Source organism: Benincasa hispida, chromosome 9 (genome assembly GCF_009727055.1).
Source record: "Benincasa hispida cultivar B227 chromosome 9, ASM972705v1, whole genome shotgun sequence".
NCBI lineage: Eukaryota > Viridiplantae > Streptophyta > Magnoliopsida > Cucurbitales > Cucurbitaceae > Benincasa > Benincasa hispida.
In genome coordinates this window covers 35,169,838-35,293,029 of record NC_052357.1, presented here as the reverse complement: position 1 = coordinate 35,293,029, position 123,192 = coordinate 35,169,838, and the positions used below count along the sequence as shown (strand labels likewise).

The 123,192-nt window shown below is 34.4% G+C and overlaps 1 protein-coding gene and 2 pseudogenes across 1 annotated transcript; all 3 read right to left on the bottom strand.

The window, feature by feature from the left end:
* Positions 1-1,731: 1,731 nt before the first annotated feature.
* LOC120084685 lies at positions 1,732-9,229 on the bottom strand (annotated as a pseudogene).
* On the bottom strand, positions 9,167-11,689 carry LOC120084684 (annotated as a pseudogene).
* Positions 11,690-11,726: 37 nt separating this feature from the next.
* On the bottom strand, positions 11,727-96,821 carry LOC120084683 (ATP synthase subunit b, chloroplastic-like). Its single transcript, XM_039040491.1, has 2 exons — positions 96,646-96,821; positions 11,727-11,877 (listed from the first exon to the last, which is right to left on the bottom strand). The coding sequence occupies exons 1-2, from the start codon at positions 96,819-96,821 to the stop codon at positions 11,727-11,729; spliced, it is 327 nt and encodes a 108-aa protein (XP_038896419.1).
* Positions 96,822-123,192: the final 26,371 nt, after the last annotated feature.

Genomic DNA, 123,192 nt, shown 5'->3' with positions numbered 1-123,192 from the left:
CTCACAGCCCAGGCACAACAACGCAATTATCAGGGGCGCGCTCTACCACTGAGCTAATAGCCCATCGTGTTGGCCTCCCGCTAGGGGCCCGCTATGCCAAAAGCCAGAGAAACCCCATCCCTCTCTTTCCTTTTTTCGCCCCCATGTCGCCACATCGGAGGGACACGGGGACGTAAAAAAAGGAATCCTATCAACTTGTTCCAACCTAGGATAATAAGCTCATGAGCTTAGTCTTACTTCACCATCGAGAAACGAAAAAAGACATCCATCTCCAAGTTTAACTCAGACGTAACTCGCTTCTTTTTGGGTGTGAAGCAGTGTCAAACCAAAATACCCAACAAGCATTAGCTCTCCTCTATGCCACTATTTGCTATAGTTGAATTAAATATACACATGTAATGTTAAGAATGGAGCATGAAATTCATTTTATTCCCCTTGCCAAATTTTGCGGAAGAAATAATTTGCTCTTTTATTTTGTTAATAGGGGTTTCCTAATTATTAATCAGGAATATCGGTAAAAAAAATTCTCCGCATGATTCTTTCTACAATTTAATCTTATGTTACCAAAGAAAATCCATTCTTCGAATTTGCACTTTGATTCCTATAAACTAAATAATTACTTTTTCGTCACAAATCAAAGAATTAATTTTTGAAGTTTTGAGTTAAGNCTATGAATCTCATGGAGAGTTCAATCCTGGCTTAGGATGAACGCTGGCGGCATGCTTAACACATACAAGTCAGACGGGAAGTGGTGTTTCCAGTGGCGGACAGGTGAGTAACGCGTAAGAACCTGCCCTTGGGAGGGGAACAACAGCTGGAAACGGCTGCTAATACCATGGAAATACATCCCACTCAACCAATGAAAGATGATGGAGAGTTAGCCGAAATGGGCACTAAATACTTTTCGAGAGATCTCCTCCAAATCACTAGTATGGCTATCGAAATCGTAAGCATCAACATGAAGGTTCCAGATCCAAGTGGTAGTATCAGGACCCTTAGCTATTGTTCTCGAGAAATGACCCGGTCTAGCCCATTCCTCGAAAGAAGTTTTTATGGGATCTCTATCTACCAAAATTTTGACTTCTAGTTCCGGCGAACGAATAATCATTTAGTTCTCCTCTTTCCGGACAACACATACAAAGAGACTCGCAAACAGTTAAGTAATTAGTGAACCTATGAGAGATTTTTATACTTAGTTTCTTTCTCTGCTATCTCCCATCTATTTATTTATTTTTATTTAGTTATTCACTAGAGCAATTATGATCTGGGGCAAGTGTTCGGATCTATTATGACATAGCCATGAGGCGCTCAACGGACATTTTGAATCTTGTAAAACCTTTTTCCGGGTTTTGAATTGACACAAAAACAAAACAATTTTTTTGTAGAACCTAATGTATTCACATATCTCCATTAGAAGTTCCTAAATGGAACTACTTTATACCTTACATAGAACATATTTTTTTATTTTTAAATAAAATACATTCTCTAATGTATCTCTGTATCGTTTACCCCTACAAAATACCAAAAAAAATTGAACGATCTTAGATTATAAAGGATATAATGAAATTCCTTGATTAGTTCTTCACTGAGAAATTAGCCCTTTTATTTGATTTGACTGATGCAGACAACAAAGAATTATAACAAATATCAAAATATCAAAATTTCTAACTAATACTAGCTAAATATAATAGCTATATATTTATACAAAACATTCATATTTGAAAATATTTATCAAAAGAAAAGTTTCATAATAGCATAGCAGTTAATAATTAAAATAAAAAATAAGAATATTTGTCCATCGGTAATGGAAATTACATTAGTACGAATATAAGCTGAAACATCTCCTGATTGGGTCTCAACTATTGTTAAAGCTGTAACGACCCAGATTTGTACGTATACATAAATTAAATGTCAAATATTAAGCAGGACGAAATTTTATTTAAAGGGGTGAAAATTTAGAAGGAAAAAAAATGAAAAATTGGAAATTGGAAATTTATTGGATTAATTGGAAATTTATTTATTATCCAAAAATAATGAATGAGGGAGCAAAATCATGGAGGATTAATTAGAAGTTGGACGCTAGCTAATTCAGGAGACAACGGGCAGTAGATAACTTTTTGTTTGGGCACTACTCATTGGAAAATGAAGGTAATTAATTGCCCATATACTAAATTTAAATTTGAAGAAGTTTTAAAAAGAGAAGGAAAGTGGAATCCCTTAGGCAGTGAAGGCAACCAGCGTGAAAAACTAGCCGAGATTGGAGAGAACAATTGAGAAGAGACGCGAGCCAGTAAAAGAGAGCGAGGGATTCTTAGCGAGACAGTAGGAAAAGCGGGAGCAGGAGCGGGAGCGATAAGCCGAAAGCGAGAGCAACGAGCGGAAGCAAAAGCAGGGGAGCAGGAGCGAAAGTAAACGGGAGTCGAGAGCAGGAGCGGGGAGCCACAAGTGAAAGTGAGAGCCTTGACCAGTAGCAGGAGGAGCAGAGAGCGGAAGTCAATGAGAGAGCCAAACAGCGATGAAAGTTTAGAGAGAGCGAGTTCTGAAGAACAAGAGAGCGAGATTGGACAGAAGCGTGGATTATGCCGTTGAATTGCCAACGATCTTAGATATACCATAAGAAAAACCCTAAAATTTTAAATTATAAACAAATGAGTGATGACGTAAAGGCAAACAGTTTTACGCAAGAGAATTAGGTGTCTTATTGAGAGGAACCCTTAAAGACGGCGTAAGTAATTTTAAAGAACCGACTTGTACGATGATTTTTCACAACTGAGAAAAGGTGAAAACTACTATAAATAGATGGACCTTTGCCGAAGATTTGAAACCCATTCTCAAGAAAATTCGTAAAAAGGGAATCGTGTGAAAGAGTATAGTGTGAGTGAGGGAAGTTTGTGAGGCTGAAAACAGAGAAAAGTTCGTGCTACACGATTGCTGCACACTAATATTTCTTATCTAGTCTTAAAAACAGGGAAAGCTTCCTACGATTCAAATCATAAAGAATACTAAGTGAATAATTAGATCACAGTCAAGGTAAGTAGATTTTTATCTCAGCCCTCTCTTTTAAGACTGTTTCTATGGTATTGTACCTTTCATTACTGTTGCGATGAGTATTTAATTGTTATATCGTTGCAGTTACATGTTTGAACACGTTTCTCTACAAGGGAGCCCCATGGCATTAGTTGTTTCCACGATTACATTAAATCAAAGTTTTAATTAGGTTGTAAGCTATGCTCTCACTCTAATCTTATCTTACTATGTTTTATGGTTGATGTCTGATGCCGACTCTGCTCTACTGGATTCGCATGGACGCTAAATCAGATGGGTTAGTTTCCGCTTAGTCCCGCTCAATCTTCCTATCAGGGCGGAGAAATTTTATGCTTCCAGGGCTCGGCAGGGCATGTTTGGTTGCACCCTCAGGCCTAATCTTACGTACTGTTTAGCTAGGGACTACAAGGTATTATGGTTTGCACCCCTCTTGTCCAATATTACGTTTCAATCGCTATATGGTTTGATGTCTGATGCGTATTCTGGCTCAAGCTGACTGCTAGCGACTCCACTAATCATCATGATTGTGTTAAGTTTTCGTTTATGTCCTCATCTTCTTATTAGGGCGAAGAGAATTTATGTTGAAGCATAGACCTGACCGCCACATTCATAATTATACGTTTCGGTCCCGATCATATGTTTCATGACATGTTGCTTGTGATTGTGCATTTGGTCACGTACCTACTGAGAGAACTACTTACTGGGTATATAGTTATATTACTCATCCTATATTTTTACAGACTTTGTAGTAAGGACACAACGTAGATTGCCAGAATTAGACGGTCGCTCAAATGGCAAACCATCAATAGCTCACAAGTTATAGGCATATGCCATTTTGTAACCACCACACTCGATTGTTTCTTTGAAAATTTTCACCAGAACTCATCTCATGATTAGAAAAGTCTAATGATGTCCTAGCGGCGTTGGAATCATATGTTGTAAGGATTCCGTCATTACAAAAAGCAGTCATACTCCCTTACCTAAAGCAGAAACAATGTATTTTAGTGCTCTTTTCCAAAGATTGTGACGCAAAATAAAAAAACATGCTTCCGGATAAACTTCAGGCCAACACGCCGTCTTTGTAAAAGAAGATGACAATATGTTGCCGATTAAGCTTGTCGCTTGTTGGAGGGTCATTCATAAATATTGAAAGTGTGTTGTTGTTCTCGTGCATAAAATATATCAGGCCAAAGGCTTCTCCTGTTAAGGGGCAAGGTATTGTGAATTGTAGCGAAGAAATCCCGCACCCCCGTTTCGGCTACGTATAGATAGGTATAATTCCATTGCACCCCCTTTCCTGTAAAGTAGTCACTACTTGAGCCACAGAAGATGCTTTTTGACCAATAGTTACATAAACACATATTACATTTTTGCCCTTGTTGATGAGAATCGTATCCGTGGCTACTGTAGTTATTACCAGTCTGCCTCCCCAATAATTAATTCTCGCTGACCACGTCCGATAGGAATCATCGAATCAATAGCAATAAGTCTGTTTGAAGAGGCTCGTATACGGAACGCTTCGAAATAATACCAGGAGCGGGGATTCAATTAACCGAGAGTCAGAAGATGAAATTTCACCCGGCCATCAATGGTTTAGCTAAGGCATTTATAACACGACCTAAATATAAGCCGTCGCTTACTGGTATCTGAGCAATTCTTGCTCGTTTCTTTTACAGAACTTACCCTCTCGTATCAACAAACCGTCACCCATTAATACAACACCAACATTATTTGATTTTAAAATTTAGAGCTATGCCATAGTACCCTCTTCAAATTCTACTAATTCACTCTGCATTACTTTCATCAAGACCTAAAATACGAGCAATGATGTCGCCTACTTGAAGTACAGTACCGATATTTACAATTTTGACTTCTCTTATTATATTGCTCAATACGTTCGACGGATATATTACTAATTCATCTGCTTAAATGTACATGAGTATTTGTAATTCTTTTTTTTGTTCTTCAAAAAAAAATAATAAATAATAAGCCTTACAGTAGAAGGACTAATCTATATAGTCTATCTATAATGCCAAACTATCAATTAGCACTGGATGGTACGTAAATGTAACTCGTTGTCCAAACAACTATTAAGAGTTCTGAGAGCTTCCTCGTAAGGCTTGTTGGAAAACCTGGTGTCAATTAATTGCTTTTTGTTGTTCAAATATCTAGTATCATTTTTATAATTATCTCTAATGTAATTTGAATTAATCAAATTCAAGTGTTCTATCTCAGAGTTCCATTAACATAAAACTGATCCGCTTCCATTTTCGAATTTTCGTAAACGGGACCCAACCTTTTTCCAGCTGTTTCAATGCCCCCCCCCCCCCCCCACGGAGTTCTTCTGAATTTTGAATTGTTTTCAAGATCTCTGTTTTCAGTATCTAATAAATCACTTAATGAAGATAGATTGTCTTTCCATTCATTTCAAAACTTCGACGATCCCTTCCCGAACCAAACATGAATCTTTCGATTCTATTTGGCTCTCACGCTCAATTATTGCAATTATTTCTGGGAAATTCCATATATCTTTTGAATTGTAATGAGCCTATCTCTTTTCTTCTTATTCATATTCCCAAAGAAAAATAAAAAAATTTGATTATTAATCCAAGACCCGAATAGTCGGAGGACTCTTCTGGTCGTAGCTATTTTATCTAATTATTTTGCTAGATGTTTTCATAAAAAAAAATGAAACAAAATTAATTATGATAATGATTGTTTATTTTTAAAATCGTTCGTTGCACAATAAAAAAAAAAGAATTCTATTTTTCTTAAAAAAAAATAAAAAATGAATTGGACTTCCTCATAACATTTGGCTTTTGTGAGAACCATTTGAATCAGGTAATGTAGTGATTCAAAGGTCTCGATATCTTACACACAGTTTTCTTATCTATACTCTCCCATGTTTGTGTTTGTCAGGCCCTTCATCAATTCATTCAATTAGATGTTAATGTAAATGAACCATAACTATGTAGCCCTGTCCCTAATAGATTGACCCCAGAATAGCATATCCAAATTATAAGAAAACCCATAGAGGCCACAATTGCAGAATTTACACCTTCAAAATTTTAGTTGTTCGCGTATGTAAATAAATTGCGAATATGGTCCAAGTAATAAATGCCCAAGTTTCCTTTGGGTCCAATTCCAATACGATCCCATGTCTCATTAGCCCATACTTCCCCTGAAAGAATACCTATGCTTAAAAAGATAAACCCTAGACTAATAATACGATAACTCCAATGATCTAACTGTTGAATCAGTTGAGACTTATAATAATTCTTCGAATAAAAAAAAAGGAAGTGTTCTTTACTAAATTGTTCCCTTCATTCATGTATTGGATCACATCAAAGAAAATAAAGCATTTAAGAAAATTGAAATTATTTTTTTTTTTACCAAAAATTCTTATAGCTTTTTGAAATGTAATCAAAGAGCTAATGAAAATAATGATCCACATAAAAGAGCTGCATAACCCAATACTATCATACTTACGTGCATCATAACAATGAGATTGGAGAGCGGGAACTAATAGTGGGGATTGATGCATTTCAGTTAAAAAACCTGAAGTAGCAAAACCTGGGTAAAAATATACTTGGCGCGGTTATTGCGTTTACATTAAATGGTTTTTATATTTTTTAAAATACGTAAATAGAATGAATAGTGGAGAAACCCCATGAAAGAAATAGTAATGATTCATATAAATCACTTAAGAGTAACTAATAATACGGTTATATAGAAAAAGTAGCTATCATGCCCTTTTCTGACGAAACATAGAGTCCTACGGTTTCATCGATTAATAAGGTTATTAACTGAATTGTATCACAATTGAATGACCGAAAAAGATATATGAGTTAATATATGCTCTAAAGTTGAAAAATATCATAAAAAAAAAAAATTAAAGGTCCCTCAATTCAATTATTTTGAATTAATATCTGGGACTTGAATTAATTATATTATAGAACTTTCTTATAATAAAAAAATGGCATGCCGCCACTCGAACTCGAACCGAGATGCTCTACCACTGCTTTCTAAGAGAAGCGTGTCTACCGATTTCACCATAGCGGCTTTCTCAAAATCATAATAATCTATTATTATTCAATTGTCGAGATTGAAAAAATAGAATCAATTTCAATTCTTCAATTCAATGTAATTTTTTTACAAAATATTTATCGTGGATAAAAAACTCTTTATTTTTCATTTTTGAAAATTTAATTAAAGGGGAAAAAAATAGGGGATTTGAGCGTTTCCAATAAAATCTTATTTGATTTCATTTATTTCAATAAGAATTGAAGGTGTAAATTTTCTTCATTTAACTTTTATTTTATAAGATTTTGCAAACCAATTTAATTATGTATTCGGCGGATATATTCTATAATAGTAATAATGATTTCGAGAAAAGAAAATTAAGTAAGGGTTCATAGAATTCAAAAAGAAGGTTTTAACTTAATCAACTAATGTCATCGTTTCGATGTCTCATTAAATTTTTAATAAACAATTTCAGTTTACTATTTGATCTTCTATATTTATTATATATATAATATATAAAATATATAAAAAATCAAAAATAAACAAAAACTTTTTGTTTTATTGAGGCGTGGGGATTCGTAATTTTCCCCATCCGAAAATCATAAAACAAAGATATGAAAAAGAAAGGTCAACCCGTGTATTTATTTTTATTCTTTGAACAAAAAAGGTACCATTTTCTATTTTTTAATTGAGTAAACAAAAGATTTTTTTTTTTTTTTTACATACCTAAAAAATGAAAAAGCAATTTCATATTCATTCGCTCAAAACATTAGGAATATCCACTAATTGCTTTGATAAAAAAAATTAGTATTTAAATTATATTCTAAAAATTATAAATGAAACTTCTACTAGGCTGTTTTTTAAGTCAAACCGATTCAAATTATTCCAATCTTTAATTATTTATTTTAATTTGATTTGTCCCCAAAAATATTTGTGAATTCCCCGTTGAAAGAGATTTTGCTAGCGAAAAAGCTTTCAACACTGCCGACGCCCTTTGCTTTTCCAAATAATTTTTCCGAATCCCTTTTTTTGATAGAGAAGTGCGCTTTTTTGGAACTGCCATTCAAAAATTTTAATTGATTATTCATTGCTATAGTTGGATGTGAAAGGCATCTATTGTTCAAAACAAATTGTTCTTTACTATTTATTATCCATTTATTCTTGAAATTATAGTATACTCCTAATATAGCTATCGAAAAATGAAAATTATTATTTGATCATAAGATAGACGAAAGATAATTTTTGAGGTCCTGATACTCATTATGCCTAGCATTGAATAGACTGGTATTCACCTTATCAAAATCTCAATCAATGATGGATTTTTTTTAGTGCCTAAATGGGGCACTCGATTCGGACCGAACTTTTTGTCAGGCTACTGTTCTCTTGTTTTGTTCCCTAAAAGTAATAGAGTAAGACATCGATTTCTCAATAAGATCAACTTTTTTTGATTACATGATGTACTTCTCTGAAAAACATTGGGCGCGTGTAAACGAGGTGCTCTACCAACTGAGCTATAGCCCTTTGTCTTGTGATACATATCTTATCATGTAGATAATTTCTTGTCAAGATGAATATTCTATGATCTATTTTGTTGATTGTTTTCATTGGTATGCTTATCAATAATATTCGATTTATAATCTATCGATGTGATGTGATAGGGCCCATTTGTTTTTCTTTGTGATTATAAATGACCTACTTAACTCAGTGGTTAGAGTATCGCTTTCATACGCGGGATCATTGGTTCAAATTCAATAGTAGGTAGAACTTATTAGATACACAGAAGCAATGGTATCTAATAAGTTTTTCTACTCAACTTTTTTCTAGTGATTTTCTATCTTTCCATCCCACTCTATATTTATCTATATTTATTTCATTTTTTAATTGTAATTCTTTTTTCCATGAAAATTTCATTTCACTTGATTATTTAGACGCATTAACTAGGTACGCCATTGATAGCCTCTACTCGTGTCCTAGCTCGTCTGAGAGCTAAATTTGCCTCGATTGTTTGTCTCTTGCCTTGAGCTTCCCTCAAGTTAGCTTCCACTATTTCAAGAGTTTGCTAAGCTTCTTGTGGATCAATGTCACTAGCCTTCTCCACATCATTTACTAAAATAGTGACCTCATTATTGCCTATTCTAGCAAAATCACCCATCAGAGCCATTGTTAACCATCCGTCATTAGGAGTAAGGCGTATTTTCAAAATACCTATATCTACAGCTGTGGCAATAGGTTCGTGATCTGGTAATACACCAATTTGGCCACTATTCGTAACTAAAATGATTTCTTTCACTTCTGAATCCCGAATAATTTGATTCGGAGTCAGGACACTAAGATTTAAGGTCATTTCTTCAATTTTCTCTCCATTTCTAAGTTCGTAGCCTTCGCAGTAGCTTCATCGATGTTACCTACCAAATAAAAGGCTTGTTCGGGAAGACCATCTAATTCTCCGGAAAAGATTAATTTAAACCCTCTAATTTTTTCTGCTAGGCCAACATATTTGCCAGGGGAACCAGTAAATACTTCTGCTACGAAAAAAGGTTGTGATAAGAAACACTCAATTTTGCGTGCTCGTGCTATGGTTAAGCGATCCTCTTCGGATAATTCGTCCAACCCAAGGATAGCTATAATGTTCTGCAGTTCTTTGTAACGTTGTAAGGTTTGTTAACTCTTTGCGTAGTTTTATAATGTTCTTTACCAATGATTCGAGGTTGTAGCATAATTGAGGTTGAATCTAAAGGATCTACTGCTGGATACCTTTGGCAACTAATCCTCTTGATAGTACAGTAGTAGCATCCAAATGTGCAAATGTGGTGGCAGGAGCAGGATCGGTTAAATCGTCCACAGGTACATAAACAGCTTGAATAGAAGTTATGGACCCTTCCTTGGTAGAAGTATCTTTCTTGTAAGGAACCCATTTCGGTACTAAGAGTCGGTTGATAACCCACAGCCGAAGGCATTCTACCCAGTAACGCGGATACTTCGGATCCCGCTTGAACGAAACGGAAGATATTGTCAATAAATAGAAGCACGTCTTGTTCATTAACATCTCGAAAATATTCTGCCATAGTTAGGGCAGTTAAACCAACTCTCATACGAGCTCCCGGCGGTTCATTCATTTGACCGTAGACTAGAGCCACTTTTGATTCTGTAATATTTTCTTCATTAATTACTCTGGATTCTTTCATTTCCATGTAAAGATCATTTCCTTCACGAGTACGTTCACCTACTCCTCCAAATACGGATACACCTCCATGAGCTTTGGCAATGTTGTTGATCAATTCCATAATGAGTACTGTTTTACCCACTCCAGCCCCTCCGAATAGNATATGTTTTCATGACATGTTGCTTGTGATTGTGCATTTGGTCACTACCTACGTGAGAACTACATACTGGGTATATTATATACTCATCCTATATTTTTACAGACTTTGTAGGTAAGGACACAACGTAGATTGCAGAATTAGACGTCGCTCAAATGGCCAACCATCAAACTCACAATTATAGGCATATGCATTTTGTACCACCACACTATTGTTCTTTGAAATTTTCACCAGAACTCATCTCATGATAGAAAAGTCTAAGTATGCATGTCCTAGCGGTTGAATCATAATGTGTAAGGATCCGGTCATTACAAAAGCAGTCATACTCCCTTCACCTAAAGCAGAACTTGATTTAGCGGCTCTTTCCAAAAGGCGTGAATGCAAATAAAAAACATCTCCCGGATAAGCTTCACGGCCCAGCGGTCTTTGTAAAAGAAGAGACATTTGTCGATAAGCTTGTGCTTGTTTGGAGGGATCATCATAAATGATTGAAGTGTGTTGTTTTCTGTTCATAAAATATTCAGCCAAAGCTACTCCTGTATAAGGGGCAAGGTATTGTAATGTAGCCGAAGAATCCGCCGTTTCGGCTACTATAATAGTATATTCCATTGCCCCCCTTTCCTGTAAAGTAGTCACTACTTGAGCCACAGAAGATGCTTTTTGACCAATAGTTACATAAACACATATTACATTTTTGCCCTTGTTGATTGAGAATCGTATCCGTGGCTACTGCAGTTTTACCGGTCTGCCTGTCCCCAATAATTAATTCTCGCTGACCACGTCCGATAGGAATCATCGAATCAATAGCAATAAGTCCTGTTTGAAGAGGCTCGTATACGGAACGTCTCGAAATAATACCAGGAGCGGGGGATTCAATTAACCGAGAGTCAGAAGATGAAATTTCACCTCGGCCATCAATAGGTTTAGCCAGGGCATTTATAACACGACCTAAATAAGCCTCGCTTACTGGTATCTGAGCAATTCTTCCCGTTGCTTTTACAGAACTTCCCTCCCGTATCAACAAACCGTCACCCATTAATACAACACCAACATTATTTGATTTTAAATTTAGAGCTATGCCTATAGTACCCTCTTCAAATTCTACTAATTCGCCTGCCATTACTTCATCAAGACCATAAATACGAGCAATGATGTCGCCTACTTGAAGTACAGTACCGATATTTACAATTTTGACTTCTCTATTATATTGCTCAATACGTTCACGGATAATATTACTAATTTCATCTGCTCGAATGGTTACCATGAGTATTTTGTAATTCTTTTTTTTGTTCTTCAAAAAAAAATAAAAATAAATAATGCCTACAGTAGAAGGACTAATCAGTTAGTTATTTCTTTCATCGTCCCAAACATGCCAATATTAGCACTGATGGTACGTAAATGTAACTCGTTGTCCAAACAACTATTAAGAGTTCTGAGAGCTCCTCGTAAGGCTTGTTGGAAAACCTGTTGTCGTACTTGATTNATATCTCTGCAAAACGTAAAGGTATTCATATTATAAATCTTACTAGAACTGCTCATTTTTTATCAGAAGCTTGTAATTTAGTTTTTGATGGAGCAAGTAGGGGCAAACAATTCTTAATTGTTGGTACCAAAAATAAAGCAGGGGATTCAGTAACCCGGACTGCAACAAGGGCTCGGTGTCATTATGTTAATAAAAAATGGCTCGGGGGGATGTTAACAAATTGGTCTACTACAGAAACGAGACTTCATAAGTTCAGGGACTTGAGAACAAAACAAAAGACGGGGTGATTCGACCGTCTTCTGAAAAGGGATGCCGCTATGTTGAAGAGACAATTATCTCACTTGCAAACATATCTGGGCCGGATTAAATATATGACGGGGTTACCTGGTATTGTAATAATCGTTGATCAGCAAGAAGAATATCGGGCTCTTCAAGAATGTATCACGTTGGGAATTCCAACTATTTGTTTAATTGATACAAATTGTGACCCCGATCTCGCAGATATTTCGATTCCAGCGAATGATGATGCTATAGCTTCAATCCGATTAATTCTTAACAAATTAGTATTTGCAATTTCTCCAATTGACTATTTGAAATTCAATGGATCCTCCATTTTCTTTTTTTTCTTCTTGCGACATAACTGAGTTGAATGAATTTTTTACCATAAAATGAAATCTCCTTAGTCTCTTTTTTTTTATTTTTTTTATAAATTATTATTGATCAGTATAATAATGTTACTCATTTTAATTTGATATACACAATAATCTTACTTTGATTAAGAATTTTGATTCATTTTTTTTAAATAAAATTTAGCAATCCAATTTTTGAAAATTGTATTCAGATAGGTATGCAAAAGGCTGATATATTTCTGCATGCACAAAAAATATTTAGACTTCAAACTGAAATTGAAATTCAAAATGAAATAACAATAGTTTATTGATTCATTTCTAAATCTAATAGATACGTCATTGAATTAAATTAATATCATCTATTAGAATCTAAGACAGTGCCATATGTGTATTTCTTTGTCTTCATATACCATATAAGGTACGTGCAATATAGGAAAAATGTAGCATTAACGAATTTTCAATTGTGAGATACATATGATCCTTAGAATACTAAAAACGACCTTGCTATTTATTTGGGTATCAAAACCAATTAACGGATTTCATATAAAGCTAAATCTTCTATCCGTAGTAATTGGCCCCAAGAATAATCCATAGCTAACAATGCTCTAGAAGTATTTATCTCACTATATGTGTGAATATTATCATTAGTGCCAATAGAAGGGTGGTGATTTTTCTCCAAACTTTGGGATAATCTAATTCCATTATTATCGTCCTTAGCTATATCCCAAAATCGCTATGACAATCCGGGCCACAGGTATTTTTCCACTAGATATTTCATCGATGTGCCTAGAATTTGTAGAAGAATAATAGATTCCCATTTACTGTTGTTACGTAAACCCTCTCATAGGTAATTAAGCTATAATTATTTCGTGACAACACAATAATGACACCTAATTAGAATGCTTGTTATTGACTTATATCTGGATGTAATCGGTAATGTAGCACAATGAAAATGTACCCGAAGCTGCCTACCTCTTCTACTATAATCATAGGAAGTGAGATCCTTTGTCACCCTGGGAAATTATAAGATCTTAAACCCTGGCTCTCCATGATATACAGAGTAGAGCGAGCTAGATGTTGCTTTATAGGAAGGACTTTAAAATAATAATGGTTCTTTACGTTTAGGGTTTTATTTATTTTATTGAGCTACTAATGAAATACGATTAAATTGTGTGTTATGCGATCATATATACAATCTCGTGGTCAATTATCTTTTTTTTTACTAAACATTGACTGTAACACCAACGCGGTCTCACTGTTATCAATATTACCCGTTAACATGTAAATATTTTCCTTTCATTATTTCATAAAAGCATTTGTTGTGAGTAGTTTACATTTGTGTTCTGAGTAAAACTGAATACAGGCATGTTAAATCTGGACTCTTCTAAATTTCCTCCAGTAGTGTCACTCACTGAGCATGTTTAAGCTCCATTACCTTTCAAATGTTATACTTCTCACGGGTATTTTGGGTCGAACGGATTAAGCACGGGTGAAAGCCTAAGCGGATCTGCCAGCAATCACTGACTATAGGATCTTTCCAGGACGAAGTTTTTCTAGGTTGATATTTGTACACAGCGTAAGCATATAGAGGTGGAGCAATTCATCTATTTGAGTTCTTAAGATTGTTAGATGTAATTTCTTTTATGAGACTCTCACTAGAGAATTCCTTATTTCTTTTTTTATTGGTATTTAATATTCTGTAACAATGTCATAGAATATCTTTTTAGGACGAAATCAAAGCTCCGCTTGAGTTGGTGTTTTTGTAGATGATATCTCCCTTTTTTTTAATTGTTTACGCTCTATTTCTTCACAAATTGGCTCTCCGGTCCCGTGAATCGTCTTGAGATAAATTATTTTGTTAAGACTTTTGAGATTGAGAAGTTTGTCGAAAGATCCTCAAATCATGTCGGTGCAAACTAATGATTCCTTTATGTCTCCTGTGTATTTCCTATTTATTACGCGAACTTAGATTAGGGTGTTTTGTTTTTTTACTACATGCACGCTGCGGATTGATGTTGAGTTTCCTTATTGTGTGCTCTTAAGATGTAATCGGAAAGGATATCTTATTTTAACTTACTAATTCAGGTTGTGGTACTAAAACGATGTGTTCATTGCATTTCAAAAAGATAAGATCAGAAGCTGGAAAGTTGATTTTAGCAAATTCGGAAATTTTGATTTGATCCCAAGCTAAATTGTAATCGTTTTCAATTTTATTGAGAAGAGTTAGCTCATAAATAACAGAAAACCCCAATCTCCGCAATGGTATCCCTCCTGATAATTGACGAAATCTACGATTTCTATTGAATTTGAGAGGTAATATCTTCGTGACATCATATCTTGCGCGAAGTCATAAAAAGAATGTTTATTGATTATCTAGTTGTTGATAGGAGGGGTTGCCTTTCTTTAGATTCTTAGTCTTTATATTGTGAGAAGATATAGTGTGTGTGTGTACGATTTTTTCAATTGCAAGTGTTTGAAAATTTATAAACCCGAAGAGGTTTAGTATTATTAATGCTAATGTCTCTTGTGTTGTCGCTCTTTACTTCCATAATTATTGTATCCCGGGATCTCCGGGAAATTATGCGGAGCTGTATAATTAATAAGGAACGAAATGCCGGCAGCAATTTTCTCCGCCAATCTCATAGATTTTCTATCCCGAATTTTTCGCATCATAAATTCTAATTTGTCCTAAAGATTAATGTATTGGGATAGGGTAGAGGTGGCAGTAATCCAGTGACTCTGGAAATAATATGTGATCAACAATTAGTTCCTATCTATAGTTCTTGTGTGTAGAGAAACAGTTGAGAGACTTATTGACGCTCTCGTTTTTCATTAGAAATATCTAAATCCATTTCTTGATATTTTTTACTAGGTGATCTATTTAGATAATTCATAAATGTCGATAGAATGGTGTTGTGTGTGTGTGGGTGGGTGTGTGAGTAAGTGTTACATATGCTCAATACATTTTTTTATATTTTCTTATTTATTTGTGTACTTCACCCCTAAAATATGTAATGTGAACATTATTCGAATATGATAGAATTGTGTGTGTATCAAATGATGGTTTTGTTGGTTTTCTGTCCATGTCCTGAATCGCGCCTTTGATGTCATTCGGGTCGAATGGAACTAACATTTGTGTCTATATTATATGATGTCTATAATTTTTATCTTTACCAGATCTTGCCCACGGGTTGACTCATTATTATCGCCACATTCCTTTTGGAGGGTAAGTTTTATTGCCCATCCAATCGGATCTAAATCGGAAGTGAATAATGACCTTAACCAGTTTTTCCATTGATTTATCATCCAGAATTTTGAAGATTCTTTTGTTTTTTTTCGAAATGTAATATTTCGTGTGCTCCAACAAACTTCAACAAATAATCCTGTATTTCATTCTTAAGAAAACGAGATGTTCCGTGATATTGAAAGACAGGTCTTAACTTTAGATAAGTTAATAATTTGTGTTTTGTGATAAGTTGTAAAAATAAATATGCTTGCGACAAGTATGATAAGTCCCAAAAGATCTTTCCATTTTTATTATTAATATTGGAAGTGACTTTTTGATAGTTGAAATAAAGTGAATTAGACTTTGATTTGTTTTATCAATTCTTTCTTGTTTGCTTCATTATGGAAATGGATTTAGTCAATTTTTTTTATTGAATCAATAAAAGTTGCCATTAACCCTCGACATATTATCATACAGTTGAAAGATATCTATGTATATGTTTTCAACGAAAAATTTTAGAAAATGATGCGATTTACGAATTAATCGTACATTTCTTTTTTAATATCTTGAAAATATTTTTTTGAGATTCAAATATTTTATCATCATAACTTATTTTGTAGGACTAATATTGATTTCTGTATTTAGAAACTCTTTTTTTCGTGTCTTTTCAATTTTTCAATTTTTTAGTATGGTTGTTGTGTCTATTCAGTTCTAGTCTCTTCATCTTTTTTTCGCTTCATTCACTCGTATCTTTCTTCCAATTCAAATAATCGAATTGGGTTTCTTTGTGAAAGTTCTGTTATTATTTGTTTTATAAGAAAATGTTTTTGATGACCCATTTTTTTGTTTCTTTTGAGAATATTTTAAACAAGTTTGTTCTTTCTTTTACTTTAAAAGTCCTATTAATTTGAAAACGCTTTTCTTTTTTCCAGTTTTTCATTTTTTTTTCATTGTTTTTTTTTGAGTTCTTTTATGAAAATGGGTTCAAAAAAATGTTGTCTTGGGAGAACAAAAGGCAGTTCAGCTTCCATTCCCCAAACTGTAAAAACAAAAATCATTTTCATTTTTTTGTCTTTCGTTCTCTGAATCTTTATTAGGGGATTGTAACCTAGATGTGTGCCACGGTTTCAGAGAGAAAAGGAAATAAGATTCTTTTTGAATACTGTCCGTTAACCAATTTTTTGGAAATTCTTTTTCTGATAATTGAACACCATTATAGGTGCACTTATATGCATTTCTTTATTCCAATTTTGAAAATCCTCGGACCATTCAGGAAATTGAAATAATAGCATACGGATAAGATTTTTAGCTATTATCAATGAGGGTAAGACAATATATTTTTAAGAATTGATTGAGTTACTAAAAAAAAACCTCTTATTGATTGAGCAAATAGAATGTTATCCTAGGCTTCTCATATTTCTATACTTCGTTTCCTCTCTTTGTTCCTCTTTTTCTGGTTTTCTCTTATGTACGCCCTCTTTGCTGCTTTTCGCTTTCTTTTCTTCTCTATTATCCGAAATAGTCAATTTGTGTTTGTCCATATCCAAGGTCTAAAAAGTTTTCGTTAGGCCAGGAATAGGAATATCAAAAGAAAAAAAAAGATTTGTCTAGTCTTCAACAAAAGATAAGAATGTACATTTCTTGAACAGTTTCAAAGTAACTGTTTTACGTCGTTGAGCACGCATAGAGCCTTTGATTATGTCTCGACGAGAATCCGATTGTTGGAAAACCTATCAAAGCAACTTCTTCTGTTTGATAGATTATTGTTATCTTTGGTATTAGTTAAGTATCGCTAGATTAGTTATGTAGTATAGTATAGTATCTTTGGTATTAGTATAAGTATCGCTAGTTTCTATATCATCAGAAAAAATTAAGACACGTTTGGTTTTCTTAACGATTTCATGATCTTCCGCCAGACTTTCCTGTTCTCTCCTCTTGTTCTAACTCGTCGATTAATGTGTATGACCATCGAGGAACTTTTTTACTGATTTCTCTTCCAATCGAGTTTTGACGACTTGCTTTAGCGTTGTAAGGAGTTATAACTACATAGAATAAAAAGTTTAAAGATTTTATTCGATCTTCTGACTCAATTTTATCTTCAATTTGTGGGTAATTAGTATTAAGAAAGGTAGCATGAATCTTATTTGTCCAAACGTTCTCACTATAATTTTTTCTAGAAGTTTCATTTATAATTGAGAATGAAAAAATAAAATGGATTCATTTGCGGTAAGGTCTGCTCAACAACGGATCATATGTTTTTGGTAAATAGTATTTTTTAGTTTTCTCATTACATAATTGAGTCCTTTTTTCCAGTACATCCCGAGCTAGAGTAAGGGATCCCTTATCTAGAACTTGAATTCTATTTATCAATTTAATACCAACAAAAATGAAATTTATAGTAAGAGGAAAATTCATCGACTTTAAAAATCGTGAGGGTTCAAGTCCCTCTATCCCCATAGTCTTACTCAACCAAAACTCCAAATCACTCTCTTTAGATGGGAGTCAAGAAAGATAGAGTACTTTATTATTTTGGTATATTAGGTGCCATCGCTCTAAGGTCTCTTTATATACTAGTTCAATTAGGGTTCCCATTAAACCCTAGTTAACTATGAATGAGCTTGTACTCATTAAGTTCATACTCAATTATGAATCTAGGGTTTTAATTAATTAGATCACATAATAGGGTCAAATGTAATAAAATAACCCCAATATGATAAAATATTAATTCACATACATAGCCAATACATTAATTATACATATTATTATTTAAATGTGTTTAACAAGACTTGGGCTATGTCTGTGTATCTAATGTAATTAAATTACATAAACCTTAAGTGCGCATAAATAGGTTATTTCAATAATAGAATTTCCCTTTAGTTCAATCTACTCAATCTCCTGTATTAGCATGCTATCAAGGCTGCTTTCGTCACTACTCTTATAACTAAACCTTCCTCAATCACTAATTCTATTACATTCAATGACATAGATCAAGTATGGATAGATAACATGGAAACTACATGCAAAGTGATCTATGTCATGCCTGTTTCCAACTAGTCCAAATTCCTTAGTGAGATCATTCCTAAAAACTTTATGTTAAACCGCATTTGTTAAATTCCATGCATGATAAACAAGTTTAAATAATCAAACATAAACCATCAAATTTATTCTATATATAAAATAAAAAAATAATGTAAAAAAAAAACATCCTTAACAACAAACTCCCACTAAACCATGGAATAAAAAAAGTGACTAACACCAATGTGAGTAACATACTCATGAAAAACTTTAGGTGGTAAACCTGTAGTCAATGGATCTACCACCATAGAGTTTATGCTAATGTGTTTAATCAAAATTTGACCATTTTGAACTCTTTCTTTAACAACTAGACACTTCACGTCTACATACTTTGACCTTATATTATTGTTGAGCCCTTTTCAGTGTCGTTTAAGTCCAAAAAAAGAGCCACGAATTAAAAGAAAGTTTAAACTCCCGAACTACTCCTACTACTACGATAATGTAGCAATAGTGGTGAGTCCGGGGTCGAACCATAGGGAGGCATAGAATTGATTCCCTCTTAAGTTAAATTTGACTGTGGAAAAACAATAAAAACTGGGTTTTAGGTTTTGATTAGTTTGAAAACATGCAGGAAAATAAATTGCAAGGGATAAATGTAAACAGTAATTGGTTCATCTAGTTCTCAGATCAAGTTAGGCATTCAATGTAATTTCAATCATCGTTTTCTGCCAATTGACTATGCGCTCGAATTATGCCTGCATAACTACCAAATTGTTGCGATTTAACCAGTTTCTACAAAGACCGAAAACTAATTAAATCAAAATCAATCAAACGCCCTAATTATTAAGGTTGGGAAGGTCAAACCCTAACTAATCTACATGTTTCTAAATTTAATTGGGTTCAATAGTGACCATGTAGAAATAAAAACACATGCATTATGATTCAGGATTCAATTACGTCGCTTGATTGATAGGAAATCCATATTCAATTACCAATTTTATCTTTGAACCTAGCAATTAGACATTTTAGGAATAGCCATCAAATGCCTAATTTACTATTGCTACTTAGGACCTTAACAACACTAAGAATCATTAGCATGCACGATAAAGTGTAAAAGTCAACATCAATAATCATGCTTCGGAATTTAAATCGATTCAAAGAAAACACAATTCTGAATTGCAAGAATCAATAAAAACAGATGACTCACGAAATTGACGTTGAATCCTTGATCTAAGAAACTAGATGAAGATTAACTCATAAATTCATAGACAAATTTAAGAGTTCAAGCCAATACATGTTTACAATCCAAAATAAAACTAAAATCTAACCTAATGATACTTAAGAGATTAAAGGAAAAAAAGATAGTAAAGCCACTCCTCGGCCTCCACAACCTCCAAGTTCATATCCCTTTAGCCTCCAAGAATTTTGTGCATCTTTTGACCTAAAACCGAAGAAAAGAATTTAAAGTATTGATCGCAGCGTCAACGCTGCCCTACAATTGGGCTGAAGATGGAACGCATGCATGCGACTGACTATGTCAAGATCGGATCCTTACACATTATGATCCGACCGCTACGACATGCATACTTAGACTTTTCTATCATGAGATGAGTTTTGGTGAAAATTTCAAAGAACATATCTAAATTTTATTAAATAGATAGAAAAACTATATAAAAAATTTATTTGTCAAAACACCAGGATCCATAAAACATTAGTATGGTGGTACAAAATGCATATGCCTATAATAGTGAGTTTGATGGTTGGCCATTTGAGCGACATCCAATTCTGCCATCTACGCTGTGTCCTTACCTACAAAGTCTGTAAAAATATAGGATGAGTATATAATATACCCAGTAAGTAGTTCTCACGTAGGGTAGTGACCAAGCACAATCACAAGCAACATGTCATGAAAACAAATGGTTGGACCGAAAACGTATAATAAACATGTGGCGGTCAGTTATGCTTCCAACATAAATCTCTCCGCCCTAATAGGAAGATGAGGACCTAAGCAAAACTAACCCATCTGATGATTAGCGGGTCATACAGTTAGTAGGGTCGAAGTCGCATCTAACATCAACCATTAGCATAAACGTAATATTGGACTTGGTGCAACCATACATACCCTACTAGTCCCTAGTGTAAACATAACGTAAGATTAGGCCTGGAGGGGTGCAACCATACATGCCCTACCAGCCCTGAAAGCATAAATTTCTCCGCCCTGATAAGAAGATGAGGACTTAAGCGGAAACTAACCCATCTGATGATTAGCGGGTCATGCAGTCAGTAGGGCCAGATGTCCGCCATCAAACATCAACCATTAACATAAACGTAAGATTAGACTGGAAGCATAACTTACACCTAATTAAAACTAGATTTTAACGTAATCGTGAACAAACATAATGCATGGGGACTCTTGTAGAGAAACGTGTTCTAAGCATGTAATGCAATATAACAATTAACATAACCATGCAACACAATAAAGGTATACTACCATAGAACATTTAAAGAGAGGGTGAGATGAACTACTTACCTTGACTGTGATCTAATTATTCCTTATTATTCTTTATGATTTGATCAGTAGAGCTTTCCCTTTTTAAACTATAAGGAAATTTGGGCAGCACCTTGCCCGAGCTTTTCTCTTTTAGCCTCAAAGAACTTCCTTACTCACACTTACTCTTTCACACGATTCTTTGTTACTGAGATTTGTTTGAGAATGGGTTAAATCTTCAGCAAAGGGTCCTATTTATAGTAGTTTTCAGCTCTTTTCAGTGTGACAAATCATCCTACAGGTGACTTTTTTAAAATTACTTAGGGTTTAAGGATTCCTCTCAATAAGACATCTAATCTTGGCTAACATTTGCCCTTACGTCATCATTCTTTGTTTGTATTCAATTTTAGGGTTTTTCTATGTATAATCTATAAGATCGTGGTCAAATTCAACGCATAATCCATGCTTCTGTCCAAATCTCGCTCTCTTTGTTCTAAGAATCTCGCTCTCTCCAGCTTTCTCGCTGGTTTGGCTATCGCGACTCTCATTGTCGCTGTCGCTGGTCTCGCTCTCGCTAGTCTTGCTCTCGCTCCCGCTCTCTCCCACTGTCTCGCTAAGAATCTCCCTCTCTTTACTCTCGCTCTCTTCAATGTTCTCTCTAATCTTGCTATTTTTCATGCGTGGTTGCCTTCACAGCTTGTGGACTTCACTTCCTCTTTTTAACTCTTTCAAATTTTAAGAGTATATGGGTAATTAATTCACTCCAATTCTTCCAATGAGTAGTGTCCAAACAAAAGTTATCTACTGCTCGTTGTCTTCTGAATTAGCTAGCATCCAACTTCCAATTAATCCTCCCTGATTCTGCTCCCTTATTCATTATTTTTGGATAATGAATAAATTTCCAATTTCCAATTATTCATTTTTTTTCCTTCTAAATTTCCACCCATTTAAATAAAATTTCGTCCTGCTTAATATTTGACATTTAATTTCTTGTATGCGTACAAATCTGGGTTGTTACAGATTAGCATCAAAGTATTTGGAGCATTGCAACACTGTTGACAACATCGCAACATTGCACTGCACACTACATTTTGTCTTATGACGTCAGACAGATTTAGGTAAATGTCGATCGTTGCGATGCTGTCCAGGGGCTTTTTAGTCATTTCTGCCACTTTGAAGCTTGGTTGCTCAAATCAATTCGAATTTGCTTAAATTAACCCCATTTAGCTCCAAATGCTTGGTTTTACCTTTTGATTGCTCGGAACCTGCAAAATAGAGCAATAAACACATAAAATCTAGCAACGAGCTCAAATTAAGCTAGGAATAATAGCTCTTTTTGAGAGCTATCAAACGCCCTCCAACTTAATTCATGATCATCACGAGGATGGTAGAAGCACACAGTCAAACTAACTAAGACATATTAGCTCTAGTTGCAAAGTTGTTACTCTAGTCTCAACAGTTAGTAAAAATAGAGTTTGTAATCAAGAACGAAATTCAATTAGAATCAATCAATGAAGCACAATTTTAAGAATGATTCTTAATCTATTCATGCATAAGTGAACCTAAAGTCTTGCTAGTTAAGCTTCACGGCCTGGAAAAGTTTTATAAGGCTTTCATCCCATTTCTCCTCTACTCCGGCTCGGTTATCAACCATGGACCTACCAAACTTGCAGACAAGAAGGAACTACGAAATGTGCTTTCATACCCCAGTACCAGGAACCTATCCACTATTTTCCCACAGGGCCCTAACTAGACACAACAGAGGTAGTTCTGTTCACCTCTATCCATGCACAAACACACACACACTATTTTATGCATATTTTTAAACAATTAATTTGCTTCTCTTTATTTTTCTTTTTTTTATACACAGTAGGCCTTATTTTATCCACCTTGTCTAGTTTTTCTCTACAACAAGTGTGATTACTCCTAAGTCAAATGTGGACCTTTCAGGGTGACAACAGAAATACAAACCAAATACCAATTCTAAGCATGCAAGATTTTAATTTTGCAAAACAATGACTTAAAGATGTATGGGAGACAAAAAAAATAAATAAATAAAAATGGGCTAAAAATCATGATCATGCTTTCCTAATGTTCTTTCATGAAAATTCTATCAAAGAAAGAGTGCGTTATAAACTATCATCATAACAATAGAGCAACAGAGAAAACAAGACAACCAAAGCACACAAAGCATAGTCCAAACACAGAGCTCAAGGACCCCAAGCTAAAATAAAAGCCACCCAACAGGTACCCCACCCCCAATATTAAAATGATACATTGTCCCTAATGTATCTCAAGTATAGCTCAAAAATGAAAAGAGCAAGGGAACAAAAAATCTCCTCTAAAAACATGTCGCACACGGGATGGTGGTGGTTGGGCTTATTCTCTTTGCATTGGCTTTTCTGTTAAAGCTTCAGAGAGACCTACCAAAGAATGAAAAATAAAAGAAAAACAAAAGCAAAAGAAACCTACAAAACAAAAAGGAAGTTAGAAAAAATCAAAAGAAAAGAAACAACAAACTACAAAAATAACAAAAATGAAAATAAAGGAAGGAAAAGAAAAATACTACCAAAGACATAAAAAAGAGGGAAGACTAGCCTCAATCAGAGTTTGGTGAGTCTGGCATTTGAGATTAGGCCACATAAATCTTGATAGAATCCGGAGATTGGTAAAGAATGGACTTCTAAGTAAGTTAGAAGATGATTCATTACCTCCATGTGAATCTTGTCTCGATGGAAAAATGACTAAAATGCCTTTTAGGGGAAAAAGTTGTAGAGCCAAAGAACCTTTAAAACTTATACATTTGGATCTTTAAGGTCTAATGAATGTAAAGGCTAAAGGAGGGTATGAATACTTCATCTCTTTCATAGATGATTATTCAACGTATGGTTACTTATTATGGAACATAAGTCTGAAGCCTTTGAAAAGTTCAAAGAGTATAAAGCTGAAGTTGAAAACCTATTAGGTAAAACAATTAGAACACTTCAATCTGATCGAGGTGAAGAGTACAAAGATTTAGAATTCTAGGACTACATGATAGAACATGGAATTCAATCCAATTCTCAGCATCTGGTACATCTCAGTAGAATGGTGTATCAGAAAGAAAAAATAGAACCTCATTAGATATGGTTCGTTATATGATGAGTTATGCTCGATTGCCCAACTCATTTTGGGGATATGCAGGAGAGACTATAGTTCACATCTTGAACAATGTGTTTGATTTTATGTCCTAAAATTTGTGGTTTGTAAACAATAAACTTATTATATTATTAGTAAAGGTGTTATTGAGATTTTATTCAATAAAGTTGTTATTAAATGTATGAATTGCTCATTTCATTCTAGAAATAACCTAAATCAAACAAACTAAGATCTGTGACTATTACATGAATACTTGGACTTTATGTAATGACATAAAAGTGGATCAAGTTCGAGTAAATAGTCTAAACGGTTTATAGTATATTGATAAGGCTGGGTAACTTATCTTGGGGACACTATAGGATGTGACCCACTTTATATTTAGTACAAATGATGTGATCCTAAATCGTTCATGTAATGACATGCAATCGGGGGCGTCCAGTACAAAGAGTTTGTAAAAGATCGGACCAAGAAATAAGTCACTCTTACTGTATAACGTTGTTTACTATTTAAGACTTAATATTTCAAAGTTATGACCTATGTAACTTGACCTTAGTCCTGAGCAACTATGAACTTCTGTTTACTCAGAATTATCCTTAGATTTGCATGGGTGAGGGTTAGCTCAACAGCGTCGACTCAATAAGCCTCCCATTTCAGGGGTATAATCGGGTAGATATCTAGTGACATAGGGTGTAATACGGACTTCACTTATTCTCGCTTTTAGGGTTAGTAAAGAGGTTATTCCCTTAAGTGCCAACTTCAGAACATGAACAAGGGGCTCCATGTTCTTCTTGGCTCGAGAGGGATTCGGTTTAGTGATTGGATCACAAATTAAGTGTTAATTAGAGGATCAGGAGGATCAGTAGAACTTAAAAAGCAAGATGTAATCTCGAGGGTAAAATAACTTTTGATCTAGCCGTTATTACAAACAAACTATGAAGGGTTGACTTATTAATTCTGGTTATATCGAGTGGATAGAAGTATATTTATAGTGAGGGAAATGCAACTATTAGGCTTTAGTAGAATGACCCGGTGGTTAGCAAATGTTAGTTAATTGGGTTAAAGAATTTAGCCGGTGAATCTCGAATTGTTGGAGCCCATGATCTGTAGGTCCATGAGGTCCCCCTACTAGGTCATATCAGACTAAACCTTAGAACAGTGTGACGAACGAATTGGAAGTGTTTGAATTTGGTTTTTGGAGCAAAGTGTTAAATATGTACGATATATTTAACCTAATATTTAACTGTAAATTAAACATAAAGAGAGAGAAAATAGAAAATATTTAAATAAGATTTAAATATCAAGATTATGAATAGAGATTCATATTGATTGTTATTAGTATTGGATTTAATATTAAATTAAATTAATTAAATTGTTTAATTAATTATTTAATATAATGTAATTTTAAAATTAATTTTGAGATTAAATGCAATTGGTCACAATTGCATTCAAAGTCAAAATAGTTGACTAGGTCAAAATTACATCAAAAGTTTAAATTATTGACTAGGTAAAAATGCAATAAAAGTCAAAATGTTGACTTTCAACTTCCAAAGTCAAAAAGTCAAAATTGTTGACTTTGTACTTTAAGAGTCAAATTTTGACCTTTGACCTAGTTAATGAAAAGATCCAACAATTTTCAGTGGGAAATTCAAATATTTGCATTGCTAAGTATTGTTTTCAATTGAAGACATTTACTCCACTAATCCCACTTTGAATTAGTGGATTTTTTTAGTGTAAAATTCTCATCAAACTCAAAGTTGCATGTTTTGCATGATATGGCCTTTAAAAAAAAAGTGTTTTATGAATATTAGCTCTCTTAGCCAAGTGAACTTTTATTAGATTATTTAATAATCTTAACCTATTTTCTCTCAAATCTTTAACATTTTTCTCTCGAAATTAGTCACTCACTGATCACCATCCTGTTCTAACGCCGGAGAATAGTCAGAAAGACTCTCGTGACGATCTACGGACCATTCGTGATGAGATTGGAGGTGATTTGTGGAAGATTTGATACTACAAAAGTTGTATATCTTCTTTCCCTTTGTTTTTAATTTAATTGCATGCTTATTTTTTGAAATTAACCTAATTAGAGTACTTTAGATCCGTTATTTCTTCCGCTACGTATGTGTTCGTTCCATCACAATGTTCCCTCAAAGTGTGTTTTTGAAACACCTTTTGAGTTGTGGAGGGGGCGTAAACCGAGTTTACGTTAATTCAAAATCTGGGGTTGTCCTGTACATGTGTTAGTGAAAAATCCTAAAAAGTTGGAACCTCGTTCAAAATTATACCAATTTGTTGTCTATCGTAAGGAAATGAAATGTGGTCTGTTTTATGACTCAAGAAGATAAAGTGTTTGTATCGAAAAACGCTACTTTTTTCTAGGAATACCATATGATAGATCATAAACCATGAAGCAAAATAGTATTAAGTGAAGCTACTGATGAATCAACAAGGGTTGTTATTGCAGCTGGTCCTTCATCAAGAGTTAATAAAGAAGCTAACACTTTAGGTCAGTCTCGTCCTTCTCAATCATTGAGAGTGCTTCGACGCAGTGGGAAGGTTCTGATACAACCTGACTGGTATTTGGGTTTAATTGAAACTCAGTTTGTCATGCCAGATGATGGTGTTGAAGATTTGTTGTCCTATAAATAGGCAATGAATGATGTAGAAAAGGACCAATGGGTTAAAGCCATAGACCTTGAAATGAAGTTTATATACTCTAATTCAGTATGGGATCTTGTAGATCCACCTAAAGGGGTAAAATCTATAAGGTGCAAATGGATCTATAAAAGAAAGAGAGATGTATCCGGAAAGGTACAAACCTTTCAAGCTAGACTTATAGCAAAGGGTTATACCCAGAGGGACTATGAGGAAACTTTTTCCTCTGTTGCTATGCTTATGTCTATCAGAATTCTCTTGTCAATGCATATTATGACTATGAAATATGGCAAACGTATGTCAAGACTGCTTTTCTGAATTGGAATTTTAAAGAAAACATCTTTATGTCTCAGGTCGAGGGGTTCATAACCTGAGGTTAGGAGCAAAAAGTATGCAAGTTGAATCGATCCATTTATGGGTTGAAACTTGCAACAAGATCTTGGAACATTAGATTTGATACAGTGATAAAATATTCTTGTTTTGATCAAAATGTTGATGAACCTTGTATCTACAAGAAAATTATTAACGATAAAGCAGCTTTTCTAGTACTTTATATGGACAATATCCTAATCATTGTGAATGATGTAAGGTACCTCACTGACATTAGATTTGCAGCCCAATTCTAAATGAAAGATTTAGGTGAGGCGCAGTATTTACTTGGGATCCAAATCATTAGAGATCGCAAGAACAACACGTTGGCTCTGTCTCAAGCAACTTATATCGACAAAATGTTGACTCGATATTCAATACAGAACTCTATGAAAGGTTTATTACCATTCAGGCACTTGGTTCAGTTGTCTAAGTAACAATATCGTAAAATACCTTAAGAAGTTGAGGATATGAGATGTACCATATGCCTTAGTTGTGGACAGATTAATGTATGTTATGCTCTGCACTAGGTTAGATATTTGTTATGCAATGAGAATAGTTAGTAGGTACCAGTTCAATCCATGGTTAGACCACTAGACTGCGATTAAGAACATCCTCAAGTATCTTAAGAGAACGAAGGACTATAAGCTGGTATATGGAGAAAAGGATTTGATCCTTACAAGATACACCGACTTTGATTTCTAAACTAACAAGGATTCTAGGAAATCAATGTTAGAATCAGTGTTTACAGTGAACGGGGGAACTATAGTGTGGCATAGTATGAAGCAAGGATGTATTGCATATTCCACTATGGAAACTGAGTATGTAGCTGCTTGTGAAGCAACAAAGGAAGCAAGTTGACTCAGAAAGTTCCTAAGCAATTTGGAAGCAGTTCCAAATATGGTCTTGCCCGTCACCTTATAGTATGACAATAGTAGGAAAGTAGTCATTGCTGATCTTTTTACGAAGGCTCTCTCTCGGCTAAAGTGTTTGAGGGCCAACTAGAGAGTCTTGGTCTACGAGACATGTACATTGTATAATTTAGGACAAATGGGAGATGTGTAATGAGAATATGGATGCTATAGTTTATTGTATTTATTTACAGTAATCCCATCTTTTGGATTCTAATATCATGTACAACCCATTGACTATAGTTTTAGTTCAAGTTGGAGTTTGTTAGGTGGTATGCCCTAAAACTTGTAGATAGTAAATGTTATTAATTAACCGTCATCCATAAAGAGTTATAAACGTTAATTCAACAAATGTTATTGGTTTTGTTGTTTGTCTATTTTGTCTTAATAACCCTAAATCTACTATACTGTGGGTTATGAAACCTCGTGAAGAACTAACTTATTTTTGTTAGTCTATATTTTTGGACACAGAAATATATCTGTAGTGAGAAGAGTAAAGTTATGGATCTGTAGTGGAGTGTCATATTTAATGATTATTGATTAACTTGGTTAATGAGTTTAGCCAATCAATCTCATATCGCTGGAGCTTATAATCTACAGGTCCACCAGGTTCCTTTGTCAGCTCACTATAAGATATTTAAGAGAGGTAATTTGAATTCTTCAAATTACTTTGAAGAAACTATATATTAATGTGATTGATATATAATTGATTATGGATATAATCTATAAATCATATTGATTGAAAATTAACTCAAGTGAATTAGATTCACAAATAATTAATTAACAAAGAGGTACTTCACATATACATAGCAAGTTTATGATAATTAGATGTATATATATTAAATTAGATTAAATGTATAAATAGTTATTTAATTCATGTGCAAATTAAATTAAATATTTTTTATTTAATTGTGCTAATTAACTAAATAAGAGTTATTTAATTGATTAATTGTGGAAAATGAAATAGGAAAAGGATTAGGAAAAAGGCTTGACCCTTTGGGAGACATTGAGACAGACACTGACAATACACAACACAGAAGTGTTAGTGTGAAAAATTTCCCTAAGCCACAAATAGAATCCTCTCTACTCTCCAAAACCCTTTTCTTCTCTCCCTCTCCCAATAGCTGGATACCACCTAGAGAATAATGAGGTTACTCTCGTGGTAGTGTTCGAGATTGTTGAAGAAATCGTTCATGAACAAGATCGTTGAAGGAACTATTCGTTGAAACATAAAGAAGATTCTAATCTTTTTCCCAAAGGCATATTATATTATATGTTTATATTCTATTTTAGTATATTGAATTTGTTTATGTAAAAATCCAATTGTGGGATGCAAGTTCTCACACAAATGCTTCTGTTGCGAAATCTGATCCCTTTAATTTCATCATTTTGCTAAATTTGATGCATACGACATATTCTGATTTTGAAATTTTTTAAACTTTTTGTAAACTTTTTGTAGGATTTTTATATTTTAACTTGAAGTATTTGGTTATATTTGGTTGTTTACGAAATTTGCATTAGAATTAGACATACGGGGAAAAAAAGAATAGAAGTATCGATCGGAAAACAATAAGGGTACCTATATATGAGTTATTTTCAAATTAGTGTTTTATCAACTCAGAGTAAATTCAAAGAAATTGATTGTTTGGTAGTTGAGATTTTTTATTGAAGGAATTGATACTCCCCGCAGCGGAAACAATTGAATGTATTGGCCTCTAAACTTTGTTTTATAGAATAGAAAAATATAGAGAGACGGAAACAATAAACAATATTAACTTAAAGATGCTATCTACTATGTTAATCAAATAGAGAAGAAAGATATAATGGGAATCACATACCCTTGAAGACCAATTCGTCTCGTTCCTCTCCAATTCGCATTGTCTTGTCCCGATCTCACGAACACCGCAACCGGACACCACTATAGGGTCTTCCCCATTATTCTCAGGGACAAAAATCATGCAAAGGTATGGGCTTGTACTTTAATTTGGCGGGAAGAAGAAGAGAATTGAGAGAAATTTTCTTCTCTATAAAAACTCATCTGCATAACATAGAGAACCAGAGAAACCAGAAAGAGAACAAGAGAGAACAATTCTCTCCATTGTTTGTTTTTATGTGAGAGTGAGATTGAGAAAATGGGTGAGAGAGTTATAACTTTTTCCCCTTTAATTTTATTAAATTCAAATTCAAAATTTTGGATTTAATATATGCTAACCATTTAATATATATACAAACTATATGATATATCACATATAAATATAAAACCTGTAGTTAATATTATATCACATATAATAAAAACTATAGTTTACTATTCTCTCAAATAACGCAAGATATTAATATGAATCAAATTCATATAAATAATAATTCAATCATATTCAAATTATAATACCTCTCAATAAAATATATAAATTTAATATGAATCATATTCATATTAATTTTTATGTATAGTTCCTATATGAATCATATTCATATAATTAATATTTGAATCATATTCAAACATTTATTTCTCTCATAAAACTATCTAAATTTAATATGAATCATATTTACATTAAATTTTAACATATAGTTTTTATATGAATCATATTCAAATATTTATTTCTCTTATAAAAATGTATCAACATATAATTTATCAATATATATTACTTAACTATATCTTATACAATTAATTCACTTGAATTAATTTAAACAATTCAAATTAAACCAGAATTAATTTAATTCTCATCAGTCCTCATTGAGCTAACGACGGGACCTTATGGGCCTATAGATTGAAGCTCCAATGATATGAAATTAATTGATAAAATTATTTTAATATAATTAATCAACGTTCATTAACTGTCGATCACTACATAAAGACTGATAGCTGAACTCTTCGCACTATAGATATATTTATGTATCCATTGGATATAAGCAATCAACAATGGATTGACTCTTCAGAATTACTCGTCATTAATGTTGGGTCAAATTAACGTTTTAACCCTGTAGTTACATCTAACTCCTTAACAACCATTGATCTCTCTAATGAACAACTAGTCATAGTTCAATTATGACCGAACCCCTCTCGGGCCAGGAGAGGGTGAGGTGCCTCATTGTTTGAGCCCTGGAATTTGCCCTTTGGGAAGCAATCTCGTGGCATAGTGTTCATACTATCAATCTCGTAGTTTAAGGTTCGATTCCTCCACCCCATACTTTAATCACAATACCTATAAAAAAAAAAAATCGTCGAGGTACGTTGTAGATCATTAATTATTTAATTTGCTTCAAATGTTGGTGGTTATATATTATTTATTATTTTCTCTTTCTTTTCCATTATTTTAATCAAAAGACAAATAAAGCCCATCAATTCAACAATGTATATAAATAGAAACTATTTGAGTGCTTGTAATTCAAACAAAGCCACCCAAAAAAATAATAATAATTTAAAACAGAACTCTAAAAATGTATGAAAAAAAGAAGCATTTTGAATTGGTTCTATTATCACTCCCAACGTGGCACATTCATGTGGTAAATGGCTTAAACAATGCAACTCTATTGATTCATTGTAAGTTCAAAGATGATGATTTGGGAAGCCATAATTTGGTTGCCAAAGTCCACGAATTCCAATGGACTTAAATTTTAACATATCGTTTGAATCTTTTTGAGTTGAAGAAACACTCTTAACTCACTTCTAGGTGCTTTGACAAAAAATTTTTTTAGATTGTCAAAGATGATGGAATTTACTTGAGAAACAATCCTACTAATGTTAATGAACTTATGCATCAATGGAACAAAGTTACGTGAATTCTTGGTAACTTTTCAGCTATTAAAAGAAACTAATCTAAGAAATAATATTACACATTAAGATACAATACAAGTGATTTCTATTCTTGTAAGACTATCATTTATGCTTCGAATTTAAATCTATCTGATGACTTTACCTATACTTTTGGTTAAAAAAATATATGTCACCATATATTTGAACAATGTTTACTGATGGTTTCAGTCTGATCAATTTCGTTAAATAAATAAAAAAATGAGAACGAGCAAACTAAGTCTCTGTTTGATAATTATTTTATTTTTTGTTTTTTGCTTTTGAAAATGAAGCCTATGGACATTACTTTCACCTCTAAATTTATTTCTTTTTTTATCTACTTTTCACGAATGATATAAAAAATGATGCCAAATTTTGAGAACTAAAAAGTAGCTTTAAAAAAGTTGTTTGTTTTTTAAATTTTGTTAAAAATTCAACCATTATACTGAGTGTTGGGTTATTCAAACTTCTCTAGGCCCAATTACTCAAGATGAACACTGAGAAGATGAAGAAATGGTCAAGAAAGACTCTGCCAAATCCTCGATGCTCGCTATGTTTCTACTCAATGCTCGATGCATATTTCCTTTTATCCTCGACGAGTTTATGTTCAATCCTTGATAGAATTCAATTAAAGTTGAACGATACTTGATATTACTTGATGAGTATTGATCTCTACTCGGTGCGACTCGGAGGCGAAAATGACTAACTCGAAGCAACTTGATAGACGAAATTGTTGCACGATTCAACTCGATGTTCTGGAATTCGATACAATTTGAAAGCAACATTGTTTTACGCGCGAGTTTCAGAAAGATTACAGTCAATTGAAAGAAGAAGATAAAGACAAGAAGAAGATAAAAACAAGAAGAAGAAACACACAAGTTTACGTGGTTTGGCCAAGATGCCTATGTCCATGGGAAGATTCAGGTACTTTTTCACTTAGAAGATTGCATATAACTTTTGTTTATTTACAGAAAAATAGGAAAATGATGAACTTAACACGTTTTTTTTTTTATCAGTGGTATTTATAACATATACCAACAGACAGTTTACAAGATAAAGAGTTATAAACAAAAAATAGCTGAAGTATTTGAATCATGATTTCTTCACTTAGAAAAGATGCAAATCATTATAAGAAATGGTTACGAAAGGGAGTCTAAATAAATTATTTTGTATATAGTTTTGAGAACTTTTCTTAAATTTGATGAATGAGAAGTTAAGTTATTGATCAAATAATTAGAATGAACTATCCTTGCTTCTCGTATTGCTATGAATTGGCTATTTTTTTTTTTTCATGTAATATCTATTTGAATATTTTGTACATATTGTGAATAAAAGTACTATTCTCACTTTAAAAAAATTAATTGAACAAAAAAGAACCTAACTCAACTTGCATAGATCATGGTCTCTCAAACATATAAGAAATATGAAATAAGAATGGAGACTTGTTTAATTTAGTAATATATCTCGTTGTGCTTTTTTTCTGTTAATGTTTTAAAAGGACAACATACCAGACAACCATTGAGAGTATGAGTATAAAGAAAATAAGAAATCCACTTTTGCAAAACCTTCCTTGCAAGAGAATATGCTATGAAGTTAAACATTGAAAGGTGTGTACAAAATCAACGTCACAACTCCTTTGCTTCACTTCCTCTATAATAAATGACACCTTTGACAGGTAAATAGCCACATCATTGAACATATGCAAGCCCCTCAGCAATGACCATGACTTCAAGAAACTTAATCTTAGAGCATCAGGGAGTGAACTTCAACGTAGCCAAACAAGCACGACCAAAATGGTCTCGAAGCACCCATCCAAACCCACCCATCTGCCTATCAGCATTCCAAGCGACATTAATATTCATATTCCAAGCATCGTGACAAAGGAGATTCAGCGGATTGGGACTAGATAGCACCTATGGCTTTCAACTTCGGAGGAGGGATGTTTTGACTTGACTTTCTATGATTCTATTTGAGGTCACTACTATTATGAATGCAATTTCAAGCTTACCATTTTGATATAAAATAAGAATTTTCTAAATAACAAAACGAAATTTTATTTGGCATCCAATAAAAAAATTTAATTAAAATGGAAAATTTAAAATTTATAGCTAAAAACTCAAAGGTTCTCATAAAAAAAAAAATCCAAACAATCTTAAAAACATGATACTAAGATGAAGCATTTTTGTTAGTCCTATGACACTATCAATAGATCCCTTGACGAGCACCTTTACATCCTTTCTCTTACCTGGAAAACATTTTAGAAAATAATGAATATTTAAAATACTAGTAAGTAACTCCACTACCGAGGTCTGGCTATGCAAACAAATGCAACATGCTCTAAATATTATGAACTAGGATGTAATCTGAAGTACTAAATCTGAATTTAGGCTATTAGAATGAACAGTTTAACATATTCCTACTGTATGTGCGATGTATTCACATAATATCTGGTGAACTTGAAGGTGCATATTATAAACTAAATATGAGGTATACATAGCAACTTATAGGAGGGCAATTGTGACCAAACTGATCTAACCTGCAACATACAATAAATGGTCCCACAAAATGAAATCATAACATATCATCTCATGAAATTCATAGTATGCTTGACTAAAATGTATTAAATCATGAAACCATATCATGCAAACTTTTCTAAAACCGTATAACAAAAATTGAAATATTTATTCAGAGGCATTTCAGTCGTAAGGCTACTAATTACCTTAATCTAGCAAATTGATCCCCTTTTGGCTTAAGAAAAATCTTAAATATATATCAATATCCTAAGTTTAGCTTTCTTATTTTTTTCCTTTTTACATTTCAAAACTAATAAATAATTCAAATCTTTAATTGAAATAAATTAATTATTGTAATGATCTGACTCTCTAAAACTATTAATAAGGTCATTACATTATGCATACATAAATTTCAAAATTTCTTTTCAACTCAAGCAAAAGAATCAGACCGTTTTATAAAATTTATAACTTTAATAAAATAAAAGTTCAAATAACATAAAACCTTCGTTCAGGGTACACCTAAAATTGTAAAACAAAGCTAGACACTTGCATAAAGTGTTAAATAGTGCAAATACTACCTCTCAAGGTTCATACACCAAAACAAACATTTACAACATGAAAACATGAGCAGAAACATCTATTTGGTCTCAATGGTACAGTTACAGACTCTTCTTGTCATTCCTCAATCTTCCCTTGCCCTTACAAAAAAACACATCATAAGAAAGGGTGAGTACAAAAATACTCAAAAAATAACTCCATGCCGAGGTCATACTATGCATTTATGTCCAATAAATGCAAAGATGATAATTGTTTGGTTTGATGCCCTAAATCTCATAGGGTCCGGTAGTTTGTAATTGTATTGTACAAACTTTTATTTATTTAATAAAATATGAGATGTTTTATTTGACATTTAGTACCATTAAACCCACAAACCAATAAACTAACATCCAAGGTTGTTAACTTAAACATGTATGTAAAGACCATGTTTAAGTGATAACCTAAATGGTCTGTAGTGGATGGATAAGGCTGGATACTTTATCCTAGTAACACTACGAATACAACCCGCTTTGTAGGTATTACAATGATTATAAAGTGCTACAAATGATATGATCCTGATCATTCACGTGGAGACATGTGAGTGGGTGTATTCTATACAAAGGAGTTTGTATAAGACTGGACCACGACATGACTAGTCTCATTATATAACATCGTTCATAATAGAGTCTTACATTTCCCCAGGATGATCATAGGTGATATGACTTGAATTCTGAGTGAATTGTGAATTCCTACCTATGAAGATGGTCCTTTGATTTGTATAGGTGAGCGTGGCTAGATTGATGATTCAATAAACTTACCATTTTGGGGATTTGTCTGATTGAGAAGCTGGGAACACAGCTACGCAAGACGGAATTCACTCCTTCCCTAACGTCGGGGTAAGTAGATAAATTGTTCCTTTAAGTTTTAAATTTGGGGCTTGAACAATATGGTGCCACACCCTCTCCTGGTTCGAGAGGAGTTGGTCATAGTTGGACTATGACTTATTATTCATTAGAGGGATCAGTGGTACTTAAAGAGTTAGATCTAGGGGGAAAATGGTAGTTTTGGCATAGTTGTACTTCGAGCAATTTGTGAAGATTCATCACATTGTTGACTGGTTATATCGAGTGAACATAGAAATATATCTATAGTGCAAAGAGTGCAGCTGTCAGTATTTAGTGAAGTGTTCTGACAGTTAATGGATGTTGAATAGTTTAATTAAAGAAGTTTAATGAATGATTCAAGTACTATTGGAGCTTCAAGCTACAGGTCTATGAGGTTCCCTCTGTAGCTCAACAGGGTTTTAATGAGAATCAATTTTTGATTAATTTGATTATTCAAATTAAATGAGGGAATTAATTATATGTGATATGATTAATTTAAATTAATTATATATGATATAGTTATTATAATGTATTTGATATATTATAATATAAAGTTTAATTGAGAGGAAATAAATATTTGAATGTGATTCAAATATTAATTTTGTGAATTGGATTCATATAATTGAATTTAATATAAATGAGATTTATATTAAATACCATTGATGAGAGAATTAAAACTATAGCTTATATTGTATATGATATAATATTAAACCATAGATTCTATGTTATATATGATATAACATATAGTTATTTATATACTGTCTCTTATACACATCTAGATGTGTATAAGAGACAGATATATATGTATGTATGTATATATGTATGTTGTATGTATGTATGTATATAAAGGTTTAAATTTTAAATTAAAATTAATTTTAATTTTGAATTTTAGGCAGGGAAATAACGTCCTTCTCCTGATCTTTCTCAACTCACATAACTAGTGGGAGGTTACGTGAGATTTGGTGTGGAAATTTTCTTTTACAAGAAAATATACAAAGATTGGAAGCAATAGGTTTCTCTAAGAAAAAAACCCCAAAAACTCTCCCTCTCCTCTCAATTTTCTTTCCTTCTCTCCCAAAATTCGTAGAGCCCACACAACTCCTATGATTGTCATCTCAAAAGAATACAGAGGAAGATTTTGTGGGGGTGGCCATTTTGGATCGTGCTTGTTCGTGACCTATTTTGGAGAAGTGAAAATTTGTGAAGAAGGGTTCTTCAAGGGTAAGGTTTCTTGAACCCTATTTTTCCTTTTCTCAATTTTTTTGGGCACGCTTTAAATTTTAATTTGAATGCATATTTTTATTCTGTAATTTTGTGTTCTATAAAAAATAAAAAATTTGGACGATCCATGTTTCCGATTAGGGCCTTCACAGGTTCGTTTTGGAGCGTTTCGGGTCCAGTTTGGGTGTTTGGTGGTTCGGTTCAAGCGGTTCGAGGCCAGGTTCACTTGTTTCGAACCGATTGATTATTTTCTATAATATTTATTTATTAATTAAATTAATATAAGTGTTATATTAATTTAATTAATTGTTTAGGTGTCCAATTCCCGTCCAATAATTGTTGTTCAAAATTATACATTTGATGTATGATTTATTTTATTATTATATGTCATAATGTATGTCATATAGTAAAAATCCCACCATAGGTTATGCAATATTTATATTATAAATGTTATAATATATATAGTGGCATGACTTAATTTTATAGCATGCTCATGCATCATATAATATAAGTGTTATAGGATATGGTTGCATGCATTAATAACATAGTCATACACCATTTATATTATATAGATCTACGTTATTAATTATTTCATTACTTTAATATATAAGTGTTATGTATGTTTATTAATGAAATGGAATTGCATGATGCATAGCACTACTTTAGGTAATTTTATAATCGTTATAATTTTTCTTAGTACGTCATAACATGCAATGAATGATTTTAATTTGCATAATTTATTTTATAAAAGTTATAATTAAATGAAATTAGAAATTAAAATCAATAATTCAGAATTTCATGCAAACCTTAGGTTAAAATCATTTTTTAAAATAGTTTTAAAATATGATTTACATAGACCTACGATAACATTTGTAATGAGATTATAAATTAAGTTTAATCTTTTAATCAGTTTAATAGGATTAAATTGTTCTTAATTAAAAGATTAAATCTGTAGCAAATATATCTATAACTGACCTTTTGTCTAAAACTAGTTCTGCTGAGGGTGGGGTATTTAAGTTAATGGAAATGTAACACCCCTGAAATTTACGTGGAAAGGTAAATTAGATTGATTTGTTATAAGTATGCAATTGTTGATTAAAATTAAGTGTTTAATAAACATTAACCAAAGTTGTTTAACTATCCAAAGTAAAAGTTACTTTTGGGCAAATTTAAACAAACATTTAGTTATAATTAGTAGATGAATTCTCCTAAGTTAAATAACCCTAGGTAAAACGCTCAGTGGGAGGAAAATGGTGTTAGGGTTGATGCCCTAAATCTCGCAGGGTTCTATTGTTTGTAAATCTTGTATGAACAAACACATTGTAATTTATAATATATGATATTTTATACACTTCAGTCTAAGAAATATTTGATAGTTTAGTACCACAAACCAATAAACTAAGATCTATGATTATCGTTGTAACTTAAATATGTACGTGGAGACATACAAGTGGATCGTACTTTAAGTGATAACCTAAATGGTTTGTAGTATATGGATAAGGAGGGATACCTTATCTAGATGACACTACTTGTATATCCAGTTTATACTCGTTCCTGTTTAAGGGAGTTCAACTTGCTCGTTGCGTTCGTGACTGATCGAGGGATATTTTAAGAAGTGTTCTTCGAAGGTATTGTCTCTCTATCTTTTTTATTTGTTTCAAGAAGCATGTCGTAATTTATGATTTATTGTATAATCTGTTTAGAATGACAATGAATATATGAGTTCTTTCACAATGGAGTTTGGACGATCCACTTCGCTCATGGGTTCTCTGGATTTAGAGTTCCTTTAATTGGTATGAGAGCCAGGTTCTCCTCATTTCCAAATTCCATTGATGTATTGAATTTCATTTACAGTCTTGGTGGGTTTTAAGATTTATGCAATGCGTTGAAGTGTTAAGTGTGATTGTGGATGTTGTTGATGGATGTTTTGGGGTAATTGTCTCTATTTAAAGCTTTCTTTACTTTTCAAAAGTTAATTTTTAAGGGCCCATGCATTTTTAGACATATTAACTTGCAATCGAGTCTATATTTGTTTTTGTTTTTTGAGTCATTCGTGAATAAGCTTTAAACGCAAGGAGGAGTTGTTCGCTTCGAGGGAGAAAACAAATCGGTGGTCGCATCGTGTAGCTCAAGTTAAACGATCATTTAGATTTGACTATGCGATTGTGTATAAATGTTCTACTTGATCGTGTAGTATTTGCTAAATGATCGCATAGCTAATGCTACACGATCGAGTTAAGAGTTTACACGATTGTGTTACAGCTACTCGATTGCATAGATACTGGGGATAAACGAACGCAGAGTATTTGATACTCGACGCATGGCATGCGCGCTAAACGATCATGTAGGTTATCATGCTCATCGCATTGTCAGTAGCTACACAATCACTTGGTATACGATACACGACGCTTGCTATTCGATCGTGTAGACTATCATGCTCATCACATTGTTGTTATCTACAAGATCACATGACATGCGTTACTCAATGTGCACTGCACGATCGCATGGAATTTCATGCTCATCACATAGTCCTTAGCCACGTGACCATCACTACATGATCATTTATACTCGATTTGCGTTACTCGATGAACAGAAGTATTTACTGTGCGATCAAGTGACGAGGCTTCGTGTATGCAGTTCAAGACCCAATTCGCCTGTTTGAACTGGTTCAGTCGTTTCATTTGTAATAGTTAGCTTTTATTTCCGATTTTGAGGTATATTATCCCGGTCCATCAAATTTTATTTAATGTACATGTGTTGTATGTTTATATTGTATGTCCTAAGTTTAATATTTTAATTCAGTTTATTAGGATTAAATTGACTAACAAAAGATTAAATGTGTACCAAATCTATCTATAAGCGACATTTATGCTAAAGTTGGTTCTACCTAGGCTGGGGTACTTAAGTCAATGGAAACACTGCACCCCTACCTGGGAACCTACTTGAAAATGTGAATTAGATAGATTTGTTGCATGCATGCAAATTTGATGATAGTCTGTTAAAGTGTTTAATAAGACTTGAATCAAACTTGTTTAATCATAAAAAGTAAGTGTTTTTTTAACAAATTAAACAACCACTTAGTAAAAATCAGTAGCCGGATTTTCTAAGTTAATGAATCTCTAGGTAGAACATTCAAGGGAGGTAATTGGGTATGTGATACTTCACTTTACCTCTACACGTTTCTCCCTAAAAAGTTCACACCATGAGATCTATCCTCGGCCTCGAGGCACCCTGGGACTGTCCCCCTAAAGAATGGCATTTGAGTAGGTCAATACCAAGGTGAATGGAGAGAAAGTTCAAAGTAAGTGGGAGCGGGACGTGTGACAACATATCCCTCTGTCTCTCTCATGGATAAAGTTTTCATGCATCGCCTCGAGACACCCCGGGAGTGTCCCCCTAAAAGATGGTTGTATCTGCATAACTCTTTATTTGATCTCCAGAAATGGACAGGGTTGTTTTAGTCTCTTATCCTGATCTACTTTTTCCCTATGGTTGGTGCATTAGGGCAGGACTCTAGGGCCTAAAATGAGGGGTTACACTTACACGGAATTGTTAAGGATGTTAACAAATTCTGGACCAAACAATGATGACTGTTAGATTCAATTAGAAGAAGTTTTTTCTGTCTAATGGTTGAGATTGTCTTTCCAGTGGAGGGACCCTTGATCACCCTATGGTGACTTTTGTCCTGTCTCACTGGAGCATTATTGCATAATAGATGTCATTTAGGGTACAATAGAACTATTTTTCTAAAACTTAATTGGTGTTAAATGTGGTAATATAAGTAGACTCGTTAAGTTTGTTCAATTTTTTTAGCAATACAATGGCTACCGCTACTCTTTCACTTTTAGCCGTCGATAAACTGACTAGCGAGAATTATGCTAGTTGGAACAATACAATTAAACGATACTTATCATCGATGGCTTATTGTTCATCCTTATAGAGGAGTGTCCTCCTATTCCACCTCCCTATGCTGCTCGAAATGTTTGAGAGGCATATGAGCATTGGCCACTGGCGAACAAAAAAGCCCGAGCATATATCTTGGCCATCTTTAACGACGTTTTGGCCAAGAAGCATGAGCCCATGATCACTATGAGATGACAATGCGAGTTGGAACCGGGCACATCGTCTCAGTTGTGGCAGTGAGAGGTCTCCAGGTGACTTTACAGAATAGGTTTATCATTTTGAATGATGTTTATGTTGTTCCCGAGTTAAAGAGGAACTTAATTTCTATAAAGTCTTTTCTCGAATGTAATTATACACTTTTTTTTTTTTTTTCAATAGAGTGTTTATTATGAAAAATGGTGTTGATATATGTTCAACTCAACTAGAAAATAATTTGTATATGCTAAGGTTGTTAGTAACAAATTCCCTCTATAACATAGAGATAATTAAAACCGTCGTAACTCAAGATAAACGACTTAAAGTTTCTCCTAATGAAAATTCCCAACATTGGAACCTACATTTAGGACACATTATTCTAAATAGGATTGAGAGGATGGTGAAGAATGGACTTCTAAGCGAGTTAGAAGAAAATCTATTACCTATGTGTGAGTCATGCCTTAAAGGCAAAATGACAAAAAGACCTTTTTCTGGTAAAGGTGATAGGGTCAAAGAGCCTCTAGAGTTAGTGCATTAAGACCTTTGTGGTCTGATGAATGTGCAAGCTAGGGGAGGCTAAGAATACTTCATCATTTTTACTAATGATTATTCGAGGTATGGGTATGTTTATTTAATGCAACATAAGTCTGAGTCCTTTAAAAAGTTCAAAGAGTTCAAGGTTGAAGTTGAAAATGCATTAAGTAAAACAAATAAAACACTTCAATCTGATCGAGATGGAAAGTTATTAGATTGTGAGTTCCAAAACTATTTAAAAGAACATGGAATTGTTTCCCAACTCTGAGCACCTGGTATACCTCAGCAGAATGGTGTATCAGAGAGGAGAAATCAAACCCTATTAGACATAGTTCGATCGATGATAAGTTACGCTTCCTTACTTGAATTGTTTTAGGGTTTTGCAATAGAGACTGCAGCTTATATTCTGAACTGTGTTTCCTTCGAGAGTGTTGCTAGAACTTCATTGGAGTTGTGGAATGGTCGTAAAACTAGTTTACATTACTTCCACATATGAGGTTGCCCAACACATGTGCTTGAGGCTAATCCTAAGAAATTGGAACTATGTTCGAGTTTATGCCTATTTGTAGGCTACCCCAATGAGACACGAGGGGGTTACTTTCATGATCCTAAAGAGAACAAAGTGTTTGTATCGACAAACACTACTTTTCTTGAGAAGGATCATATAAAGGAGCACAGTCCTACATATAAAATCGTGTTGAATGAGCTTTCCAAAGAAACTACTGAAACTTCAACAAGAGTTGTTGAAGAGCCTATTACCTCAACGTGAGTTTTTTATGTAGGTTCATCTAGTAGGTCAAATCGACCTCAAGTGTTAAGAAAACCTCGACGGGGATTGGGAACCCACCTATTCGCTATATGGGTTTAACTAAAACCCTAGCTATGGTAACTGATTGCGAAGTTGATGATCTGTTGTCCTACAAGAAGGCAATAAAGGATGTTGATAGAGATGAATGGGTTAAAGCCATGGATCTCGAGATGGATTCTATGTACTTCAACTTAATTTGGGATCTTATACATCAACCTGATGTGGTAAAACCTATATGTTGTAAATGGATCTACAAGAGGAAACGAGGTGCTGATGGGAAGATGCAAACTGATAACGGGTAGAAATCACATTATTATAACGCAAATAAGTAAAACAATGAGGGAATACGATGATAAAAATAAACAAAATCATGTCCAAAATTGTTAAACTGAGAAAATTGCGATCGCATGCGCCTAACGCATAAAAGCAATTAATTTACTTTTTTTGTGCAGGAAAAATGCATTGGCGCAAGTAAAATTGCAATCCAAGGAATTAGGAGCCCGTGGGCTTGAAGGATTGCGATCGTGAGAAGTTGCTCAAGAAGGTGGCCGCATAAAGATTGCGCATCAAGGTGACAGCAAAATAAATCATGATCTGACGGAAAGCTGATGATGGTTGAAATCGAATTTAGTTGAAATGTTGTGTAGCAAGTACACTCAACTTTCGGTGAGCATTAATCAGTGCATTAGAGTAGGAGATTTAATGACCGCCCATCATTACAATCATTAGAGCGAAAAGCTTCATTAACCTTGAGCTCCATAAATATCGAAGGCCACCATTGTGCCAGGAGATCGACAGATAACATATAGAGAATAAGTTAGAGAGCCGTTAGTCTATTCATATTCATACTTATACTTAGAAGACGGAGACGAGGTAAGACACGAAGAAGTTGAGAGATCATTCCCGGAAAGATCGAGAGACTGCCGGGAAGCGCTACAAAGGGAGAGAGGGCTAACACTTACGAAAGCAAGGATATTCATCTGGACAAAGTTAGATTGAAAAAGATAGTATAAAAGGCCACGGGAAGCAAGACATTACTACCGGGCTTCTTATCTCTACATTCCATTGCTATTCTATATTCTGCATTTAATTTATAGAAAATTGAAATCTCATTTCAACTTATATTCAATCTCTCCATACGCATGAGTAGCTAAATGTAACGATTGGACTCTTACATACTATGGTCTGACCGCTACGACATGCATGCTTAGACTTTTCTTTTATGAGATGAGTTTTGGACAAAAATCTCAAAAGAACATATCTAAAATTTTATTAATTACGTAGAAAACTATATAAAGAGTTTACTTTACAAAACACCAGGATCCTAAAACACTAGCGTGATACAAAAATGCATATGCCTATAATAGTGAGTTTGATGGTTGGCTATTTGAGCGACGTCCAGTTCTGCAACCTATGCTATGTTCTTATCTACAAAGTCTGTAAAAATAGGATGAGTATATAATATACCCAGTAAGTAGTTCTCACATAAGGTAGTGACCAAATGCACAATCACATGCAACTTGTCCTGAAAACATATGATTGGGACCGAAAACATATAATAACATGTGGTGGACGATTATGCTTCTAACGTAAATTTCTCCGCCCTGATAGAAAGATGAGAACTTAGGCGGAAACTAGCCCATCTGATGATTAGCGGGTTATGCAGTCAGTAGGGCTAGAGTCGCATCCAACATCAATCATTAACATAAACGTAAGATTGGACTAGAGGGGTGCAACCATACATACCCTGTTAGTCTCTAACATAATCTTTACATAGAATTGGGTCTAGAGGGATGCAACCATACATGCCCTGCTAGCCCTAGAAGCATTACCTTTATCTAATTAAAATTTAATCTTATGAACAAACATAATGCATGAGGTCCCTTGTCGATAAACATATTTTAAACATGTAATGCAACATAACAATAACATAATTATGCAACAGATTAAAGGTACACTACCATGAAACACTGGTGAGATAACTACTTACCTTGACTGCGATCCTAGTTATTCCTCATTATTCCTTATGGTTTGATCAGTATAGCTTTCCCTCTTAAACTCGAAGGAAATTTGGGCAGCACCTCACCCGAGCTTTATCTCTTCTAACCTCACAGAACTTCCTCACTCACACTTACTCTTTCATACGATTCTTTTTATTGAGATTTGTTTGAGAATGGGTTAAATCTTCAGGCAAAGGGTCCTATTTATAGTGGTTTTCGGTTCTTCTCAGTGTCACAACTCATCCTACAAATGGCTTCTTTAAAATTACTTAGGTTTAAGAATTTCTCTTAATAAGACACCTAATTTTGGCTAACGTTTGCCCTTACATCTTCAACCTTTGTTTGTATTCAATTTTAGGGTTCTCCATGTACAATCTATAAGATCGTGACCAAATTCAACGCATAATCCACGCTTCTATCCAAATCTCGCTCTATTTGTTCTTAGAATCTCGCTCTCTCCAGCTTTCTCACTGGTTTGGATCTTATGACTCTCGCTCCCGCTCTCGCTCCCGCTCTCTCCTACTGTCTCACTTAGAATCTCGCTCTCTCCACTCTCGCTCTCTTCAATTTTCTCTCCAATCTCGCTAGTGTTCACGTGTGGGTTGCCTTCACTGCTTGTGGATTCCACTTCCCCTTTCTAACTCTTTCAAATTTTAAGAGTATATGGGTAATTAATTCACCTCCAGTTCTTCCAATGAGCAGTGTCCAAACAAAAAGTTATCTACTGCCCTTTGTCTTCTGAATTAGCTAGCGTCCAACTTCTAATTAATCCTCCTTGATTCTGCCCTCTTATTCATTATTTTTTGGATAATTAATAAATTTCCTATTTTTTTCCAATTCTAAATTTCCACCTGATTTTCCTATTAAATTTATATTTTTTCATTCTTAATTATATATTTTATTTGTTTTCCTGCTTTCTAAATTAGGGTATAAAATTTCGTCCTGCTTAACATTTAACATTTAATTTCTTGTACTGTATGCGTACAAATTTGTGTTGTTACACTAAATTTCCGAATGGGTTGAGAAGTACTTTGCTAGCATGACCTAAGATTTACATTTTATTTGATCATCTTGTCTTATATATGCATCAATCACCCTTTAAAGATACTTGAGAGAGTAGTCTGAAGAAAGAATCTAGACTTGAGAGAGTCAGATTAGAATCTAGGCTTGAAAGAGTCAGATTAGAACCGCATAAGCAAGAGATAGAAACGTAGACATAATTTTTATTGCTATTAACACATCGCATGCACCCTAGAAATAGGATATGGTAGTATGCTGTCACCTTTGTTGTGTGTGTATCACTCATCATTGCATAGACAAGAATAAAAGCTTATACATAAGTCTTATCGACATTTTCGTATACATCGCACGCGTCCTAGAAATAGGAATTATGGCATTTGCATTGAGAGATGACATGCTGTTGTTTTTGTGTAGCATGATCGCATAATTTGCATCGAACTTCCTCTTGTCAATTTGAACATTTCAAATTAACCTAAACACTGGTTTTCAAATTTATCCAAGCTACCCAATGGACCTAATGAACCTGTGGCTCGAAGCTCCAACGGTCCATGAATAGTTGACTAAACTTTTTAGCCAGGAGATCCACTATCCGTTAACTGTCAGGCATTCCACTAGAGACCAACAGTTGAACTCTTCTTATCACAGATATATTTTTGTGTCCATCGGATATAACCAATCATGAGTAGGATGATCCTTCACAGATGCTCATAGGTATAGTTGGACCAAATTACCGTTTTGCCCCTGTAGTTACATCTCACTCCTTAAGTACCATTGATTCATCTAATGAACAATACAATATAGTCCAACTATGTGTGATCACCTCTCGGGCCAAGAGAAGGTGTGTGGCGCCACATCGTTCAAGCCCCGGAATCAGCCCTTAAGGGAGCTATCTATCTACTTACCCCTGCCTCGGGGAAGAAGTGAGTTCCATCTTGTGTAGCTGAGTTCCCAGGTCCCAAATTAGACGAATCCCCCAAATGGTAGGTATGAATCGGCGACCTGGCCACTCGCACCCATACAAATCAAAGGACCGTCCTCAATGGGAGGAGTTCCCAAGTCACTCAGGATTGAGGTCATGTTACCTATGGTCATCCTTTTGAAATGAAGTCTCTGTCATGAACGGTGTTATATAACGAGACGTTAACACTTTGTATTCAGGTTTTATACAAACTCTTTGTATAGAATGCCCCCGCTCGCATGTCCCCAACACAAATGATCAGGATCAGACCATTTGTCACAAGTCACAACACTTGTGACCATTCCACAAAGCGGGCCGCATACGTAGCGTTACCAGGATAAGGTTTCCCTTTTATATCAATATAATACAGACCATTTTGGTTATCACTCAAGACATGATCCATTTGTATGTCACCACATACATGCTTGAGTCACATACAGATAACCAGGGATTTTATGTTTATTGGTTTATGCTAAAGCAAATAAACAAGAAACTAAGCAAAAATACAAGATATCATATATTATACAACACAAGGTTTCATACAAACGTTGTGTTGTAGGTGTTACAAATGTTGTAAAGTGCTACAAATGACCTGATCCTAATCATTCGTGTATTAGACATGCAATCGGAGATATTTTATACAAAGGAGTTTGTATAATACCGGACCACGAAATGTTTAATCTCATTATATAACGACATTCATAATTGAGACTTTCATTTAACTAGGATGACCATAGGTAACATGACCTTAATCCTGAGTGAATTGTGAACTCCCGCCTATGAGGGCAGTCTTTTGATTTGCATGCATGAGAATGGCCAGATCGCCGACTCAACAACCCTATCATTTTGGGGATTCATCTGATTCGGGAGCTAGGAACTCAGCTACACAAGATGAATTCACTCCTTCACCAAAGTAGGGGTAAGTAGATAAATTGCTCTCTTAAGGGCTAATTCTGGGGCTTGAACAATGTGGCGCCACACCCTCTATAATCCCGAAAGGGGTTTAGACATAGTGGGACTATGATCTATTATTCATTAGAGGAATCAGTGATATTTAAGGAATTAGATGTAACTACAAGGGCAAAACGGTAATATTGCCTAGATGTACTTACGAGCGATTTGTGAGGGTCATCGTACAAGTGATTGGTTATATCCAATAGACACAAAAATATATTTGTAGTGCGAAGAGTACAACTGTCGAACTTTAGTGGAGTGCCCGATAGTTAACGGATGGTGGATAATGTGATTAAAGAGTCTAGTCAGTTGAGAATCAGTTTCTGGGTTAGTTTGGAATGTTCCAATTAACAAGAGGGGATTTAATTATATATGATATAATTAATTGAGTTCAATTATATATGACATAATTGATATAATGTATGTGATACATTATCGTATGATCGGAAGAACTAATATTTGAATATGGTTCAAATATAATTTTTATGAATTAGATTCATAGTTATTAAATTTAATATAAATATGATTTATTTTAAATGCCATAAAAGAGACAAAGTATTATGGTTTATATATTGTATATGATACAATCTTAAAACTATAGGTTATAAGTATAATATGATAAGTTAGTTATTGTATTTATTTACAATTTATTAATTATATGATAATTAAAATTTTTTTTTCTCAATAACCGACCATAATGGGTGGTTACACAATTTTATGGAAATTGTAGGATAAAAGGAAATTGGATTTCAAAATCTCAAAAGAAAAGACATATCAGATTAACTATTGAGTGACTACACGATAGTATTGAGTTTATTATACGATAGTGCTCTTAACTAAACAATCGAACATCGAGTCTATGCGATAGACTTCCATCTTCTACACGATTATGCTACCCTTTACTCGATCGTATTCCTCCTTCCCTCTAACAAAAATAAACCAGAGGCCACCACTCTTGGATTCTCACACCGAGGATACCAAGGTAATCTAGTGGTTGTGTCCGGATTTGTTCGAGGATCGAGTTTATACTCGTTGCTGTTTGAGGGAGTTCGACTTGCTCGTTGCATTCGTTACTGATCGTGGGATATTCTTGAAGAAGTGTTCTTCAAAGGTATTACCTCTCTATCCTTTGTATTTGTTTCAAGAAGCATGTTGTAATTTATGATTTAATGCATAATCTGTTGAATATGATTGTGAAAGTGTGAGTTCTTTCCTAATGGAGTTTGGACGATCTGCTACTACTCATAGGTTCTCTGGATTTAGAGTTCCTTCAAATGGGATATATGACACTTCATTTTTCCCTTTCACGTTTCTCCCTAAAAGTTCACACTGTGAGACCTATAATCGACCTCGAGGCACCTTTGCTTGTGTCCCCATACATATGGTGTTTATGTAGGTCAATATCAAGTTGAATGGAGAGAGTGTTTATAGTAAGTGAGAGCAAGACATGTGTCAACATATTCCACGATCTCCCTCATTAGCTTGTAGTAAATTTCCATGCTCGACCTCGAGGCACCTTTTCTTATGTCCCCCTACGGATGATATTTGCATGACCATTTACACAAACTCCAGAAGTTGATAGGATTGCTTTAGTTTCTTTCTCAATCGATTTTTCCCTATAGTTGGCACATTAGGATAGAACTCTAAAATCTAAAATGAGAGGATACATTTACAAGAAAATGTTAAGCGAGTTTAACAATTTCTGGACAGAACAATGGTGACTAACAGTTACAGTAACAAGGAGTTATTTTGTATATTGGTTGTGAATGTCTTATTTCATTGAAGGGGCACCTGATCATTCTATTGCCCTGCCTCACCAAAACATTATTGCAAAATAAATGTCACTTAGGGTGCATTGGATTATTTTGATAATTTTGGTTGGTTTTTTCCAAATAGGTTAATACATATAGTACTAATATAAATAAATTTTATGAATTCATGGTACATCATTAATTATTTACTTCCGTTTTATTATCCTGAAAAAAAATTGAATGTGTGTGGTTACGTAGTATTTATTACTACTTTTTCTCCATTCAAAGAAAGTTATTACAAACACAAATGTGACCATTCATGCATCAGTTCAAAAACTAACACATATAAATAGAAACCATAGGAGTGCATTGTATATAAAACAAAAATACTCTTAATTATAAAAAGTTCAATCCGAAGCAAAATGGGAACAATGTATGAAGAAAAGAAGCATTTGGCATTGGTTTTTTTAGTTGTGTTGGTGGCTGCAGCATCGATCCAGCTGTGCACGGCAGTTCCACTACCACTCCCAACGTGGCACATTCATGTGGTAAATGGCTTAAACAATGAAACCCTATTGGTTCATTGTAAGTCCAAAGATGATGATTTGGGAAGCCATAATTTGGTTGCCAAAGGAGAAGAATTTCACTGGACTTTTAAGGTCAACTTTCTTGGAACAACGTTGTTTTGGTGCTATCTGGCAAAGCCAAATTTTAACGTATCGTTTGAATCTTTTTGGGTAGAAAAAACTCAGCCTTGGCTCGCTTCTAGGTGCTTTGACAAAAATTGCTTTTGGATTGCTAAAGATGATGGGATTTACTTGAGAAACAATCCTACTAATGTTGATGAACTTGTACACCAATGGAACAAAGTTGCTTGAGTGCTACATATGTACTCTCTTATACACATCTAGATGTGTATAAGAGACAGTGTCAATTTTGACCATAAATTATATTCTTGTATGTAATTTTGGAAACATTTCTTAAATTTTGATGAACGGGAAGTTAACTTGTTAATCAAATAATTAGAACCAACAAGAATATACTTAACTATCCCGCTTCTCATATTGCTATAAATTGGCTCACTTTCATGTAACCTCTATTTGAATATTTCTCACATTCCATATGAATAAAAATATTCACTTTTAAAATAAAAAAATAAAATGAATATAGCTCAATAAGCATAGAGCCTATTTGCTCCACCAAGTTCGTCAGATAACTTGTTCATTAACTTAGAATTAAGAAATAAGAAATTATAAAGGAATAACATGATCAATAATATTTCTCTGTCTCTATCTCTCTCTTTTTTTTTGCTAACTATTTCTTAAATAAGAAAAAAAAATTATTAACATTGTTTCTCATAATTTATTTATCCTTTATTTATTATTATATTTATTTGAAAAAAAATAAAAGAAAAGAGAGAAGTAAAAATAATTAAAAATTATTATGGTTATAAAGAAAAGATAACTAAAGTAAATTTGGTTGCAGACGGACGCAAGCACATTGTGTTTCAAATTTGTTTGTATTTTTAACAAACATGTTAAATAATATTCAAAGAAATAAAAACTTTCAGCAAATCTAGAATGTTTTTCTAGGAAAAAAACTGAAATGTAATTATTATGAAATGAAACTATTTACCGAGTAACACTAATAAAAATAGTAATCAATATTTTAGCTTCGAATATGCAATCATGTTTGAAACTAAAACTATATTTTAGCATTTAGATCATAATCAAATTTAAGTAACATATTTTATACACATATATATGTTATACTTTCAACCTTAAAGTAAGAGGTGTGATTTCCTATCCCTCATATTTAAAAAAATAATAATAAATGTATATTATACTATCATCTTCAGAGTCAGAGGTTTGATACTCCTACATCTTATATTGTAAAAAAAGGAAAAAAAGTTAAGAATGTTAGCATAATTATTTTAAATGTTTTTTGAATAGATTAACCTTATGATCATTCATGCCAAATTGCCAAGAAGAAATAACATAACGAATTCCATTGAGATTGATGATAGCTTCAAGTTGAAGATGGCTTTAAGATGACTATAGTCTTCCTCGACCAAAACTCCAAATCACTCTCTTTAGATGGGAGTCAAGAAAGATAGAGTGCTTTATTATTTTGGTATATTGGAGACCATCGCTCTAAGGTATACTATAGTTCCTATAGTTCACTCTCTTTAAGATGACTATAGTTCAATTAGGGTTCTCATTAAACCCTAGTTAACTAAGAATGAGCTTCTACTCATTAAGTTCAAACTCAATTAGGAATCTAGGGTCTTAATTATTTAGATCACATAATAGGGTCAAATCTAATAAAATAACCCAATATGATAAAATATTAAACCACATACATAGCCCATACTTTAATTATACGTATTATTATTTAAATGTGTTTAACAAGACTTGGGCTATGTTTGTGTACCAAATGTAATTAAATCACATAAACCTTAAGCACGCATAAATATGTTATTTCAATAATAGAATTTCCCTTTAGTTCAATCTACTCAATCTCCTGTATTAGCATGGTATCAAGGCTGCTTTCGTCACTACCCTTGTAACTAAACCTTCCTCGATCACCAATTCTATTACATTCAATGACATAGATCAAGTATGGATAGATAGCTTGGAAACTACAGACAAAGTGATCTATGTCATGCCTGTTTCCAACTGGTCCAAATTCCTTAGTGAGATCATTCCTAAAATCTTTATGTTAAACCGTATTTGCTAAATTGCATGCATGATAAATAAGTTTAGATAATCAAACATAAACCATAAACTTTATTCTATATAGAAAATAAACAAAATAATGTAAAAAAAAAAACATCATTATTAACAAACTCCCACTAAACCATGGAATAAAAAAAGTGACTAACACCAATGTAAGTACCATACTCATGAAAAACTTTAGGTGGTAAACCCGTAGTCAATGGATTTACCACCATAGAGTTTTTTCCAATATGTTCTATCGAAATTTGACCATTTTAAAATCTTTCTTTAACAACTAGAAACTTCACATCTACATACTTTTACCTTATATTGTTGTCGAGCCCTTTTCAGTTTCGTTTAAGTCCCGAAAAGAGCCACGAATTAAAAAAAAAGTTTAAACTCCCGAACTACTCCTATTACTACAAGAATGTAGCAATAGTGGTGAGTCCGGGGTCGAACCACAGGAAGGCATAGAATTGATTCCCTCTTAAGTTAAATTTGACTGTGGATAAACAGTAAAAACAGGGTTTTGGGTTTTGATTAATTTGAAAACATGCAGGAAAATAAATTACAAGGGATAAATGTAAACTATAATTGGTTCATCTAGTTCTTAGATCAAGTTAGGCATTCAATATAATTTCAATCATCGTTTTTTGCCAATTGACTATGTGTTTGAATTATGCATGCATAACTACCAAATTGTTGAGATTTAACCAACTTCTACAAAGACCTAAAACTAATTAAATCAAAATCAACCAAACGCCCTAATTATTAAGTTGGAAAGGTCAAACCCTAACTAATCTACATGTTTCTAAATTCAACTGGGTTCAATAGTGGCCATGTAGAAATAAAAACACATGCATTATGATTTAGGATTCAATTACGTCGCTTAATTGTCAAGAAATCCATATTCAATTAATCAATTTTATCTTTGAACCTAGCAATTAGACATTTTAGGTATAGTCATCAAATGCCTAATTTACTATTGCTACTTAGGACCTTAACAACACTAAGAATCATTAGCATGCACGATAATGTGTGAAAGTCAACATCAATAATCATGCTTCAAAATTTAAACCGATTCAAAGAAAATATAATTCTGAAGAATCAAAAAATTTATAGACAAATTTAAGAGTTGAAGCCAATGCATGTTTACAATACAAAATAAAACTAAATTCTAACCTAATGATACTTAAGAGATTACAGGAAAAGAAAAAAGTAAAGCCACTCCTCGGCCTCTATAACCTCCAAGTTCATATCCCTTTAGCCTCCAAGAATTTTATGCACCTTTTGACCTAAAACCAATGAAAATAATTTAAAGTATTAATCGCAGCGTCAACACTGCCCTGCGTCTAGGCTGAAGATGGAATGCATGCATGCAGCTGATTAGCATCAAAGTATTTGGAGCATTGTAACGCTGTTGACAACATTGCAATGCTACCCTGCACACTAGAATTTTGTCTTATGATGTCAGACGAATTTAGGCAAATGTTGATCGTTGCGATGCTGTCCAGGGGCTTTTTAGTCATTTCTGCCTCTTTGAAGCTCGGTTGCTCAAATCAATTCGAATTTGCTTAAATTAACCCCATTTAGCTCCAAATGCTTGGTTCTACCTTTTGATTGCTTGGAACTTGCAAAATAGAGCAATAAACACATAAAATCTAGCAACGAGCTCAAATTAAGCTAGGAATAATAGCTCTTTTTGAGAGCTATCAAACACCTCCAACTTAATTCATGATCATCACGAGGATGGTAGAAGCACACAGTCAAACAAACTAAGACATATTAGCTCTAGTTGCAAAGTTGTTACTCTAGTCTCAACAGTCAGTAAGAATAGAGTTTGCAATCAAGAACGAAATTCAATTAGAATCAATCAATGAAGCACAATTTTAAGAATGATTCTTAATCTATTCATGCAGTGTACCTAAAGTCTTGCTAGTTAAGCTTCATGGCCTGGAAAAGTTTTATAAGGTTTTCATCCCATTTTTCCACGACTCTGGCTTGGTTATCAACCTTAGACATACCAAACTTGCAAACAAGAGGGAATTACAAAACGTGCTTTCATACCCTACTGCCAGAAACCTATCCACTCTTTTCCCGTACGGCCCTAACTAGACAAAATAGATGTAGTTCTGTTCACCTCTATCCATGCACACTCACACACTATTTTATGCATATTTTTTAAACAACTAATTTGCTTCTCTTTATTTTTCTTTTTTTATACACAGTAGGCCTTATTTTATCAACCTTGTCTAGTTTTGCTCTACAACAAGTGTGATTACTCCTAAGTCAAAGGTGGACCTTTCGGGGTGACAACAGAAATACAAACCAAATAACCCAATTCTAAGCATGCAAGACTTTAATTTTGCAAAACAATGACTTAAAGATGTATGGGAGACAAAAAAGACAAATTAAAAATGGGCTAAAAATCATGATTATGCTTTCCTAACGTTCTTTCATGCAAATTCTACTACAGAAAGAGTGTGTTATAAACTACTCATTATAACAACAGAGCAACAGAGCAAACAAGATAACCAAAGCACACAAAGCATAGTCCAAGAATAGAGCTCAAGGACCCCAAGCTAAAATAAAAGCTATCCAACAGGTACCCCACCCCCAATATTAAAATGATACATTGTCCCTAATGTATCTCAAGTATAGCTCAAAAATGAAAAGAGCAAGGGAACAGAAAACCTCCTCTAAAAACACGTCGCACACGAGATGATGGTGTTTGGGCTTCTTCTCTTCGCATTGGCTTTTCTGTTGAAGCTTCAGAGAGACCTACCAAAGAATGAAAAATAAAAGAAACCTACAAAATAAAAAAGCAGTTAGAAAAAACCAAAAGAAAAGAATACAAAAATAACAAAAATCAAAATAAAGGAAGGAAAAGAAAAATAATACCAAGGGCATAAAAAAGAGGGAAGGCTAGCCTTACTCAGAGTCTGGTGAGTCTGCCATTTGAGATTAGGTCACATAAATCTTGATAGAATCTATAGATTGGTAAAGAATGGGTTTCTAAGCAAGTTAGAAGATGATTCATTACCTCCATGTGAATCTTGTATCGATGGAAAAATAACTAAAATACCTTTTAAGGGAAAAAGTTGTAGAGCCAAACAACCTTTAAAATTCATACATTCGAATCTTTAAAATCTAATGAATGTAAAGGCTAAAGGAAGGTACGAATACTTCATCCCTTTCATAGATGATTATTCAATGTATGGTTACTTATTATGGAACATAAGTCCGAAGCCTTTGAAAAGTATAAATAGTATAAGATTGAAGTTGAAAACCTATTAGGTAAAAGAATTAAAACACTTCAATCTGATCGAAGTGAAGAGTACATAGATTTAGAATTCCAGGACTACATGATAAAACATGGAATTCAATCCAACTCTCAGCACCTGGTACATCTCAATAGAATGGTGTATCAGAAAGAAGAAATAGAACCTCATTAGATATGGTTGGTTATATGATGAGTTATGCTCGATTGCCCAACTCATTTCGGGGGTATGCAGTAGAGACTATAGTTCAATCTTTAACAATGTGTTCGGTTTTATGTCCTAAAATCTATGGTTTGTAAACAATAAACTTATTATGTTATTAATAAAGATGTTATTGAGGTTTTATTCAATAAAGTTGTTATTGAATGTATGAATTGCTCATTTCATTCTAGAAAGAACATAAATCAAATAAACTAAGATCTTTGGCTTTTACATGAATATTTGGACTTTATGTAATGACATAAAAATGGATCAAGTTCGAGTAAATAGTCTTCACTGTCTGTAGTATATGGATAATGGTGGGTACCTTATTTTGGGGACACCATTGGATGCAACCCACTTTATATTTAGTACAAACGATGTGATCTTGAATTGTTCATGTAATGACATGTGAGCGGGGGTGTCCAGTGCAAAGATTTTGTAAAAGATCGAACCAAGAAATAAGTCACTCTTATTGTATAACATTGTTTACTATTTAAGACTGAATATTTCAAACTGATGACCTAGGTAACTTGACCTTAGTCCTGAGCTAACTATGAACTCCTATTTACTTGGGATTATCCTTGGATTTGCATAGGTAAGGGTTGGCTCAATAGCGCCGACCCAATAAGCCTCCTATTTCAGGGGTATAATCGGGTAGATATCTGGACATAGGGTGCAATACGGACTTCACTCCTTCCCACTTTTAGGGACAGTAAAGAGGTTGTTCCCTTAAGTGCCAACTCCAGGACTTGAACAAGGGGCTCCATGTTCTCCCTGGCTCAAGAGGGATTCGGTTTAGTGATTGGATCACAAATCAAGTGTTAATAAGAGGATCAGTAGGACTGAAGAAGCAATATGTAATCTCGAGGGTAAAACAACTTTTCACCCAGCCGTTATTACAAATAACCTATGAATGGTTGACTTACTGATTCTGGTTATATTGAGTGGACAAAAGTATATCTATAGTGAGGAAAGTGCAACTACTAAGCTTTAGTAGAATGACCTGGTAGTTAGCAAATGTTAGTTAATTGGGTTAAAGAATTTAGCTGGTGAATCTCGAATTGTTGGAGCCCATGATCTGTAGGTCCATGAGGTCCCCCTACTAGGTCATATTGGACTACACCTTAGAACAGTGTGACGAACGAATTGGAAGTGTTTGAATTCGGTTTTTGGAGCAAAGTGTTAAATATGTATGATATATTTAACCTAATGTTTAGTTGTAAATTAAACATAAAGAGAAAGAAAATAGGAAATATTTAAATAAGATTTAAATATCCAGATTATGAATAGAGATTCATATTGATTGTTATTAGTTTTGGATATAATATTAAATTAAATTGATTAAATTGTTTAATTAATTATTTAATATTAATATAATTTTAAAATTAATTTTGAAATTAAATACAATTGGTCACAATTACATTCAAAGTCAAAATAATTGACTAGGTCAAAATTGCATCAAAAGTTAAAATTATTGACTAGGTAAAAATGCAATAAAAGTCAAAATATTGACTTTTGACTTCGAAAGTCAAAAAGCAAAATTTTGACTTTGGACATTAAGAGTCAAATTTTGACCTTGGACCTAGTTAGTGAATAGATCCAACAATTTTGAGTGTGAAATTCAAACATTTGCATTGTTAAGGTTGTTTTCAATTGAAGACATTTGCCCCACTAATCCCACTTTGAATTTGTGGAAATTTTTAGTGTCAAATTCTCATCAAACTTAAAGTTGCATGTTTTGCATGATATGATCTATAAAAAAAAAAAGTGTTTTATGAATATTAGCTCTCTTGGCCAAATGGACTTTTATGAGATTATTTGATAATCTTAACTTATTTTCTCTTAAATCTTTAACAATTTTCTCTAGAAATTAGTCACTCACCCGATCACCATCCTGTTCTAAAGCCGAAGAATAGTTAGGAAGACTCTCGTGGTGATCTACGGACCATTCATGAGGAGATTGGAGGTGATTTGGAGAAGATTTGATACTACAAAGGTTGTATATCTTATTTCCCTTTGTTCTCAATTTAATTGCATACTTATTTTTTGAAATTAACCTAATTATAGTACTTTAGATCTATTACTTCTTCTGCTACGCATTTGTTCGTTCCATCACAATGTTCCCTCAAAGAGTATTTCTGAAAAACCTTTCGAGTTATGGAGGGGGTGTAAACCGAGTTTACGTTACTTCAAAATATGAGGTTGTCATGCACATGTGTTAGTGACAAATCCTAAAAAGTTGGAATCTCGTTCAAGATTATACCAATTTGTTGTCTATCCTAACGAAATGAAATGTGGTCTGTTCTATTATACTCAAGAAGATAAATTGTTTGTATCGAAAAACACTACATTTTTTTAGGAAGACCACATGATAGATTATAAACCATGAAGTAAAATAGTATTAAGTGAAGCTACTAATAAATCAACAAGGGTTGTTGTTGCAGCTGGTCCTTCATCAATAGCTAATGAAGAAGCCAACACTTTAGGTCAGTCTCGTCCTTCTCAATCATTGAGCGTGCCTCGACGCAGTTGGAAGGTTGTGATACAACCTGACTGGTACTTGGGTTTAATTGAAACTCAGTTTGTCATGCCAGATGATGGTGTTAAAGATTTGTTATCCTATAAATAGGCAATGAATGATGTAGACAAGGACTAATGGGTCAAAGCCATAGACCTTAAAATGAAGTTTATGTACTCCAATTCAGTATGAGATCTTGTAGATCCACCTAAAGAGGTCAAATCCATAGGGTACAAATGGATCTATAAAAAAAAGAGAGATGTAGCCGGAAAGGTACAAACCTTTCAAGCAAGACTTGTAGCAAAGGGTTATACCCAGAGGGAAAGGTTTGACTATGAGGAAACATTTTCCTCTGTTGCTATGCTTAAGTCTATGAGAATTCTCTTGTCAATGCATATTATGACTATGAAATATGGCAAATGTATGTCAAGCCTGTTTTTTGAATTGCAATTTTAATGAAAACATCTTTATGTCTCAAGCCGAGGGGTTCATAACCTGAGGTTAGGAGCAAAAAGTTTGCAAGCTGAATCGATCCATTTATGGGTTGAAACATGCATCCAGATCTTAGATCATTAGATTTGATACAGTGATAAAATCTTTTTGTTTTGATCAAAATGTTGATGAACCTTGTATCTACAAGAAAATTATCAATGATAAAGTAGCTTTTCTAGTACTTTATGTGGACGATATCCTAATCATTGTGAATGATGTAAGGTACCTCACTGACATTAGATTTGTAGCCTAATTCTAAATGAAAGATTTAGGTGAGGCACAGTATTTACTTGGGATCCAAATCATTAGAGATCGCAAGAACAACACGTTGGCTCTGTCTCAAGTAACTTATATCGACAAAATGTTGACTCGATATTCAATAAAGAACTCTACGAAAGATTTATTACCATTCAGGCACTTTGTTTAGTTGTCTAAGGAATAATATCCTAAGATACCTTAGGAAGTTAAGGATATAACTTGTACCATATGCCTTAGCTATGGGCAGCTTAATGTATGTTATGCTCTGCACTAGGCTAGATATTTGTCATGCAATCGGAATAGTCAGTAGGTACCAGTCCAATCTATGGTTAGACCAGCGGTTAAGAACATCCTCAAGTATCTTAGAAGAATGAGGGACTATAAGTTGGTATATGGAGCAAAGGATTTGATCCTTACAAGATACACCGACCTTGATTTCTAAACTAACAAGGATTTTAGGAAATCAACGTCAGGACCAGTGTTTACATTGAACGGGGGAGCTATAGTGTAGCATAGTATGAAGCAAGGATGTATTGCATATTCCACTATGGAAACTGAGTATGTAGTTGCTTGTGAAGCAATAAAGGAAGCAATTTGATTTAGGAAGTTCCTAAGCGATTTGGAAGCGGTTCCAAATATGGTCTTACCCATCACCTTATAGTGTGACAATAGTAGGAAAGTAGTCATTGCTGATTTTTTTACGAACTCTCGACTAAAGTGTTTGAGGGTCAACTAGAGAGTCTTGGTCTACGAGACACATTGTATAATCTAGGACAAATGGGAGATGTGTAATGGGTATATGGATGCCCTAATTTATTGTATTTATTTATAGTAATCCCGTCTTTGGGATTCTGATATCATGTACAACCCATTGACTATAGTTTTAGTTCAAGTAAGAGTTTGTTAGGTGTTATGCCCTAAAACTTGTAGATAGTAAATGTTATTAATTGACTGTCATCCATAAAGAGTTATAAGTGTTAATTCAACAAATGTTAGTTTTTGTTGTTTGTCTATTTTGTCTCAAAAACCCTAAATGTAATAAACTTTGGGTTATGAACACTCGTGAAGGACTAACTTGTTGTTATTAGTCTATATTTTTTGACGTAGAAATATATCTGTAATGAGAAGAGTAAAGTTGTGGATCTGTAGTGGAGTGTCACATTTAACGATTATTGATTAACTTGGTTAATGAGTTTAGCCAATCAATCTCATATTGTTGGAACTTCTAATTTATAGGTCCACCATGTCCCCTTGTTAGCTCACCATAAGATATTTAAGAGAGGTAATTTGAATTCTTCAAATTACTTTGAAGAAATTATATATTAATGTGATTGATATATAATTGATTATGGATATGATCTATAATCCACATTGATTGGAAATTAACTCAAGTGAATTAGATACACAAAGAATTAATTAACAAAGAGGTACTACATATATACATAGGATGTTTATGATAATTAGATAAATATACATTAAATTAGATTAAATGTATAAATTGTTATTTAATTCATGTGCAAATTAAATTAAATAATTGTTATTTAATTGTACTAATTAGTTGAATAAGTGTTATTTAATTGATTAATTGTGAAAAAATGAAATAGGAAAAGGATTAGGAAAAAGGCTTGACCCTTTGGGAGACACTGAGACAGACACTGACAATACACAACACAAAAGTGTTATTGTGAAAATTTTTCCCTAAGCCACAAATAGAATCCTCTCTACTCTCCAAAACCCTTTTCTTCTCTCCCTCTCCCAATAATTGGATAACACCTAGAGAATAATGAGGTTACTCTCATGGTAGTGTTCGAGATCGTTGAAGAAATTGTTCATGATCAAGATCGTTAGAGGAGCCATTCGTTGAAACTGTTTGTGAAGCTTGGGAATCTACAAAGGTAGGAATGACTCTAATCTTTTTCCCAAAGGCATGTTATGTTATATGTTTATATTCTATTCTAGTATATTGAATTTGTTTATGTAAAAATCCAATTGTGGGATGCAAGTTCTCACACAAATGCTTCCGTTGCATAATCCAATCCCTTTAATTTCATCATTTTGCTAAATTTGATGCATGCGACATATTCTGATTTTTTAAACTTTTTGTAAACTTTTTGTAGGATTTTTATATTTTAACTTGAAGTATTTGGTTATATTTGGTTGTTTACGAAATTTGCATAAGAATTAGACATACGAGGAAAAAAAGAATAGAAGTATTGATCGGCAAACAATGAGGGTACCTATATATGAGTTATTTTCATATTGGTTTTTTATCAACTCAGAGTAAATTAAAAGAAATTGATTGTTTGGTAGTTGAGATTTTTTTTTAAAGGAATTGATATTCCCCGCAGCAGAAACAATTGAATGTATTGACCTCTAAACTTTGTTTTACAGAATAGAAAAATATAGAGAGACGAAAACAATAAACAATATTAACTTAAAGATGCTATCTACTGTGTTAATCAAATAGAGAAGAAATATATAAAGGGAATCACATATCCTTGAAGACCAATTCTTCTCGTTCCTCTTCAATTCCCATCGCCTTCTCCTAATCTCACGAACACCGCAACCGAACACCACTATAGTGTCTTCCCCGTTATTCTCAGGGACGAAAATCATGTTGAGGTGTGGGCTTGCACTTAAATTTGGCGGGAAGAAGAAGGGAATTGAGACGAATTTTCTTCCCTGTAAAAACTCATCTGCATAACATAGAGAACTAGAGAAACCAGAGAGAGAACAAGAGAGAACAGTTCTCTCCATTTTTTGTTTTTATGTGAGAGTGAGATTGAGAAAATTGGTGAGAGAGTTTTATACTTTCTCCCCTTTAATTTTATTAAATTCAAATTCAAAATTTGGAATTTAATTATATATATATATATATATATATGCTAACTATTTAATATAGATAGCACCCTATGGCTTTCAACTTCAGAGGAGGGATGTTTTGACTTGCCTTTCTATGATTCTATTTGATGTCACTATTATTATGAATGCAATTTCAAGTTGACAATTTTGATATTAAATAAGAATTTTCTAAATAACAAAACGGAATTTTATTCAGCATCCAATAAAAAAATTTAATTAAAATGGAAAATTTAAAATTTATAGCTCAAAACTCAAAGGTTCTCATAAAAAAAAAATCCAAACAATTTAAAAAACATGATACTAAGATGAAGAATTTTTGTTAGTCCTATGGCACTGTCAATAGATCCCTTGACAAGCACTTTTACATCCTTTCTCTTATCTGGAAAACATTTTAGAAAATAATGAATATTTAAAACACTAGTAAGTAACTCCACTATCGAGGTCTAGTTATGCAAACACATGCAACATGCTCCGAATAATGTGAACTGGGACGTAATCTAAAGTACTAAATCTGAATTTAGGCTATTAGAGTGAACAGTTTAACATGTTCCTATTGTATGTGAGATGTATTCACATAAGATCTGGTGAACTTGAAGGTGCATATTATAAACTAAATATGAGGTATACATAGCAACTGATAGGAGGGCAATTGTGACCAAACTGATCTAACCTGCAACATGCAATAAATGGTCCCACAAAATGAAATCATAACATATCATCTCATGAAATTCATAGTATGTTTGACTAAAATGTATTAAATCATGAAAACATATCATGCAAACTTTTCTAAAACCGTATAACAAAAATTGAAATATTTATTAAGAGGCATTTCAGTCGTAAGGCTACTAATTACCTTAATCTAGCAAATTCATCCCCTTTTGGCTTAAGAAAAATCTTATATATATATATATATCAATACCCTAAGTTTAGCTTTCTTATTTTTCTTTTTTACCTTTCAAGACTAATAAATAATTCAAATCTTTAATCAAAATTAAATTGAAATAAATTAATTATTGTAATGACCCGACTCTCTAAAACTATTAATAAGGTCATTATCTTATGCATACATAAATTTCAAACTCTCTTTTCAACTTAAGCAAAAGAATCAGACCGTTTTATAAAATTTATAACTTTAATAAAATAAAAGTTCAAATAACATAAAACCTTAGTTCAGGGTACACCTAAAATTATAAAACAAAGCTAGACACTTGCATAAAGTGTTAAATAGTGCAAATACTACCTCTCAAGGTTCAAACACCAAAACAAACATTTACAACATGAAAACATGAGCAGAAGCATCTATTTGGTCTCAATGGCACAGTTACAGACTCTTCTTGTCATTCCTTAGTCTTCCCTTGTCCTTACAAAAAAATACATCATAAGAAAGGGTGAGTACAAAAATACTCAAAAAATAACCCCATGCCGAGGTCATACTATGCATTTATGTCCAATAAATGCAAACATGATAATTGTTCGATTTGATGCCCTAAATCTCATAGGGTCATGTAGTTTGTAATTGTATTGTACAAACTTTTTATTTATTTAATAAAATATGAGATGTTTTATTTGACATTTAATAGCATTAAACCCACAAACCAATAAACTAACATCCAAGGTTATTAACTTAAACATATATGTAAAGACCAAGTTTAAGTGATAACCTAAATGGTTTGTAGTGGATGGATAAGGCTGGATACTTTATCCTAATAACACTACGAATACAACCCACTTTGTAGGTATTACAATTGTTGTGAAGTGCTACAAATGATATGATCCTGATCATTCATGTGGAGACATGTGATCGGGTGTATTCTATACAAAGGAGTTTGTATAAGACCAAACCACGATATGACTAGTCTCATTATATAATGTCGTTCATAATAGAGTCTTACATTTCACCAGGATGATTATAGGTGATATAAATTGAATCCTGAGTGAGTTGTGAATTCCTACCTATGAGGACGGTTCTTTGATTTGTATGTGTGAGCATGGCTAGATGGTTGATTGAATAAACCTGCCATTTTGGGGATTCATTTGATTGAGAAGCTTGGAACACAGCTACGCAAGATGGAATTCACTCCTTCGTTAACGTCGGGTTAAGTAGATAAATTGTTCTCTTATTAATTTTGGGTCTTGAACAATATGGTACCACACCCTTTCCTGGTCCGAGAGGAGTTGGTCATGGTTGGACTTTGACTTATTATTCATTAGAGGGATCAGTGACATATAAGGAGTTAGATGTAACTACAGGGGCAAAATGGTAATTTTGGCATAATTGTACTTCGAGCAATTTGTGAAGAGTCATCACATTATTGACTGGTTATATCGAGTGGACATAGAAATACATCTGTAGTGCGAAAAGTGCAGCTGTCAGTATTTAATGGAGTGTCCGATAATTAATGGATGTTGAATAATTTAATTAAAAAAGTTTAATGAATGATTCAAGTACCATTGGAGCTCTAAGCCATAGGTCCATGAGGTCCCCTGTGTAGCTTAACAGGGTTTTAATGAGAATCAATTTTTGATTAATTTGAATTATTCAAATTAAATGAGGGAATTTATTATATGTGATATAATTAATTTAATTTAATTTAATTATATATGATATAGTTACTATAATGTATTTGATACATTGAAAGATAAAGTTTAGTTGAGAGGAAATAAATATTTGAATGTGATTCAAATATTAATTTTGTGAATTGGATTCATATAATTGAATTTAATATAAATGGGGTTTATATTAAATACCATTGATGAGAAGATTAAAACTATAGCTTATATTGTATATGATATAATATTAAACCATAGATTCTATGTTATATATGATATAACATATAGTTATATGTGTGTGTGTGTGTGTGTGTGTGGTGTGTGTATGTGTATATATATATATATATATATGTATGTATGTATATATGTATGTTGTATGTATGTATGTATATAAAGGTTTAAATTTTAAATTAAAATTAATTTTAATTTTGAATTTTAGGCAGGGAAATAACGTCCTTCTCCTGATCTTTCTCAACTCACGTAACTAGTGGGAGGTTACGTGAGATTTGGTGTGGGAATTTTCTTTTATAAGAGAATTTACAAAGATTGGAAGCAATAGGTTTCTCTAAAAAAAATCTCAAAAACTCTCCCTCTCCTCTCAATTTCCTTTCATTCCCTCCCAAAATTCGTAGAGCCCACACAACTCCTATGATTCTCATCCCAAATGAATACAGAGGAAGATTTTGTGGTGATGGCCATTTTGAATCGTGCTTTGTTCGTGACCAATTTTGGAGAAGTGGAAATTTGTGAAGAAGGGTTCTTCAAGGGAAAAGTTTCTTGAACCCTATTTTTTCTTTTTCTTAATTCTTTTGGGCACGTTGTAAATTTTAATTTGAATGCATATTTTTATTCTGTAATTTTGTTTTCTATGAAAAACCAAAAATTGGGACGATCCATGTTTCCAATTAGGGCCTTCACAGGTTCCTCCAATTAGTATTAGAGTGTGGTTTTGGTCCTAGCTTTTTTACAGTAATAGTGGGTTGTACATTCTTTGTTCATGTGATGAATGTTTATGGAATGTGTATTTTGGTTTACAATTTTTGGATGTTTTCAAGATTGGATCTAGATTTATCGCTTTAAGCTTTTCAATTTCAATTTGTAAGGGTCCTTTGTTTTTTGGCATAAATCTTGCAATCAAGTCTATATTTGTTCTATATGAGTTGTTCGTGATGTTCCTAGTGAGTTTCTGGAGAAACCGAGGCACAAATAAGAGAAAAAATGAAGATGATTGCGGCTGTACAGTGTTGTCTGTACCACACTGCGATGAGGAAGATCGCTTTGTTCTTTTCATTGTGTTGCAATGCTAGGCACAACATTGCAACAATTTGAGATGAAAAACAAACTAGTTCTCGCCTGGTTTGGTTCGTGACTCAATTTGTCTGTGTTCAGTTCAGTTTGGAGTGTTCCGGGTCCGGTTTGGGTGTTTGGTGGATTGGTTCGAGCGTTTCGAGGCCCAGCTCACTTGTTTCGAACCGATTGACTATTTTTTATAATAGTTAATTATTAATTAAATTAATATAAGTGTTATATTAATTTAATTAATTTTTTAGGTTCAATCCCCGTCCAATAATTGTTGTTTAAAATTATACATTTGATGTATGATTTATTTTATTATTATATGTCATATTATATGGCATATAGTAAAAATCCCACCATAGGTTATGCATCACTTATATTATAGTATGCTCATGTATCATATAATATAAGTGTTATAGAATATGGTTGCATGCATTAATAACATAGTCATACACTATTTATATTATATGGATCTACGTTATTAATTATTTCATAAGTTTAATATATAAGTATTATGTATGTTTAGTAATAAAATGGAATTGCATGATGCATAAGACTACTCTAGGTAATTTTATAATCATTATAATTTTTCTTAGTACGTCATAACATGCAATGAATGATTTTAATTTGCATAATTTATTTTATAAGAGTTATAATTAAATGAAATTAGAAATTAAAATCAATAATTCATAATTGCATGCAAACCTTAGGTTAAAATCATTTTTTAAAATAGTTTTAGAATATGATTTATATAGACCTAAGATGACATTTGTAATGAGATTATAAATTAAGCTTAATCTTTTAATCATTTTAATAGGATTAAATTTTTCTTATTTAAGAGATTAAATTTGTAGCAAATATATCTATAACTGATCTTTTGTCTAAGACTAGTTCTGACAGGTGGGCTATTTAAGTTGATGAAAATGTAACACCCCTACTTGGAAACTTACCTGGAAAGGTAAATTAGATTGATTTGCTACAAGCATGCAATTGTTGATGAAAGTTTATTAAAGTGTTTAATAAACATTAATCAAAGTTGTTTATCTATCCAAAGTAAAAGTTACTTTTGGGCAAATTTAAACAAACACTTAGTTAAAATTAGTAGATGAATTCTCCTAAGTTAAATAACCCTAGGTAAAACGCTCAGTGGAAGGAAATTGGTGTCAGGGTTGATGCCTTAAATCTTGCAGGGTCCTATTGTTTGTAACACTTGTATGAACAAGCACATTGTGATTTATAATATATGATATTTTATACACTTCAGTCTATGAAATATTTGATATTTTAGTACCACAAACCAATAAACTAAGATCCATGGTTATCATTGTAACTTAAACATGTATGCGGAGACATACAAGTGAATCGTGCTTTAAGTGATAACCTAAATGGTTTATAGTATATGGATAAGGAGGGATACCTTATCCTGGTGATACTACAAGTATCGAGTTTATACTCATTGCTGTTCAAGGGAGTTTGACTTGCTCGTTGCGTTCGTGACTGAACGAGGGATATTTGAAGAAGTGTACTTCAAAGGTATTGTCTCTCTATCTTTTGTATTTGTTTCAAGAAATATGTTGTAATTTATGATTTAATGTATAATCTGTTTAGTATGACTATGAATGTATGAGTTCTTTCACAATGGAGTTTGGACGACAATTGAGTCTATATTTGTTTTTGTTTTTTGAGTCATTTGTGAATAAGATTTAAACGCAAGGAGAAGTTGTTTGCTACGAGGGAGAAAACAGATCGATGGTCGCATTGTGTAGCTCAAGTTAAACAATCGTTTATATGTGACTATGCGATCGTGTAGAAATGTTCTACTCGATCGTGTAGTATTTTCTAAATGATCACATAGCTAATGTTATGCGATCGAGTAAAGAGTTTACACGATTGTGTTGCATTGGCTACTCGATCGCATAGATGATCGGGGTAAACGATCGCATAGTATTTAATACTCGAGGCATGGCATGCGCGCTAAAGGATCGTGTAGGTTATCAAGCTCATCGCATTATCATTAGCTACACGATAACTTGGTATACGATACATGGCGCTTGCTACTCGATCGGGTAGACTATCATGCTCATCACATAGTCGTTAGCTACAAAATCACATGACATGCGTTACTCAATGTGCACTGCACGATCGCGTGGACTTTCATGCTCATTACATAGTCCTTAGCCACGCGATTTTCACTATATTGTACTCGATTTGCATTACTCAATGATCAGAAGTATTTACTATGCGATCAAGTGATGAGGCTTCGTGTAAGCAGTTCAAGACCTGATTCGCCTGTTTGAATTGGTTGACTCATTTCTTTTGTAATAGTTAGCTTTTATTTCCGGTTTTGAGGCATATTATCTTGATCCATCAACTTTTATTGAATGTACATGTGATATATGTTTATATTGTATACCATAATGTATGCCATGTAGTTTTAAAACCCACTATAGGTCATGCATTTTTTTCATGCATCATCTTTATATTATAAGTGTTATAATATAGTAGTTTGCATGATTTAATTACTTAAAGCATGCTCATGCATCATATAATATAAGAGTTACAATATATGCATGCATTAAAGCATATCCATGCATCATCTTTATTTTAAATGTTATAATATATGGATATATGTTAGCATGTATGCTTAGTTCATTACTTGTTAAATGTTATATATTAATAATGAATGAACATTGCATGAGGCATGACAATTATGTTTATTTATAAAAGTTATAAATACCTTGTGGATGTCTTTCTTAGCAATGTGGTTAGTTTTAATTGTTTCATTTTTTATAAGGGTTATAATTAATGAAATTAGAATTAAAATCAATAAGAAAGAGTTGCATGCAAACTTAGACTTTAATCATGTTTTAAAATTTGATTGAGATAGGCCTAAGGCCACCATTCTAATTAGATTAGAAACCTAAGTTTAATATTTTAATTCGGTTTAAGAGGATTAAATTGACTAACAAATGATTAAATATGTACCAAATCTATATATAAGCGACCTTTTGGCTAAAGTTGGTTCTACCTAGGCTGGGGTATTAAGTCGATGGAAACGTCGCACCCCTACCTGGGAACCTACTTGAAAAGGTGAATTAGATAGATTTGTTGTATGCATGCAAATTTGATGATAGTCTTTTAAAGTGTTTAAAAAAAGTTGAATCAAACTTGTTTAATCATAGAAAACAAGTGTTGTTTATTAGCAAATTAAACAACCACTTAGTTAAAATCAGTAGCCAGATTTTCTAAGTTATAGAATCTCTAGGTAGAACATTCAATGGGAGATAATTGGGTATCCTCGACCTCGAGGCACCCTAGGACTGTCTCCTTAAAGAATGGCATTTGGGTAGGTCAATACCAAGGTGAATGGAAAGAATGTTAAAAGTAAGTGGGAGCGGGACATTTGACAACATATCCTTCGGTCTCTCTCATGGATAAAGTTCGTGCATCGCCTCGAGATACCCCTGGGAGTGGCCCCCTAAAAGATGATTGTATTTGTACAACTCTTTATTTGATCTCCATAAATGGATAGGGTTGTTTTAGTCTCTTATCCTAATCTACTCTTTCCCTATGGTGGGTGCATTAGGGTGAGACTTTAGGGCCTAAAATGAGGGGTTACACTTACATAGAATTGTTAAAGATATTAACAAATTCTTGACCGAACAATGATGACTGTTAAATTCAGTTACAAGGAGTTGTTTCTGTCTAATGGTTGAGATTGTCTCATTCCAGTGAAGGGACCCTTGATCACCCTATGGTGACTTTTGTCCTGTCTCAATAGAGCATCATTTCAAAATAGATGTCACTTAGGGTACAATAGAACTATTTTGCTAAAACTTAATTGGTGTTAAAAGTGGTAATGCAAGTAGACTCATTAAGTTTGTTCAATTTTTTTAGCAATACAATGGCTACCGCTACTCTTTCACTTTTAGCCGTCAATAAACTGACTAGTGAGTATTATGCTAGTTGGAAGAATACAACTAACATGATATTTATCATCGATGACTTATTGTTCGTCCTTATGGAGGAGTGTCCTCCTATTCCACCTCCTAATGTTGCTCGAGATGTTTAAGGGACATACGAGCATTGGCCACTGAGAAACAAAAAGGCCCGAGCATATATCTTGGCCAGCTTTAACGACGTTTTGTCCAAGAAGCATGAGCCCATGATCACTGCACGCGAGATCATGGAGTCCCTGATGGGAATGTTCAGACAACTATCTGCACAACTGAGGCACGATGCACTTAAGTTCATCTTCAACTCTAAAATGAAGAAGGGAACATCTGTTCGTGAACATATTCTGAACATGATGGTCCACTTCAACGTGGCAGAGATGAACGGGTCGAGTATCGATGAGGCCAGCAAATTTAGCATTATTTTGGGGTCATTACCAGAAAGCTTCCTTCACTTCATAAGCAATGTTGTTCTGAACAGGGTTGATTACAACCTTACAACTCTACTCAATGAGTTGTAGGCATATCAATCTTTGTTGAAAAGCAAGAAAAAGAAGGTTGGTGAGGCAAATGTTGCTTCATCTTCCAAGAAGTTCCATAAAGGTTCAACCTCTGGAACTAAGTGTTCACCTTCTTCTTCTGACACCAGCAAGTGGAAGAAGAAGAAGGGTCGTAAGGGAAAGGCGCTTGCTAACCCACAACTTTCCGCTCTGCAGGGTAGGTAACCAATGCGGGTTGACAAGGGAAAGTGTTTCCACTGCAATCAGGACGAGCACTGGAAGCGAAACTACCTTCGTTATTTGGCTGAGAAGAAGAAGGCCAAACAAGGTAAATAAGATTTACTGGTTTTGGAGACTTGTTTAGTGGAGAATGATGATACTACATGGATTATTGACTTTGGGACCACTAATCATGTTTGTTCTTCATTCCAGGGAATTAGTTCATAGCGGCAACTTGGTGCTGGTGAGATGACAATGCGAGTTGGAACAAGGCACATCATCTCAGTTGTGGCAGTGGGATGTCTCCAGTTGACTTTATAGAATAGGTTTATCATTTTGAATGATTTTTATGTAGTTCTCGAGTTAAAGAGGAACTTAATTTCTGTAAAGTATTTTCTCGAATGTAATTATACACTTAATTTTTTTGTTAATAGAGTGTTTATTAAGAAAAAATCTGTTGATATATGTTCAACTCAACTAGAAAATAATTTGTATATGCTAAGATTGTTAATAATAAATTGTCTTCATAACATAGAGATAATTAAAACTGTTGTAACTCAAAATAAACGACTTAAAGTTTCTCCTAAATAAAATGCCCAACTTTGGCACCTACGTTAGGGCACATTATTTTAAGTAGGATTGAGAGGTTGGTGAAAAATAGACTTCTAAGCGAGTTAGAAGAAAATCTTTTACCTGTGTGCGAGTCATTCCTTAAAGGCTAAATGACTAAAAGGCCTTTTTCTGGTAAAGGTGATAGGGCCAAAGAGCCTTTAGAGTTAGTGCATTAAGGCCTTTTTGGTCCGTGAATGTGCGAGCTAGAGGAGGCTAAGAATACTTCATCACTTTTAGTAATGATTATTCATGGAATGGGTATGTTTATTTAATGCAACATAAGTCTGAGTCCTTTCAAATGTTCAAAAAGTTCAAGGTTGAAGTTGAAAATGCATTAAGTAAAACAAATAAAACACTTCGATCTGATTGAGGTGGAGAGTTTTTGGATTCTGAGTTCCATAACTATTTGATAGAATATGGAATTCTTTTCTAAATCTCAGCACCTAGTACACTTCAGCAGAATGGTGCATCAGAGAGGAGAAATCGAACCCTATTGGACGTGGTTCAGTCGATGATAAGTTACGCTTCCTTACCTGACTCGTTTTGGGGTTTTGCAATAGAGACTGCCGCTTATATTATGAACTGCGTTTCCTCCGAGAGTGTTGCTAGAACTTCATTGGAGTTGTGGAATGATCGTAAAGCTAGTTTACCTTACTTCCACATATGAGGTTGCCCAGCACCTGTCTCTTATACACATCTAGATGTGTATAAGAGACAGGTCTAGCACATGTGCTTGAAGCTAATCCTAAGAAATTGGAACCATGTTCGAGGTTGTACCTATTTGTAGGCTACACCAAAGAGACACGGGGGGGTTACTTTTATGATCCTAAAGAGGAAAAAGTGTTTGTATCGGCAAATGCTACTTTTCTTGAGGAGGATCATATAAGGGAGCACACTCCTAGAAGTAAAATCGTGTTGAATGAGCTTTACAAAGAAACTACTAAAACTTTAACAAGATTTATTGAAGAGCCTACTACCTCAACGAGAGTTTTTTATGTAGGTTCATCTAGTAGGTCAAATCCACCTCAAGTGTTAAGGTGACCTCGACGTAGTGGAAGGGTTGCGAACCCACCTATTCGCTATATGGGTTTAAATGAACCCCTAGCTATGGTAGTTGATTGCAAAGTTGAGGATCTGTTGTCATACAAGAAGGCAATGGAGGATGTTGAATAAGATGAATGGGTTAAAGCCATGGATCTCGAGATGGATTCTATGTACTTCAACTCAGTTTGGGATCTTGTAGATCAACCTGATGTGGTAAAACCTATATGTTGTAAATGGATCTACAAGAGGAAATGTGGTGCTGATGGGAAGGTGCAAGCTGATAACAGGTAGAAATCACGTTATTACAGCACAAATAAGTAAAACGATGAAGGAATGCGGTGATAAAAATAAACAAAATCATGTCCAAAAGTGTTAAACTTAGAAAATTGCGATCGCATGCACCCATCACATAAAAGCAGTTAATTTACTTATTTTGTGCAGGAAAAATGCGTTGGCGCAAGTAACTTTTACTTGAAGGATTGCGATCGCAAAGTCATGCGATCGTATGCGATCATGAAAAGTTGCTCAAGAAGGTGGCCGCATAAAGACTGCGCATCAAGGTGACAGCATAATAAATCATGTTGGGACGGAAAGTTGATGACAGTCGAATCCAAATTTAGTTGACAAGCCGTTAAAGCCACACTGTAGCACGTACACTCAACTTTCGGTGACCATTAATCGGCGCATCAGAGTAAGAGATTTAATGATCGCCCATTATTGCAATCATTAGAGAGAAAAGCTTCATTCACCTCGAGCTCTATAAATACCGAAGGCCACCATTGTGCCAGGAGATCACCAGATAACATATAGAGAATAAATTAGAGAGCCATTAGTCGGTTCATATTCATACGTATACTTAGAAGACGGAGACGAGCTAAGAGACGAAGAAGCCGAGAGATCATTCCAGGATAGATTGAGAGACTATCGAGAAGTGCTACAAAGGGAGAGAGGGCCAACACTTGCGAAAGCAAGGATATTCATCTGGATAGAGTTTGAGTGAAAAAAAAAGTGTAAAAGGCCACGAAAAGCTAGACATTGCTACCGGGCTTCTTATCTCTACATTCCATTGCTATTCTGTATTCTGCATTTAATTTATAGAAAATGGAAATCTCATTTCAATTTATGTTCAATCTCTCCATACTACGCATGAGTAGATAAATTTCTGAATGGGTTGAGAAGTACTTAGCTAGCATGACCTATGATTTACATTTTATTCAACCATCTTGTCTTATGTATGTATCAGTCACCCTTTAGAGATACTTGAGAGAGAAGTCTGAAGAAAGAATCTAGACTTGAGAGAGTTTGATTAGAATCTAGGCTTGAGAGAGTCAGATTAAAACCGCATAAGCAAGAGATAGAAACTTAGACATAAGTTTTATTGCACCCTAGAAATAGGATATGATAGTATGCGGTCACCTTGTTTGTATGTGCATCACTCATCATTGCATAGACAAGAATAGAGGCTTAGACATAAGGTCTATCGACATTTTCATATACATCACATGCATCCTAGAAATAGGAATTATGGAATTTGCATTGAGAGATGACTTGCTGTTGTTTGTGTGTAGCATGATCGCATAACTTGTACGCAATCTTAAAAAGTGTTAACTAAACCCTTCTCAACCCGTTCATCACATTCTCATTGCCATTCTCGAGTTCATCAACTCTTTATTCGAACTCTGTTGCATAGGAAATATTCTTAAACAAAACACCATCCAACTTATTTGTCTTCGCCACTACAAGAGAATCAAATTTATTGTCGCATATTTACTCAGTAGTCCCTGTGTTCGACCCTGGACATACCAGGAAACCTAGTAACGTTTATACTTGGGTCTTATTAGGAAAACTTGCATGTGCAATGCATAACACATCACCACAATTTCACACCATAATTGCATCACAATTTACAACGCATCACAAACCTTCAAGGCTAGACTTGTGGCAAATTGTTATACTCAGGTAGAGAGACTTGACTATGAGGAGACTTTCTTGCCTGTTGCCATGCTAAAGTCTATCTGCATCCTCCTATCCATTACCTCATATTATGACTATAAGATCTGGCAAATGGATGTCAAGACTACTTTTTTGAGTCGTAATCTTTAGGAGACCATTTATATGGTACAACTCGAGGGATTCATAACCCAAGGTCAAGAGCAAAAGGTTTGCAAACTGAATCAGTCCATTTATGGACTGAAACAGGCATCTCGATCTTGGAACGTAAGGTTTGATACTGCGATCAAATCTTATGAATTTAAGCAAAACGTTGATGAGCCTTGTGTCTACAAGAAAATCATCACCAATTCAGTAGTTTTCCTAGTGTTATATGTGAAGGATCTCTTGTCGAAAAGTTCCATGAGTGCGTACGGATCGCTCCAATCTCACAATGACCGAAATACAACAATATACATTCAACCATACAGTTATGCAAACAAATAGTAATTATCGGCATGCTATGAACAAGATATATCAAGGGAGAGAGTGCCATACCAATTGAAGACAATCATCAATCCTTGGAACTCAAAGCAGTGGAAAACATCCATGCAATCTACCAACACCAAACAGAAGCATCGACTATAGCTACACGAACAACCACACGAACATGAACGCCTCTGGGACGACACCATCAGAAAAAAGCCCCGGGTATTCTCGGAATGAGAACCCAAAGCGTGGTCTTTGGTGAATTTAGTAGAGGAAGGAGGAAGCACGGATCGTGTAGGCGATAAGCAAGTGGGAGGGAAAAAGTGCTATCATGTAGCAAAATTCTTATCGTTTAGGAGAAGTTACACGATTGTGTAGATTTAACTGAATGATCGTTTAGGAAAAGGTATACGATCGTTTAGCAAATCAGCACACACTACGATCGTTAAGAGAAGCTATATGATCCTGTAGGAACTAGTGTGCTATTGTTTAGGTGCGAGGTGGACGATCGTTTAGGCGGAGAGGGACTATCGTATAGGCTATCAATTCTTTTAAGCGATCGTTTACAATTCACCAACGCGATCTTCTATCTTTTTGGTTGAGCGATTCAAAATGAAAACTATTTTCATTTTAATTCATCGGTTACAATAACTGACGTTGCCCCACTAACCCACGCCTAAACGTGATTTTCGTGTTAATTATCATATAATTAACCAACTAAAATATTAATAAATATAAACATATTATATTTTTAACCTATAGTTTGATATCACATATATACTATAACATTTTCTCCTATACTTGATATAAATCATATTTATATCTAATTTCCTCCAAAATAATGTATCTCATACATTTAGCCAATTATATCATATAGAATTAACCAGTCCAATTATACCATATATAATCGAACTTCCTCTTGTCAATTTCAACATTTCAAATTAACCCAAATACTGGTTCTCAACTTTATCCAAGCTACCCAGGGGACCTAATATACGTGTGGCTCGAAGCTCCAACGGTCCGTGAATAGCTGACTAAACTCTTTAGCCACGAGATCCACCATCCGTTAATTGTTAGGCATTCCACTAAAGATCAACAACTGAACTCTTCTTACCACAGATATATTTCTGTGTCCATCGGATATAACTAATCATGAGTACGATGACCCTTCACAGTTGCTCGTAAGTACAGCTGGGCCAAATTACCGTTTTTCCCCTGTAGTTACATCACACTCCTTAAGTAACATAGTCCAACTATGTGTGATCACCTCTCGGGCCAAGATAAAGTGTGTGGCGCCACATATTTCAAGCCCAGAATCAGCCCTTAAGGGAATTATTTATCTACTTACCTCTGCCTCAGTGAAGGAGTGAATTCCATTTTGTGTAGCTGAGTTCCCAGGTCCCAAATTAGAAGATTCCCAAAAATGGTAGGTTTGAATTGGCGACCTAGCCACTTGCACCCATACAAATCAAAGGACCGCCCTCAATGGCAAGAGTTCCCAACTCACTCAGGATTAAGGTCATGTTACCTTTGGTCATCCTAGTAAAGTGAAGTCTCTATCATGAACGGTGTTATATAACGTGACGTTAACACTTCGTAGTCAGGTCTTATACAAACTCTTCGTATAGGATGCCTCCGCTCGCATGTCCCCAACATGAATGACCAGGAACAGACCATCTGTCACAAGTCACAACACTTGTGGCCATTCTACAAAGCGGGCCGCATCCGTAGCTTTACCAGGATAAGGTTTCCGTCCTATATCCATATACTACAGACCATTTTGGTTATCACTCAAGACATGATCCACTTGTATGTCACCACATATATGTTTGAGTTACATACAAATAACCAGGGATTTTATGTTTATTGGTTTGTGCTAAAGCAAATAAAATAAGTAACTGAGCAAAAATACAAGATGTGAAGTAAATATCATATATTATACAACATAAGCGTTCGTACAAACTATTTACAAACTATAGGCACGAGACTTTATGGCATCAACCTCAACAATATGTAGACAATATCCTACTCATTGGGAATGACGTAGGCTTATTGACTTCAGTTAAAAACTGGCTAGCGACCCAATTCCAAATGAAAGATTTGGGATAGGCTCAGTTTATTCTTGAGATTTAGATCATTCAGGATCGAATGAACAAAATGCTATCATTGTCTCAGGCATCATACATTGACAAGATTTTGATCAAGTACTCGATGTAGAACTCCAAGAGGGGCCTATTGTCTTTCAGGAATTGAGTTACATTGTCTAAGGAACAGTGTCCTAAAACACCACAAGAGGTTGAGGAAATGAGACAAGTCTCATATGCATCTTTCGACGGCAGTTTAATGTATGTGATATTATGTACTAGACTTGACATCTGTCACGCAATGGGGATAGTCAGCAGATATTAGTCTAATCCAGGACAAGGTCACTGGACAGTCGTCAAGAACATCCTCAAGTATCTTCGAATAATGAGGGACTATGCTTGTGTATGGATCTAAGGATTTGATCCTTATTGGATACACTTGTATGAACAAACACTTTGTGATTTATATTATATGATATTTTATTCACTTCAGTCTATGAAATATTTTATATTTTAGTTTCATTAATCACAAACCAATAAGCTAAGATCCATGGTTATCGTTGTAACTTAAACATGTATGTGGAGACATACAAGTGAATCGTGCTTTAAGTGATAACCTAAATGGTCTGTAGTATATGGTTAAAGAGGGATACCTTATCCTGATGACACTACTTGTATGGCCCGCTTTGTAGGTGTTACAAATGTTGTAAAATGCTACAAATGATCTAATCGTGATCATTCATGTATTAGACATGCGAGCGAAGATATTCACAAAGGAGTTTGTATAAGATAAGAGCACGAAATATTTAGTCTCATTATATAAGGCCATTCATAATTAAGACTTTCATTTAAATAGGATGACCATAGGTAACATGACCTTAATCTTGAGTGAGTTGTGAACTCCTGCCTATGAGGGCGGTCCTTTGATTTGCATGGGTGAGAATGGTAGATCGCCAACTCAACAAGCCTACCATTTTAAGGATTCGTCTGATGAGGGAGCTAGAAACTCAGCTACACAAGATGAATTGCTCCCTTAAGGGCTAATTATGGGGCTCGAACAATGTGGTGCCATGCCCTCTATTGGCTCGAGAGGGGTTTAGTCATAGTGGGACTATGATCTATTTTTCATTAGAGGAATTAGTGGTACTTAAGAAGTTAGATGTAACTATAGGGGTAAAACGGTAATATCGCCTAGATGTACTTACGATCGATTTGTGAAAGGTCATCGTGCTATTGATTGGTTATATCCAATTGACATAGAAATATATTTGTAGTGCGAAGAGTGCAGTTATCGGACTTTAGTGGAGTGCCCGACAGTTAATGGATGGTGAATAATGTGATTAAAGAGTTTAATCAGTTATCCACGTACCTTTGGAGCTTCAAGCTACAGGTCCATAAGTTTCCCTTGGTATATCAATGGATTTAAGTTGAGAATTGGTTTTTGGGTTAGTTTGAAATGTTCAAAGTAACAAGAAGGAATTAATTATATATGATATAATTAAATGAGTTCAATTATATATGAAATAGTTGATATAATGTATGTGATGCATTATTGTATGATCAGAAGAACTAATATTTGAATATGGTTCAAATATAATTTCTATGAATTAGATTCATAGTAATTAAATTTAATATAAATATGATTTATTTTAAATGCCATAAAAGAGACAAAGTACTATAGTTTATATATTATATATGATGCAATCTTAAAACTATAGGTTATAATATAATATGATAAGTTAGTTATTGTATTTATTTATAATTTATTGATTATATGATAATTAAAATTTCTTTTTCTCAATAATCGACCATAATAGGTGGTTACACTGTTTTATGGAAATTGTAGGATAAAAGGAAATTGGATTTCAAAATCTCAAAAGAAAACACTTATCAGATTAACTATCGAGTGACTACACGATAGTATTGAGTTTATTATACGATAGTGCTCTTAACTAAACGATCGAGCATCGAGTCTATGTGATAGACTTCCATCTTCTACACGATTGTGTTGCCCTTTACTCGATCGTATTCCTCCTTCCCTCTAACCAAAATAAGCTAGAGCCCACCATTCTTGGACTCTCACACCAAGAATACCAAGGTAATCTAGTGGTTGTGTCCAGATCTGTTCGAGGATCGATTTTATACTCGTTGCTATTCGAGGGAGTTCGACTTGCTCGTTGTATTAGTTACTGATCGTGGGATATTCTTGAAGAAGTGTTCTTCAAAGGTATTACCTCTCTATCCTTTGTATTTGATTCAAGAAGCATGTTGTATTTATGATTTAATGCATAAACTTTTTAGTATGACTGTGAAAGTGTGAGTTCTTTCCTAATGAAGTTCGGACGATCTGCTTCCACTCATAGGTTCTCTGAATTTAGAGTTCCTTCAAATGCGGTATATGATACTTCATTTTTCCCTTTCACGTTTCTCCCTAAAACTTCACATCGTGAGACCTATAATCGGCCTCGAGGCACCTTTTCTTATATCCCCATATGGATGGTGTTTGTGTAGGTCAATATCAAGTTGAATGGAGAGAGTGTTTAAAGTAAGTGAGAGCAAGACATGTGTCAACATATCCCACGATCTCCCTCATTAGTTTGTAGTAAATTTTCATGCTCGATCTCAAGGCACCTTTTCTTGTGTTTCCTTACGGATGACATTTGCATGACCATTTACACAAACTCTAGAAATTGATAGGATTGCTTTAGTTTCTGTCTCAATAGATTTTTCCCTACGGTTGGCACATTAGGGTAGAACTCTATAATCTAAAATGAGAGGATACACTTACAAGAAAATGTTAAGAGAGTTTAACAATTTCTGGACAGAACAATGGTGACTAACAGTTACAGTAACAAGGAGTTATTTTATATATTCGTTGTGCATCTTATTTCATTGAAGGGGCACCTGATCATCCTGTTGCCCTGCCTCACCGAAACATCATTGTAAAATAAATGTCACTTTGGGTGCATTAGATTATTTTGCTAAATTTGATTGGTTTTTTCCAAATGGGTTAATGCATATAGTACTAATATAAATAAATTTTATGGATTCATGGTACATCATTAATTATTTACTTCCATTTTATTATCCTAAAAAAGAAATTGAATGTGAATGGTTACGTAGTATTTACTACTACATCTTCTCCATTCAAAGAAAGTTTATTACAAATACAAATGTGACCATTCATGCATCAGTTCAACAACTAACACATATAAATAGAAACCATAGGAGTGCATTGTATATCAAAAAAAAATACTCTTAATTACAAAAAGTTCAATTCGAACCAAAATGGGAGCAATCTATGAAGAAAATAAGCATTTGGCATTGGTTCTTTTAGTTGTGTTGGTGGCTGCGGCATCGATCTAGCTGTGCACGGCAGCTGGATCTTAAATAATGAAGAACTTATACATGTGGAACAACGTTCATGTATGATTGTTCATTGTAAATGGCTTAAATAATGAAATCCTATTGGTTCATTGTAAGTCCAAAGATGATGATTTGGGAAGCCATAATTTGGTTGCCAAAGGAGAAGAATTTCAATGGACTTTTAAAGTCAACTTTTTTGGAACAACGTTGTTTTGGTGCTATCTGGCAAAGCCAAATTTTAACGTAACGTTTGAATCTTTTTGGGTTGAAAAAACTCGTCCTTGGCTCGCTTCTAGGTGCTTTGACAAAAATTGCTTTTGAATTGCTAAAGATGATGGGATTTGCTTGAGAAACAATCCTACTAATGTTGATGAACTTATACACCAATGGAACAAAGTTGCTTGAGTGCTACATATGTACATTTTCAACTACTAAAAAGATAATATAAGAAATATCACACATTCAGATACGATTTCAGTCTTTATATATTTATATTCAAGTCATTTTATGATATGGGCCAATAAATGACCTTTACATAAACGTCTATTCAAATCTTTTATCTGTTAGGTAGATAGGTTCAACAACTTCGCCTCCTAAATTTAATTTTATACTTAACTTTTTACTATGATACAAGCTTCTATTTGGATTAATTTGAAAAAAAATATATATTTTTCAACAAACCATTTTCATTTAAACACTTTTGATAAAATCTGTCTAAAATAAAAACACTCATCTGTTTGACAATTTGTTCTCAAAATCTTCTTATCCAAGTCCTGTCTCTTATACACATCTAGATGTGTATAACCAACAAGAATATACTTAACTATCCCGCTTCTCATATTGCTATAAATTGGCTCACTTTCATGTAACCTCTATTTGAATCTTTCTCACATTCCATATGAATTCTCTTATACACATCTAGATGTGTATAAGAGACAGCATGTAACCTCTATTTGAATCTTTCTCACATTCCATATGAATAAAAATATTCACTTTTAAAATAAACAAATAAAATGAATATAGCTCAATAAGCATAGAGCTTATTTGCTCCACCAAGTTCATCAGATAACTTGTTCAGTAACTTAGAATTAAGAAATAAAAAATTATAAAGGAATAACATGATCAATAATGTTTCTCTGTCTCTCTCTCTTTGCTAACTATTTCTTAAATAAGAACAAATATTAATATTTCTCATAATTTATTTATCCTTTATTTCTTATTATATTTATTTGAAAAAAAATAAAAGAAAAGAGAGAAGTAAAAATAATTAAAAATTATTATTATTATCAAGAAAAGATAACTAAAGTAAAGTTGGTTGCGGACGGACGCAAGCACATTGTGTGTGAAATTTGTTTGTGTTTTTAACAAACATGTTAAATAATATTCAAAGAAATAAAAACTTTCAGCAAATCTAACTTGAAACTAAAACTAATGTTTATATACAATCATGTTTGAAATGAAACTAAAAATAGTCAAATATTTTAGCTTCGAATATGCAATCATGTTTGAAACTAAAACTAATGTTTAGCATTTAGATCATAATCAAATTTAAGTAACATATTTTATATGCACACATATATATGTTATACTTTCAACCTTAGAGTAAGAGGTGTGATTCCCTATCCCTCATATTTTTTTTAAAAAAAATAATAAATGTATATTATACTATCATCTTTAGAGTTAGAGGTTTGATACTTGTGCCTCTCATATTGTAAAAAAAGGAAAAAAAAAAAGTTAAGAATGTCAGCATAATTATTTTAAATGTATTTTGAATAGATTAACCCTATGATCATTCATGCCAAATTGCCAAGAATAAATAACATACCGAATTCCATTGAGATTGATGATAGCTTCAAGATGATGATGACTTTAAGATGACTATAGTCTTCCTCAACCAAAACTCCAAATCACTCTCTTTAGATGGGAGTCAAGAAAGAAAGAGTGCTTTATTATTTTCGTCTATTGGAGACCATCGCTCTAAGGTCTCTTTATATACTAGTTCAATTAGGGTTCCCATTAAACCCTAGTTAACTAAGAATGAGCTTCTACTCATTAAGTTCATACTCAATTAGAAATCTAGGGTCTTAATTAATTAGATAACATAATAGGGTCAAATCTAATAAAATAACCTAATATGATAAAATATTAATCCACATACATAGCCTATACTTTAATTATACGTATTATTATTTAAATGTGTTTAACAAGACTTTGGCTATGTTTGTGTACCAAATGTAATTAAATCACATAAATCTTAAGCGCGCATAAATAGGTTATTTCAATAATAGAATTTCCCTTTAGTTCAATCTACTCAATCTCCTGTATTAGCATGGTATCAAGGCTGCTTTCGTCACTACCCTTGTAACTAAACCTTCCTCGATCACCAATTCTATTACATTCAATGACATAGATCAAGTATGGATAGATAGCATGGAAACTATCATGCCTGTTTCTAATTGGTCCAAATTCCTTAGTGAGATCATTCCTAAAAACTTTATGTTAAACCACATTTTCTAAACTGCATGCATGATAAATAAGTTTAGATAATCAAATATAAACCATCAACTTTATTCTATATAGAAAATAAACAAAATATTGTCAAAAAAACATCCTTAATAACAAACTCCCACTAAACCATGGAATAAAAAAAGTGACTAACACCAATATGAGTAACATACTCATGAAAAACTTTAGGTGGTAAATCTATAGTCAATGGATCTACCACCATAGAGTTTATTCCAATATGTTCTATCGAAATTTGACCATTTTGAACTCTTTCTTTAACAACTAGAAACTCCACGTCTATATACTTTGACCTTATATTGTTGTCGAGCCCTTTTCAGTGTCATTTAAGTCCCGAAAAGAGCCAGGAATTAAAAAAAAGTTTAAACTCCCGAACTACTCCTATTACTACAAGAACGTAGCAATAGTGATGAGTCCGGGGTCGAACCATAGGGAGACATAGAATTGATTCCCTCTTAAGTTAAATTTTACTATGGAAAAACAGTAAAAACGGGGTTTTGGATTTTGATTAATTTGAAAACATGCAGGAAAATAAATTGCAAGGGATAAATATAAACAGTAATTAGTTCATCTAGTTCTCAGATCAAGTTAGGCATTCAATGTAATTTCAATCATCGTTTTCTGCCAATTGACTATGCGTTCGAATTATGCATGCATAACTACCAAATTGTTGCGATTTAACCAGTTTCTACGAAGACCGAAAACTAATTAAATCAAAATCAATCAAACGCCCTAATTATTAAGATTGGAAAGGTCAAACCCTAACTAATCTACATATTTCTAAATTCAATCGGGTTCGATAGTGGCCATGTAGAAATAAAAACACATGCATTATGATTTAGGATTCAATTACGTCGCATAATTGTCAGGAGATCCATATTCAATTAACCAATTTTATCTTTGAATCTAGCAATTAGACATTTTAGGAATATCCATCAAATGTCTAATTTACTATTGCTACTGAGGACCTTAACAACAATAAGAACCATTAACATGCACGATAAAGTATGAAAGTCAATATCAATAATCATGCTCTGGAATTTAAACCGGATCAAAGAAACACAATTCTGAATTGCAAGAATCAATAAAAACAGATGACTCACGAAATTGACATTGAATCCTTGACCTAAGAAACTAGATGAAGATTAACTCATAAATTCATAGACAAATTTAAGAGTTCAAGCCAATACATGTTTACAATCCAAAATAAAACTAAAATCTAACCTAATGTTACTTAAGAGATTAAAGGAAAAGAAGATAGTAAAGCCACTCCTCGGCCTCCATAATCTCCAAGTTCATATCCTTTAGCCTCCAAGAATTTTCTGCATCTTTTGACCTAAAACCAAAGAAAATAATTTAAAGAATTAATCGCAGCGTCAACGCTGCCCTGCGTCTGGGCTGAAGATGGAATGCATGCATGCCGCTGATTAGCATCAAATTATTCGGAGCATTGTAACGCTATTGACAGCATCGCAACGCTGTCCTGAACACTGGCATTTTGTCTTATGACGTCAAAAGGATTTAGGCAAATGTTGAGCGTTGCGATGCTGTCCAGGTGTTTTTTAGTCATTTTTGCCTCTTTGAAGCTCGGTTGCTTAAATCAATTTGAATTTGCTTAAATTAACCCCGTTTAGCTCCAAATTCTTGGTTCTACCTTTTGATTACTTGGTACCTGTAAAATAGGGCAATAAACACATAAAATCCAGCAACAAGCTCATTAGCTAGGAATAATAGCTCTTTTTTAGAGCTATCAAACACCTCCAACTTAATTCATGCTCGTCACGAGGATGGTAGAAGCACACAGTCAAACAAACTAAGACATGTTAGCTCTAGTTGCGAAGTTGTTACTCTAGTCTCAACAGTCAGTAAGAATAAAGTTTGCAATCAAGAACGAAATTCAGTTAAAATCAATCAATGAAGCACAATTTTAAGAATGATTCTTAATCTATTCATGCATAAGTGAACCTAAAGTCTTGCTAGTTAAGCTTCACGGCCTGGAAAAGTTTTATAAGGCTTTCATCCCATTTTTCCTCTACTCTGGCTCGGTTATCATCCTTGGACCTACCAAATTTGCAATCAAGAAGGAACTATGAAATGTGCTCCCACCGCCAGGAACCTATCCACTCTTTTCTCGTAGGGCCCTAACTAGACATAGAGGAGGTAGTTCTGTTCACCTTTATCCATGCACACACACACATTATTTTATGCATTTTTCTTTTCTTTATTTTTCTTTTTTTTTTTATACACAATAGGCCTTATTTTATCCACCTTGTCTAATTTTTCTCTACAATAAGTGTGATTACTCCTAAGTCAAAGGTGGACGTTTCGGGGTGACAAAAGAAATAAAAACCAAATAACCCAAGTATGTAAGACTTTAATTTTGCAAAACAATGATTTAAAGATGTATGGGACACAAAAAAAAAAATAAAAATAAAAATGGGCTAAAAATCATGATCATGTTTTCCTAACGTTCTTTCATGCAAATTCTATCACAGAAAGAGTGCATTATAAACTACTCATCATAACAATAGAGCAACAGAGCAAACAAGAAAACCAAAGCACACAAAGCATAGTCCAAGCACGGAGCTCAAGGACCCCAAGCTAAAATTAAAGCTACCCAACAAGTACCCCACCCCCAATATTAAAATGATACATTCTCCCTAATGTATCTTAAGTATAGCTCAAAAATAAAAAGAGCAAGGGAATAGAAAACCTCCTCTAAAAACACGTCGCACACGAGATGGTGGTGGTTGGGCTTCTTCTCTTCGCATTGGCTTTTCTGTTAAAGCTTCAGAGAGACCTACCAAAGAATGAAAAATAAAAGAAAAACAAAAACAAAACAAACCTACAAAAAAAAAAAAGAAGTTAGAAAAAACCAAAAGAAAAGAAAAAACTACAAAAATAACAAAAATGAAACTAAAGGAAGGTAAAAAAAATACTACCAAAAGCATAAAAAAGAAGGAAGGCTAGCCTCAATCAGAGTCTGATGAGTCTGGCATTTGAGATTAGACCACATAAATCTTGATAGAATATGAAGATTGGTAAAGAATGGACTTCTAAGCAAGTTAGAAGATGATTCATTACCTCTATGTGAATCTTGTCTCGATGGAAAAATGACTAAAATACCTTTTAGGGGAAAAAGTTGTAGAGCCAAAGAACCTTTAAAACTCATACATTCGGATCTTTAAGGTCAAATGAATGTAAAGGCTAAAGGAGGGTACGGATACTTCATCTCTTTTATAGATGATTATTCAACGTATGGTTACTTATTATAGAACATAAGTCTGAAGCCTTTGAAAAGTTCAAAGAGTATAAGGCTGAAGTTGAAAACCTATTAGGTAAAACAATTAAAACACTTAAATCTGATCGAGATGAAGAGTACATAGATTTAGAATTCCAGGACTACATGATAGAACATGGAATTCAATCCAACTCTCAGCACCTGGTACATCTTAGTAGAATGGTGTATTAGAAAGAAAAAATAAAACCTCATTTGATATGGTTAGTTATATGATGAGTTATGCTCGATTGCCCAACTCATTTTGGGGGTATGCAGTAGAGACTGTAGTTCACATCTTGAACAATGTGTACGTTTTTATGTCCTAAAATTCGTGGTTTGTAAACAATAAACTTATTATGTTATTAATAAAGATGTTATTGAGGTTTTATTTAATAAAGTTGTTATTGAATGTATGAATTGCTCATTTCATTATAGAAAGAACCTAAATCAAATAAACTATGATCTGTGGCTATTACTTGAATACTTGGACTTTATGTAATGACATAAAAGTGGATCAAGTTCGAGTAAATAGTCTAAACGGTCTATAGTATATGGATAAGGCTAGGTATGTTATCTTGGGGACACCATTGGATGTGACCCACTTTATATTTAGTACAAACAATGTGATCTTGAATCGTTCATGTAATGACATGCGAGCGGGGGCATCCAATGCAAAAAGTTTGTAAAAGATCGTACCAAGAAATAAGTCACTCTTACTGTATAACGTTGTTTACTATTTAAGACTGAATATTTCAAAGCGGTGGCCTAGGTAACTTGACCTTATTCCTAAGCTAACTATGAACTCTTGTTTACTCGGGATTATCCTTAGATTTGCATGGGTGAGGGTTGACTCAAACGCCGACTCAATAAGCCTCCCATTTCAGGGGTATAATCGAGTAGATATCTAGTGACATAGGGTGCAATACGGAATTCACTCCTTCCCGCTTTTAGGGATAGTAAAGAGGTTGTTCCCTTAAGTGCAAACTACAGAACTTGAATAAGGGGCTCCATGTTCTCCTTGGCTCGAGAGGGATTCGGTTTAGTTATTGGATCACAAATCAACTCTTGATTAAAGGATCAGTAGGATTGAAGAAGCAAGATGTAATCTCGAGGGTAAAACAACTTTTTACCTAGTCGTTATTACAAACAACCTATGAAGGGTTGACTTACTGATTCTGGTTATATCAAGTGGACATAAGTATATTTATATTGAGAGAAGTGAAACTACTAAGTTTAGTAGAATGACCCGGTAGTTAGCAAATGGTGGTTAATTAGGTTAAAGAGTTTAGCCGGTTAATCACGGATTGTTGGAGCCCATGATCTATAGGTCCCCCTACTAGCTCATATCAGACTAAACCTTAGAATAGTGTGATGAATGAATTGGAAGTGTTTGAATTCGGTTTTTGGAGCAAAGTGTTAAATATGTACGATATATTTAACCTAATGTTTAATTGTAAATTAAACATAAAAAGAGAGAAATCAAGAAATATTTAAATAAGATTTAAATATCAAGATTATGAATAGAGATTCATAGTGATTGTTATAGTGTTGGATTTAATATTAAATTATATTAATCAAATTGTTTAATTAATTATTTAATATTAATATAAATTTAAAATTAATTATTAAAATTAATTTTGAAATTAAATACAATTGGTCACAATTGCATTCAATGTCAAAATAGTTGACTAGGTCAACATTGCATCAAAATTTAAAATTGTTGACTAAGTAAGAATGCAATAAAAGTCAAAATGTTGACTTTTGAAAAGTCAAAATTGTTGACTTTGGACTTTAAGGGTCAAATTTTGACCTTTGATCTTGTTATGAAAAGATCCAACAATTTTGAGTGGGAAATTCAAACATTTGCATTGTGTTGGAAGGAAAATTAGGGATGGGGTGGTGCACGCAATCATGCGTTAGACATAGCTTATGCTATGCGTTTACGCCCATGCATCAAAGGTCATGCATTGGAATGAAAATGTGTTAACCTAGTATGCAATGACCACACGTTCCTATCACAAGTTTTCTTACGCTCGCGCCAAGTATAACGCAAACACAAGTTTCTCGGGTAATTTAAGGTCGAACACAGGGACTTGTCACTCAATAATGCTTGTGAAGCAATGCGTTTGAGGTGATGAATAAAATTTAAAAAAAAAGGTTTAATGGATTTACACACTACTCCTACTCCTAACTAAACAGATTGAGCAATAGAAGACTTGCGATGAGAATAGGTAGATACATAACAACCATTAATGCATAGTAATGTTTATTATCTTAAATCGCTCGAGTAATCCCAACTCGTCACACTAACGCATCGTACACCTCTCGGTGGTCAGCCGCATGACTATATCTCTATAGTACATGGTTGCGTCGAGCATAAGATTGTGCCTATCTCTAGGAACAATGCATACTTTGCTTTAGTGCATTCCATCTCTTACCTTCTCAGGCAGTTAGACGCAGCTATTTAACTTATAGACAAGCAATGCAACAACCCATAGACAAGCGTTGTTACAACCTTTCACCAGGCAAAGAGGATTAACTCACTATACTCGCACAACACACACCTCTCGGTGGGTTGCTATATGCGTCCTATCTCTAGCCTACACGATTAAGTATGTGATTGCCTTTGATAAATAAATGATGAAGGTAAATGATGATAAAGATAAAGATGATGAAGAAGATAGCATTGAAGGAATCAAGAGATGCATTGATTACAAAATGTCTTAATATCTTAAGCTAAAATATAATACAATACAGAGGTTAGAAGAGAAATGAAGGACTCTGCATCAAGGCTGCCGGTGGTGCCATGGATGAATGGTAGAGATGTCTCTCTCGAGCTCTATCTCCAACGAAAGCTCTGGTTGTCACTCGATCTGGTTTGTGGAGATGAAGAATTCTCACTGAAAATCTTGCTCAAGCTTTCATTTGTGATTGCAAACCTCTGCCTTGAGGCAGAAGTTCAGATGTCTTGAAATGAAGGTCCAAAGGGCTATTTATAGAGTTTAAACGCCGACAGCTATCATGATTGCGTTATGGCTCACTGCTGTTTTTTTCGCGGTATGGGCATTGTCGCATCGTCTTATCTTGTTGATACTTTCAAAGTATGTGTCCAGCTTGATTCAGCTGAAGTATCAATGCGTTCTACCCATCTTGCGATCCTCTATTATGGCTATCACTTTGTGGCCGCAATCTCTAAGTGATTACCACATTTACTTGATCACCGCAACTTCCATACGATGGACGCATGCGATCCAACTTTCAGCGCATGCATTTGTCTTTGCAGTCGCCTGGCTTCAACACATGCGTTTGTCTGCGATTGCTTATTTCCAACACATTCATTTGATTCTTGCGATAGCTACAAAAATAGACACTTTGGCACGGAGTAACGCAAATTCTAAGTATTATCACCGCATTTTCTTCTTATTAGCCCTCATAATTCTAAATAAAAGTCTTATAATAACTGGCATTTCTGCCAGTTATCACATTTCTAACAATTGTTTTCAATTGAAGACATTTGCCCCACTAATACCACTTTGAATTTGTGGATTTTTTTAGTGTCAAATTCTCATCAAACTCAAAGTTGCATGTTTTGCATGATATGGCCTATAAAAAAGAAGTGTTTTATGAATATTAGCTCTCCTGGCCAAGTGCACTTTTATGAGATTATTTGATAGTCTTAACCTATTTTCTCTCAAATCTTTAACATTTTTCTCTCGAAATTAGTCATGCACCCGATCACCATCGTGTTTTAAAGCTGGAGAATAGCCAGGAAGACTCTCATGGTGATCTACGGACCATTCGTGAGGAGATTGGAGGTGATTTAAAGAAGATTTGACACTACAAAGGTTGTATAGCTTCTTTCCTTTTGTTCTTAATTTAATTGCATGCTTATTTTTTGAAATTAATCTAATTAGAGTACTTTAGATCCGTTAAATTCTTCTGTTACGCATTTGTTCGTTCCATCACAATGTTCCCTTAAAAAGTGTTTCTGAAACACCTTTCGAGTTATGGAGGGGGCGTAAACCAAGTTTACATTACTTCAAAATTTGGGGTTGTCCTGCACATGTGTTAGTGACAAATCCTAAAAAGTTAGAACCTCGTTCAAGATTTTACCAATTTGTTGTTTATCCTAAGGAAATGAAATGTGTTCATCAACAAGGGTTGTTGTTGGAGCTGGTCCTTCATCAAGAGTTAATGAAGCAACCAACACTTTAGGTCCGTCTCGTCCTTTTCAATCATTGAGGGTGCCTCGATGCAGTGGGAAGGTTATGATATAACCTGACTGGTACTTGGGTTTAATTGAAACTCAGGTTGTCATGCCAAATGATGGTGTTGAAGATTTGTTTTCCTATAAACAGGCAATGAATGATGTAAACAAGGAAATGGGTCAAAGCCATAGACCTTGAAATGAAGTTTATGTACTCCAATTCAGTGTGGGATCTTGTAGATCCACCTAAAGCGGTAAAATCCATAGGGTACAAATAGATCTATAAAAGAAAGAGAGATGTAGCCAAAAAGGTATAAACCTTCAAGCTAGACTTGTAGCAAAGGGTTATACCCAGAGGGAAAAATTTGACTATGAGGAAACTTTTTCCTCTGTTGCTATGCATAAGTCTATAAGAATTCTCTTGTCAATGCATATTACGACTATGAAATATGGCAAATTTATGTCAAAACTGTTTTTCTGAATTGCAATTTTGAAGAAAACATCTTTACGTCTCAGGCCAAGGGGTTCATAACCTGAGGTTAGGAGCATAAAGTTTGCAAGCTGAATCGATCCATTTATGGGTTGAAACAGGCATCCAGATCTTGGAACATTAGATTTGATACAATGATAAAATATTTTTGTTTTGATCAAAATATTGATGAACCTTGTATCTACAAGAAAATTATCAACGATAAAGTAGCTTTTCTAGTACTTTATGTGGATGATATCCTACTCATTATGAATCATGTAAGCTACCTCACTGACATTAGATTTGTAGCCCAATTCAAAATGAAAGATTTAGGTGAGCCGCATTATTTACTTGGGATCCAAATCATTATAGATTGTAAGAACAACACGTTGGCTCTGTCTCAAGCAACTTATATCAACAAAATGTTGACTTATATTCGATACAGAACTTTACAAAAGGTTTATTACCATTCAAGCACTTGGTCTAAGGAACAATATCCTAAGATACCTTAAGAAGTTGAGGATATGACATGTACCATATGCCTTAGCTGTGGGGAGCTTAATGTATGTTATTCTCTACACTAGGTCATATATTTGTTATGCAATAGGAATAGTCAGTAAGTACCAGTCCAATCCATGGTTAGACCACTAGACTGCGGCTACGAACATCCTCAAGTATCTTAGGAGAACAGAGGACTATACGTTGGTATATGGAGCAAAGGATTTGATCCTTACAAGATACACCGACCTTGATTTGTAAACTAACAAGGATACTAGGAAATCAACGTCAAAATCAATGTTTACACTGAACGGGGGAGCTGTAGTGTGGCATAGTATGAAGCAAGGATGTATTGCATATTCCACAATGGAAACTGAGTATGTAGCTGCTTGTGAAGCAGCAAATGAAGCAATTTGACTCAAGAAGTTCCTAAGCGATTTGGAAGAGATTCCAAATATGGTCTTGCCTATCACCTTATAGTGTGACAATAGTAGGAAAGTAGTCATTGCTGGTCTTTTTACAAAGGCTCTTTCTCGGCTAAAGTGTTTGAGGGTCAACTGGAGAGTCTTGGGCTACGAGACATGTACATTGTATAATCTAGGACAAATTGGATATATGTAATGGGTATATGGATGCCTTAGTTTATTATATTTATTTACAGTAATCCCGTCTTTTGGATTATGATATCATGTACAACCCATTGACTATAATTTTAGTTCAAGTGGGAGTTTGTTAGGTGTTATGCCCTAAAACTTGTAGATAGTAAATGTTATTAATTGACTGTCATCCATAAAGAGTTATAAATGTTAATTCAACAAATGTTATTGTTTTTGTTGTTTGTCTATTTTTTCTTAATAACCTTATATCTAATAAATTGTGGGTTATGAACACTCGTGAAGGACTAACTTGTTGTTATTAGTCTATATTATTGGACACAGAAATATATTTGTAGTGAGAAGAGTAAAGTTGTGGGTCTGTAGTGGAGTGTCACATTTAACGATTATTGATTAACTTGGTTAATGAGTTTAGCCAATCAATCTCATATCGTTATAGCTTTTAATCTACAGGTCCACCAGGTCCCCTCATTAGCTCATTGAAAGATATTAATGTGATTGATATATAATTGATTATGGATATGATCTATAATTCACATTGATTGGAAATTAATTCAAGTGAATTAGATTCACAAAGAATTAATTAAAAAAGATGTACTACACATATACATAGGATGTTTATGATAATTAGATATATATACATTAAATTAGATTAAATGTATAAATAGTTATTTAATTCATAAAAATTAAATTAAACAATTGTTATTTTATTGTGCTAATTAATTAAATAAGTGTTATTTAATTAATTAATTGTGGAAAAATGAATATGAAAAGGATTAGGAAAAAAGCTTGATCCTTTGGGAGACACCGAGACAGACACTAACAATACACAACATAGAAGTGTTATTGTGAAAAATTTTCCCTAAGCCACAAATAGAATCCTCTCTACTCTCCAAAACCATTTTCTCCTCTCTCTCTCCCAATAGTTAGATACCACCTAGAGAATAATAAGGTTACTCTTGTGGTAGTGTTCAAGATTGTTGAAGAAATAGTTCATGATCAAGATCGCTGGAGGAGCCATTCGTTGAAACTTGGGAATCTACAAAGATAAGAATGATTCTAATCTTTTTCCAAAAGGCATGTTATGTAACGACCGGATCCTTACATATTATCGTCTGCCCGCTACGACATGCATTCTTATACTTTTCTATCATGAGATGAGTTTTGGCAAAAATCTCAAAAGAACATATATGAGATTTTATTAATTAGGTAGAAAACTATATAAAAAGTTTATTTTACAAAACACCAGGATCCATAAAACATTAGCGTAGTGATACAAAGATCCATATGCCTATAATAGTGAGTTTGATGGTTGGCCATTTGAGCGACGTCCAGTTCTGACACCTACGTTGTATCCTTACCTACAAAGTCTGTAAAAATAGGATGAGTATATAATATACCCAGTAAGTAGTTCTCACATAGGGTAGTGACCAAATGCACAATCACATGCAACATGTCCTAAAAACAAATGATTGAGACAGAAAACATATAATAACATGTGGTGGTCGGTTATGCTTCTAACGTAAATTTCTCCGCCCTGATAGGAAGATGAAGACTTAGGCAGAAACTAACCCATCTGATGATTAGCGGGTCATGCAGTCAGTAGGGCCAGAGTTGCATCCAACATCAACCATGAACATAAAAGTAAGATTGGACTAGATGGGTGCAACCATACATAACCTATTAGTCCCTAGCATAAACTTGGCATAGAATTGGGTCTAAAGAAGTGCAACCATACATGCCCTGCTAGCCCTAGAAGTATAACCTTTATCTAATTAAAATTTAATCTTATTTCATCATTGTGAAAAAGACTAATACATGGGGTCCCTTGTCGATGAACATATTTTAAACATGTAATGCAACATAACAATAACATAATTATGCAACATATTAAAGGTACACTACCATTAAACACTTAAAGAGAGAGTGAGATAAACTACTTACCTTGACTGCGATCCTAGTTATTCCTTATTATTCCTTATAGTTTAATAAGTAGAGCTTTCCCTCTTAAATAAGAAGGAAATTTGGGTAGCACTTCGCATGCGTTTCCTCCTTCTAACTAACAAAATTACTTCACCCTTTTCACACGATTTTTACTACTGAGTTTTGTTTGAGAATCTCTTTAACTTCCAGCCTAAAGCCTTCTATTTATAGTCATTTCCAGCTCTTCTCTGTGTGACAACTCATCCTACAAATGGCTTCTTTAAAATTACTTAGGTTTAAGAATTTCTCTTAATAAGACACCTAATTTTGGCTAACGTTTTCCCTTACGTCATCAACCTTTGTTTGTATTCCAGTTTTGGGGTTCTCCATGTATAATCTATAAGATCTGGCCAAATTCAACGCATAATCCATGCTTCTGTCCAAATCTCGCTCTTTCTGTTCTCAGAATCTCGCTCTCTCCAGCTTTCTAGCTGGTTTGGCTCTCGTGGCTCTTGCTCTCGCTCTCGCTGGTTTTACTCTCGTGGCTCTCGCTCTCTTCCACTTTCTCACTGGGAATCTTGCTCTCTTCACTCTCTCTCTCTCTCCAATTTTCTCTCCAATTTCACTTGTTTTCAAGCGTGGGTTGCCTTCACTGCTTGTGGATTCCACGTCCCCTTTTTAACTCTTTCAAATTTTAAGAGTATATGGGCAATTAATTCACCTCAAATTATTCCAACGAGCAGTGCCCAAACAAAAAGTTATCTACTGCCCTTTGTTTCCTGAATTAGCTAGCGTCCAACTTCTAATTAATTCTCCCTGATTCTATCCCCTTATTCATTATTTTTGGATAATTAATAATTTTTTTTCCAATTCTAAATTTTCACCCGATTTTCCTATTAAATTTATATATTTTTCATTCTTAATTATATATTTTATTTGTTTTCCTGCTTTCTAAATTAGGGTTATGGTATTACATTTATCACCCCTTTTAAATAAAATTTCGTCCTACTTAACATTTGACATTTAATTTCTTGTAGTGTATGCGTACAAATTTGGGTTGTTACATTCTTCCCCCCTTAAGAACTTTCGTCCTCGAAAGTTTCTTGGTTCTTAAACAGATAAGGGTATTTAGCTTTCATCTCTTTTTCTGGTTGCCATGTAGCTTCTTCTACTTGCTGACTTGTCTAGAGAACCTTCACTGAAATTATTTCCCGATTACGCAGTGACTTCTTCTCTCTTGCTAGGATGCAAACTGGAGTCTCTTCATATTCCAAGTTTTCACTTATTTATAGAGGTTCATAATTTACTACATGTGATGGGTCAAACACGTATTTTCGAAGCATCGATACATGAAAGACATTATGTATTGTAGAAAGGGTAGGTGGTAATTTTAATCGATAAGCTACTTGGCCAATACGTTCTAATATTTCAAAGGGTCCAATAAAGCAGGGGCTATGTTTGCCTTAATGCAGATCTTGCAATTAACTATGCTATTCGAGTTGTGAAGGTTCCTGGTATTAGTGAGATCTCAACTCTTTTAAGGTCATCCATTACGTGTTTGGAGATGGTACTTAGGGTTGTTGTATGAGCTGACTTTTTGCTAAGAGTATCAGCAACAATGTTAGTTTTTCTTGGATGATAGAGGATCTCACAATCATAATCTTTGACTAATACTAACCATCTTTGTTGCCTCATATTTAACTCTTCCTAGGTAAAGAAGTACTTAAGGCTTTTATGATCTGTATAAATTTGGATATTTTCCCCATATAAGTAATGTCTCCATATCTTTAAGGCAAAGACTACGGCAGCTAACTCCAAGTCATGAACGGGATAATTTTGTTCATAAGATTTTAATTGTCTTGAAGCATATGCTATTACCTTTCCATGTTGCATCAATACACAACCAAGCCCCTTCTTCGATACGTCACTGTACACAGTTAGACCTCTTGATCCGTCAGGTATAGTGAGAATAGGGTCGTGGTCAACTATTCTTTTAGTTCCTGGAAGTTGTGCTCACATGCTTGATTCCAGACAAAAGGATTATTCTTCTTGGTGAGGTTATTTAAGGGTAATGCTATACTTGAGAAATTCTTCACAAATCGTCTATAATATCCTGATAATCAAAGTAAGCTCCGCACTTCGCTGACTCTTGTTGGGCAAGGCCACTTGCTAACTGTTTCAATCTTAGCAGGATCCACTGAGATTCCTTCTTGCTTAATAATATGCCCTAGGTACGCAACTTGTCGCGTCCAAAAATCACACTTGGAGAATTTGGCATACAACTTTTCATTTCTTAATATGGAAAGGACGTCCCCAATATGTTTTTCATGTTCTACCTTAGACTTGGAATAGACCAAAATATCATCTATAAATACGATCATGAAGTTATCAAGATAGTCCTTAAAAATTATATTCATCAAGCCCATAAAGGCTGTTGGGGAATTCATTAATCCAACGGGCATCACAATGAATTCATAATGCCCATATCTTGTTCGGAAAGCAGTCTTGCGTATATCAGACTCCTTGATTCGTAGTTGATGATATCCAGATCGTAAGTCTATTTTAGAAAATACTGAGGCTCCTTGTAATTGGTCAAGTAGGTCATCAATGCGTGGGAGTGGGTACTTATTCTTTATTGTCAACTTATTCAACTCCCGATAATCTATACATAAACGCACTGATCCATCCTTTTTGTTAACAAATAAGACAGGTGCTCCCCATGGAGACATGCTAGGGCATGTAGATCCCTTATCTAACAATTCTTGTAATTGTATTTTGAGTTCTTTTAATTTTGCAAGTGCCATTCTATATGGTGCTTTAGATATTGGTTCAGCTCTGGGAATTAGATCTATACAAAATTCTATTTTTCGACTAGGTGGTAAACCTGGTACCTTTTCTAGGAATACATCTTCAAATTCTCTTATTACAGGAATGGCCTTAATTTTATCCTTTTGGTTTCGTAAATCCACTACACTTGCTAAATATGCCCAAACCCCATGGTTGAGCAAATATTTAGTTTTTAAGGCTGAAATAATTCTTGGGGCTGATTGTGTATTAGAACTCTTAAACTTAAACTTGGTTCCTGTTAGAAAGATGAATATGACCTCTTTATTATGGCAATCTATGCTTGCATAATTTGCTGCTAACCAGTCCATACCTAGTATTATGTCGAAATCACTTATGTCTAGGATGATAAGGGTCACCCCTAGTTTATGTCCTAATACTGATAATTCACAGTTTTCTACTACTGAGTGGGCCAACATAGATACTCCGGTAGAAGTAGCTACAGATAGAATGTAGCCTAAGGGCTTTGATCTTAATTGAGCATGTTGTGCAAATGTTGTAGAGATGAATGAATGACTAGAGCCCGAATCAAATAAAGTGAAGGCATAATACCCGAGGATGGGTAATGTGCCTGTAACAACTGCATCTTGATCCTCTGCCTCTTGACGTGTAACAACAAACACTCGTCCTTTTTGTTGTTCGGTAACCTTGTTACTAGTAGGCTGGGTGGTCTGGGTAGTTGATACTTGATTGATAAGCTTTGGGCAAGCCTTTGCATAGTGACCCATCTCGCCGTAGTTGAAACACACCTCTAAGTTCCGTAGACATTGCCCCTTATGGTGTTTTCCACAATTTTTACACTTAGGATATGTGAATGTTTGACTCTTGTGTTGTGACTATACGCCCTGAGTGCTTTAGGAAATTTTTGCTTGCCATTGTGATCGTTGGAAGCTTTGTTGGATGAATTTCCTTTTTTGATTTGGCATGAATCCTCGTATAGAAGTTGAGGTTTTGACAGTAAGATCTACTTCCATGAGTAAGGCCGACTCGAGGGCAAGAGCATACTCTTTGTGTCGGAAAGCAGTAACAATGCTTCGAATGCCTTCTCTTAATCCCCAAATAAACCTTTCCACCTTCTTCTCTTCTATGTCCACTAGTCGAGGGACAAACTGGGACAAGCGATCAAATTTTTGTTCATACTCTGGCACCGACATGTTCTCTTGACGAAGATTAAGAAATTCCACTTCCTTTTGATATCTCACTGTCAAAGGGAAATACTTGTTGTAAAAAGCCTAATTGAATTGCTGCCATGAGATTGAATCTTTGATTGTTCTTTGTGTGGATTCCCATCAGAACTTTGCATCGCGTCTTAACATGAAGGTGGCACAATTTACTTTATGTTCTTCTGGGATGTTCATATGGCGAAAAATAATTTCTATTTCTGTTATCCAATTCTCTGCTATAATTGGATCCACAGATGATCCATCAAATGTTGAAGGATTGAACTGCCTGAATTCACGAATGATCTTTGAGTCATTTGTATCGTTGGTTATTGGTGTGGTGGATGAGGTTGTGTTTCCATTGCTCATATTTTGTATTAGTATTCGTAACGCTTCAGGTGTAAGTAACACGTAAGGCGTCTGTCCATGTCCTTGATTTTGATCCCTTGTGGATTCACTTCGAGGTCTGCCTCGTCGTGTTGGAGCCCTTTGTGGTGGCATCTGGTACACACATTCTTTTTTTAATAATAAGGAAGCGATCTAATTTTAATTTTTTTTTTGACTCATACTTTATGTTTACTAAGTTACTTACTAAATTACTTGTTTAAAAATTCCACTTACCAACGTATTTGGCATAACTGTGGGCATCACTTAACAAGCCTACCATCAAACACCATGACTCTTCTAATTAGTAGAGTCTAATTGGCTTAAATGCTCTGATACAAAACTGTAAGGACCAGATCCTTACATATGATGGTCCGACCGCTACGACCCAGTAAGTAGTTCTCACATAGGGTAGTGACCAAATGCACAATCACATGCAACATGTCCTGAAAACATATGATCGGGACGAAAAATATATAATAACATATGGTGGTCGGTTATGCTTCAAACGTAAATTTCTCCGCCCTAATAAGAAGATGAGGACTTAGCGAAACTAACCCATCTGATGATTAACGGGTCGTGCAGTCAGTAGGGCCAGAGTTGCATCCAACATCAACCATTAACATAAATGTAAGATTGGACTAGAGGGGTGTAACCATACAAACCCTGTTAGTCCCTAGCATAAACTTGACATAGAATTGGTTCTAGAGAGGTGCAATCATACATGCCCTGCTAGCCTTAGAAGCATAAACTTTATCTAATTAAAATTTAATCTTATTTCATTGTTATGAACAAGGATAATACATGGGGTCCCTTGTCGATAAACATATTTTAAACATGTAATGCAACATAACAATAACATAATTATGCAACATATTAAAGGTACACTACCATTAAACACTTAAAGAGAGGGTGAGATAAACTACTTACCTTGACTGCGATCCTAGTTATTCCTTATGGTTTAATCGGTAGAGCTTTCCCTCTTAAATTATAAGGAAATTTGGGCAACACTTCACTTGCGTTTCCTCCTTCTTACTAACAGAATTACTTCACCCTTTTCACACGATTTTTACTACTAAGTTTTGTTTGAGAATCCCTTTAACTTCCAGCCTAAAGCCTCCTATTTATAGTCGTTTCCAGCTCTTCTCTGTGTGACAACTCATCCTACAAATGGCTTCTTTAAAATTAATTAGGTTTAAGAATTTCTCTTAATAAGACACCTAATGTTGGCTAATGTTTGCCCTTATGTCATCAACCTTTGTTTGTATTCCATTTTAGGGTTCTTCATGTATAATCTATAAGATTGTGGCCAAATTCAATGCATAATCCACGCTTCTATCCAAATCTCGCTCTTTCTGTTCTCAGACTCTTGCTCTCTCCAGCATTCTTGCTAGTTTAGCTCTCGTGACTTTCGCTCTTGCTGGTTTGGCTCTTATGGCTCTCGCTCTCTCCCACTTTCTCGCTGGGAATCTCGCTCTCTTCAATTTTCTCTCCAATCCCGCTCTCTCCACTCTCGCTCTCTCCAATTATCTCTCCATCTTCGCACTCTCCACTCTCTCTCTCTCTAATTTTCTCTCCAATCTTCGTTAGTTTTCAACGCGTGGGTTGCCTTCATTGCTTGTGGATCCACTTCCACTTTTAACTCTTTCAAAATTTTAGGAGTATATGGGCAATTAATTCACCTCCAATTCTTTCCAACGAGCAATCCCAAACAAAAAGTTACTACTGCCTTTTGTCTCTAAATTATCTACGTCTAACTTCTAATTAATCCTCCCTGATTCTGCCCCTTATTCATTATTTTTGGATAATTAATAAATTTCTTATTTTTTTCCAATTCTAAATTTCCACCTGATTTTCCTATTAAATTTATATATTTTTCATTCTTAATTATATATTTTATTTGTTTTCCTGCTTTCTAAATTAGGGTTAGGGTATTACATTTATCACCTCTTGAAATAAAATTTTGTCCTGCTTAACATTTGACATTTAATTTCCTGTAGTGTATGTGTACAAATTTGGGTTGTTACATGTTATATTATATGTTTATATTCTATTTTATTATACTGAATTTGTTTATGTAAAAATCCAAATGTGGGATGCAAGTTCTCACACAAATGCTTTCTTTGTGAAATCTGATCCCTTTAATTTCATCATTTTGCTAAATTTGATGCATGCGACATATTCTGATTTTGTGATTTTTTAAACTTTTTGTAAACTTTTTGTAGGAATTTTATATTTTAACTTGAAGTATTTGGTTATATTTGGTTGTTTACGAAATTTGCATAAGAATTAGACATACAGGGGAAACAAGAATAGAAGTATCGATCGGCAAACAATGAGGGTACCTATATATGAGTTATTTTCAAATTGGTTTTTTATCAACTCAGAGTAAATTTAAAGAAATTGATTGTTTGGTAGTTGAGATTTTTTTATTGAAGGAATTGATATTCCCCACAGCGGAAACAATTGAATGCATTAACCTCTAAACTTTGTTTTACAGAATAGAAAAATATAGAGAGATGGAAACAATAAATAATATTAACTTAAAGATGTTATCTACTATGTTAATCAAATAGAGAAGAAAGATATAAAGGGAATCACATAACCTTGAAGACCAATTTTTCTCATTCCTCTCCAATTTGCATCGTCTATTTCCGATCTCATGAACATCGCAACCGAATACCACTATAAGGTCTTCCTCGTTATTCTCAGGGACGAAAATCATGCAGAGGTGTGGGCTTGCACTTAAATTTGGCAGGAAGAAGAAGAGAATTAAGAGGAATTATCTTCTCGATAAAAACTCATCTGTATAACACAGAGAACCAAAGAAACCAAAGAGAGAACAAGAGAGAACAGTTCTCTCCATTTTTTGTTTTTATGTGAGAGTGAGATTGAGAAAATGGGTGAGAGAGTTATAAATTCCTCCCCTTTAATTTTATTAAATTCAAATTCAAAATTTAGAATTTAATACATATATATATATGCTAACCATTTAATATATATACAAACTATATGTTATATCACATACAACATATAAAATCTGTAGTTAATATTATATCACATATAACAAAAGCTATAGTTTGCTATTCTCTCAAATAATGCAAGGTATTAATATGAATCACATTCACATTAATTTTAACTTATAGTTTTCATAGAATCACATTCATATAAATAATAATTCAATCATATTCAAATTATAATACTTGTTAATAAAATATATAAATTTAATATGAATCATATTCATATTAATTTTAAGGTATAGTTCCTATGTAAATCTTATTCATATAATTAATATTTGAATATTCAAATATTTATTTATCTCATAAAACTATAAAAATTCAATATGAATCATATTTACATTAAATTTTAACATATAGTTTTTATATGAATCATATTCAAATATTTATTTCTCTTATAAAAATGTATCAACATATATTATATTATATAATGAATCAACATACATTACTTAACTGTAACTTATACAATTAATTCCCTTTAACTAATTTAAACAATTCAAATTAAACCAGAATTAATTTGATTCTCACCAGTTCTCATTGAGCTAACGATGGGACCTTATGAACCTATAGATTGAAGCTCCAATGATATGAAATTAATTAATAAAACTGTTTTGATTACAATTTGATTACAAAAAATAAAATTAGAATTTGAAGTCAAAATTTTGTCAAAAAATTGGTAAATTAAATGTATAGTTTTCCCTCATATACATCTATTTGTAGAATTTTTTTTTTTTTTTTTTTTTTTTTTTTTTTTTTTTTGGCAACATAAACAATAAAATCAAAAGAACAACATGAAAAGGACAACATAGCAGACAACCATTGAGAGTATGAGTATAAAGAAAAGAATAAATCCACTTTTCCAAACCCTTCCTTGCGAGAGAATATGTTATGAAGTTAAACATCGAAAAGTGTGTACAAAATCAACGTCACAACTCCTTAGCTTCACTTCCTCTATAATAAATGACACCTTTGACAGGTAAATAGTCACATCATTCTGAAGGTTAATCACATCCAAATAGTCTGATTCCACAAAAACTTTTCGTTGAACATATGAAAGCCCATCAACAAGGACCATGACTTCAAGGAACTTAATCTCAGAGCATCAGGGAGTGAACTTCAGCCTAGCCAGATAAGCACGACGAAAATGGTCACAAAGCACCCATCCAAACCCACTCATCTGCCAATCAGTATTCCAAAGCGACATTAGTATTCAAATTCCAGGCATCGTGACAAGGTAGATTCCAGTAGATAGGGACTAGATAGCACCTATGGCTTTCAACTTCAGAGGAAAAATATTTTGACTCGACTCTCTATGGTTCCATTTAAGGTCACTACTATTATGAATGCAATTTCAAGTTGATCATTTTGATATAAAATAAGAATTTCTAAATAACAAAAGGAAATTTGATTCGGCATCCAATGAAAAATTATAATTAAAATGGAAAATTTAAAATTTATAGCTCAAAACTCAAAGGTTCTTATAGAAAAAAATCCAAACAATCTAAAAAACATGGTACTAAGATGAAGCATTTTCATTAGTCCTATGGCACCGTCAATAGATCCCATGACAAGCACCTTTACGTCATTTCTCTTATCTGGAAAACATTTTAAAAAATAATGAGTATTTAAAACACTCGTAAGTAACTCCACTACCGAAGTCTGGCTACGCAGACACATGCAACATGCTCTTAATATTGTGAACTAGGACATAATCTAAAGTACTAAATCTGAATATAGCCTATTAGAGTAAACAGTTTAACATGTTCTTAATGTATGTGAGATGTATTCACATAGTATCCTGTAACGCCCAGATCCTTACACATTATGATCTGACCGCTACGACATGCATACTTAGACTTTTCTATCATGAAATGAGTTTTGGTGAAAATTTCAAAGAAAATATCTAAATTTTTATTATAATTAGATAGAAAAGCTATATAAAAAGTTTATTTATCAAAACAGCAGGATCCATAAAATATTTGCGTGGTGGTACAAGATGCATATGCCTATGATAGTGAGTTTGATGGTTGGCCATTTGAGCGACGTCCAACTCTGCCATCTACGCTGTGTCCTTACCTACAAAGTCTGTAAAAATATAGGATGAGTACATAATATACTCAGTAAGTAGTTCTCACGTAGGGTAGTGACCAAATGCACAATCACAAGCAACATGTCATGAAAACATATGATTGGGACCGAAAACGTATAATAACATGTGGTGGTCGGTTATGCTTCCAACATAAATCACTCCGCCCTGATAGGAAGATGAGACCTAAGCGAAACCTAACCCATCTGATGATTAGCGGGTCATGCAGTCAGTAGGGCCAGAGTCGCATCCCACATCAAACCATTAGCAATAAACATTATGCTTTCCAACATAAATCTCTCCGCCCTGATAGGAAGATGAGAACCTATTAGACGAAAACTATAACCCATCTGATGTTTAGCTGGTCATGCAGTCAGTAGAGGCCAGAGTAGCATCCAACCATCAACCATTAGCATAAACGTTATGCTTCCAACATAAATCTTTCCGCCCTGATAGGAAGATGAGGACTTAAGCGAAAACGTAACCATCTGATGATTAGCGGGTCATGCAGTCAGTAGGGCCAGAGTCGCATCCAACATAAACCATTAGCATAAACCATATAGATTAGACTGGAAGCATAACTTACACCTAATTAAAACTGGTTTTAACAGTTAATCGTGAACAACAACAGTAAATTGCATGGGGTCCCTTGTAAAGAGAAACGTGTTCTAAACATGTAATGCAAATATAACAATAACATACACCATCAACATAAATAAAGGTACACTACAAAGAATATTTAAAGAGAGGGTTGAGATAAACTACTTACCTTGAGCGGTTGATATAATTATTCCTTATTATTCTTTATGATTTGATTCGGTTAGAGCTTTCCCTTTTTACAAATAGAAAGGAATTTGGGCAGCACCTTACCGAGCTTTTCTTTTTATCCTCACAGAAACTTTCATCACTCACACTTACTTCTTTCACACGATTTCTTTTGTTCTGATGATTTTTTTGAGAATGGGTTAAAATCTTTAGCAAGGGTCCTATTTATAGTTAGTTTTCAGCTCTTCTCAGTGTTGACAAATCATTCCTACAGAGTGGCTTTCATTTAAAACATTACTCTATGGTTTATGGATTCCTTCAATAAGACACCTAATCTGGGCTTAATGTTGGCCCTTTACGTTCATCATTCTTTGTTTGTATTCAATTTTAAGGTTTTTCCCATGTATATCTATAAAAGATTCGGTGGCAATTCAACGCATAATTTGCGCTTCTGTCCAAAATCTTCGCTCACTCTGCTTCTAAAATCTCGTTCTCTCTCGTTTTTCGCAGGAATTTAACCACTGTTTCAGCTTTTCTTGCGGGAAAATCTCGCTCTCTCCAGCTGTCGCTCTTCAAATTTTCTCTTTTCGTCTCGCTCTATCCAGCTTTCTCGCTCCGCTCCACTTCGCTCTGCTCGCCTCGCTCCACGCTCCCGCTCTCCGCTCGCACTCTTTTCCTACTGTGCTCACTAAGAATAGCTCTTTTTTACTCTCGCTCTCTCCAATTCCTTGCTACAATTCTCGCTTCTCTCCAACTTTTCCTTCATCTCGCTTCTTTCTAGGAGATCTCACTCTCTCTACTCTCGCCAGCTCAATCTCGGGTAGCAACGCTTCGCTTGTTTCTCGGCTCTCCGATTTCTTTCTTTCGGATTGCGCACTCTCTTCTCAGAATCTCGTTTTCTCTAGTTTTCTCGCTGGTGTGGCTTCTCGCTCTCCTCTTTTTTTCTACGACTTTTCTTCGCTCCCGCTCGCTCCCTTTATTATTATCTTTGTGATAATGAATGACTACGACATCATGTGTCTCGCTACTCACTCTACATACTCGCTGATTGCTCCTCTCCCTACACACTCCACGTGTGATTATTCCTCATCATATCGTTCGATGTCGTGATCTCCTCGCAGATCTCGTACTATTATGTTAGCATTAACACCCGATCTTCTGCGTACGGCCCAGTGTACGCTACCTGTACGAAGAACCAATTTGCCGTACAGCTGTCTTTTGACTACAGTCTCTTTCTATGAACAGAATCCCTCGCCTATCTCAGCCCCCACTCCTCGTGCCTCCACAGCTCATCTCGACATCTCACTAACTACATACACCTAGTCGAAAAAGACTAAGCTCGCATGCTCTGCTCTACGTTTCCTGCGCGACCGCTCACCGCTCTCTTATACCGTCGTGCATGCCACGAACTCGCTGTCAGACATAGTCGTCTAGATATTACGACCTGCATATCATCTCGCCAAACGTACTCAATTTCAATGCGCGCATATCTACGATATGCTGAGTGTACTATCGACTCGATGATATCTTCGCATCAGTCACTTCTAGACCTAGACACTGTGCAGCGTATATCAAGAGATGTCTGTACCTTACAAGCCGTGGCGTATAATCACCCACTACTGTCTGCGTTCACATCAGGACGCTGAGGTTCGTTACTCATGCACCTACTCTCTTTCCCGCCTTCTTTATGATCACTCCTCGTACCTCAACAACAATATTTCTTGCGCCTGTGTTCTAAAAGGTCACCCAATAACTCGATATTATGCTTTCATCTTTCTTCTCGTTTCCCATGTAGCTTCTTTCACTTGCTGATTTCTCCAGGAGAACCTTCACTAAATTATTTTTCGATTACGAAGCGATTTTCTTCTCTTTTGCCAGGATGCAAAACCGGAGTCTCTCATATTCCAAGTTTTCATCTTATTTGTTAGAGGTTCATAATTTACTATGTTGTATGGGGTCAAACAGTATTTTCGAAAGCATCGATACATGAAAGACATTATGTATTGTAGAAAGTGTGGTGGTAATGCCAATCTGGTAAGGCTACTTGGCCAATACGTCTTCTAATATTTCAAAGGGTCCAATGAAGCCGAAGGCTAAGCTTGCCTTTTTGTCCGAAACGCAAATTGCCCTTCATTTGGTGCTACCTTTAGGAATACGTGATCTTCCTACTTTGAATTCTAGCTCGTTTTCACGGTTATCAGCATAATTCTTCTGTCTGCTTTGAGCTGTTCGCATTCTTTCCGAATTAGGTCTTAATTGACTCTGATGTTGCTGCACCAATTTAGGTCCTAGTAGTGTTCGCTCCCCAATTTCATCCAGTGTACAGGGAATCTGCATTCTTTCCATATAAGGCTTCGAAGGAGCCATACCCAACTTGTTCGCCTGATAACTATTATTATAAGCAAATTCTATAAGATGTATCTGCGAATCCCATGCTTCAAATAAAATCCAAAGTACATGCCCTCAACATGTCTTCTAGGATTTGATTAACTCGTTTTGTTTGGCTATCAGTTTGTGGGTGGAAGGCTGTACTGAAATTTTAGTTGTGTGTGCCCATTGCTTTTTGTACAACTTTTCCAAAACTTGGCAGACGAAACGAGGGTCTCGATCTGAAACAATTGATACTGGGATTCCCATGTAATCGGATGGCCTTTTTAAGTACATTGAGCTAGTGCTTTTCCGTAGTATGAGTTGTTTTGCATGGTATGAAGGGACTCGATTTTGGTGAGTCGATCTACAATCACCCAAATCATGTTGTGGCTTTACGGTCTCTGGGAGTCCTGAGACGAAGGTCCATAGAAATATGTTCCATTTCATTTATGGAACATTTAGAGGCTTGGAGGAGTCCTTGTGGTCATTTTCGTCGAGCTTTTACCTGTGACAAACAAACATATATAACCTTACATTAGTTCGGCTATATCCTTTTTCATGTTACCCCCACAGTAATGTGCTTTCCACAGTTCTCAGATACATTTTGGTACTCCCATGGTGTATTGTTAAAGCATGAGCTCATGAGGCTTCCTCAAACGTCTTTCTTGATTTTCTTCATTATCTTAGTACACATAGTGTCCAAACGATAGAGGATGTGCCAGAGTCTGGGAGGCTGTAGAGAATTGATTGGTTTCTTCCATTCTCTGATTTGTCATTGTTTGTTTAGGTATCTGTCTAATTTGTTGACTGCCATCAAATTATCCTTTGCCTATGCAGGTCTTTGCAATTAACTGTGGCTATTTGAGTTTTTGAAGGGTTTTCTGGTAATTAGTGAGATTTCAATCTCTATTCGAAGATCATCTATTATGTGTTTGGAGATGGTACTTAGGTTGCGTATGTGCCTGACTTTCTGCTAAGAGCATCAACATCCAAATTAGCAACAAATGTTAGCTTTTCCTGTTGATGATAAAGGATTCACAGTCCTATATGTCTTGACTAATTCATAGACCATCTTCGTTGCCTAATATTTTAACTTCCTTCTTTTGGGATAAGAAGTACTTTAAGGCTTTTATGATCTGTATAAATTTGGTCTTTTCCCCATGATAAATAATGTTCTCCATATCTTTTCAGGGCAAGATGCTACGACAAGTCTAATTCCCAGTCTCAGTGGAACCGGAATAAACTTTTGTTCATAAGGTGTTTTAGTTGCTTTTGAAGCATATGCCTGGATTACCTTTCCGTGTTGCATCAATACACAACCAAGCCCCTTTTCTCGATGCGTCTACAGATTACACAGTTTAATACCCCGTAAGTACTGTCAGGATAGTGAGAATTAGTGGGCTAGTTGGTCCAAACACTTTCCTTAGTTCTGGAAGCTTCAGCTCACATGCTTCGGTCCAGACAAAAGGACTGTATTCTTCTTGGTGGAGGTTGGGTTCAAGGGTAAATCCTATACTTGAGACAATTCTGCACAAATCTGTCTTATAATATCCTGCTAATCCATGAGCAAGAAGCTGCGCCACTTTGCTGGACTGTTGTTGGGTGAGCCACTTGCCTACCTGTTTCTTAGTTTGTTTAGCAGGATCTACTAAGATTCCTTCTTGCTTTTAGGAGCAATATGACGCCTGAGGTAGTGCATACTTGTCGCGGTCAAAACTCACACTTAGAGAATTTGGCATACAACTTTTATTTCTTAATATGTTGAAAAGAACGTCCCTAAGATGTTTTTCCATGTTCTTTCTCAGACTTATGAAGCATAAATTAGACCAAAATATCATCTATAAATACGATCACGAGTTCATCAAGGAGGTCCTGTAAAAAATTCTATTTTCATTCAAGTCCATTGAAAGTGCTGGGGGCATTCGTTTAATCCAAAGGCATCACAAGAATTTCATAATGCCCATATCTTTGTTCTGAAAGAAGGTCATTCGGGTATAATCCGATTCCTTTGATTCGCAGTGATGGATATCCCAGATTCGGTAAGTCTATTTTGGAGACATACTGACGCTTCCTTGTAATTGGGTCAAATAGGTTCATCCAATGCGTGGGAGTTGGTACATAATTATTTCTTTATGTCCAACTTATTCAAACTTTCCCGATAATCATATACATAAACGCATTGATCCATTTCCTTTTCTCTTAAACAAATAAAATAGGCTGCCCCATGGAGACACGGCCTATGGGCGTATAAATCCCTTATCTAACATTCGTTGTAAATTTGGTATTTTGAGTTTCTTTTTAATTCTGCAGGTAGCCATTCTATATCGTTGCTTAGATATTGGTTCAGCTCCAGGGGAATTTGATCTATACAAAATTCTTTATTTCTCGATTCGGTTGGTAAAAACCGTTTAGCCTCTTTGGGTCTGGAATACATCTTCAAATTTCTCTTTATTACAGGGATGGCCTTAATTTCATCCCTTTTGGGTTTCGTAGATCTACTACCCTCATGTAAAGTATGCCCAAAGCTCCATGGGTTGAGCAAATGCTATCTTTTAAGGCTTGAAATTATTCTTGAGACTGATTGTGTATTAGAATCTTATCTTACACTTAAAACTCGGTCCTGCTTGGGAAGCCGCTGCGAAAGGTAATATGACCCTCATTTATTATGGCAATCTATTGCTTGCATTAGTTTGCCTGCTAACCAGTCCATATCCAGTATTATTGTCGAAATCACTTATGTCTAGGATGATAGACAGCACCTAGTTTATGTCCTTGATACTGACAATTCACAGTTTTCTACTACTGAGTGGGCCAACATAGATACTCCGGCAGGAGTAGCTACAGATAGAATGTAGCCTAAGGGCTTTGATGTTAATTGAGCATGTTGTGCAAATGTTGTAGAGATGAATGAATGACTAGAGCCCGAATCAAACAAAGTGAAGGCATAATACTCGAGGATGTGTAATGTACCTGTAACCACTGCATCTTTATTTTCTACCTCTTGACGTGTAACAGCAAACACCCGTCCTTTCTGTTGTTGGGTAACCTTGTTACTAGTAGGCTGGGTGGTCTGGGCAGTTGATACTTGGTTGATGAACTTTGGGCAAGCCCTTGCATAGTGACCCATTTGGCCGCAGTTGAAACACACCCTTATGTTTTGAAAACATTGTCCCTGATGGTGTTTTCCACAATTTCTACACTTAAAATATATGAATGTTCGACTCTCCTGTTCTGGCTGTATGCCTTGAGTGCTTTGGGAATTTTTTTTTTTTTTTGCTTGCCGTTGTGAACGTTGGAAGCCTTGTTGAGTGAATTTCTTCTTTTGATTTGGCATGAATTCTCATTCCGAAGTTGAGGTTTTGGCAGCAAGATCTATTTCCATGAGTAAGGCCAATTCGAGGACAAGGGCATACTCTTTGTGTCAGAAAGCAGTAACAATGCCTCGAATGCCTTCTCTTAATCCCCAAAATAAACTTTTCCACCTTCTTCTCTTCTGTGTCCACTAGCCGAGGGACAGAGTGAGACAAGAGATCAAATTTTCGTTCATACTCTGCCACCGACATGTTCTCTTGACGAAGATTAAGAAATTCCACTTCCTTTTGATATCTCACTTTCAAAGGGAAATACATGTTGTAAAAAGCCTGATTGAATTGCTGCCATGGGACTATACCTTTGACTGTTCTTTGTGTGGAGTCCCACCAGAACTTTGCATCACCTCTTAACATGAAGGTGGCATAATTTACTTTTTGTTCTTCTAAGATGTTCATATGGCGGAAAATAGTTCTATTTCTATCCAATTCAATGTTATAATTCGATGTACAGATGATTCGTCAAATATTGAAGGATGGAACGTCATGTATTCTCAAATCATTTTTTTTTTTTAACTCATACCTTATTATTTACTAAATTACTTGTTTGAAAATTCCACTTACCAGCGTATTTGGCATGGCTATGGGCATCACTTAACAGGCCAAACCATCAAACACCACGACTCTTCTAATGCAATAGAGCCTATTTGGCCCAAAGGCTCTGATACCAAAACTGTAACGCCCGGATCCTTACACATTATGATCCGACCGCTACGACATGCATACTTAAACTTTTCTATCATGAAATGAGTTTTGGTGAAAATTTCAAAGAACATATCTAAACTTTTATTAATTAGATAGAAAAGCTATATAAAAAGTTTATTTATCAAAACACCAGGATCCATAAAAAATTTGCGTGGTGGTACAAGATTTATATGCCTATGATAGTGAGTTTGATGGTTGGCCATTTGAGCGACATCCAACTCTGCCATCTACGTTGTGTCCTTACCTACAAAGTCTGTAAAAATATAGGATGAGTACATAATATACCCAGTAAGTAGTTCTCACGTAGGGTAGTGACCAAATGGACAATCACAAGCAACATGTCATGAAAACATATGATTAGGACCGAAAACGTATAATAACATGTGATGGTCGGTTATGCTTCCAACATAAATCACTCCGCCCTAATAGGAAGATGAGGACCTAAGCGAAACTAACCCATCTGATGATTAGCGGAATACATGCAGTCAAGTTAAAGTAGGGCCAGTAGTGCATCCACATCACCTTAGATCATAAAAAACATGTTATGCTTCCAAACATACAATCTCTCCGCCCCTGATAGGAAGATGAGAACCTTAAGCGAAACTAACCCATCTGAATGATTATCGGAGTCATGCAGTCAGTAGAGCCAGGAGTAGCATTCCAACATCAACCATTAGCATAAACGTTCTATGCTTCACATAAAATCTTTCCGCTCTGATAGAAGGATGAGGACTCTTAAGCTGACGGAAACAACCCATCTGATATCTAGCGGTCATGCCAGTCAGAGGGGGCCAGAGTTCGCATTCCAACATAACCATTAGCATATAACCATAAAGATTAGACTGGAAGCATAAACTTACACCTAATTAAAACTTGGTTCTTAATGTAACGTGAACAAACATAATGACATGGGTCCCTTGTAAGAAAACGTGTTCTAAAAAACATGTAATGCAATTATAACAATAACATTAACCATGCAACATAATAAAGGTTACACTACCATTAGAATATTTAAAGAAGAGGTGAGATAAACTACTCCGGCTGGGTTGATATAATTATTCCTTATTATTCTATTATCTGATAAAACTTACAGGTATGGCTTCTTTAAATTTACTTATGGGATTTTGGATTCCTCTCAATAATGAAACCTAATCTTGGTGAATGTTTGCCCTTACGTTCCGTCGATTCTTTGTTTGTATTCAATTTTTAGGTTTTTTCCATGTATAATCTTAAGACGTGCCAAATTCCACATGCATAAATTTCGCGCTTATTCTGGTTCCAAATCTCGCTTACCTCTGCTCCTTAAAATCTCGCTCTCTTCCCGTTTCTCGCTAAGGAATTTAGTCTTGTACCAGCTTTCCTTGCATGGAAATCTCGCTCTTCTCCACTGTCGCTCTCAAATTTTCTCTTTCCGTCATCGCTCTATCAGCTTTCTCGCTTCTCGCTCGCGCCTCGCCTCCGCTCGCTCCCGCATCCGCGCGTTCTCACTCCCACTCTTCCTACTGTTCATTAAAGAATAGTCTTCTTTTTTACTCTCGCTCTTCTCCACATTCCTTGCTATATTCTCGCCTCTCTCCCCAATTTTCCTTCGTCTCCGCTCTCCTTCTAGGGTTCTCTCGTCTCCTCTTACTTTCGCCAAGCCTGCCTCAATCTCCCGTCCCATCCTACTCGCAATTCAAATGGGGCCTGCTTAGACCATTATCACGGCTATGCACCTTGCTGGGTTCGGTTCGTGCGCATTTCGCTCTCCGATTTCTTTCTTCGTATCCGCGGTTTTTTCTCAGAATCTCGTTTGCTCCAGTTTTCTCGCTGGTGTGGCTCTCGCTTCTCCCCACTTTCTCGCTCTTCCGCCTCGCTTCCCTGTATTCATTATCTTTGGATAATGAATAAATTTCCAATTTCAAATTTATTTATTCATTATTTTTTCTTCTAAATTCTACCCGCCTTTAATATAAATTTGTTGATACTGCTTATTATTTGATATTTAATTTTCCTGTATGCGATACAAATGTGGCGTTCGTTACATATCCGCAGGTGAATTGAAGGTGCCAATAATAAACGGAATATGAGATATAATATTAAAAATAGGAGGGCAATTGTGACCAAACTGATCTAACCTACAAACTGCCAATAAATGGTTCACCAAATGAAATCATTCATCTCATGAAAATTCATGGTCTGCTTGACTAAAATGTATTGAATCATGAAAACATATCATGCAAACTTTTCTAAAACCGTATAACAAAAATTGAAATATTTATTTAAGAGGCATTTCAATCTATAAGGCTACCAATTACCTTAATCTAGCAAATTAATCCCTTTTGGCTTAAGAAAATCTCTATATATATTATCAAAACCTAAGTTTAGCTTTATTATTTTTTCCTTTTTACCTTTCAAGACTAATAAATAATTCAAATCTTTGATCAAAATAAATTGAAATAAATAATTATTGTAATGACCGACTCTCTAAAACTATTAATAAAGGTCATTACCTTATGCATACAATAATTTCAAACTCTATTTCCAACTTAAGCAAAAGAATCAGACCGTTTTATAAAATTTATAACTTTAATAAAATAAATGTTCAAATAACATAAAACGTTAGTTCAGGGTACACCTAAAATTGTAAAACAAAGCTAGACACTTGCATAAAGTGTTAAATAGTGGAAATACTACCTCTCAAGGTTCAAACACCAAAACAAACATTTACAATATGAAAAAATGAGCAGAAGCATCTATTTGGTCTCAATGGCATGGTTACAGACTCATCTTATCATTCCTCAGTCTTCTGTTGCCCTTATAAAAAAACACATCATAAGAAAGGGTGAGTACAAAAATACTAAAAAAATAACCCCATGCTGAGGTCATACTATGCATTTATGTCCAATAAATGAAAACATGATAATTGTTCTATTTGATGCCCTAAATCTCATAGGGTCTTGTAGTTTGTAATTGTATTGTACAAACTTTTTATTTATTCAATAAAATATGAGATGTTTTATTTGATATTTAGTAGCATTAAACCCACAAACTAATAAACTAACATCCAAGGTTATCAACTTAAACATGTATGTAAAGACCATATTTAAGTGATAATCTAAATGGTCTGTAGTGGATGGATAAGGCTGGATACTTTATCCTAGAAACACTACGAATACAACTTGCTTTGTAGGTATTATAATTGTTATAAAGTGCTACAAATGATATGATCCTGATTATTCATGTGGAGACATATGAGCATGTGTATTCTATACAAAGAAGTTTGTATAAGACCGGAAAACGACATGACTATCTCATTATATAAGGTCGTTCATAATAGAGTCTTACATTTCACCAGGATGACCATAAGTGATATGACTTGAATCCTGAGTAAGTTGTGAATTCCTACCTATGAAGACGGTCCTTTGATTTGTATGAGTGAGCATGGCTAGATTGCTGATTCAATAAACCTATCATTTTGGGGATTCGTCTAATTGAGAAGCTGGGAACATAGCTACGCAAGATGAAATTCACTCCTTCCCTAACGTCGGGGTAAGTACATAAATTTTTCCCTTAAGTGCTAATTTTGGGGCTTGAAACATATGGTGCCACACACTCTCCTGGTCTGAGAGTAGTTGGTCATAGTTGGACTATGACTTATTATTCATTAGAGGGATCAGTGGTACTTAAGAAGTTAGATGTAACTACAGAGGCAAAATGGTAATTTTGGCATAAGTGTACTTCGAGCAATTTGTAAAGAGTCATCACATTGTTGACTGGTTATATCGAGTGGACATAGAAATATATCTGTAGTGCGAAGAGTGCAGTTGTCAGTATTTAGTGGAGTATCCACAGGTAATGGATGTTGAATAATTTAATTAAAGAAGTTTAATGAATGATTCAAGTACCATTGGAGCCTCAAGCTACAGGTCCATAAGGTCCCCTTTGTAGCTCAACAGGATTTTAATGATAATCAATTTGTGATTGATTTGAATTATTCAAACTAAATAAAGAAATTAATTATATGTGATATAATTAATTTAATTTAATTATATATGATATAGTTACTATATTGTATTTGATAAATTATAATATAAAGTTTAGTTGAGAAGAAATAAATATTTGAATGTGATTCAAATATTAATTTTTTGAATTGGATTCATAAAATTGAATTTAATATAAATGGGATTTATATTAAATACAATTGATGAGAGAATTTAAACTAAGCTTAATTGTATATGATATAATATTAAACCATAGATTCTATGTTATATATGATATAACATATAGTTATATATATATATATGTATGTATGTATGTATATATATAAAGGTTTAAATTTTAAATTATAATTAATTTATTAATTATATTAATTTTAATTTTGAATTTTTGGCAGGGAAATAACTTCCCTCTCCTGATCTTTCTCAACTCACATGACTAGTGGGAGGTTACATGAGATTTGGTGTGGCAATTTTCTTTTACAAGAGAATTTACAAAGATTGGAAGCAATATGTTTCTCTAAAAAAAATCCCAAAAACTCTCCCTCACCTCTCAATTTCCTTTCCTTCTATCCCAAAATTCATAGAGCCCACACAACTCATATGATTCTCATCCTAAAAGAATACATAAGAAGATTTTGTGGTGGTGGCCATTTTGGATCGTGCGTTGTTCGTGACCAATTTTGGAGAAGTGGAAATTTGTGAAGAACGGTTCTTTAAGGGTAAGGTTTCTTGAGCCCTATTTTTCCTTTTCTCATTTTTTTTGGGCACGCTGTAAATTTTAATTTGAATGCATATTTTTATTATGTAATTTTTTGTTCTGTGAAAAACCAAAAATTGGGACGATCCATGTTTCTGATTAGGGCCTTCACAGATTCCTCCAATTGGTATTACAGCGTGGTTTTATTCCCATATTTTTTTAATTTCCAAAATTTAATTACAGTAATAGTGGGTTTTACATTATGTGTTCATATGATGAATGTTTATGGAATGTGTATTTTGGTTTACTGTAACAACCCAAATTTGTACACATACACTATAAGAAATTAAATGTTAAATGTTAAGCAGGACGAAATTTTATACCCTAATTTAGAATGCAGGAAAAAAAATAAAATATATAATTAAGAATGAAAAATATATAAATTTAATAGGAAAATCGGGTGGAAATTTAGAATTGCAAAAAAATAGGAAATTTATTAATTATCCAAAAAATAATGAATAAGGGGGTAGAATCGGGGAGGATTAGTTAGAAGTTGGACGCTAGCTAATTCAGGAGACAAAGGGCAGGAGATAACTTTTTGTTTGGGCACTGCTCATTGGAAGAATTGGAGGTGAATTAATTCCCCATATACTCTTAAAATTTGAAAGAGCTAGAAAGGGGAAGTGGAATCCACAAGCAGTGAAGGCAACCCACGCGTGAGAGTTAGGGATGCTTAGCTTTATGGGAAGTACAAGAAATGCTACTTTTCCTTTCTTTAGAAGGCATAACATTCACACCGAGAGGTCGATCCCCAATCGTTTAGATAAAACTATGCGATCGTCTAGCAAAAGCTATGCGATCGTTTAGCTCTATCGTCTACATTGGAAAGAAAATTGGAAAGAGCGAGAGTGGAGAGAGCGAGATTCTCATCGAGATAGTGGGAGAGAGCGAGAGCGAGAGTCACAAGAGCCAAACCAGCGAAAAAGCTGGAGAGAGCGAGATTCTGAGAACAAAAAGAGCGAGATTTGGACAGAAGCATGAATTATGCATTGAATTTGGCCACGATCTTATAGATTATACACGGAGAACTCTAAAATTGAATACAAACAAAGGTTGAAGACGTAAGGGCAAACGTTAGCCAAAATTAGGTGTCTTATTAAGAGTAATTCTTAAACCTAAGTAATTTTAAAGAAGCCATTTGTAGGATGAGTTGTCACACTAAGAAGAGCCGAAAACCACTATAAATAGACCTTTTGCCGGAAGATTTAACCCATTCTCAAACAGATCTCAGTAACAAAGAATCGCATGAAAGAGTAAGTGTGAGTGAAGAAGTTCTGTGAGGTTAGAAGAGATAAAGATCGGGTGAGGTGCTGCCCAAATTTCCTTCTAGTTTAAGAGGGAGAGCTCTACTGATCAAACCATAAGAAATAATAAGGAATAACTAGGATCGCAGTCAAGGTAAGTAGTTATCTCACTAGTGTTTCATGGTAGTGTACCTTTAATATGTTGCATAATTATTTTATTGTTATGTTGCATTACATGTTTAAAATACGTTTATCGATAAGGGACCTCATGCATTATGTTTGTTCATAAGATTAAATTTTAATTAGATAAAGGTTATGCTTCTAGGGCTAGCAGGGCATGTATGGTTGCACCCGTCTAGACCCAATTCCATGTCAAGATTATTCTAGGGCTAGCAGGGCATGTATGGTTGCACCCATCTAGACCCAATTCTATGTCAACATTATGCTAGGGACTAACAGGGTATGTATGGTTGTACCCTTTTAGTCCAATCTTACGTTTATGTTAATGGTTGATGTTGGATGCGACTCTAACCCTACTGACTGCATAACCCGCTAATCATCAGATGGGCTAGTTTCCGCCTAAGTTCTTATCTTCGTATTAGGGCGGAGAAATTTACATTAGTGATGTGGGATGCGATTCTGGCCCTACTGACTATATAACCCACTAATCATCAGATGGGCTAGTTTTCGCCTAAGTCCTCATCTTCCTACCAGGGCGGAGAAATTTACGTTAGAAGCATAACTGTCGACCACATGTTATTATATGTTTTCAGTCCCAATCATATGTTTTCAGGACATGTTGCATGTGATTGTGCATTTGGTCACTACCTTATGTGAGAACTACTTACTGGGTATATTATATACTCATCCTATTTTTAAGACTTTGTAGGTAAGGATATAGTGTAGGTGGCAGAACTGGACGTCGCTCAAATAGCCAACCATCAAACTCATTATTTAAGGAATATGCATTTTTGTATCACTACGCTAGTGTTTTATGGATATTGCCGTTTTGTAAAATAAATTTTTTATATAGTTTTCTACCTAATTAATAAAATCTTAGATATGTTCTTTTGAGATTTTTGTCCAAAACTCATCTCATGATAGAAAAGTCTAAGCATGCATGTCGTAGCGGTCGGACCATAGTATGTAATAGTCCGGTCGTTACATTTACAATTTTGGATGTTTTCAAGATTGGATCTAGATTTATCGCTTTAAGCTTTTCAATTTTAATTTGTAAGGGCCCTTTGTTTTTTGGAATAAATCTTGCAATCGAGACTATATTTGTTCTATATTGAGTCGCTCGTGATGTTCTTGTGAGTTTCTGGAGAAACCGAGGCCCAAATAGGAGGAAAAATGAAGATGATCGCGGCTGTACAGTGCTGACTGTACCGCAGTATTGCAACGTTGCGATGAGGAAGACTGCTTTTGTTCTTTTCGTAGCTTTGCAATGCTAGGCACAACATTGCAATGATTTAAGACGAAAAACAAACTAGTTCTCTCCTGGTTTGGTTCGTGACTCAATTTGTTTGTGTTCGGTTCATTTGGACCGTTTCGGGTCCAGTTTGGGTGTTTGGTGGTTCGGTTCGAGTGGTTCGAGGCCCAGTTAACTTGTTTCGAACCGATTGACTATTTTTTATAATATTTAATTATTAATTAAATTAAAATAAGTGTTATATTAATTTAATTAATTGTTTAGGTATCCAATCCCATACAATAATTGTTGTTTAAAATTATACATTTGATGTATGATTTATTTTATTATTATATGTCATAATGTATGTCATATAGTAAAAATCCCACCATAGGTTATGCATCATTTATATTATAAATGTTATAATTTATATAGTTGCATGGCTTAATTTTATAGCATGCTCATGCATTATATAATATAAGTGTTATAGGATATGGTTGCATGCATTAATAATATAGTCATACACCATTTATATTATATGGATCTACGTTATTAATTATTTCAATACTTTAATATATAAGTATTATGTATGTTTAGTAATGAAATGGAATTGCATGATGCATAACACTACTTTAGGTAATTTTTCTTAGTACGTCATAACATGCAATGGATGATTTTAATTTGCATAATTTATTTTATAAAAGTTGTAATTAAATAAAATTAGAAATTAAAATCAATAATTCAGAATTGCATGCAAACCTTAGGTTAGAGTCATTTTTTAAAATAGTTTTAAAATATGATTTACATAGACCTAAGATAACATTTGTAATGAGATTATAAATTTAGTTTAATCTTTTTATTAGTTTAATGAGATTAATTTGTTCTTAATTAAAAGATTAAATTTGTAGCAAATATATCTATAACTGACCTTTTGTCTGAGACTAGTTATGCCTAAGGTGGGGTATTTAAGTTGATGGAAATGTAACACCTCTATTTGGAAACATATCTGGAAAGGTAAATTAGATTGATTTTCTACAAGCATTCAATTGTTGATTAAAGTTTATTAAAGTGTTTAATAAACATTAATCAAAGTTGTTTAACTATCCAAAGTAAAAGTTACTTTTGGGAAAATGTAAACAAACAATTAGTTAAAATTAGTAGACAAATTCTCCTAAGTTAAATAACCCTAGGTAAAACGCTCAGTGGGACAAAAATGGTGTTAGGGTTGATGCCCTAAATCTTGCAGGGTCCTATTATTTGTAACACTTGTATGAATAAACACATTGTGATTTATAATATATGATATTTTATACACTTCAGTTTATGAAATATTTGATATTTTAGTACCACAAACCAATAAACTAAGATCCATGATTATCGTTGTAACTTAAACATGTATGTTGGGACATACAAGTGGATCGTGCTTTAAGTGATAACCTAAATGGTTTGTAATATATGGATAAGGAGGGATACCTTATCCTGGTGATACTACGAGTATCCAGTTTATACTCGTTGCTGTTCGAGGGAGTTAGACTTGCTCGTTGCGTTCGTGAATGATCGAGGGATATTTAAAGAAGTGTTCTTCAAAGGTATTTTCTCTCTATCTTTTGTATTTGTTTCAAGAAGCATGCTGTAATTTATGATTTAATGTATAATCTTTTTAGTATGGTTTCACAATGGAGATTGGACAATCCGCTTCCGCTCATAGGTTCTCTGGATTTAGAGTTTCTTCAATTGGTATGAGAGCAAGGTTGTCTTCATTTCCAAATTCCATTGTTGTATTGAATTTCATTTACAGTCTTGGTGGGTTTTAAGATTTATGAAATGCGTTGAAGTGTTAAGTGTGATTGTGGATGTTGTTGGTGGATGTTTCAGGGTAATTTTCTCTATTTAAAGCTTTCTTTACTTTTACAAAAGTTAATTTTTAAGGGCCCCTGCATTTTTAGTCATATTAACTTGCAATCGAGTTTATATTTGTTTTTATTTTTTGAGTCATTCGTGAATAAGATTTAGACATAAGGAGGAGTTGTTCACTTCAAGGGAGAAAACAAATCGATGGTCGCATCGTGTAGCTTAAGTTAAACGATCGTTTAGATTTGACTATGCGATCGTGTAGAAATATTCTACTCGATCATGTAGTATTCCCTAAATGACCGCACAGCTAATGCTACGCGATCGAGTAAAGATTTTACACGATTGTGTTGCATTGGCTACTCGATCACATAGATGCTCGGGATAAACGATCGTAGAGTATTTGATACTCGACGCATGGCATGCGTGCTAAACGATCGTGTAGGTTATCATGCTTATCGCATTGTTAATAGCTACACGATCACTTGGTATACGATACACGATGCTTGCTACTCGATCGTGTAGACTATCATGCTCATCACATAGTCGTTAGCTACAAGATCACATAACATGGGTTACTCAATGTGCACTGCACGATCGCGTGGAAATGCTCACCACATAAGTCTTGAGCCCACCGATCATTTATTACTCGATTTGCGTTACTGAATGATCAGAAAGTATTTACTATGCGATCAAGTGACGAGGCTTTCATGTAGTCAGTTCAAGACCCGATTCTCGTTTTTTTGGTAATAGTTAGCTTTATTTCCAATTTTGAGGCTATTATCCCGGTCCATCAAATTTTATTGAATGTATATGTGATTGTATGTTTATATTGTATGCCATAATGTATGTCATATAGTTTTAAAACCCACCATAGGTTATGCTTTTTTTTCAATGTATAAGCTTTATATTAATAAATGTTTATAATATTGTAATTTTGCATGATTTAATTACTAAAAGCATGCTAATGCATCATATAATATAAAGAGTACAATATATGCAATGCATTAAAGCAATATCCATGAGGCATGACACTTAGGTTTATTTATAAAAAGCATGCATTAAAGTGGTTATAAACTATATGGATGTACTGTTAAGAATGTAATGCTTAGTTCATTACTTGTTATATAACATGTTTACTATTAATAACGAATGAAACATTGCATGAGGCATGACACTTAGGTTTATTTATAAAGTTATAAAATACCTTTGTGGAATGTCCTTCTAGCAATGTGGTTAGTTTTAAATTGTTTATTCTTATAAGAGTTATAATTAATGAAATTAAGAAATTTAAATTAATAAGACAGAGTTGCATGCAAACTAAGACTTAATCATGTTTTTTAAAATTTGATTGAGATAGACCTAAGATCACCATTCTAATGAGAATTAGAACCTAGTTTAATATTTAATTCGGTATAATAGAATTAAATTGACTAACAAAGGATTAAAGTATGTAACCAAAATCTATCTATAAGCGACCTTTTTGGCTAAAGTTGGTTCTGCCTAGACTGGGGTACTCAAGTGATGGAAACGTCGACCCCTACCTGTAATACCAACTTGGAAAGGTGAATTTGATGATAGTCTGTTAAAGTTTAATAAGACTTGAATCAAATTGGGTATAATCATAAAAAACAAGTGTTTTTTTTAGCCAAAATTAACAACCACTTAGTTAAAATCAGCTAGTTGGATTTCAAGTTAATGAAATCTAGGCAACATTCAATGGGTAATTGGGGGTATATGATGACTTTCACTTTACCTCTACACGTTCTCCCTAAAATATATCACACTGTGAGATCTATTCTCGGCCTCGAGGCAGCCTGGGACTGTTCTCTAAAGAAATGGCATTAGGTAGGTCAGATACCCAGGTGAATGGGAGAGAATGTTTCAAAGTAAGTGGGAGCGGGAACATGTGACAACATATTCTCGATCCTCTCTCATGGATAAAGTTTTCGCGGCATCGCCCTCGGAACACCTGGTAGTGCCCCCACTATAAAGATGGTTGTTATTGCAACAACTCTTAATTGAATCTCCAGAAATGGATAAGGTTGTTTTAGTCTCGTTATCCTAATCTACTTTTTCCCCTATGGTGGGGTGCATTAGGGCGGGACTCTAGGGCCTTAAATGAGGGGGTTACACTTAGACATAATTGTTAAGGATGTTAACAAATTTTGGACCGAACAATGGTGACTGCTAGATTCAGTGAAAAGGAGTTGTTTTTGTCTTATGGTTGAGGTTGTCTCATTCTAGTGAAGGGAGCCTTGATCACCCTATGGTGACTTTTCTTCTATCTCATTGGAGCATCATTGCAAAATAGATGTCGCTTAGGATACAATAGAACTATTTTGTTAAAACTTAATTGGTGTTAAAAGTGGTAATGCAAGTAGAATCATTAAGTTTGTTCAATTTTTTGAGCAATACAATGGCTACGCTACTCTTTCACTTTTGGCCGTCGATAAACTGACTAGCGAGAATTATGCCAATTGGAAGAATACAATTAACACGATACTTATCATCGAAGACTTATTCTTTCTCCTTATGGAGGAGTATGCTTCTATTCCACCTCCTAATGCTGCTTGAAATGTTTGAGAGGTGTACGAGCATTGGCCACTGGTGAACAAAAAGGCCCGAACATATATTTTGGCTAGCTTTAACGATGTTTTGGCCAAGAAGTATGATCCCATAATCACTGCATGCGAGATCATGGAGTCTCTGAGGGGAATGTTCAAACAACTATTCGTACAGCTCAGGCACGACGCTCTTAAGTTCATCATCAACTCTAAAATGAAGAAAGGGAACATCTATTCGTGAACATATTCTGAACATAATGGTCCACTTCAACGTGGCAGAGATGAACGGATCGAGCATCGATGAGGCCAACTAAGTTAGCATTATTCTGGGGTCATTACCAGAAAGCTTCCTTCACTTCATAAGCAATGTTGTTCTGAATCGGGATGATTACAACCTTACAACTCTACTCAATGAGTTGTAGGCATATCAATCTTTGCTGAAAAGCAAGGAAAAGAAGGTTGGTGAGGCAAATGTTGCTTCATCTTCCAAGAAGTTCAATAAAGGTTCGACCTCTGGAACTGAGTCTTCACCTTCTTCTTCCAACATTAGCAAATGGAAGAAGAAGAAGGGTCGTAAGGGGAAGGTGCCTGCTAACCCACAACCTGTCCCTCCGTGGGGTAGGCAACCAATGCGGGTTGACAAGAGAAAGTGTTTCCACTGAACTAGGACGAGCACTGGAAGCAAAACTACCCTCGTTATTTGGCTGAGAAGAAGAAGGCGAAAGAAGGTAAATACGATTTACTGGTTTTGGAGACTTGTTTAGTGGAGAATGATGATTCTACATGGATTATTGACTTTGGGACCACTAATCATGTTTGTTCTTCATTCCACGGAATTAATTCCTAGTGGCAACTTTGTGCTGGTGAGATGACAATGCGAGTTGGAACTGGGCATATCGTCTTAGTTGTGGCATTGAGAGGACTCCAATTGACTTTACATAATATGTTTATCATTATGAATGATGTTTATGTAGTTCTCGAGTTAAAGAGGAACTTAATTTCTGTAAAGTCTTTTCTCGAATGTAAATATATACTTATTTTTTTTGTTAATAGAGTGTTTATTATGAAAAAGGGTGTTGATATATGTTCAACTCAACTAGAAAATAATTTGTATATGCTAAGGTTGTTAGTAACAAATTTCCTCCATAACATAGAGATAATTAAAACTGTCATAACACAAAATAAACGACTTAAAGTTTCTCCTAATGAAAATGCCCAACTTTGACACCTACGTTTAGGGCACATTATTCTAAATAGGATTGAGAGATTGGTGAAGAATGGACTTCTAAGCGAGTTAGAAGAAAATCTTTTACCTCCGTACAAGTCATGCCTTAAAGGCAAAATGACTAAAAGACCTTTTTCTGGTAAAGGTGATAGGGCCATAGAGCCTCTAGTGTTAGTGCATTAAGACCTTTGTGGTCCGATGAATATGCA